Here is a 144179-nt window from a genome sequence, read left to right on the forward strand (position 1 = left end):
GGAACTACAGGACTGATGAGGTGCAGGCAGTACTACTATTAAATATTTAAAACATGCCTTAACTTTGAAAGATATTTTGTATGTTTTAGGTCCATCCATTCTGAACACATTGGTGAGGGTCTATGTCCTTAAACCCCCATAGATTGCTCAAAAGACATTTTAGAAATACACATCTTAGCAGACAGGACTACGACTTTCTACTTCATCCAGTCTGCTGTGCACACCTCTATAAGGACTATAAGATGTGGTTGGGGGTGTAAGAACCATAGTCCCCCCAATCTGCTCAGAATTACAGTGCATAAAACATAAAAATCTCCCAAAAGTTTAGTTACTCTTTGAGGTGCATTTACACCTGACAATAATGCTAATAATAATAATAATAATAATAATCGGAAACCAATTATTGGTCTGTCTCTCTCTACAGGATGTCATAACACTCGATGCACAAGCAAAATGTTCGTTTGTCAGTTGAAATGATTTTTCAGTTTACCTAAAGCAGGGGTGGGGAACCTCCGGCCCGCGGGCCGCATGCGGCCCGCCATGACCTTTTATGTGGCCCCCGGGCAGATTCCCGGGGGAGGCAGTGCTGGTGCTGTCACCGTGGTTTGCTGCCGCCGGCCCTTTAAATCCACACATTGCTGTTTGTGCTGCAATGTGTTCTCCCGTCGGCCAGTGCCAATTGTGGGCGGGTCCACAGCAGCCTCACAACTTCTTGCCTAATGCCTTGTGTGTCCGCCCCCTGCTCTCCGGAGATCAGTGCCTGCCTTCTCCTTCTGATGCTGTGTGTCCGGCTCCTGCACTCCGGTGATGTGAGTGCAATGCTGCTGTGAGTCCAGCGCCGACCCTCTGCTGCTATGTGCCCTGCCCAATGCTTTGTGCCTCCCCACACCAGTTCTGTAAACCCTCTCCCCCAGAGTTGCATGAAACTCTCAGCGCAGTGTGGCCCCCAATGTCCTGTGTGCAGCCCATCACCCAGTAGTCCTGTTTGCACCCCCCCAATCCTGTGTGCACCCCTCCCCCAGTCCTGTGTGCAGCCCCCCAATGTCCTGTGTGCACCCCCACACAATCCTATGTGCAGCCCATCACCCAGTCCTGTGTGCACCCCCCCAGTCCTGTGTGCACCCCCCCAGTCCTGTGTGCAGCCTCACCCCAGTCCTGTGTGCAGCCCCCCCCAGTCCTGTGTGCAGCCCCCCCCATTCCTGTGTGCAGCCCCCCCCAGTCCTGTGTGCACCCGTCCCCCAGTCCTGTGTGCACCCCCACACAATCCTGTGTGCACCCCCTCAGTCCTGTGTGCACCCCCCAGTCCTGTGTGCACCCCCCCAGTCCTGTGTGCACCCCCCCAGTCCTGTGTGCACCCCCCCAGTCCTGTGTGCACCCCACCAGTCCTGTGTGCACCCCCCCAGTCCTGTGTGCACCCCCCCAGTCCTGTGTGCACCCCCCCAGTCCTGTGTGCACCCCCCCCAGTCCTGTGTGCACCCCCCCAGTCCTGTGTGCAGCCCCCCCCAGTCCTGTGTGCAGCCCCCCCAGTCCTGTGTGCAGCCCCCCCAGTCCTGTGTGCAGCCCCCCCAGTCCTGTGTGCAGCCCCCCCCAGTCCTGTGTGCAGCCCCCCCCAGTCCTGTGTGCAGCCCCCCCCAGTCCTGTGTGCAGCCCCCCCCAGTCCTGTGTGCAGCCCCCCCCCCAGTCCTGTGTGCAGCCCCCCCAGTCCTGTGTGCAGCCCCCCCAGTCCTGTGTGCACCCCCCCAGTCCTGTGTGCACCCCCCCCAGTCGTGTGTGCAGCCCCCCCCAGTGATGTCTGTGCCTCCCCCCCAGTGATGTCTGTGCCTCCCCCCCAGTGATGTCTGTGCCTCCCCCCCAGTGATGTCTGTGCCTCCCCCCCAGTGATGTCTGTGCCTCCCCCCCAGTGATGTCTGTGCCTCCCCCCTAGTGATGTCTGTGCCTCCCCCCCAGTGATGTCTGTGCCTCCCCCACATTGATGTCTGTGCCTCCCCCACAGTGATGTCTGTGCCTCCCCCACAGTGATGTCTGTGCCTCCCCCCCAGTGATGTCTGTGCCTCCCCCCCAGTGATGTCTGTGCCTCCCCCACAGTGATGTCTGTGCCTCCCCCACAGTGATGTCTGTGCCTCCCCCACAGTGATGTCTGTGCCTCCCCCACAGTGATGTCTGTGCCTCCCCCACAGTGATGTCTGTGCCTCCCCACAGTGATGTCTGTGCCTCCCCACAGTGATGTCTGTGCCTTCCCCACAGTGATGTCTGTGCCTTCCCCACAGTGATGTCTGTGCCTTCCCCACAGTGATGTCTGTGCCTTCCCCACAGTGATGTCTGTGCCTTCCCCACAGTGATGTCTGTGCCTTCCCCACAGTGATGTCTGTGCCTTCCCCACAGTGATGTCTGTGCCTTCCCCACAGTGATGTCTGTGCCTTCCCCACAGTGATGTCTGTGCCTTCCCCACAGTGATGTCTGTGCCTTCCCCACAGTGATGTCTGTGCCTTCCCCACAGTGATGTCTGTGCCTTCCCCACAGTGATGTCTGTGCCTCCCCACAGTGATGTCTGTGCCTCCCCACAGTGATGTCTGTGCCTCCCCACAGTGATGTCTGTGCCTCCCCACAGTGATGTCTGTGCCTCCCCACAGTGGTGTCTGTGCCTCCCCACAGTGGTGTCTGTGCCTCCAGCCCCTCCAGTGGTGTCTGTGCCCCCAGCCCCGCGTGTGGTGTCTGTGCCCCCAGCCCCGCGTGTGGTGTCTGTGCCCCCAGTTAATTAATTGCTTCACCCAATATAGCAGGGTCATTTAAACATTGATAATTTTGTGCGGCCCCTGAAGGTTGGTAGAAATTTCCAAATGGCCCCCGACAGAAAAAAGGTTCCCCACCCCTGACCTAAAGTGAGTCTGTCTCCCAAATGCTAATTAAATTTAAACCCCTTTAATATTTCCTGGAAAATCTACTTTTTAATATGAAAATGAGGGGCTTTGATGCACCCTAGATGTAGCTCATGCCTTTGTCCATTATATTTGAATATGAAAGCCAGTCTTTTGTCTTGATTGACAGCGCTCACTTAGTAATAGTGGTAGCGGTCTAAAACCATTTTGTGTTCTGAGCTTGCAATAAGGATTCACACAGCAGCCCACTTCAAGTGTGAGTGCGGGAGACATGAGCGCACAAAGTGGCTGCGTGCGCGAAGTGCCTGTGTCCACCACTTGATGCTCCACAAGAGTAGCATGCAAATTGCTTCAGAGTAGAAGGCCTAGTGGAGGCATGCTGTCTGCTCAATCAACACCCCTCCTTTTTACTGAAGCCATTCAAATGGCAGCCAAAAACGGACAAGTACCAGGCATCAGAAGAAGCCTACAGCCACATTGCGTGCACCAACACTGACACTTGGTGCATGCTTCTGCGAACATCCAGTGTTAGTGCGCAAGCGCAGACATGCAACTTGATTTTAGACAGTACTCACTTTGACCAATGGAGCGCTGTCAATAAAGACAAATGGCTTTAAAATACAAAATACGATGGGGTAACAGTGCACCAAAGCATCTTCTTTTGCATATTAAATAAAGTATATATATTTTTTGCAAATGTTAAAGAAGCCCTCCTGTAATTCTTTTCCACCTAAACCAATATAAATGTGTAATGTCTGTGTGATAATTCACTCACTGATAATTCTCATGTGCCTGATCCCATAATGACTTCACATCCACAGCCCGTCTCTGCACACTTCTTTCTGTTCCGGTCTTCTGCAGCACATCTCAACCGGAAAAATAACCAAGTCATTATAAAGTTCCTGAATAAAAATAACCCCAATTCTGTGCCTTAAATAAGCCCTATGCTGTGCACCTGAAAAAAATGTTTCCTCATTGTTCTCCCTGCAAAAAAAATTACTCTATACTGTCCCTCTTACGGTACATGGCCACCATGCTATCCCCTCCTTCAAAATATTCCTATCACACGGTTTCCCTTATATACAATGACCGCCACACTGTCCGTACTATGACTGTCACTCTGCTTTCTAATAAACTAAAATGCCACACTGTCCTTCCTTATAAATTATACCCTCCACACCTTCTTCAGTTATGAACTATGATTTCCACACTATCTCCACATCATGCTGCCCCCACTTCACAATGTCCCACTCATGCTGTCCTGAGACCTCCAAGCTGCTCCTCTCTATACTGTGCCCTCACTCTGCCCCTCTCCACACTGAACCACCCATGCTGCCCCTTCTCCATAAAGAGCTACCCATGCTGCCTTTTTTCCATAATGAGCTCCCTATGCTGCCCGTTTTCGGTAATGAGACTCCTTACGTTGCCCCCTCTCCACAATGAGACCCCCACACTGCCTCCTTTCCATTCTGAGGCCTACATACTGCCCCACTCACCAAACTGAGACCATCACGCTACCTCATGCCTAATGCTGAGACCCCCCTCACAGTCCCACTCTTCATAATGAGTCCCCTACATTGCTTCACTCCATACTGAGCCAACCCATACTGCCCCCTCTCCATACTGAGCCCCCCACATTGTCCCTCCACCATACTGAGTCCTTACACTGTCCCTCATGCATTTTGTCCCTTGCACTATTGCTCACTCTGTAAGCCACCCTAATCTCCAGTCTACAGTAATAGCCCCTCTAAATCCCAGTCTATTGTAATAGCCCCCTAAAACCTAGTCTTTAGTAATAGACCCCCTAAACACTAGTCTATCGTAATAGCCCCCCTAAACCCCAGTCTACAGTAGTAGCCCTATCACCTGTCTACAGTAATAGGCTCCCTAACCCCAAGTAAACACTAATAGCTCCTTAAACCCCAATCTATTATAATAGCACCCCTTAAACCACAGTCTATTTTAATAGTCTGTCTAAAAAACATTCTATTGTAATAGCCTCCCCTAACCACCATGCACAGTAATCAGCCCCCTAACTCCCCCATTTAGACCACCCCAACCCCTAGTCTTTAGTAATAGACCCCTTAATCGCCAGGCTATAGCCTTAGCCTCCCCTGTGAATCTTCAGTTTAGGAGCGCTTACCTGCTTCAGTATGTGTCCTCCTGGCTCCTGTGTCCGTCTTCCTATGTAGTGCCCTGATGTGATGTTTGCAGCATAGTGAGATGACCTTATGGCACTGCAGGTACATCAGTAGCGTTTGCACGCCGCAGCATGTTGGAGCAGAGAGCTGATTGGCGCTCCTCAGACCGTGGAATCACAGGTGCTGGTATTTCCAGGGTCAGTCTGCTGCATGTGTCCGTGGTTTATTTGTATTCCCATCCTAAACACACAAATACAAATGAATGGAGTTACGCACTCCCCCCTCCTCGAAAAAGACTGCGGATTAATTAGATTGTCTAATGGAGGTTAGGTAAAAAAAATATATATTTTTTCTCCCTTTTTTTGCGTCGTCTCCGCAGCCCGCCATGCTTGGCACTGGACCTCTGTTTCACGGGTGACAGACAGTCCTGTGGTGTCCGGCTATAGAAGGTCGCAGCATTTAGCTGCACACACTGCTCCCTGATATTGCATTATTCGTGCTTGGTGTATATGGTACCTAATGTATCTCCTCTGCTTGGTTTTCATCCCTTTCCCTTTAGGACCCGGCGGAGTTCCTCACCCCATCAGCTGTTTTCATCAGCACTTCCCTTTGAGTCAATAAATACTCTCATTCCTTTTTTGTCTGTGCTGATGACAGGACAAATAACCTTAACATCTGGAGAAACTTTGTTGTTGTTACAGTTTCTCTCCCTGAGTCATCTGGACAGAGTCGGACTGGGGTGCCAGGGGCCTACCAGGGAAATTGACTCTAGGGGCCCACACTATAGCTACCAGAAATGTTTTTATTACTTGTTCATTTTCGCCTTCTCTCACTAAAACGTGTGTGTGCCTTTTAACAAACTATACAGTGTGAAAACTGTATCAATCAGTCGCAGATTTTCTTAAACAGGGACATTCCTTGTTCTAGGTAAACCACCAAGTCCATCAGTCAAAAAATATTCAAAGTGAAGCAAAATGCTATCCAGCATGTTCAAATGGAAAATTTTATAAAATTATTACACAAGAGACAATTACAGAATATGGCCATTATGAGGTAAACACAGGTGGATCCATTAAGTAAAGGAACCAACTGTGTGGCAACTACTCCAAAACTAGTAAAATAACAGGACAATAGGAGTATAAAGTGCAAAAGGTGAATGTTATTTTATTAAATAGAAGGTGGTAATAAAAACAAACACTCCTGTAAAAAATTGAAACAGCTATGACAGCAAAATAATTATGACTAAATACCACTACTGCAACACATATATGCTCCAATGTTAAGATCAATTGGCTGAAATGATTCTTAGACCGTGTGGATACAATGACAAGCAGAGATCATGGAACATCAAAAATAGGACCGTAAGTAGTAACGGGCCATAAGAGGTACATACCCATGTTCAGTAAGGGTAAAGTGTGTATTGAGCGTAGACACCTCTGTCACAGGCCCCAACGTACATTTCGCTTTGAAAATTCAGTTCACCACCGTGGCCATCGTTTCATCAGGTACCTCCCCTTGATGCTCTATACACACTTTACCCCTACTGAACATGGGTATGTACCTCTGAGTGCCCATTACTGCTTACGGGCCTATCTTTGATGTTCTCTGATCTTTGCTTGTCATTGTAGTCACACGGTCTAAGAATCATTTCAGCCAATTGATCTTAACATTTGAGTATATATATATATATATATATATATATATATATATATATATATATATATACAGTGCCTACAAGTAGTATTCAACCCCCTGCAGATTTAGCAGGTTTACACATTCGGAATTAACTTGGCATTGTGATATTTGGACTGTAGATCAGCCTGGATGTGTGAAATGCACTGCAGCAAAAAAGAATGTTATTTCTTTTTTATTTTTTTTTTTAAATTGTGAAAAGTTTATTCAGAGGGTCATTTATTATTCAACCCCTCAAACCACCAGAATTCTGTTTGGTTCCCCTAAAGTATTAAGAAGTATTTCAGGCACAAAGAACAATGAGCTTCACATGTTTGGATTAATTATCTCTTTTTCCAGCCTTTTCTGACTAATTAAGACCCTCCCCAAACTTGTGAACAGCACTCATACATGGTCAACATGGGAAAGACAAAGGAGCATTCCAAGGCCATCAGAGACAAGATCGTGGAGGGTCACAAGGCTGGCAAGGGGTACAAAACCCTTTCCAAGGAGTTGGGCCTACCTGTCTCCACTGTTGGGAGCATCATCCGGAAGTGGAAGGCTTATGGAACTACTGTTAGCCTTCCACGGCCTGGACAGCCTTTGAAAGTTTCCTCCCGTGCCGAGGCCAGGCTTGTCCGAAGAGTCAAGGCTAACCCAAGGACAACAAGGAAGGAGCTCTGGGAAGATCTCATGGCAGTGGGGACATTAGTTTCAGTCAATACCATAAGTAACGTACTCCACCGCAATGGTCTCCGTTCCAGACGAGCCCGTAAGGTACCTTTACTTTCAAAGCGTCATGTCAAGGCTCGTCTACAGTTTGCTCATGATCACTTGGAGGACTCTGAGACAGACTGGTTCAAGGTTCTCTGGTCTGATGAGAACAAGATCGAGATCTTTGGTGCCAACCACACACGTGACGTTTGGAGACTGGATGGCACTGCATACGACCCCAAGAATACCATCCCTACAGTCAAGCATGGTGGTGGCAGCATCATGCTGTGGGGCTGTTTCTCAGCCAAGGGGCCTGGCCATCTGGTCCGCATCCATGGGAAGATGGATAGCACGGCCTACCTGGAGATTTTGGCCAAGAACCTCCGCTCCTCCATCAAGGATCTTAAGATGGGTCGTCATTTCATCTTCCAACAAGACAACGACCCAAAGCACACAGCCAAGAAAACCAAGGCCTGGTTCAAGAGGGAAAAAATCAAGGTGTAGCAGTGGCCTAGTCAGTCTCCTGACCTTAACCCAATTGAAAACTTGTGGAAGGAGCTCAAGATTAAAGTCCACATGAGACACCCAAAGAACCTAGATAACTTGGAGAAGATCTGCATGGAGGAGTGGGCCAAGATAACTCCAGAGACCTGTGCCGGCCTGATCAGGTCTTATAAAAGACGATTATTAGCTGTAATTGCAAACAAGGGTTATTCCACAAAATATTAAACCTAGGGGTTGAATAATAATTGACCCACACTTTTATGTTGAACATTTATTAAAATTTAACTGAGCAACATAACTTGTTGGTTTGTAAGATTTATGCATCTGTTAATAAATCCTGCTCTTGTTTGAAGTTTGCAGGCTCTAACTTATTTGCATCTTTTCAAACCTGCTAAATCTGCAGGGGGTTGAATACTACTTGTAGGCACTGTATATATATATATATATATATATATATATATATATATGTTGCAGTAGTGGTATTTATTCATAATTGTTTTACTGTCATAGCTGTTGCAATTTCTTACTGGAGTGTCTGTTTTTATTACCACCTTCTATTTAATAAAATAATATTCACCTTTTGCACTTTATACTCCTATTCTCCTGTTGTTATTTAAAATTATTACACCTATGCCACCATCTATCCACCCATATAGGGGCTTTCCCAATTGTCTTGGGAAATACCCTATAAGAGTCAATATGTGGTGGTGTGAAGTATTACCACTCCAATACACTTTTCCATTTGGTGAATATATGTCTCCTCTTTCCACCTTCACACATTTACATAATTAATGGGTAATGATCGGCCATGAGTGTCTATACTTGATTTGAACAGTCATTCAGTGGGGACAGAGTCACTTTAAAAGCATCACCATGCTTTCCAAATTAGTTTTACATGTTGGAAAAACCCTTTACTAGTCCAGTTTATTATGACAATACTTCTTTATGATTTTTTTTTTTACATATATTTATATTGAGGCGCCTCCTGTACTATCATCACATATAGAGGCCCTCCTGAAGCGTAATTACATATAGCCTAAGATAATAACACTGACACTGAGGGTACAGGATAATGACACTAGCACTGGGGGTACAGGATACTGACACTGACACTGGGGGTACAGGATAATGACACTCTCACTGGGGGTACAGGATACTGACACTGACACTGGGGGTACAGGATAATGACACTGGCACTGGGGGCACAAGATATGGCACTGGGGGTACAGGATAATGACACTTTCACTGGGGGTACAGGATAATGACACTGGGGGTACAGTATAATTACATTGGGGGTACAGGATACTGACACTGACACTGGGGGTACAGGATACTGACATTGACACTGGGGGTACAGGATTCTGACACTGACATTGGGGGTACAGGATAATGACACTGACACTGGGGCCGCAGGATAATGACACTGACACTGGGGCCGCAGGATAATGACACTCCTGTACTATCATCATCACATATAAAGTCCCTCCTGAAGAGTAATTACATATAGCCGAAGATAATAACACTGACACTGGGAGTACAGGATACTGACACAGACACTGGGGGTATAGGATACTGACACTGAGGGTACAGGATAATGACACTGGATATAGGATACTGACACTGAGACTGGAGGTATAGGATATTGACACTGAGGATACAGGATAATGACACTGGCACTGGGGTACAGGATACTGACACTCCTGTACTATCATCACATATAGAGGCCCTCCTGAAGAGTAATTACATACTAACACTGGGGGTACAGGATAATGACACTGACATTGGGTGTACAGGATAATGACACTGGGGGTATAGGATACTGACATTGGGGGTACAGGATACTGACACTTGATACTTGGTACAGGATAAGACACTTGGGGTACAGTATAATTACTCTGGACACTCTTTTTTTTTTTGTCAGCACCCAGCTTTCCCATAATATCAGAAAATGTGAAATCTGGGAGATGAGGACAAGATGGATATCAGAATATAAAAAAGCTGAGTGATGAGGAAAAGAGCCTCTTTTTCTCCGCTCAGCACCCAGCTTTCCCAATCCCATCCCATGCTCTGACTGCTACTATCCCTCTTTCCCTAATCCCTACTGATATATGTGGACTTCACTCACGTCACGCAGCAGGGACTGGTGCACATGTGGCGCCCTGGACAAGCCAGGTCGTCACAGGTACTACACCAACACACCCCACACCCCGGCTAGGCACACCAAAGCCAAACACAAAATCCTTGTTGCCTTCCTCCAGGGGCTGATGTCCACACCAGAGGGTGGGCCAGGCGGTTGGTCCCGCCCACCGAGGAGTTCACAGTCCTGGAGGCGGGAAAAGGAGTCAGTTGAGTTTAGATGAGTTTGGGAGAGGAGTTGAGAAGTAGTGAAGTGAAGTGGTAGAGGAGCAGTCTGACGGCGTCCGGGTGTGTGGCCCGGACGGTACAGCAAGGTTGGCAGACGGTGGTGACCATCTGCAGGAGAGGCTAATTGGAGCAAACCGTATGGACCGTGGACGGGCGGTGGCCCGGCGGTACCGGATCGGAGAGTAAAGAGAAGCCAGCACCATCCAGCAGGGCTTACGGACCCCGACCAGGCTAGGAGTCGCCGTTAAACTGGTCAAATCCGTTAGCAAAGGGAACCTCCGGGGTTTCCCAGCAGTCAAGACCCGATTGAAGGCAACAGCTCACACCGTAGAGGGAAACACAGTCACCGCCAAGGTTACAGTTCCCAGGGCCAGAGCCTGCGGGCAAAAGGGGCTCCTTCAGCACCCATCCAAGCTGGGGAGCGGGTTACCGGTGGGAAGCCATTGGAACCGTAACACAACACAGGTGCAGGGAAAGGCAGTCACCATCAACCTGCCAGGAGGAGAAACACCGCAGCCGTCTGTGGGACCCGTCCATCCAGCCGTTTGTTTTACCGGAGACTTTGCATTCGTCATTGGCTCAGTGAGTACCACCGTGCCGTGCGGCACAGCGCTGCCCCGCGACCCTGCACTTCACCAGGCCCCGTAACCCGCCTGCCCTACATCCCTACCCCTCACCGGGCCCTGGGACAACCAACCCCCCTACCCACGGAGAGAAGAACCAACATCCAAGCTGCTCCCTGTCATCGCTCCCGGGATCCGCGGCCTGAGCAGCGGTGGTGTCACTAATCTCACCACAACTGTGGGTGGTGTCACGGACAATATCCCTAAACCCAAACCACCCCCTTTCACTCACGGGCGAGGAACGCCGCTCGAGTCCCCGGGATCCGGCCCACCGCTCGAGCCACCACCGAGCAGCAGCAGCAGCCGGACCCAAGCAGTGGGTGAGCGCAGCGTCCCCTCCTCCGCCCGCGACACACACACCTTGCAACCCCATATCCCAGATATCTCACACAGCCTGACTGTACCTCAAATGATCCCTCTCTCAAACACACTGAAACCCAATATCCCACACCCTGTATCCCTTAACACCCCTCTGTCACAGTCATAGTCATATTCCACTCACCCTGCACCCCTCCCCGCCAATCCCTCATTATCGGTCACATTTTCTTCAGTATATCCTGCCCTGCTCCTCACACGGGCATGACATCATCACAGGTCCTAGCTGCTGCACCAACTAGGTTGCATTTTCTTCATCTTGCAAGGAGGTAGATGCTAGAGTGGTATTTATTCATAATTGTTTTACTGTCATAGCTGTTGCAATTTCTTACTGGAGTGTCTGTTTTTATTACCACCTTCTATTTAATAAAATAATATTCACCTTTTGCACTTTATACTCCTTTTCTCCTGTTGTTATTTAAATTTATTACACCTATGCCACTATCTATCCACCCATATAGGGGCTTTCCCAATTGTCTTGGGAAGGTCCGGGTGCACCCCTCCAGGTCAGGACCACCACCTCTGCCACCCTCACTATAGTATACTACTGGCACTACGATATTCTGACTGCTACCTACAGTATCATCACCTGCAATGGCATCCCTATGGCCTAACGAGCAGCGGCCGCAAGTCATTTTAATACACCTGGCTTGGGGCCTCTGCAAGCTGCTGGAGACAGCTTAGTTTAAAGACAAGGTCAGGGCCTACCAGAGGTTTCCCCCGTACCCGAGCAAGCCAGACCGACGCTGCATCTGTAGCTATGTTATTTGTTTACTTTCTCCCTGTTTCTGATGCCTGTGTCTTCTTTAGAGCTTTGTGGGGTTGACTAGTGTTTATCCCATCCATTCACTACATAGGGCCTATTTCAGGGTCAGCCAGGGTCAGGTATCTGGCTTGGCGCATAGGTGCGGGGCTTATCTAAGGTGGCGAGGGAAGCCAGGAGCCAGCAGTAGGTTTGGTCAGGGGTCACCATTTTCCCCATCCCTAGACACATACCTAGCGTGACATTCCAGTGCCTAGTGGCAAATACAGGCCTGGTGCTCTTTATAGATCGGACTGCAAGTCAACATGACACAGTCCCTTTAAAATTAAACTAATTCATGAAGTGCAAATCTAGTATCAGCAGGGTCGGACTGTTCCACCAGGGCACCGGGGAATCTCCCGGTGGGCCCTGGGTTCCCAGTGGGCCCCCAGGCTTTATATTGTGTGGGGTACCGCAGGCTTGTTACTGTGGGCTGGTAAGGGGTGTTTCTGAGGGCCAGCGTTAGTGTGGGCAGACTGAGTCTCCACGCACTGATGGGCCCCCAGCCTTTCCATCATAAACTGCAGTGATCTTACAAAATCTGTACGATCTCTGCAGTCTCCGCAGTATCAGAATGACCTATGGTGATATCACAGTCATGTGACTCACCAAAGGTCCTTGCACTGCAGGAGTCCAGGCCTGCACAATATGAGGTGCACAGGACCTACAGACTTTGCCTCTCATATTCAAATGTACGCGCGTCTTGCAGGTGCGCATACAGAACAGTGCGGCGCCAGGACTGAGGCAGAAGAGCTCCTCAGCCCCACACCGACATCCGCACGGAGGAAGAGGACACGCAAGTGTGACGCCCTGGACTAGCCAGGGGTCACAGGTAACAACACACACACACCCCCACCCCAAGCAGTTCACAGCAGTCATCCCCAGTGAGACCAGATTTCTTCCCTCGGGTTCAGACAGACACACCAGGTGGGCGGAGTCAGGCAGATGGGCACACCCACCGAGGAGTCTAGCTGGCCTGAGGCAGAAAACAAATTCAGACAAGTCCAGGCAGAGGAAGAGAGAAGGAGGTGTGCAGAGAGGCAGATGCAGACTGGGGCCTAGGTTGGAGCCTAGGGCCCTCGTCTATCCAGTCAGGCAGATGGTAGTGGCCGTCTTCAGGAGCCGGGATGACAGTCTTGGTGGAACCGTAGGTAGCCGGGACAGGGTGGTGGCCCGTCCGGTACCGAACCGGGGAGCCAGCTGGAAACCGGAGCACAGGAGGAACATACAAGAAGGTGCAGGAAAAGACTCACAATACCAACCCAGGGTCAGAGGAAAAACACTGCAGCCGGCTGCGGGACCCGTCCATCCAGGCGTTTGGTTCACCAGAGACTTTGTGACTTTCTGTCTGAGTGAGTACAACAGTGCCATCCGGCACCGCACCGCGCTGCCCCTGCAACCCTGCATCCCAGCTTTCCAGCCTCCCCGCACCATCACCGGGCCCTAGGATCACCAACCCCTACCCACGGAGGGGACAACACCCTAGCTGCTCCCTACCATCGCTCCCGGGATCCCCGTCAACAGCAGCGGTGGTGCCGTCATCGCCACGTCCCGTGGGTGGCGTCGCAAACTATCTCCCCAAACAAACCACCCCCTTTTCACTCACGGGTGAGGAGCGCCGCTCGAGTCCCCGGGTCCGGCCCACCGCTCGAGCCAACGAGCAGCAGCAACAGAAGCCCCGGACCCGAGCATGGCGAGCGCGCCCCTCCGCCCACGACAACTTGGCGTCTCGAACAGGTTAGAACCAATCTACCTACCGGTAGAAATGCGCCTTGCAGTCCCCGCCGGCGGCGTCGGGCCGGAAAATTTGAAGTGCCGCCATCTTTGGCGCGAAGATTTCCCGCTCGAGCGTCTTGCCCGAGCAGGAAACGCGTGAAAGTGGAGCCCCGCCCCCTGAAGAAGGAAGTGCTAGAATGAACCAAGGGGGGGCGGGTGCAGGTGTACCTGATGTAACTGAAGGTATAAAGAGCAGGGACGCCAGGACTCTACTACACATCCGGTTCCTGGAAGCAGTAGCCGCAACCCCGATGACATCTCACCTGGCTCCGGCAGTCCGCCCGGCTGCAACGGTGATGACGTCGGCTCCGGCAGTCCGCCCGGCCGCAACGGTGATGACGTCGGCTCCGGCAGTTCGCCTGGCCGCAACGGTGATGACGCCGGCTCCGGCAGTCCGCCCGGCCGCAACGGTGATGACGTCAGACCTGGCAGTCCGCCCGGCCACAGCAGAGGCGACACCCGACCGGAAGTCTGCCCCAGATGCGGCGCCAGCCGCTCCCAGGTACCCCGTCCCGGCTGTGGAGCAGCTGGAGTGCACCTGCAGGGAGGAGGAGCAGGCCACTGAGCAATGGGGCCCTCGGCAGTTAGCGAGGCCGGTTGTAGCCGGCGCCGAGGGCATCCGAGTGGGCCTGGCTCCTGAGCAGGAGGCAAAGCACAGGACCCGTGCCCCGTACTGGGAGTGGCAGCAGCAGCGACGGTAGCGGAACATGGACGGCTACCCGCAAGTTAAAAAGTTGACTGTTTTATGGACTGTCACCCCTGCTGAATGTCCTCAAGTTCCGGAGGGGGCCGTCTGCAGGTGGGGGTGGCAGAACAGTTTAAAGTTGAAGTAATGTGCCTCCCGTTAAGGGAAGATTTCTAAATATGCTTGTTTTATCTTTTTGCAGTTTGAAAAATAAAACCAGTGATGGACGGGCAGCCCACGGACGGTCTGTATTTCACCAAGGGGGAATGTGACGCCCTGGACTAGCCAGGGGTCACAGGTAACAATACACACACACCCCCACCCCCAGCAGTTCACAGCAGTCATCCCCAGTGAGACCTGATTTCTTCCCTCGGGTTCAGATAGACACACCAGGTGGGCGGAGTCAGGCAGATGGGCATGCCCACCGAGGAGTCTAGCTGGCCTGAGGCAGAAAACAAATTCAGACAAGTCCAGGCAGAGGAAGAGAGAAGGAGGTGTGCAGACGCAGACTGGGGCCTAGGTTGGAGCCTAGGGCCCTTGTGTAGCCAGTCAGGCAGACGGTAGTGGCCGTCTGCAGGAGCCGGGAAGACAGTCTTGGTGGAACCGTAGGTAGCCGGGACAGGGTGGTGGCCCATCCGGTACCGAACCGGGGAGCCAGCTGGAAACCGGAGCACAGGAGGTGTCCGCCCGTGACACAAGCACCAGGTAAGTGCTCCTGAGTAGCCGAACATGACATGGAGAATCATTTTAGATGCAAGCGCAGTTGTGGGGGAGGAGCGGTATTACTTTACAAAGGACATTATCGGGCAGTGGGGGACATTAGGGAGAAAATTGATTGGGACATGATAAGGCAGCGGGGGACATTATTGGGCAATTTAGGACATTATTGGACAATAAGGGACATTAATTGTCAATGTGGGACATGATAGGGCAATGTGGGACATTATGGGGCAATTGGTGACATTATTGAGCAATGTGGGACATTATGGGACAATTGGTGACATTAAAGAGCAATGTGGGACATGATAGGGCAATGGGGGACATTATGGGGCAATGTGGGACATAATAGGGCAATGTGGGACATGATAGGGTAATGGGGACATTATTGGATAATGTGGGACATTATTGGGCAATGGGGGACATTATTAGGCAATATGGGACATTATTGGGCAATGGGGGACATGATAGGGCAATGTGGGACATTATTGGGCAATGTGAGATATTATTGGACAATAGGGGACATGATAGGGTAATGGGGGACATGATAGGGCAATGGGAGATATGATAAGGCAATAGTGGACATGATAGGGCAATGGGGGACATGACAGGGCAATGGGAGACATGATAGGGCAATGGGGGACATTATGGGGCAATGGGGGACATAATGGGGGACATGATAGGGCAAGGTGGGACATTATGAAGCAAATTGGGACATTGTAGGGCATTGGTGCACATTATGGGGCAACAATGGAGATAATGAGGGAATTAGGAAGGAGATTATGAAAGGCGGCATAGTATAATGAGGAGCGGGGGGACTTTATGCCGTGTTGTAGTATGGGGAGATATTATAGAAACGGCAAGTTTTGGGGGGACATTATGGAAAGGGGCTCTTTGTTGGGCTATTTTGGAGAAGAGCAGTGTGTGAGGGTATATTTTGTGCAGGAAGCAATGAACAACCCTTTCTGATTCCCCTTGTTTCCCCCAGCTTAAATAAAAGACTCTGTATTCACCTCTGGTGCTGGCACCATTCCAGCGCTGTCAGTAATCACGATTCGTGCTTACGTTACATTGTGACAGCCCTACGTCCAATCACTGCCAGCTTCTGTCTCCCACCTTAGGAATGAACAATCATTTGGGGGAACATAGGGGTCCAGGTGGAGATATTATTAAATAAAGGGGACCAGGTTGGGAGATATTATTACTATATGGGGCCAGAGTGAGGAACATACATTATTAGTTTATGGAGGCAAATGGTGGACATAATTACTGTAGGGGCAAATTAATGGCAAATTTAATTTTGCGGATATTGTCTTCCATGGAGGCATCAAAAGTCTGACATAGTGTAGAAATTGGGGGAAAAGTGTGGAATGTAATCTGGAAGTGATCGGCTATAGGTGACTGTGTGTTATTTTCTGTAGAGTCGAGTCATGGCAGGAAGAAGTGATGGCAGTCAGCGCTGGATGAAGAAGAAAATGAAGATGAATAACTTCAGCTAGAGAGGACACTGGAAAATCAGTGTGTGACGACATGGACACCCAATGCCTAAAGGTGGCTTTACACACTGCAACATCTCAAACGACATCGCTGTAACGTCACTGGTTTTGTGACGTTACAGCGACCTCCCCAGCGACATTGCAGTGTGTGAAACACATCAACGACCTGGCCCCTGCTGTGAAGTTGTGATCGCTACAAATCGTTCAGGACGATTCTTAGGTCCTTTGTTTCCCGCTGTGCAGCATGCATCGCTAGAAAGTTTCAGTGTGTAAAGGGGACTTTACAGCGACTTCCCTTTCAAAAAAGCTGCTTTACAACGTCCCCAACAACCAGCTAGGTCGCTCTGCAGGTCCGGATCGCTGTTGCGTCGTTGGCCAGGTCTGCCTGTTTGACAGCTCTCCAGAGACTTTGTAGCGATCCCGGCCAGGTTGGGATCGCTGGTGGGATCGCTAGAAAGTTTCAGTGTGTAAACCAAGCTTAACATGGGTTAAAGTTTCTTAAAATTCAGCCAGACTATTGTTCTTCTGTGTGTATAGATGGGGGATAAGCCCTCATTGTTTCTACAAGACTCTTGGGAGTTTAAGCTGGTGTCACACACAGCGACAACGACAACAACGTCGCTGCTACGTCACCATTTTCTGTGACGTTGCAGCGACGTCCCGTCGCTGTCGCTGTGTGTGACATACAGCAACGACCTGGCCCCTGCTGTGAGGTCGCCGGTCGTTGCTGAATGTCCAGCTTCATTTTTTGGTCGTCACTCTCCCGCTGTGACACACACATCGCTGTGTGTGACAGCGAGAGAGCGACGAAATGAAGCGAGCAGGAGCCGGCACTGGCAGCTGCGGTAAGCTGTAACCAGCGTAAACATCGGGTAACCAAGGGAAGACCTTTCCCTGGTTACCCGATATTTACCTTCGTTACCAGCCTCCGCTCTTGCTGCCAGTGCCGGCTCCTGCTCTGTGCACATGTGGCTGCAGTACACATCGGGTAATTAACCCGATGTATACTGTAGCAAGGAGAGGAAGGAGCCAGCGCTAAGCAGTGTGCGCGGCTCCCTGCTCTCTGCACTGTGACATGTAGCTGCAGCACACATCGGGTTAATTAACCCGATGTATACTGTAGCAAGGAGAGCAAGGAGCCAGCCCTAAGCAGTGCGCGCGGCTCCCTGCTCTCTGCACTGTGACATGTAGCTGCAGCACACATCGGGTTAATTAACCCGATGTATACTGTAGCAAGGAGAGCAAGGAGCCAGCGCTAAGCAGTGCGCGCGGCTCCCTGCTCTCTGCACTGTGACATGTAGCTGCAGCACACATCGGGTTAATTAACCCGATGTGTACTGTACCTAGGAGAGCAAGGAGCCAGCGCTAAGCGCGGCTCCCTGCTCTCTGCACATGTAGCACAGCGACGTTATGATCGCTGCTTCTGCTGTGTTTGACAGCTAAGCAGCGATCATAACAGCGACTTACAAGGTCGCTGTTACGTCACCGAAAATGGTGACGTAACAGCGACGTCGTTGTCGCTGTCGCTTAGTGTGAACCCAGCTTTAGTATTGAAGTTTTTGTTAACTCATGTTTGCTAAACCATTGTGTCTGCCAGGCCCCTCTGAGCATTCATTGTAATGTAGTTGTGTATTGCTAATCTAATGTAAATTACCTTAGTAGCCATTATCTAGTCTGTGACTTCCAGACTACATGTATACCCTCAGTCTTTCTGTAGACATCCTTTGGATGAACATTGTCTATGCAGCTTGAGATTCATCCAATGGGAGAGGCGCTCTTGTCCAACCAATCGATGAGGATGCAGTGTATCTAAGTGGAAGACTGTGGCTATAAAAGGGACTTCTTTAAGCCACCAGGTTGTTGATGGATGCTGATGGATCCAGTCTAAGCTCTCAGGAGCTGACTAGAGGATCAGGATATCTTATGGCTTCAATCTAAGGGCTCCGGTTCCGGTTGGAGACCATATCCACAGCCTAGGGATTTCAACTCCGGCTGCCAGGATTGTAACATCATATCAGGACTACCTAAGGAGGACACTCAGGTTGGGACAGTTCAGTCACCTGCTACAGACTTTGCAGACCTCAGCCAGCTTCCTAAATGTGGCATTATTCCTTTCTCGGTGGGTGCCCGCCAAAAGCGGGGTGCTGCTGGATTTGAGTAAATAGCCCTGGAACCTCTGAGGCAAGGACATTCTAAATCCCTGGTGAGCCACCGGAAGGGTGAGACTCTGTTGCCTGTTACATTTGTGTGTTTTGCTGGTTATGTGTTATGTGCCGTAAATTGTTTGGGGATCCAATAAAGTCTAATTATTGTGGTTCCCTCACCCTGTGTTGTCTGAGTAGTGTTACGCCCACGGTTAAGGAGGCCGGCGTTCAGTTGGGATGAGCCCTGAGCCACGCTGTCTTTCTAAAGGCAGCAGGTTTTAGTGGACGAGAGCACCCACTGAGGCCCGTGTCTCCACACAGTGTATTACATGTACACACACTATACACTATATACAGAGCTTCTGTGCATAATGTCACTAATTAATGTAACCAATGATCACTATATTACCTCTGCGCTATATACAGATCTTCTGTCTATAAAGTCACCGGTGATCACTGTATTACCTGTACATTGACACTTTATACAGAGCTCCTGTGTATAATGGCACTGATGGTAATATTAGTGTTATTAGTATTGTGGTTTTTATTCATAATCATTATTGTAGTTTATTTGGGCACTGTGTGGTGGTAATATGTGATCTGGTCACAGTGTGGGGGTATTTCTCTGTTGTATGTGGTATTATTTGGTCGTTTATGTGGTCTGGTCATAGTGTTGCGGTATTTCTCCCTTGTATGTAGTAATTTTCAGTCACTATGTGTTCTGATTATGGTGTGGCAGTATTTCTCTCTTGTATGTGGTTGTATTCGGGTACTATGTGGTGGCAATATGTTATTTGTCACGGTGTGGCGGTATTTCTCCCTTGTATGTGGTATTATTGGTCTTGGTATAGTGGATTATGTTGTGTCTGGAGGTCACGTTTACTAAATAAAGGAAAGATTATTTTCAGTAGAGATTAAATACGTGAACGTTTAACCCCTCCCTGTCCTGTGACTATTAAGTGTAAGTAATCGCCTATTCTAAGGCCGTGTGCCCATGTTGAGTATTTGGTCAGTATTTTGCATCAGTATTTGTAGCCAAAACCAGGAGGAAAAGTATAATAGAAGTACCTGTGCATTTTTAACCCACTCCTAGTTTTGGCTAAATGCCGCTTTACACACTGCGATATCGTTACCGATATCACTAGCATGTGTGCCCGCCCCCATCGGTTGTGCATCACGAGCAAATCGCTGCCCATGGCGCACAACATCGCTAGGAACAGTCACACTACTTACCTGCCTAGCGACGTCGCTGTGATCAGCGAACTGCCTCCTTTCTAAGGGGGGGTTCGTTCGGCGTCATAGCGACGTCACTAAGCGGCCGCCCAATAGAAACGGAGGGGCGGAGATGAGGGGGACGAACATCCCGCCCACCTCCTTTCTTCCTCATTGCGTGCGGCCGCAGGTACGGTGATGTTCCTCGTTCCTGCGGTGTCACATATAGCGATGTGTGCTGCCGCAGGAATGACGAACAACATTGTAGCTCCAGCAGCAACGATATTTGGGAATAGAGCAGCATCTCAACGAGCAACGATATGGTGAGTATTATCACTCGTTAACGGTCGCTCCTGCGTGTCACATGGAACGACCGCTAACGAGGCCGGATGAGTGTCACAAATTCCGTGACCCCAACGACATCTCTTTAGCGATGTCGTTGCGTGTAAAGCGGCCTTTAGAAATACTGATATAAAAATCTGACCAAATACTGAACGTGTGAGCGTGGCCTAAGGATAAGTGATAACTTATTAATCTGTGGGGACCGATTGCTGGTACCTCCACCAATTGTGCAACATTTATCCCCATTAAAGTGGAGCTCATGTCCGACCTGTCCACTGATCATTCAGTAAGTTATCACCTACCTAACCTGTGAATCGGTGATCACTTGTTTTCACCAAAGATCCCCCTTATTGCAAACTACTGTAATTGTAATTAGTTATTGTGTGTGTGTACCGCCCCGCGGGCTCGGCCGGCTGCCGAGCCACTCAGATCCGTGCTCGTACGGTGGGTGGCTCGAGCTCCTCACGGACCCGGGGGTCACATCGCTCTGCAAGGGGGTTGGCGCTACACGCAGGGAGTTCGATGGGGAGTTCCATGGCCGGGGCCGCGGTGGTTTGTAAGGGATTTAAGTTCGTGACGCCACCCACGGGTTGTGGTGAATGGATGGACACCACCACTGCCGTTAACGAGGCCTCCCGGGGACGGTGTTGCGCAGCTTGGTGTTGACCCCTCCGTGGGTAGGGGAGTGATGATCCCGGGGGCCCGAGGGAGGTGCTGAGGCGAGGGGATGGGTGCGTGCTGGGTGCTGGTCGGCGCAGTGCGCGGCCTGAAGGCACAGGTGTACTCACTATGACACAACACACTGGAGTCTCTGGTAAACCAAACGGGATGATGAACGGTGCTCGCAGCCGGCTGCAGCTTTTCCCTTAACAGGTTGGTGGTTTCTGCCTTTCTCCTGCACCTCTTTAATGTGGATGTTATGACTCCTATGCCTAAGCAACGGTAGTCCGCTCCCCGGCTTACTGTGTGTCGGGAGAGCCCTGTTTGCCTGCAGACGCTGGCCCCTTGGGTCTGTATGCCGTGGCGGTGGCTTTACCCTAATGTTTGGGCTGTTGTCTTCAGTCGGGTCTTGTGTGGGAAAGGTCCTAAAGTCCAGTCCTCAATCAGTTGATTCGACTTAGCCTAGTGGCTTCTGGGCTTCGTACTGGGTCTGAGTACCCCTCCTCGTGCTCCAGGTTCCAATTGGCTCCCCGGTTCGGTACCGGCGGGCCACCGCCCGACCCCGGTCCCTATGGTTCCACCGGCTGTAATCCCAGCTCTTGCAGGCGGCCACCACCGTCTGCCCCCTTGCCAGAGGTGACTGGGCTCCAACCCAGACACCTGGTAGACTATGGCAGGCCTGGTCACAGGTCTGCCCTTGAACTTGACTTCTTCCCTCCACTGTCAAAGCTAATCATCTACTACCTGTTTTCCTGCCTCCAGGCCTGTGAACTCCTCGGTGGGTGGAGACAACCGCCTGGCTCCGCCCCCCTGGTGTGGACATCAAACCTGGAGGGTGGTGACAAGGTTTTGAAGTTTGGCTGCTGTCACCTTTTTAAGGAGGGTGTGTGTGTGCATGGGACTACCTGGGACGACCTGACTAGTCCAGGGCGTCACATGTGCACAGGAGATGTGCAGGAGCCGCCTGTGTTTCACAGTCAATGCTCTACTATAACGGGGATAACGGCTAACAGGTATTTACATATTGCTGTACGGTGGGCCCCTAGAGTCAATTCCCCTTGTGGGCCCCAGACACCGCAGTTCGACCCTGAGTATCAGGACTAGTGGCCAGTGTTAACATTGAAAGATTTCTGATATTTTTGCTACAAAACTAGTTCAACAGTTTTATAAAAACAAATTTAACATAAAAAACATGAGCCAGTTGACAAGTTAGTATATGTGCAAAATGTAAGTGCATGTTCACACTGTGGCCATTTCACAGACAAAACCCAAGAGAAAACCCACACAATGAGCATATACCCCGCTATAACTAAGTAGATAGTAATTGTACATGTAAATAACATAGTGATGTCTTTAATGCTTTTTGATCAAATAGTGTTAACCAAGTCTTCCATGTTAATTACATGTACTATTAACTTATTCACTGACAGCAGAGTACGTTTATATTCATTTTGTATTGTTCTTTTGGTTTTATATTTAACATAAATACCTGATTTAACCAATAGATCATTTTCTGATGACATGTACCCTTCAATGGTTTGCAGAGGATTTAGCTACTGCTCACCAGATACCTATTTTAGCTAAGTTTCTCTTCATTGCATCAAATTCTTTGCTAAGAAATTAATTAATAGCCCTTAATTATTCAGGGCTAATTTTGAAAATATAACAAAACTATAAATATTCAGTTTTATTACAGTTCAATTTTTTTTTACTACAAAATTATAATTTTAGTGAGTAGTAAATAAAAATTGAGTTAACTAAAAACGTTAAGTCATTGTGTATAGATTACAAGGAGTTAACTTCTGAAATTAGTGATTATGGTGTTCAAGCTCTTTTGGGATCATTTCTGCCTTTCTCCGCGGTATATGAAACAGGCAGGTATTGCTTTGCACCTCTCATTCATGCTCCTGAATCCTGTGCGCAGCTTTGGTGTCTTGGTCCTTAGATTGGCACAGACTGTTCTAGTTGGGAAGAAAATTTTCAACATTTTTTTTGTGAATCTGTAAATTATATACAGTTAATAGAGATCTTCTGAAAATAGCTCACAGCTTTATCCTCAGTGACATAATAGAGAGAACATTTCATGCTTACAAGAAACGATCCAAGGATAAGAAAGATTTCAGGGCTGACTCTACTTTAGCCAGAAACTAAGCATTTCTATTTATTGTGGTAGCACTACTATAGCTGCCACATATTTATATTTTATGTCTACAATAGACAAGAAGTCAAGAAGTCCGATTTTCATGAGCTTGTTTTGTGTGTATAGAAATGGTCGAGAGAGCGCAACTTGTACTAAGTGGCTACAATCACAGGTTTCAAGTTTTCTGCAATTTTGGTTGCTCAACTTTTTTTTTCTCCCCATAGAAGAAAAGACAAATGTACGTTTATTGTTTACTAATGTTATCGATGTCCATTAACTTCTGTGGCATTTCACTTAAAGGGAACCAACCACGAGGATTTTGCCATATATAGTAAAGGCAGTGCCACACTGGTGCTAGGATAGTGATTCAAATCATACCTTCAGATTTCAGATTGGATTTTGATTACAGAAAAAAACGTTCATAAAGTTTCCATAAATTGGTGTATTCTTTGATTGACATGTTTAGCAGAGCGGGCCTGTATGGGTCAGGTCCTCTGTGTAAATTTCTATTCCAGTGTCCTCCTAGCTTGCCCCTTTTTTTTACTTAAATTTTGCGCTGCGCTGTCATCACTGCTGTTGGCGGTGCATGCGCATTGCTAGTGTAGTTGTATCTTCATTAAAATGGTGTTGGAGTAAACGCATGCACAAATCGCGATCTACGGCGCCAGCAGAGGCAGAGACAGCAGCAGCGGAGACAGGTAAGTAATTATTTACATGTGACCTGTGTTTTCTTCAGTACATGTCACACTGATGTCACACATATCACATCAGTGCATGCGGTGTCATAGCCGTGCTGCTGGCAGAAAACGGACATGTTACCATGGTTTGCACACAAACACGCGTCCGTGTGAAAACAAGTTTGTAGGACCAAGCAAATTGATTTTAATGTGTATACGTGAGTCCATGTCTCCGGTATGTGTTAAAACGGACGTCACAAGTACCGGAGACACGGATGTATGAAGAGGGCTTACAATGTATGAATAGTGAAGGGATTAGTGGTAGTCTCAGTGAGGTCGAGTTTTCACATTGCAGGATTTTGCAGGATTCTACTGTTCCAGCAAAGCTCCAAGAGTTGCTTTTTTGTGTGTGAGTCCCGAATTCATGCTAAAATTGTTTTTTACGTTTCTAACACAAGAAGTCCCATAAATTTTGAGCTCCCCCCTGAAGTCCCGAAAGAGGTTCAAATGACACTTAGTCCAAACTGACCTAACTAACTAGAAACTAAATGGCTGGACTCAATGGAAAACAACAACCTCCTGTGGTGCGACAGTAATGGCCTTAATTACAGAACAAAAGATGGTGATTATAGGATGTTAGCTAAAATCCTTCAGGTCATTCGACCTGTCTCTGGGTTCCAAAGGTAGAAATGTTAAATGACCCCTCTCTGGGACTTCTAGTGTTAAACTACAAGATGTCAACTAATGTTACAGAAATGCATAGTTTTATTACTAGCTGTACAGAATCATTTCAATTAGAACCTTAAATCTGTAGGTTAAACCACTGGCCTGGTATTGTTTGGTTAAAGATTTTGGTGTGTTACCGCAACTACAATTGCAGAAAATATGTGCGGATTTTAGATGCAGATATGTTTTGTATTTCAGTCTGGATATAACAAAGCACCATATATGTAATGTGTGAACCAGGTTGAAACTTATGTTTCACCTAGAATATATTGGGCAATGGGCTCAGTTTCTTGCCTATAACAGGACCAACTTGTACTCCACATAAAATTGTAATATTCTTGTATTGTCTAAACCAGCAGCCATTTTCAAACAAGTAATGACCAAGCAGTATGATCCATATGACAAAGTGAAAATGGAAAAACAAATGCAAGACTGGAGATGTGAACAGAACTGGATCAGATGATGGATAACAGAGTCTGTGCACTCAGCATTTTCTATCTAGGATTTAGCAACTCTGAGTTGTGAGAAATCAGTAAGTTCAGACTTTCAGCCAATTTTTTTAAGAACTAACAATGACATTTTTCAGAAATGTTGGCTTATTTCCTTAACAGCCTTTGATTTAGGCCTCATTAAGACATCAATAATTTTTCTTGTATGCAAAACAATTGTCCGATTTACATTAGTGTTTTGTATCAGATTTTCATCAGTGTTTGATCAGTGTCAATTTTTACCATTAGTTTTGCATAAGTTATTTTCTTGTATAAAAAAATATAAATAAATTGCAAAACTTTTAGGATTGCACACAAATAATAATAATAATAATATTTATTAACTTATAGCGCCATTAATTCCACAGCACTTTACATACATTAGCAACACTGTCCCCATTGGGGCTCACAATCTATATTCCCTATCAGTATGTCTTTGGAGTGAGGGAGGAAACCAGAGAACCCAGAGGAAACCCACGCAAACACGGGGAGAACATACAAACTCCTTGCAGATGTTGTCCTTAGTGGGATTTGAACCCAGGACCCCAGCAATGGCAATGTGTGCTCTCAGTGATTTTTCTCAGACCCATAGACTTGTATTCATAATTTTTATCCATGACTCGGATCAAATACATGCACGGTCCACAAAAAACACTATCATGTGAACAGCTCCATAGTTATAATTAATAGTAATGTTTTAATAATTGCAATGTATCTATAAAAAATTGGGTGCAGTCAGGATGATGTGCTGGGTATCAAATTTTCTTTGCGCACACATAGACCTAAATAGGCAAGTTTCATCTGAAATACAGAAGATACTAGTACATGCGATTTTTTTTTCACATGGACAGGCGATCAATGTGAAAAACTATCCTCTGGTCAGCACTAATGGTGGACAATGGTGGCCATATTCCTGCCTCTAAAGACACCAATCGAATCGTTGTATTGTGCTATTGTGTAATGTGAATTATGTCTTGTGTTTTTTTGTAAATATTGTGATGTGCTGTGTGATGCAGAGCATTATAGGGTACAGTACAGTAATGTTTGTGTATAAAAATGTAGGTGAAAGGTTAAGTCTGACCAGCAACAGACAGCAGGGACAGAAACAGTTAAGTATTGGCTCTAACTCACCCTGGAAGGGGTCAGCTGATAGGGAAAGGACAGTTCATTCTAGAAAGAGTCAGTGAAAACCTAGTGAGCAAACGTGACAGACGTATAGTCAGTTGGCTGTGATGGCTGCATACAGTGGGTAGTTTGTGGCAATGGAGCAAAGGAGACAGAAGGCAAGATAGCATGAATAGAGAAAGGCCAGAAATCCAGGGTGGGAATAGCATTGCAACTAGAGACCGATTGTAGCCATAGTTCGGATTCCTTACATTTGGAAACCTCAGCCATCAAGGTATCAGGTGATTTCTACTGGTATAGGACTCTGGTGGCCAGGACCCTTAATTATCAAGCTACCGTATTAACTTCTACTGGTGTGTGAAGTACTCAACCAACCTAGTGGTGTTCAGTGAGATGTCTAGGTGTGCAAAGCTTTAAACCGGTCATTATTGGACCCCTGAAGAAACGTCCAAGTTAAATTGAATTCAACCCAGTGGGAAGTTGAACTGTGTCTGTTAATGCAAAGGGAAAATGTAACGTTCTGGTAGATATGTGTCTAGCAGCAGTATCCGACCTACATGGGTTCCGAACTTCCAATCCAAACTGGCCGAAGTTTACACATCCAGCCAGAACCAGGTATTTCATGCAGTATGCCTGGGTGTCCAGAGTCAATCCCTCACCCTTGACTATTGCCCCGCGCCACTCTACATACAGTAAATATTCCGAACTATAAATAGAGTCTGTTCACAATATTGCAAAATTGTGTGGATTCTTCAACTGGCATCTGCTGCTTCTGTGACTTACTGGTTAACCCATCATTTTTTAAGCCTTATGGGTAGTGATGAGCAATCCCGAACTGTGAAGATCAAGGATTGTACAGTTCACATAGTGATCGTGTACACGATCCTGATCACGAGCTTTCCTGGGAAGCTTGTGTTACAGATCGGGTCCAGTTCAGGTCCAGGGGCTGTAAAAAAAAGGACATTATTAAAAAACATTATGATCATACTTACAAATCTTGCGACGCATCCTGCAGACTGTCTCCAGGACGCTTCTGCTTCTGCGTCCGATCATTGCTGTGCCCCCTGGTAAGCACCACTGCCTAAAGGACCTTGCATGATGTCATAGCCATGTGACCAGTCTCGTGTGAATGTTGTACAGACATTGGCTTACAGACTGGTCACATGACTATGATGTCATCAAAGGTCCTGTCAACTGAACTTTGATTGTCACTGTGCGAGTGTCGCATCGCATCACGGCACACAATCTCCTGATAGGAGCAGTCAGCTGTATGCATTTTCATGCAGCTGAGGCGCTCCTGTCCTGAGAGCATCAGGCTTTGCGGGGTGATGCAATGCAAGACGCAAGTGCAATCATACCCTCACTGTCAGCCTGCTTCTCGCTCTGTACAGAGCGATGTAGCAGAGCTGATATGGCTCTCTCTGCTTCTCACTTTGTATATACACTGTCTGTACAGAGTGATGAAGCTGACATTGCTGTCCCTGTGGATTACGTTGGACTCAGGATTTTTTTTAATAATAAAGATGGAGTCTCTAAATTTTTTTTTGTTTTATTTCTAATAACAATTTTTTTCCTCTGTGTTGTGTTTTTTTTTTTTTTACTGTTTACTATAAATTCATGGTGGCCATGTCTAATTTGGCGTGACACCATGAATTTCGGGCTTAGCACCATCTGAGAATACAAAGCTGGTATTAACCCCTTTATTACCCAGCGTGCCATCGCTCCAGGGGCGGCTGCAGGCTGCTGAGAATCCCAGCCCCCAGCTGCCTGGTGTTACCTGACTGGCGATGAAAATAGTGATCCAAATGTTTGGACACACCTTCTCATTCAAAGAGTTTTCTTTATTTTCATAACTCTGAAAATTGTAGATTCACATTGAAGGCATCAAAACTATGAATTAACACATGTGGAATGAAAGACTTAACAAAAAAAGTGTGAAACAACTGAAAATATGTCTTATATTCTAGGTTCTTCAAAGTAGACACTTTTTGCTTTGATTACTCCTTTGCACACTCTTGGTATTCTCTTGATGAGCTTCAAGAGGTAGTCACCGGAAATGGTATTCACTTCACAGGTGTGCCCTGTCAGGTTTAATAAGTGGGATTTCTTGCCTTATAAGTGGGGTTGGGACTCTCAGTTGTGTTGTGCAAAAGTCTGGTGAATACACAGCTGATAGTCCTATTGAATAGACTGTTAGAATTTGTATTAAGGCAAGAAAAAAGAAGCTAAGTAAAGAAAAATGAGTGGCCATCATTACTTTAAGAAATGAAGGTCAGTCAGTCCGAAAAATTGGGAAAACTTTGAAAGTGTCCCCAAGTGCAGTGGCAAAAACCATCCGACGCTACAAAGAAACTGGCTCACATGAGGACCGCCCCAGGAAAGGAAGACCAAGAGTCACCTCTGCTGCGGAGGATAAGTTTATCCAAGTCACCAGCCTCAGAAATCGCAGGTTAACAGCAGCTAAGATTAGAGACCAGGTCAATGCTACACAGAGTTCTAGCAGCAGACACATCTCTAGAACAACTGTTAAGAGGAAACTTTGTGCAGCAGGCCTTCATGGTAAAATAGGACAGGCAACAAGCAGAAGAGACTTGTTTGGGCTAAAGAACACAAGGAATGGACATTAGACCAGTGGAAATCTGTGGTTTGATCTGATGAGTCCAAATTTGAGATCTTTGGATCCAACCACCGTGTATTTGTGCGATGCAGAAAAAGTGAACAGATGGACTCTACATGCCTGGTTCCCACCGTGAAGCATGGAGGAGGAGGTGTGATGGTGTGGGGGTGCTTTGCTGGTGACACTGTTGGGAGTTTATTCAAAATTGAAGGCATACTGAACCAACATGGCTACCACAGCATCTTACAGTGGCATGCTATTGCTTCCAGTTTGCGTTTAGTTGGACCATCATTTATTTTTCAACAGGACAATGACCCCAAACACACCTCCAGGCTGTGTAAGGGCTATTTGACTAAGAAGGAGAGTGATGGGGTGCTACTCCAGATGACCTGGCCTCCACAGTCACCAGACCTGAACCCAATCGAGATGGTTTGGGGTGAGCTGGACCACAGAGTGAAGGCAAAAGGGCCAACAAGTGCTAAGCATCTCTGGGAACTCCTTCAAGACTGTTGGAAGACCATTTACGGTGACTACCTCTTGAAGCTCATCAAGAGAATGCCAAGAGTGTGCAAAGCAGTAATCAAAGCAAAAGGTGGCTACTTTGAAGAACCTAGAATGTAAGACATGTTATTTCACACTTTTTTGTTAAGTATTTCATTCCACATGTGTTAATTCATAGTTTTGATGCCTTCTATGTGAATCTATAATTTTCAGAGTCATGAAAATAAAGAAAACTCTTTGAATGAGAAGGTGTGTCCAAACTTTTGGTCTGTACTGTACGTTGGGAACCCACGCAGTTCGGTCACTTCAGGTTCAGTGACTGAACCTAAAGTGGCTCAGAGGGAAACAGACCAGAGCACAGAGGATTGCTGAATCAAATCCAAGGCATGACAGTGTATTTCTAACATACAATCAACGTCATTCCTAGCTGCAAGTATTTGATGTGTTTTATATAAAGTACACCCCTTACTCCTTTACTATGAGAATTAGCAGGTTTTGTTTAGACAAATATGTGCTCTCATGAGGGAATCTATTCAGGGAGTTGAATAGACAGCAATAGTCATGAAAAGTGTCCTCTTGAGTTGGATTTGGAAAAACCACTTCTTACATTAGTTGTTTTGAGTTATTTTAATAATTGTAGCGCCTGGTCCCACCAGACCCCGTGGGGGGGGGCGCACTCCCTCACATTTGCCCAGTCCCAGCATGGCTCCCACATGCACTCCCGGTCCAAGCCCCAGGCAGCGACGGCCTTCCTCTTACCGGTCCCATGGCTCTGCAGGCGCTGCCCCTGGTCCGGGTCCTGCTGTACGTCCTGCTCCCAGGCCTGCTGCAGCCTCTTCCTGTCTCCCGTCCTCACACAGAATTGCAGTAAGTAACTCTAGGCTGTGCGCAAGGCCACGCCCCCTTTCTTAAAGCGGTATGCCCCGTTTTCTGGAAGTGACCTCAGGGGTCACCTGTTACCTAATGGGTATTTAGGTTCACCTCCCCCGGCAGCAGGCGCCCAAGCAACGCTGCCATTAGAGCTTTGCCAGTGTCCAGAACCTTTTGTGCTGTTACCTGTTATCTGTGCATTTGATGCCTGGTTCTAATCCTTTGTCTCACCGTAGTGCCATCCGTGCCATTCCGGCTGTGGACGTCACCGCTCATACCTACAGTGGACGTCACCGTGCCCTACCTGCCGTGGACATTATCTGTGCCGTACCTACTGTGGACGCCACCTGCTGTGAACATCTCCGGTGCCATTCCCGTCTTCTGCCAACTGCGGACGTCACAACCTTGCTACACTTGGCCTTACAGAGACTCCTACTACTGGTTCCTGGCTGCCGTGCATTTAGGCCTTCTGGTGAGGCGCCGCACAGTCCCTGTATAGGGGTTCGCTGCTGGTCGCCTTCTCAGGGAAGTCCGGTGCATGGTCCAGTGGGTCCACCTCCGGACGCTCGCTGCTCCTCGGTGAGCGTAACAATAATTCTTGTTTGATTGCTTTATTGCAAAAAGTAGAACATTTCTAAACGTGAAAAATAAACCTAATGTGAAATGGAGGTTGAATAATTTTGATTGCAACTGTATATTATTTTGCTTTTGTAAATGTAAAATGATCAGTCTTCCTATGAAAATTCAGATTACTACCCACTATGGTTTCAGGTTGATAGAAAAATGTTTTCTATTTTATGGAGCATTCACATTTTATTGTCTTTTACTCCTCATCATGATGCCTTCTATCTGTGGTTAAAGGCACTATTTTTTTAATTCCCAGATACTGTTCATTTGGGCACTATTTGGCTGCCCAGCCACTGTTTATGCCCATTGTTAATTGTCTAGAGCTAAGGTCCCTATGGTAATAGTTGGCATAAATTGTCTTGTTTTGATTCTGACCCTTAAAAAATGACTCTGAGAGTGGATAAAAATTAAGGCTAATAAGAGAAGTAAGAGTCCTAAAATTCAATATCGACCCATGAAAGGGCCTTTCTGCATAACTGAGAATAGGAAGCCAATCCAGAAACTCCATTTGCAAGCCAATTATTTTGGGAAGCTTGAACACATCAGTGTAAAGCAAGAAAATTGTTTAGCTGTGTTACCTGGGTACCAACTTAGCACTCTCCACAAGGAGAAATTTTACCCCGTACATCTCCTGTAAGAGGAATGTCATCCAGCCAACTTGTTCACCTGCTTTGCACTGATGAGGGGCAAAACCCCCAAAACCAGTGTCTACAAATGGAGTTTCTGGTTTGATTTCCTATCCAAGTCGTATGGCAAAGCCCTTCAAAGGGTTGATATTGACTAGTAGGAATGTTACCTCAATTAGGTACCATGATGTGAGTGTTCAATAGCAAGGCACAGGGGCTCCTATGCTGTCCCTCACACTAGGGTTCCCTAGGTTATCCCTAAAGTCAGAGTTATCCCTAATGGTGGAGATGCCTCAGTCTTGTACCTGGCTATGCTCCTGACCAAAACTAATCTGATTCCCATCTCCCACCGAGGAAGAAAGGGGCAAGAGTGAGATGGAAATGCAGATAAAATTAGACAGGGGAAAACCAAAACTCTGACACAGTGCAAACTCACAGGTGTAATAGTCCCAGCCACGTTGCCCTCACAACAAAGGCAGCAGATAAGAAAGAATAACATGATAAAAATGTGGAATTTGGTAATGTTGGCAATTTTGGTGTTTCATTTTTTTTTTTTTACACAAAAGCAAATCATCCACCAGTTTGGCAATTACTAGCCCAGTTCTGTGTCATGGAAGTGTACAGATTGCGATTGCCATGCTTTATCATAGATGTAAAACAATTTTAATTTCAAAAGGAAAGCAAGGATTCTACATGCAGTATATACATTATATGTCATAGCAGGTATGGCGTGTATTATGAAATGTGTAGGTTTGTAGGATTTTATGGTGCACTGGACAAACATAACCAATGTTCCTGATGTTTAAAGAGACCTAATTCTGGAAGTGAATACCCAGGGTGCAGAGCAGATGGCAACAAAGGAAATCCTCGGGAGCCAGGATTAAAAAGCAATTTTGAGCTTCTTTAAAAATGCTCTTTACATTTAGGTCAGGGAGATTAACTCTTTTACTGCCATCAGGCCAGAAACGGTATTACTATGGACTCCTGTGCATGTCTGTATGTTGTGTGTTACCTCCCTTTCTGCCAAAAAAAACGGCATCAATATTAAAGTAGATGCTAAATATAGCGTGAAAGATTATAAATGTACTGTACCGTGATGAGACAAGCAACTCCAACCAATTTCCCTGTGACAGAGACATTAATATATTCAAGACAATAAAAAATAAATGCACAGTTTTAAGTAATCTGAAAATAGGAAGTGACTCGTCCCATTATGACTTATATGCTTACAAAACTATGGAGACACCTCTGCTAGAAATGAAACGTCTGTAAACTATTAAAGTCCAAGTGACCAATGACATTAATAGTACCGAGTAATACTTCTGGGTGGGAAACTTTATATATCAGTTTCATGCTGAGGCTACACAAAGACTTTTCGTAGGAAAGGTCAATAGTGACTCTCAAAACTTGAGTGAAACTTTTTTTTCTACCTGAGTCTTTCTCATTGTATTCCAGTTATATCACATCTGACAGGTCAATTGGAGCCATCATGCTACATGAAGTGTATGTGGCTCCAGTCCATGTAGATGACTTTATAAAACAAATCCAACTTTTTCAATGTTTATTTTAAAATGCTCTTAAGTTATGAGTTGAAGTTGAAGGATCTCACTGGGACTAATAAAACATTCAGTAAAGTAGTTTTTTGTATAGCTATTTCAAATCTAACTTTACAGTCTGATGTATAGTGTAATGGTCGGTGCCGGTGTAGGGGCAGCGAGAGTGATTAGTGGACCCTCTGGAACACAGGGGGAACATGGGCTGACCCTCTAGTGGGATGGGCTTATGTCATGGCAGTGACCGGGACTGTGGCAGCTGACTCCCAGGACAGGTGACAGAGTCAGGTATAGACGAGTATAGGCATGGTGACTGAGGAAGGCTGTCCATGAGGGTACAGACCGGAATGGTGGGTACGGCAGAGATAGACACGTAGGGGAAGGCAGGTACTAGAAACGGACACATGAAATACAGGGCAGGAGCTCAGGACCTGACAAATAGCTAGATAGCAGACTGACTGACTAACTAAAGGTGTTCCACAGTCTCCTCCCCTAATGGAAGGATGCCTTAAATACAAAGTGCCTCTCAGTCATAGGCTGAGAGGCACTTCCTGGAAATAGCGTGGCGGCCCTTTAAGAAGAGGGCTGGTATGCGTGTTTGCGTGTCTTAGGTGCACTCCCGGAAACCCTATGTGGCATGTACAGGGCCCGGTATCAGAAGGAGGCAGCAGCACACGTGGATTGCCGGAGGAGTGTGAGGGAGGACGCGTGGATGGCCGGAGGAGTGTGGGGGAGGATGCGACCTGGCTGGGGCAGTGAGTAAGTCAGCATCTCTGCAGAGATGCCGGTGCTACATAGGCTAGGTAGAGTTGCATATAAATGAATATAGAGATATGACTGAGAACAGAAGCTTGGATAAATAGGAAGGTAAGCGGCTTCTGATGTGTCATAGTAATTAATGAGTGCTATGTAGTAGGGTATCTTGCAGATGACATGAATTTCAGTAATGGTATCGTTGGAAGAGTCTGATAGTTTTATGTCTATGAGAATCTCTAGACTCTGCCCAAACAGATGACCTCAGAGCCTGAGGAGAGAAGGATCCGTCTGGTCTCTTGAATTTTAAAGTCTGATTCTTTAGTATTCCAGGAGGTGGAGCAGACTGAGAGCGGCTCTCTCATGGAGAACACAAGAGCGCTTAGCCAAGTCCAGTCTTGTAATCTATAGGGGAGTCAGGAGAGGAAGCTCTCAGACTAATGATCATTTGCCAACAGTTATCTAATGTTTTTGGTGGCCTTTATTGACGAAAACATATAATTGCATAAATACTGTGTTTCCTCAAAAATAAGATAGTGTCTCATTTTATTTTTTTCCCCGAAAAAAAGCGCTAGGGCTTATTTTCAACTCAGGTCTTATTTTTTCAGGAAACAAGGCTGTTTATCCCCAAAAGACAGCAGACACCCACCAGGATAATTACACTTACCAGACCATGGACATCTGCATCGCTGTCAGGTCCCCCTGAGTTCCACAGCTGTCGCGCCCCCTGCTGGCTGGAAGCAGTAATACTCAGAGTTAGTGAGAGCGGAGTGATACTGTGACCCGATGTCAGTGTGAGAGATGAGTGATACTGCGATCAGATGTATGTGTGTGTGAGTGCGGTATGTTACTATAATCAAATGTGTGTGTGAGCGGTGTTATACTGCAATCGGATATGTGTGTGTGTGTGCGTGTGTGAGAGAGTGGAGGGATACTGGACCCGATCTGTGTGTGTGTGTGTGTGTGTGTGTGTGTGAGAGAGAGAGCAAAGAGATACTGGAACCAATGTGTGTGTGTGTGTGTGTGAGCGGAGGGATACTGAACCCGATATGTGTGTGTGTATGTGTGTGTTAGCGTAACTGCGAGGGTTCTGAGAGCAACGCAGATCACTGTGGGAGAGCCCAATCACCATTGGCACTTGCAAGTTGCTCAGGGTCTGGTGAGTGCAACTTTTTTGGAGGAGCTGACTTTTCTTTTTTAGGTCTGTTTTCTCTCTTTTGAGGCTGTCTTCTCTCTTTTGCGGCTGTCTTCTTACCTTTGGGGTTATCTGCTTTCTTGAATGAAGTGTTCTGCTGCTTTTCTTTAACTTCTGTCCAACAGAGAGAGTGACTGCTGTGGAATGCAGGGAAATCTGACAGTGACACAGATGGCCAGGGTCTGGTAAATGAGATTCATCTGGGGGCTGTCTGTGTGGCACTCCTGAGTACATCAGGGTGCCACAGGGTACTGCATCCTGTCACCCAGGGTGCAGGGCCTAACCCCCCCATAGTTCCAGGTTCCTAAGAAATCGGTGTCACTACTATCAGCACCACAAATCCCAATCAACACCTCACATCATGACCTGTCAGACACACCAGTGGGTTAGTCCAGCTGGAAAAGGGCCACCCACCTAGGGTCAGGCAGACTGGTGGGAGGGAGGAAGTAGGAGAGTAGTGAGAGCCCTCAAAGAGAGAGGAGATGCGTAGAGTGAGCTCCCGGGGAGCTAGACCGAGGTTGGGTCACAGACCGTGGTCTGGGACCGGAGGAGTCGGGAACCGGTAGCAGTGACATTGGAAAAGGGTGCGCCGGACATAGTCTAGGAGGACTGTTGGCACCAGCAAGCCCAAAAGAACTGACTGGTACCAAGCACGACGGGGTACAGGAGTCCCTGCAGTGACTGTGGTGCACAGAGAATTTGATTTACTTGCAGCATGTGTGTCTCCTTTATAATCCTCATCCAGCACCACGACTACCCACAGTGAGTACCCTGATGCCCTGCACCCTGCTCTCCAAACAACCACCAAAACCCCTGAGCCTGGGGTCATCCCTACCTGTGGAGGGACTAACATCAGGCTGCTTAACTCCATCTGCCCCAGTACTCCTTACAGCAGCGGCGGTACTCCCATTACCGCAACCCACAGGTGGCGTCACGAACTTCTCCCCTGTAAATACCCCCTTTTCATGGATCAAAGTCTCCGCCAACCCGGGTCCAGGCCCCTCGAGCCACCATGATCCCCGATCCGAGCAGTCCGACCAACACCGAGGCGGTACATCTGCATTATTTTGGGGGTAAACTTAGCCATGTTTCCCCAAAAATAAGAACTACCCTGAAAATAAGCCCTAGAGCTATTTTAGAAGAAAAATATAATATGACACTATCTTATTTTCAATTAATTACGCCGTGTTTCCCTGAAAATAGGACCTACCCCGAAAATAAGCCCTAGCAGGAATTTTTGGCTTTTTTGGAGTATTACTTGCACACAATTAGTGAGAGCAGAGTGATACTGCAACCTGGTGTGTGTGTGTGTGTGTGTGTGTGTGTGTGTGTGTGCGTGTGTGAGTGGACTGTAACTGCAACTGAATGTGTGTGAGAGCGGTCCCCCTGTGTTCCACAGTAGAGCTGAGCGGATCCGGACTGTAAAAGTTCGGATCTGCGTGGTTTCAAAGATGTCCAGCACCCGGGATTCCGGGTGCACGATCCGGATCTGGCACTGGGGAAAATAATTGAAAAATAAAGAAACACAGAAATAAAACAACTTTTCTATTTTCTAACTTACCGAGACTCTTTATCATGGTGGCACCCTGCTTCTGAGTCGCGCATTCACTTCCTGTACTGTGCATCGTATACCCACAGCTTTCCGTGTTTTCCCCACCCATCGGCCGTCTTCTCGTCTGTGATTGGTTGCAGGCAGACGCGCCCCCAGCCTGTGACAGTTTTGCCTGCCGTGCAATCATCGTGGGTCAGTCATTGTCTGCACAGCCAGCGGTCGTGCTCTATTGCTGCTGGCAGTGTTATGTAGCAGAGCTGAAGCGGCGTGGACCCTCGTGTGGATTACGCCGGACCTGCAGGGTGTTGGGGGTTAATAAAGAGGTGAAGGAAGGTGCGTTTTGTACTTTATTGCAAATAAAGGATTTTTCTCTGTGTCTGTGTTTATTTACTTTCATTTACAGGTTAGTGTGATGCAGGTATCTCATAGACGCCTATGCTATTACTAACCTAGAGTTTAGTAGCAGCTGTGGGCTGCTATTAACCCCTTATTACCTTGATTGACATCGCTCCAGGCCATTTGGAAGAGCCGGTAGAGCACCGGGATTGTCACATCTAATAGATGCGGTAATACCGGGCGGCTGCTCGCTGAGAATACCAGCCCCCAGCCGGCTTTATCTTGGCTGGGTATCAAAATTAGGGGGACCACACGTAGTTTTTTTAAAATTATTTATTTAAATAATAATAAAAAAAGCCGCATCACCGGCACAGCTGCACACACTTCTGACAGGAACATGCATCTGTTCCTGAAACACATGCACGTTCACCATACTGACCCGCAGACACTTGTACTGCTTTCCCCGCCCACCGGCTGTCATGCCGCCTGTGATTGGTTGCAGTCAGGGGGAATGCTGCTGTGGCACCCCTGGGCTTCAGGCGCCACATGGTATTACACCACTTTTCAGGGGTAATATCTATCCTGGGTGAGGAGGGGGTTAACCTGCCGGTGCCTTCACAATACACACACAAACAACGGTAAGGTGCTTACTCACAGGGGGTTGGACTAGGGCAGACAGGGGAGTTAGCCATCACAAAGCAAGGGACTTTCCCAGTCGCTAGGACAACCACCGGGGGCGGGCACCACATGAGGTAGAAGAAGGCACCAACCAACACAATTACAGCAGAACCTTCCCGGGCACAGCTTGGGATAACATCTAGCACTGACAACTGGAGTTAGTGTTTCTCTCTCTTCGTGGGCCGGTGGCTTGGAGCAGGAGGTTCGGCCCGGGTTCCGGATAGCAACCGAGGGATACTTCACTAAAAGACTTTCAAGGGCACCGGCGGTGACCGCAGACTATCCGGGAACGGCTGGAATACATCGTGGCAGAGATCGGCACTCTGGGGCAGCGCCTGAACTACCTGTGAGTAAAAGACTTGGAACCACAGCATCCGTCTCTGCCTCTCCTTTATCAGCGCAGTCGCCCAGCGCTGCAGCGCCAACGGGGACTACTATTACCCCCGCCATCCTCCCGGGGCCTACTCGATACCATCCCGGCTGCACCCATCATCTGCCCAGGTGAAAGACCCTGCTGTGACAGCCCATCCCTGGCCGTGTACCGCAGGTGGCGTCACGATCTTTAAAAAGACTTTCCTAATCTCGAACTACCACATCCATCCTCCCTACCACCCACCAACCCTCCTTCCTGTACGCCTCGGGGTAACAGAACCGGGCCAGGCCCCTCCATGACAAAGCAGAGGATCTGCACCCCTGGCCCGGCGATGAGTAGGTTAAAACACCTGCCCCGTGGGACACTACACTGCCACTCAGAGTGGGAGTGCATCTAACTGCAACCAATTACATGTGCCGGTGGGCGAGCAAAACAATGAATATTGAATTGTATGCTCTGGAAGGGAAAAGTGTGATCCGGAAGGAGTTTGCTGCCATGACACAGCCTCGGGTGAGTACACCGCATGCACTCCTATCCCCCTATCCCCTCCACAAATGTTTTTAATCTCTGGATTCTGGTCCCCATAGGCTTATATGGGCACCAGAATCCGGAGCGGATGCAGACTTTTTTTTCAATCCGGCAGTGATCCGCCGGTCCCGGATTCGATCAACTCTATTCCAGAGCAGTCGCTGCCCCTGCTGGCCAGAAACAGTATTACTTGTGCAGAATTGGTGAGAGCAGAGAGATAATGCGACCCTGTGTGTGTGTGTGTGTGTGTTTATGAGAGCTGAGTGATACAATCGGATGTGTGTGTGAGGGTGTAGAGATACTGGACCCGATCTGTGTGTGTGTGTGTGAGAGAGAGGAGGGATCCAGGACTTTATGTGTGTGAGCAGAGAGCTACTGAACCCGATGTGTGTATGTGTGTGTGGGTGTGTGAGAGCGAAGGAATATTGGACCCGATGTGGGTGTGAGGGACCTGACAGACGCAGATCACTGTGGTAGAACCCATCCACCATCAGCACTTGCCAGCTATAGTTGCTCAGGGTCTGGTGAGTGCGATTTGTTTTGGAGGTGGCTGTCTTTTCTCTTTTGTGGCTGTCTTTTATCTTTTAGGGCTGTCTACTTTCTTTATTGAAGTATCCTGCTGTATTCTTCAACTTTTTTAGCTGCTTGGACACTTCATTATTGAGTTACAACTAAGGCTTATTTTTGGAGTAGGGCTTATATTTTTAAGCAGACTCTAAAAAGGCTGAAAATTCCTGCTAGGGCTTATTTTCAGGGTAGGTCTTATTTTTGGGGAAACATGATAGTAAACATTAGCTAGGTTAGACTTAGACGAGCGTATGGCATCCGATGCGACAGCGTCGGATGTGATATGCTAATGACTCCAGGCTCAGGCTCTGTTGCGAGCGTGAGCCGAGTGTCATGCGACTGTGACCCGATCCTGCAGTCAGAGCACAGCTGTGAAGCTGAGGACGGGCGCTGTAGAGGAGAGAGAGGGGTTAATACCCCCATCTCCTCCATTGTCAGCCTGTGCGTATATCGCACTGCACTGGGATAACATCCGAGTGCAGTCCGATGTATCTCTCTCACCCATTCACTTGAATGGGTGCGAGGGATACGGCTCTAGCAGAAAATCACAGCATGCTGCCGCTTTTCTCGCATACAGAATCTGGATGCGAGAAAAGCTGACTAACTGCTCTCCCTCATTGACTAACATAGGTCCGAGTGCAATGCGAGATTTTCTCGCTTTGCACTCGTCCGATTTTCACACTCGTGTGAGCGTACCCTAATATAAATGCTTTATCAATACAACTTTATTCCTGCACCATGTAGTTTTTCCATTATAGCCAAAAAATGGCAGTGAATACACAACAATTCTTGGAGTAGCACTGAAAAAGAGAATACCACAGACTGTCAATATTTAATGAGCTATCAATGTTTGATTGGTGAAAGTGGACTGATATCCAGGACCTCGGCCAGGTCCACGACGCTCCTTCATTGTGTACAGAGTCTTGTCCATATGAAGCTTGACCATTTCGGTTCCATCTAAGTGAATATAATGAGCAAAATTTCTATGTAGTAGCCAGAATATGAGATCCAAAACGTATAAAATATTTTCTATAGTCTAAATTGACATGTCTTCAGCACATCCACACGTATGCACTTATAGACAACCAATGTAAAATTATTATAGTACACTTTTCTGGAATATTGAGTTCCACAATTTTAGCTTCTGTCTCTTAACTACAAAGAGAGTATGTTATTTTGAGACCACGAAGATTTACTGTATCTGCTGTCAGATGTTCTTAAGGGGGGATTAGCTTGGCTAAGGTGTTATGTTTTAGCAGTAAATTATCAGTTTTTCAAGCTTCATGACAATCACATATCTAGCAATAATATATTTGAAATAGTATCTTATAGTTTTGGTTCTGTTAATATTTTTGCTTGGATAAGACAACATTTGTGTCTACAGACCTATCATTTGTATCAATGGATTATGACACTAGAGACAACAGGTTTCCAGTTTTTGTGTTTTATCTCTACTTTCATGTTTATAAACCTGTGAGAACGAACATTACCTACACTTTTTTGATCGCTTAGCCCACGATTTGACATCTTGATTTGATAGCTCTCCACTTCTGAACAGAAGCAGATACAGGTCCTTTTTCTGCCTGTGCTAAAGTGGGGAAAGCCAGGGAAAAGCTGAGGAAGTGGTAACGTCGTTTTATAATGTCGCAGGCGGGGGACAGATCCCAACCGGGGGGCCGCTCGGGGCACTCGGATCCGGGCAGTGGCTGTGGCTCGAGTGGCAGCCGGATCCAGGACTCGCGCAGCCGTCCGTCGCCCACGCGTGAAAAGGGGTTATTTACAGGGGACAGAGTCTTTGTCGGTGACGCCACCCATGGGTTGCGGTGAGGGATGGTGACATCGCCGCTGCCTTGTATGTAGGTGCCCGGGGCTGATGGAGCGGGGCAGCAAGGTGGGATCCCCTCCACGGGTAGGGGAGGTGTAGTCCCGGGGCCCAGAGAATGGTCAGGTATTTCAGGGAGCAGGAAACTCACAGTTCGGTTGTCGTGGTGCTGGATGAGCTGCTGATGATTTGGATGGTCAGTAACCACACACACAGTCTGTATTGTAAACCAAATTGCTAATGGCCGGTCACCTTTGGCGGGTGTCTTCGGGTCCCACACCCAGATATACAGCCCTGTCCCGGTCGGCCTCAGGTTCCCCGCGACCGGATCTCCGTGCCTGTGGCTCTCACTGCCATCTAGTCCGGTAGTCCAGGGCTCCAACCCCGACTTCCAACCTCTCCATACCCACCCATGAGCCCTGGCCCTGACCCTGAATGACAGCATTTCAAAATTCCTGGCCTTTGAAATACTGATATTCGGTCTGGTGGAGAAAGACACTTTTAAAAAAATTGATGTCGGTGTACCTTGTTTGCCACTACTTTTCCAGGCAGGTAATTCCTGCCTTACATACATATGTTGTGGACAATATCAAGTGTGCACTGCGCAACGCTATTAGTGGCAAGATCCACATAACCACCAATAGATGCACCAGTAAACAAGGACATTGTATCTTTCTAACTGCCCACTGGGTAAACGTAGTGTGGCGGCTGGGGGACAGGCGAAAGGTGTTCTAGCTCATGTCCTACCACTATTGAGGATTTCTGGATATTCCTTTATCCTTGTTGCCTCCTACTCCATTTTCTCCACTGCCTCCTCATGCTGTCAGAGTAAGACCCACCAACTTCAGCCCCACCAGAGGGAAATGACAACAGGCTGTACTGAAACTCATCTGTCTGGGGGACAAATCACATACTGCACAGGAGCTGTGGATGGGGATCAAACAACAGACAGATGAGTAGTTGTTGCCAGTGAACCTCAAACCCGGCCTGGTGGACTGTGATAATAGGCGAAATCTTGTAGCAGCTCTGGCCTTAGGCAGTTTGATGCACATCCCTTGCCTGGCACATGTGTTGAATTTGGTGGTGCAGAGATTCTTTAAAAATTACCCACATATGTCAGAGCTGCTGGTGAAAGTGCTGGCACTCTTTGCATATTTTTGGCATTCTCACCCTGCTGCTGCTTGCCTGTCTACGCTGTTGTTATGAACCGGCGCCGCCATAGCTGCAAGCAGCCTGCTGCGGTTCCTGTTGCGCCCAGGCGCCGCCTGCCGTTCTTGGGCGTGCCTCGGGTCGTCCAGTTGGCTGTTCCTTCCACCACGTCTAAGTGTGGAGAGGCGGCTAGTGCGCATGCGTGCGCCAATTTACCCCAGCCAGAGTTTAAGCCCGGTGTTTTGCCTAGTGAGCATGCTCAGCCTGTTTGTGTTATGTCTGAGACTAAGTCCTCAGTTCAGGCTACTGAGCATGCTCCCACAATTAACCCTAACAGCCTCTTTGCACAGGTACTTGGACTTCGTGCTGTGTCTAAGTTCTGGGATGTGCCTACTGAGCATGCTCAAACTGATAGTCTGCTTTCTAAGCCTGTGGCTCAGGCTACTGAGCATGCTCAGGCACTTAGTGCATCAGAGGCTAGGTCCGGTAAGGACCTTACTGAGCATGTCCGTGAGGTGGCAGGCCCTGATAGGGCAGAGGGTGTCAGGTGTCCTGATGACGTGGCAACTCCGGACTGGCTCGCAGAGGCCCACCCCTATGATCTGGCACCTCAGTATTGGTCGTCAGACGATGACTGGTGAAGTGTTTGGGGCGTGGCTGCCATGAGGTCATCAATGACGTGGCGGTTCCGGATAGGTCGCATGTGACGTCACTGATGACATGGCACTCTGCTATTGGACCTTGGTGGTTCCACCCTGGGTTTGAGGCGGACCCAGGTTATAAAAGGGGCTGGAGACAACATGGAGGTGCGCAGTCTTCACTTTTGCTCAGTCAGAGCACACCTCCATGTTAGAGCCTCATAGCGGCATAAGCCTATGTTGGGAAGCGATAGGTAGGGTTAGGCGAACGGTGCCTGTCACGCCAAGATTCGTGGCTCGGCACATCAGGGTCAGGCGCCGTGCTTCTCTCCTGCCATTCCAGTCTTGCTATAGCAGCCCAGTGGCGTTAACTGGGCTGCGGCTGCTGTGCTTCCTGTCCGATTGTGCCCCCTACGCACACGGACAACGCACCTGCTGCGCCACCTGTCCGATTGTGCCTCCTACGCACACGGACAACGCACTTGCTGTGCCACCTGTCCGATTGTGCCCCCTACGCACACGGACAACACACCTGCTGCGCCACCTGTCCGGTTGTGCCCCCTACGTGCACGGACAGCGTACCCCAGGACCCCTGTGGAGTTAACAGGGTGTTCCTTATCCTCCTCGGCTTCCCGGTCAACGCTACTGGTGTACCCATCTGGCCTGACGTGTCCTACACACACGTGGCCAGTCGAGAGGTGGCCAGAAACGCTAATCGGAGGACCGCTCGGCCTGACGTGTCCTACACATGTGGCCGACAGGGCGCTTTCGTGGCGGCCTTCCGGTCAACGCTACCTGGTTACCACCCGGCCTGACGTGTTTCCTGCACACGTGGTTGGTGTAGCGCTAGGTGCACCAAAACGCTAATGGGGTTGTCGTCCGGTCTGACGTGTCCCAACACACGTGACCGGTTCCCAGAGTTCCTGGGTTATCTCAGAGCCTTCCAGCTCTATAGTCTCTGCCTAACCCTTAGGTGCCAGCAGCTCCTTTGTCATCTGGAGCACGGTGGGCCCCGACTGGCGATTAGGATATATACCCCCTGGTCCTAATCTGCCGGTTCCCCCGTAACAGCTGTAGCATGACTTCGGCCTTCCCACTCACCTTCTCAATGCGCTATACCAGCAAGTTGGAACTCCACCTTGTATTTCCTGGATAGGCTGTGCAAGCAGCAGCAGGCGATAGTGGGGTTTCAACTGCAGCCCACATGGGTGAGACGCTCTGCAGAACAACACCACTGCACTACTAAAAAGTGGGCTGTATGCAGAACCTCTGTGCCATGTTGCGGTAATTTAAATACTCCATCAACATGTCCAGTGCTGTTGACGCCATCATCAGAGTTACTATCCTGCCTGTATGCTTGCTTGAAAAAAGACTTGAAGCTATGATGGAAGAGGTGCTTCAAGTACGGGGGTTAGGGGTAGGCCGACCCCTGCATGTGTAGCCAGCACACTGATGTCCTGTGTAATATTATGTAAATGCCTTGTTTGTGTGATTTCGCCACCATGTGGCAGTGTTGCAGCACAGTTGTCCTGTCAACTGGGTGGGCAGGAACAGTAGTAGGAGGAGGATAGGGGTATATAAGAGAGAGACAATGGGGAGGGTAGAGTGAGAGTCCTTGGGAAGATGTAAAAATAATAAAAGTAAGAAATAATACCCACCATGAAGATTCTGATCCTGTGACATGCGGAATGCGGTCCGGATTGTTCAACCGTGTCTCCCAATGAAAGGGGTTTAGTCCTACAGTCAGGGGTCTGGTGTCCGTTTCATCTGGCTGATAAAACTCAAAGACGTCCTCACTCACAGGACCCTCAGATAGAAGGGTGTTATGATCCGGTAACCGTGGAAGATTACAAAATACTCCCATTGGTGAAAAAACATCAAGAAACAGGAGTAGTTGGAACCTGGGATGACCGCAATCCCCTGACTATCAGACCACATTAGAAGTAGCCGTGGAGCGTTCCTAAAAACCTAAACACCACGTCACAGCCTCAGAAACTAGCTACGCCTCACAGAATGAAATGAGGAAATCTACTTTGCCTCAGAGTAGTCCCCAAAGGAGTAGGTAGCCCCCCACATACAATGATTACGGTGATATAAGAAAACACAATACTCAGATAGGAAAAATAGAATTAGCAAAGGCGAGGCCCACCTAACTCGATACAAAGAACAGGAAAGGAACTGTTTGTCTTCAGTACAAAATCCCTGTAGAAAAATACCAAACTCCTGATAGTAAAAATGGCCCTTGAGGTCATACGACCTCACCCCCACTATATCAGGTACTCTTGTAAATAATGGGAGAACAAAATACCAAAAAAGAACACAAAAATACAAAAGAGCAAATTATCAAATCAGACAGCGATAAAATCTCTTTAACTGCAGGAGAGCCAGCACAGGGGAAACCCCCATGCTCACAACACAATTGAAACAAAACTTCAAATGCAAGAAAACAGATACAAAGCAAAACAAGGAAAAACAACATCCGAAGGTGTAAACTAGGAAGCAAGACAAAAATGAAAACTTATCTGCAGAAGTTTTGCTCAGGAATACAGGGAAGGACAAAGCTCCAGGCCAGGAACAGAGACTGAGAAATATACAATTATAACCGGCGCCAGCCAGGCAAAAAGTGCTCTCCTATATAGACCAGACTTGTCTGCAATAAGACTTCCCCAATTCCCAATTAACACCAACACCTGTCTGAGTCACAGGCTCAGCATGAGAGGGGGGATGGGTGCAGACACAGTATGAGCAGTGAGGGGGCATGGGTGTGGACAGTATGAGGAGAGGGGGGATTGGTGTGGGTGGAATGAAGTGGCCCAATGGATTTCATGACACGGTTCGTGCCAGTGTGATGTGTAGTGATAGAAGGAGAGGTGTTATGATTCGGGGATCGGGGAGGATCAAATAAAGTGGAATTCCAAAGGGTAACAGAGTGGCTGGAAACTTAACAGACTGCAGACCTAATCCTGACACACAACCTGACACACAACTAACAGTAGCCGTGGGGCGTGCCTACGATGACCTGGACGCCTCAACAAAGCCGAAGAACTAAATAATCTCACAGATAGAAATATATGAAAGCTAATCTGCCTCGGAGTAGTCTCCAAAGATAGATAGATAGCCCCCCACATATAAAGGCTACGGTGATATAGAAAAACACAGTACAAAGCCAGAAAGGACAGATTTCAGCAAAGGTGAGGCCCAAACTATCTTTATAGAAAAAGATAGGAAAGAGCAACTGTCTGAAGCCGTAAAAACCCTATAAAATACCAGCACTACTGATATGGAAAAAAACTGAGGTTACTAAACCTCTCCCCCACTGTACGAGCACTCAGATGTTACTGGGATCCAAAAAACACTAATACAGATGAGGAACTGAAAAATACCAAGCATGACAAAACACAAATCCTGCAGAATCATGGAGCTAAGTATACATACACTCCCAGCAGGGAATGATCCATTCCACCACAACTCCACACAGACAAATTAGAAATGATGCATAGAATCAAAGCAGAACAACAACATAAGGTGGTAAACAAATAACAGAGGTACAAGACCACTTATCTGAGGGAAGTTCTAGAAGTGAGCAGAGCTGGTTGCAGAATGTCCTGGACACACAGGAGCAATTGACCACCGGCAAGTAACAAGAGAAAGCTACAAAGTTAAATAGCCCAGTCAGACCCTGATTGCCAGTCCTCTGCAGATATGTCGCTTCCATTCCACACATCAACTGCACTGCCAGCACTGACCACAAGAGGGAGCTCCGAACTGGAAAATGTATTCACAACACAGAGGCCTAGAACTGACAGAAAGTACCCAGGTGCCAGAGATACGGACTGCTGCTAAATTATTTATGAGAGAAAATATGTAAGGAACCACTATGGGAAGAATACCGGTGCCGGCGAAGCGCGGACCGAGATGTTGTTGAAGACAAAGGAAAATAAAGTCGTTTTGTTTTTGAGAAAGGAGACTGTTACTGGACTTTATTTCCTGAGAGTCCTCCTGTGTGTGGTAAGGCGACGGGGAGGCGAGGGGTTAATGACTGGCTGTGCTGTGACCTGTTGTTCCCCCTGCACTCACAACTACAATCATTGCCGGCCTCATGCCCTCCACCACAGCACAGCAGTAAGAGAAGTAAAAGGAAAAAGGAAAATTGAGATGATTATCAGGGCTGTCGTCCACACAGGGCTCCAAGGGTGCGTTCCTATACCGACAGCGGGCATGTACACAAGTTTCACGCCAGGAGACAGTTTTGGAGGATGAAGAGTAGGAGGAACCATCTTCACAGCAGGGTGGCACTAAAATATAAAGTGGACACAGCCAACACACCTTCAACTGAGGACAGCTTGCTGTTAGTTCTGGGCAGCCTGGCACACATGAGCCAATACATGCTGCTGTGCCTGTGCAATGACTGCCGAGTTGCCAGAATTGTGACCCGTGCTGATTACTGGGTGGCCACCGTCCTGATTTCACGATACAAGAACAACGTACCATCATTACTTCCATCACTGGAGCGGGATCAGAAAATATGTGAATACAAGCACATGCTGGTAGTGGCAAAACTGACATTGTTCCCACTTGACAGCGGGTGCTCTGTGGAGGAACAAAGCAGAGGAGGACAAAGTGGCTAATGCAGCTGGTGTACTGGTACTGTAGCACCCCTGAAGCCATCAGGGTGCTACAAGGTTTTGCATCCCCACCAGGATGCAGAGCCTACCCCCTTAGAGACCCAGAACCCCAGTGCCATTGTGGCGCCCTGGACTAGCCAGGTCGTCACAGGTACTACAACATGCACCCCCACCCCAAGATAGGCACATCAGCCAGACACAAAATCCTTGTTGCCTCCCTCCAGGGGCTGATGTCCACACCACCTGGGGTGGAGCCAGGCGGTTGGCCCCACCCAGTGAGGAGTTCACAGTCCTGGAGGCGGGAAAAGGAAAGCAGATCAGTTAGGGAAGTGGAAGAGTGAGGAGTAAAGTGATAGTAGAGGAGCAAACTGACTGTGTTCGGGTACGTGGCCCGGGCACCCAGAGCAAGGTTGGCAGATGGTGGTGGCCATCTGCAGGAGAGGCAGATCAACGCAGAACCGTAGGACCGGGGACGGGCGGTGGCCCGCCGGTACCGAACCGGGGAGCGAAGTGAAGCCAGCACAAACCGGCAGGGCCTGCAGACCCCGACCAGGCTTGGAGTCGCCGGTAAATAGGTCAAATCCGTCAGTGACCGGAACCCCAGGGGTTTCCTAACAGCCAAGACCCGATTAAAGGCAACCGTCCAACCAGCAAAAGGAAATACAGCTACCGCCACAGCTAGAGTTCCAAGGGCCAGAGCCTGCGGGCAAAAGGGCTCCTCCGGAACATATACACGCTGGGGAGCGGGTTACCGGTGGGAAGCCATCGGGACCGAACATACACAAAGGTGCAGGGAAAGGCAGCCACCACCAACCGTCCGGGAGAAACCACAGCAGCCGGCTGCAGGACCCGTCCATCCAGCCGTTTGGTTTACCAGAGACTTTGCATCCATTTGTGGCTGAGTGAGTACTACCGTGCCATCTGGCACCGTGCTGCGCAGTCCAAGCGACCCTGCACCTTGCCAACCCTCAACCCTGCCTCCCCGACACCTCACCGGGCCCCGGGACCACCAACCCCCTACCCACGGAGGGGAGAGAAACATCCCAGCTGCTCTCTACCATCGCTCCCGGGATCCCCATCAATAGCAGCGGTGGTGCCCAACCTCACCACAACCCGTGGGTGGCGTCACGGACCAAATCCCCAAACCGAACTACCCCCCTTTCACTCACGGGCGAGGAGCGCCGCTCGAGTCCCCGGATCCGGCCCACCGCTCGAGCCACCGAGCAGCTGCAGCAGCAGCAGCGCCATCCCCGAGCGTGGTGAGCGCAGCGCCCTGCCGCCCGCGACACCGTTAACACCAACAACTTAGGTAATCATTTTTCCCCAACAATCCCCCATACAATAGTACTTAGCTAGGGTGGGACTAATGGATGGCCGCCTAGAGGTGGAGCCACTCCAGTTCACTAGTTGACCAGGTGGGAGGGGTAGACTGTGGAGTGTAGAGAGCTCAGAGTTGACAGTGGAGGTGTAAAGGTGTGACTGAGCAACGTCCTGACTCAGGTTGACTGTTACCTAGGAGAAGTGGTTGCCGGTGGAGTACGGTGGAGTCCTCCCGGAACTAAGCACCGACGGGGTACAGTACCTTAGGACAGGAAAGAGCTTCAGGCCGACCTGTTAACACCTGCACAGCAAAGGGGACCATCAAGGACCTTGCTGACCCTAAAGAATCTGACGACTCAGTAGCAAAGGGAGAACTGGGGAGAAGACCAGAGACTCCATCCCCACAGGGTTGACACTACCGTCAGGCGGACAGAAGTGGACAAACCACAGACCGGGGACCCCAAGTGTTCTATACCACGGGGACCCACTTATCAGAGACAGGTGCAGGGGAAGAAGGTACCAGAGAACTGGACTGGCACTGGGACGAAGGGGACCTGGAGGCGAAACCAGCCGATCTCGGGCAACCAGTTAACATCCAAAGTGAGTAAACCAGTTGCATTGAATATCTGTCTGGACTCCTTCTTCCGACGCCCACCGCACCATACACCCGCTGGGGCAATACCCTACTTGCGGAGGGACTACCATACTAGCTGCTAATACCACCAGCCCCAGTTGAGACATTTTGCAGCAGCGGCTCCCTATACTTAGCCGCAATACTGCAAGTTGGCGTCACGAATAAACTTTATTCACCAATCCCCTGTAAATATCCCCATTACAAAAAGGGCCCAGGGCACGGAACCAGGTAACGGCCACCATCGTGACATTCTTAATACGTACACTGCCCGGAACAGAGTACTCCAAATCCCTGGGTGCTACAGTACCACCTCGGAAGGGAGGGTTGTCATGACCGAAATGTCGAAAACGTTACTCAGCAGCAGGCCACTTATCACCACCATTGATACTGTCTGGATTACAGGAGGTAGCGTTTCAACAACATGAGCGAAGAGTATGTGTCCACACGTCTATCTCTACTAAGTGAGGGGTCTGCCCCATTTAGCTTCTGAGTCTCCAAATTGGACATATGTCCTGGGCCATTTCCTGCTTGGAAGTGATGTCCTGCCCTCTGGCAAGTGTACTATGTTTAGCACAGCAGGGGGTGTGATAACAGACAGGCACATCCATCTGTCCACAGCCAATGTTGGCATGCTCACATTTATTAAAATGAACTAGGCATGGATCACACAGGACTTGTCCATAGTTTTGGCTGACTAGATAACTATACCAGCTGGTCACAGCCATTGGCATGCTCTATTTGCCATTCACAAAGTTTTGGGGCCTACCAAAAGAAAAACAAAAAAACATACCCCCTTCCCAAAAAAACCCCACAAACTAAAATAAAAGAGAGGTTTGGCTACCTCCTCCACCTCTTCCACCTACACGGCCATGTCCACCTCAACCCTCTCTTCCTTCACTTGGACAACCTCCTCCTGGTTCAAGAGTTGTTTTTTTTTATTCTATCTTAACGTGCTATTTTCCTAAACAAAACAAAACAAAAACAGAGAAAAAATAAAAAAACAACAACAGTGTTGGCTACCTCCTCCTCTTCCTATCCCACCTCCACACTGCCACCAACATCTACTGGTTCAACTTTTTTTTCTATGTTATTTTAAAGGGTTTCTGGGTGCTCTGTGCGTCAACTGTGAAAATAGGCTCTGTAAGGGTTTTTTTTGAAAATTATTGCTCTGTAGGTAAACATTGCCAATGTTGGCTGTCTCGGCCAACTCTGAAAACAGGCTCTGTAATGGTCTTTTTGAAAATTGTTGCTGTGTTGGTTACACTGCCAATGTTGGCTGTCTGGGTCAATTCTGAAAACAGGCTCTGTAGGGGCCTTTTTGAAAAATTGTCGATCTGTGGGGGAACTCTGCTATCAGTCATTGTGGGGGCACTCTTAAAATTTTTAGTTTATTAATTTACTTCTTATGTAACCATGATTGCTCTGGTGACAGAACCCCTTTTAGTTATTCTCTATTCACATTTGTTTGCAAGGGAATTGCTCCCATTTTGCTTTCTTATGCAGCCCCCTAGCCCTTACTACGACCATTTTATAGCCATTTTACAGCACAGAAGTTCGGATCTCAATTGACTTGTATGGGATTGGACATCCGGCGTCAAATTCGGGTCAAGCTGGAGGACAGAACCAAAATTTTAACTAAAGTCTGGCTGTACTAGGTAAACCTGAACATCCATGGATTCTCTCATCACTAACCAACACATATCATAACTGTGCCCTAATGGCGCTGAGATCATGATTAGACAGTCTACTTGAAGAAGTTTTTAAGTTAGCTTAAAAGTTTTAAAAATTGTTCAGATAAAGAATTTTGGGTTAAAGGCGTCTTGTAAATGTATAGATTGTGCCTGCATAATTTTTTAGACATGTGATGCATATTGTACTATTTCTGCAGGTTTGTAATTTGCAATATTTTATTTCAGTTTTAAATGGAAATTTTTACATTTCGTCCCTAATGTGAATGTAAAAAAACATTAACCACTTATAACAATTCAACAGTTGGTAACCAGACTAATTAATAAATTAATAAGGCCTGGGTATATAACGTAGAATTTATGATAATGCATAGATAAATTACATGTCAAAGATTTATGGATTTATTTATTGTAATAAATGTGATGTTTGTAATACATGTTGGCTTGCATTTCTAAATGGTGTTTTTTTTTTATGTAAATGTAAGTTGACTTATACTATATTCCACAAGTCATTCATCATAATAGATTTGTTCAGTGCAGTTTTCCTCAAAAATTAACATCAGTGAAATATGATTGTAGAAGTTTTCACTGGGTTAATTACGTATTACGTTTGAGATTTAATAATGTAGCTGATCTTATTTCATTTTCGGTTCTATGGTCCTGTTTGTTCCAGGAATCTTAGTTTCTGGCAAATCACAGAACTAATAACCCTGACATACTGTATGTCTGGCAACCTGACTTTATTGTCCACCAACTTCTTGTGGTTTCTAATACCATGTTTTTGTTTAAATATACTTCTTCCTGATTGTGTGGACATTTTTTCAGGATTTTATATTTTCTCTCTAGAAAATAATGTATCTTCCCTTAAATGGAATCTGTCACCAGGTTCTTGCTACTTCTTCTGAGAGTAGCATGTTGTAGGCAAAGAGATTCTGAAATCAACCATGTTTAGCTTAGATCACTGTGTGCAGCCGTTCTGACTTTATCTCAGAATTGAGTGTAACAGAGCTAGGAGCTGTCCCCATTGTGCATTCGGGGGCGTGTCTGACTGGTCTGCAGTCACAGGAATGTTACTCACAGTGCAAAAAACCCTTTAGTATGAGTAAACAATAGCTGCACACAGATAAGAGAAACAGATGTTTTTTCTTTTGTATCCCTTGCAGCATGCTGTCCTCAGCTTTCATTGCAAAATCCTGGTGACAGATTCCCTTTAATTTGATGATTTAATATGTTACTTCTACGGATCAGGAATGGTTTTAGACAAAGTGGGGCTCTGGGCAGAAGTCTAAAGTGGAGCCCTAAATGTTAACATATATCACCATAACATTCAAACATTTAGTCTGCATTCACATGGGGTGAGTTCAGACAGTTAAACAAGTGCGATCCACAATACTTAAGTCGTTCAGTGCTTGTTTCCTGGAATCTTTTCACAGGTTGATGAAGAATGATGGGCACAGAGCAATCACTAATAGAGCAATCTGTCCTCTTATAGTATCATGTTATCTTCTCTTCTTTTCTTCTTACACAGGTGATCAATTAATGTCTCTGTGAGGGTATTTATGGTTAATATCCGGCGGCATAATGCTGTTTACCACGTGCACCATCCTGGAGCGATATGTGCTGCTATCTGTGCAGCTGAGCAACATAATGGCAATTGAGCTTTAACTTCGTCTCCTGATGAACCCCAATATATAAATGGGGGGAAACGCGTTGAGTCTTAGATTTTTTTGCAATATTTTGATAAAGACTGTGGAAAGTCTGGGTATTATTATATACCAATGAAAAAAAGTCATGAGGGTGCTGTCTTGAATACGTCTATGAGATAAGTGACTTTTGCTCTGACTTTTGCTTCTGTGCAATATATCTAATAGTCTAGTCTACCCTGTCAAACCAGTAAGGGAGATTAGGGGCAGTCTCTAAGGGATAGCCATCGTGGAATGGGGGCATCAATTTAACTAGTTATATCTCCATTGACAGGTAGTTGACAGAAATGTTTAAGGGTTAATTTAGAATTGTTGCCCTGTTCATACCATTACTAGATATCATTGGATATTAAACTCCTTATTCAAAAATCTTGAGTGAGGACTGGAGCTCATTAACGACGACTTTCTATCATCTATAACTGTCTATGTTATATGTTCACGGTGTGGGATAGTATTTGATACTTTTTAAAGAAGTTTATTAATAAAGTTTTTTTAGGTATATTAATTAAGGTAGCTCCTGTGCGAAAATTTGAAATAACTGCCTTACAATTGATCTATTTACGTTTTGTGTTAATTATCATGTTATCAGCAGCACTTTTGCAGTTTGCATCGGGCGATGTGCGGCTGACAACAATGATTTTTGCTGTGTCATAAACAACCAATTAAGCATTTTGCTGATTACTTGGGCAATTGTTTACATGTTTATGTTGCGGGCAGGGGAACAGACCACAGCACAGGGGGCTGCTCGAGACGCTCGGGTCCGGGTGGTTGCTGTGGGTCGAGTGGCAGCCGGACCCGGGCTCGCGCAGCAATCCGTCGCCCACAACTGAATAAAAAAGGGCGAGTTATTTACAGGGGAGTGTTTGTCAGTGATGCCACCCATGGGTTGCGGTGATTGTTGGTGACACTGCCGCTGCCTTGGTATGGGGTGGCCGGGGCTGATGGAGCGGGTGCAGCAGGATGGTATCCCCTCCACGGGTAGGGGAGTTGTAGTCCCGGGGCCCAGGTCTATCTCCTCTTCAGCTCTTTAACAGAGTCCAGGATCTGTGGTGGCATCATGGGCATATGACCCGTCACATATTTGTGATGTTACCAAAGGTCCTACAGTTCAGTAAAGTACAAGACCTGTGGTGACATCATGGTCAGATGACCAATCACAAAAGGTCACCAAAGGTCCTCATGCAGTCTCCACATCAAAGCTACACTGATAATGCTGTTATCAGTAAAGCTCCTGCTGTAGACCCTAGGGTCTCCAATGGAATGGAAGTCCTTTGTAATTGCTCAGTTTGCCCCACTGTAACACTGATCTTGCTACTGATCATGAATTCAAATACATTCAAGCCAAAAAGAAAGTTTTGAAGAAAATGCATTGTGTGACATCCTCTTTATTGTTTGGTAAGTTTACTCTGTAGGTTAATGGATGTTTCTTTAGGCCATAAATTTCACCATCATAGCAGCTGATTTGGGGGAACTGAAAGATGAATTCTCCAGAAGTGATAAGTTTGAAAGAGTTCTTTCATCTGAAAAAAGGTTCAAACAAGTCACCTCATTACAGGAACAGTCTAAAGATTGTTTAAACAGATCAGCTTATTTTAGTTGGAATCACCATCTAAATGGGGTGTTTAAAATTATTAGTTTATCTAAGGAGGACCAGCAATCTTAAAGAGTTATTTACACGCTGCGACATCGCTAACGATATATCGTCGGGGTCACGGTGTTTGTGACGCACATTCGGCGCCGTTAGCGACATCACAGCATGTGACAGGCAGGAGCGACCTTAAACGATTGCAAAAGAAACAAAAATCGTTGGTATATGAGAGGTCGTTCATTTACCAAAAATCGTTGTCTCCTATGTAGCGAGGTTGTTCCTCGTTCCTGCGGCATCACACATCGCTATGTGTGACGCCGCAGGAGCGACTATCATCTCCTTACCTCCGTCCACCGGCAATGAGGAAGGAAGATGGTGGGCGGGATGTTACGTCCCGCTCATCTCCGCCCCTCCTCTGCTATTGGACAACTGCCATGTGACATCGCTGTGACGCCGCGCAAACTACCCCCTTAGAAAGTAGGCGGATCGCCGGCCAGAGCGACGTCGCAGGGAAGGTAAGTCTGTGTGACGGGTGTTAGCGATGTTGTGCGCCACGGGCAGCGATTTGCCCGTGTCGCACAACCGATGGGGGCGGGTACGCTCGCTAGCGATATCGGTACTGATATCGCAGCGTGTAAAGTACCCTTTAGGGATCAGCTAGACAAGCAGATCATGGATCGACTCCATACAAGCTTGTCGGCCCTTAATTATCGTGCATTTCATGATCTGTCTTTCTAAGTCACATTGAAATGCTAGTTTTTTTTTTCTCTCTGCCTGAGTTAGATGTGCAATCTGATGAGAAAATGTCTAAATGTAAAATCACATTGATGGTAGTTGACATCTCCTTTAATGACATCCTACCACGGTTTTACCAGCCAATCCGACCAATATCAGAATAATTACCAAGCAGTCTCCATATCCCATCAGACAACATCATGTTATTCAATATATGAATATGTACCGCCCCCCGTGTCAGCGGCCGAGCCGCTCGGATCCGGAACCGCGGTGGCTCGAGGGGTCTCCGGGTCGTGCGGACACTCAAGTTTGAAAAGGGGAGTATCTACAGGGGAGTTAGAAGTTCGTGACGCCACTCACGGTACGTGGTAATGTGGAGTACCACCGCTGCTGTTGGGGAGCCTGGTGGCGGTGGTATGGCAGCAAGATGTTTAACCCCTCTGTGGGTAGGGGGTTGCGCCCTGGGGCCCGGTAATGGTAGTGAAGGGGTGCCATTGGGAAGAGGAAAGGAGTTTCTGCGTACCTGTTAGCGACTGTGTAAATCATAGAAACAGGTATAGGGGCAGTGCAGTTCGTTTTATGAGATAGTGTTCCTGCTGCAGAATCCAAAATAGTCCTTATAAGGGCTGAAGATATTTAGCATTAGCTGTTAGGGACTGTGTACCAGTACCTTCCTACCAGCCACCTAGCCTATTTTGGGGGCTTCATATCTTACAGCACCTACATAGTGGCTTTCTGCAAGTAACACACAGTCTCAATGTTACCCATTTTTTATTAATACTTGCTGTCAGGTCAGTAATTGTGCCTCAAGGCCAGTACCTTCCTACCAGCCACCTAGCATATTTTGGGGGCTTCATATCTTACAGCACCTACATAGTGGCTTTCTGCAACTAACACACAGTCTGTGTTACCCAATTTTTATTAATACTTGCTGTCAGGGTCAGTAATTGTCTCAAGGCCAGTACCTTCCTAGCAACAACCTTGTTTAGTTTTGAGGGCTTCATATCTTACAGCACCTACATAGTACCTTGCTCTTACTAAAACACAGTCTGAGTGCCAAAAACCAATACTAAAAGAAAAGTGTTGTCAAACCCTGTTTTCTTTTGGGGCTGAAAGACATTCACTACATCTTTGTCAACTCTTCCAAGTGGTAGTTTGTCCAATAAAGGTACCTTTTGGTTTTTAGACTTACAGAAACAGCTATCATAAGAAACTATTAACGCAAGTTTAACAATCCGGCATAAGTGTTGTTCCACTGCCTGTAGAAAAGGTCACGTTACAGTATTCACCTTGAATAATCAAACCAAAAAAAGGGAAAAAGAGGGGGTAAGGGCCGTGGACGAAGTGGTAGTGACACTGGTGGTCGCCCAAGCAGTGTGATCGAGCCAAAAAAAAAAGGTTCCTGCTTTATCGACCTCTGCCTTCCTATCCCAATTTTCTTCTCCACGTGGGAAAGCACTGAACAGTGTGAACAGGTAACGAGTTGGATTACAGAAAATGCCTCCAGTTACTTGCCGAGTAGCAAATCCCAAGGGTCCACACAGACAGACTTGAGTAACCCAGAGGCTGGCCCATCGAATCCTCAGCCTGGTCATCCTTCCTCACAACATCAGTATTCTAAGGAAACATATGACACCAAAGCAGGTTACTCTGAGGAGCTGTTTACGGGACCCTTTGACCTTTCATGCCTCTCACCATGCAACACCACCAACGCAGGTGAGGCTGTGGTGTGCAGTGATGCACAGATCTTTGAGCACCCAAGGCCAGAAGAAAGCCATGTTGTTGTTCGTGACATCCTGGGCAATCAGGTGGAAGTGTTGGAAGATAATGAGACACAGTTGCCCTCAGGTCAGCCTCAAACCTCCATTACCGAAGATGTTGACCTTCAGGAATTTGAAGATGACCTGGTCGATTATGAGGTGACTGATCCAACATGGACGGGTGGCATGGATTGTGAGAGCAGCAGTGCAGAGGAGCATGTGCCCATAGTCCGCAATAAGGCTGTAAGACATAGAGTTTCGACCACTGCCAGAGGTCAATCAACTGTGCACATGACACCACCACCTGTGGCATCTCAGAGTCCAATGGTCCGTGCACCACCTGTGCCATCTCAGAGTCCAAGGGTCCGTGAACCACCTCAGCCATCTTAGAGTCCAAGGGTCCGTGGTGCGGTTGTGTGGGAGTTTTTTTCCAAGAGGCCTTCGGACCAAACGGTTGCCATTTGTCAAATCTGTCAGACCAAGCTTAAAATAGGCAAAAATACTTCCAGCTTGCGCACCTCCAGCATGAGAAATCATATGTTAGCCAAGCACACCACTAGGTGGTTGAGAGCTCTAGGTAAAAAAACGATTTCCAGACTCTAAACTCTGCCACTTCCCCTGGGCTGCCTGCTTCCCAAACTGGTGTGCAAGATGGTGGCGCTGATGCCTCCTTCTCCCAAACTGATGTTGGCCAAACTCAATCATCAACGACATCAGCTTCGATGTCCCAGAGTTCCGTTCAGTTGTCCTTACCACAGACATTCGAGAAGAAGTGACAATACCCCGTTACACACCCAAGGGCAGAAACTATAACTGCACACATTGCACGATTGATAGCCCTTGAGATTTTGCCGTATTGGCTTGTGGGAACAGAGGCTTTCTGCGACCTTTTTGCGGTGTGAGAAACTGAATGTATTAAACTCCTTGGCATGTTATGCCCTGTTGCTTAGCCTACCAACTTTTTAAAATAAGCTGTTGGGAGTACCTTGTGATGCTTAGCTACATGGTGTCTGAACCATTCCCCCTGGGCAAACGGAATTTTTTGAAATCCTCGGTGTTAGCTAGTGGAATAAAGCCTGAGTTCCAGAGTGAAACAACTGCCACTTCCACGGTGCTGCATGTTTCACAAACTGCGGTCTAGGAAGCAGGCGATGATAACTCCTGCTCCCAATCATCATCAACGACATCATCTTCGATGTCCCAGCGTGGCGTTCATTTGTCCATAAAACATATATTTCTAAATCATTTGAATAGAATTTGAATAGAGTGCCACTGGAGCCGCTGGTGTTGGTGGAGGAGGAGGCGGAAGAGGGCAAGGCCAACACCCAAATGGCCACATTGGCAATAGCACTGTAAAGTGTTATGAAGTATGTATTCCAACTTTCAAACTAATGATATAGGGAACGCAGAAAACTACAATTGACTGCCATCCCTCCCCAATGTATGTTGCAGGGCCCACCTGAGAGCCCTAAGAAGTCTTTGGGGACAGCCAGTGGCCCTTAGAGGGCCACTGGAGCCGGTGGTGCTGGTGGAGGAGTAGGAGGAGGGCAAGGTCAACATCCCAACGGGCACATTGTAGCTGACCTTTTAAAGTGCTGTTAAATTTGTCCCGAAAAAGGAGGTGTGAGACAGACACCAATAGAAGGAAAAATGTAAAAAACGAAATGTGGTTTTTTTGGAGGTCGGGGCTTGATTTGACGTTTTATTACAGTTATTAGGCACTAGAAACTGTTTCTTAGCAATTTCCCCTCTTTTACTTTGGCTTGAGAGCTGTTCTGGCGACTATGTAAATGTCGTGTGCTGCTCTGAGCACGTTATTCAAAGACACCAGAAATGCAGTCAGGCACCTTCTACAGGCTGTGCCCATACTGTTTCAGCCTTTTCCCTTCCATTTCAGCCTTTTCTTCAGTCACCACAGGTCACCAACAGGTTCAACGTAAAATTATTCGAGTTTACCATAGACTTACATTGAGTCGAATAGCGGCGAGGTATTCGCCGGATATCCGTCGAAGCGAATAATAGGGTATTCGATCATCCCTAATAATGTTCTATATAGGAATCTGTAAATCAACTTATTTAAAATGTATATTATCTGTTCCCACAAAAATCACCAGACAGCAATAGAGGTGTGACGCCCTGGCCTATCAGGTCGTCACAGGGTATTGTGCAATCTGCCCTTCTGTACAATATCCATCTCTTCCTTGGTTACGGGTCCCTAACCTTTGGTGTTGCCAAGAACAAGCTAATCAAAATCCTAGGAACACTCTGCACTACACCCACCAGACACACCAGTGGCTGACCTGAAGGGAATAGGGTCGCCCACTTGAGGTGGGGGTTGGTTAAGGGGAGGTTAGGAATGTTAGGAGCAGAACAGTGTAGTGTTGGAGGTGAAAGTGAGAGGAGGTCAGGAGCTGGGCTCCTTGAGACTACAAGGTGGCAGATGTTGGTCTGGGCCTTGTAGGAGCTGGACCCCGGTCACAGGGGATCGTGACAAGGGGCACGGACTGTCGAGGAGGACAGCCGGCGGCCTTGTGTAATCACTGGGCAGGGGCCAGGGCATGACGGGGTACGTGGAACCTAGGTCAGGAAGGAGCTTCAGGCGTCCTGGCAATTTACCGAGCCTTCAAGATCCGTTCTCCACCCGCTCCAAAATTGGGGTACTAGCGCAACGAGGAGGATAGGACTTTCCTAATACATAGTCCAGAAAATCCCAAGTGTGAACCCTGAGAGCAAGCTCACACTTGTGAGCGGGACCCGATAGTTCTATGCTAAAGGGACCAGTTAGAAGTAAGGTGCAACAACAAAGGCCACAGGCTAACAAGCAACACCAACGGGCACGGGATCCAGGCGTGCTCCCTCCCTGCTAAAGCGATATCAAGAACTTTGGTTTACCACAGTTGTCGGTGTCAGCGTTATTGCACTGAGTGAGTACTTAAGTGATCCCTGATCGTCCCAACAGCACCTCCCTATCACCTACACCGAGTCCCAGGGTATCTCCCCTACCCGTGGAGGGGTTAAACATCTGTCTGCCCACACCATCGCCACCGAGTACTCTCCATTGCAGCGGTGGAACTCCATCTTACCACGCACCATGGGTGGCGTCACAAACTGTCCATACAATCCCCTGTAAATATCCCCCCTTTATTCCGAGTGGCCGCGCGAACCCGACCCACGAGACCCCTCGAGCCACCCCGGACCCGGATCCCAGCAGCGGCGGCAGGCTGCTGACACGGGGGCGGCACAGAGGCTCAGGCTAGCGTTCAGTTTAGAGCAGGCCAGCCATAGTACTTTGTCAAACACAGTGCACGCTGAGAAATAAGGAAGGGGAAATTCTAACACCTGTAATACTGGTAGATTGCTAATGAAGAGAAACTGAGAACCACCCCATGCAAAAATAGATTATGACAAGTAATAGAATATAAATTTGGGGACAGTTACTTGACATATTTGACTTGTATGTGCACCAAAATCAGATTTAATTTCTTGATTGCTTTGACGCATGAACTATTTTTTTAAATTTTCCTGTTATAAATGCAAATGTATAGATACAGTTTATAATAGCATGGCCCCATATACTCCCCTTCATGGGTTGTACCTAAACTGCCTCGTAGCTTACATCCAAATAGGGGAATGCTTATGCAAGGAACTGTTGGAGAACAGAGAAATTACATTATTAATTGTAATCTACATGTAAATGATGTTTGCTAACAAATATATAGTGTAATGCATGTGTAAAACAAATTTTGTTTTTCCTGATGCCACAATTACCAAGATATAGTATATAATTATATGCATATTTCTTCATCATGATTGGAGATGATTGGTTTTAGTTGTTTTTTTATTTTCTGGTTCTGCAAATGTTCCAACTAACATACAAGTATAAGTTACTAATAAACCTACTGAACCTGAATAGTTCAGAACCTGAGGAACTGTGTACAGTGGGGAAAATAAGTATTTTCAATTTTGCACGTTTCCCCACCTACTAAGAATGGAAAGGTCTTTAATTTTTGTCATAGGTAGACTTCAACTGTGACAGATAGACAATAAAAAAATCCAGAAAATCACATTGTATGATTTTCAAATAATTAATTTGCATTTAATTACATGAAATAAGTATTTAATCACCTACCAATCCTCAAGAATTCTGTCTGACAGACCTGTTATTTTTTCTGTAAGAAGCCCTCCTCCTCTGCACTCATTAAATGTATCAATTGTGCCTGTTTGAACTCATTACCTGTATAAAAAACACCTGTCTACACACAACCAATCACATTCCAAACTCTCCACCATGGAAAAGACCAAAGAGCTGTTTAAGGATACCTTGTACAAAATTGTAGACCTGCAATAGGCTGCGATGGGATACAGGACAATAGGCAAGCAGCTTGGTGAGAAGGCAACAACTGTTGGCATAATTATTAGAAAATAGAAGAAACACAAGATGACTGTGAATCTTACTTGGTTTTTGGGCTCCACGCAAGATCTCACCTCATGGGGTAATGATGATTCTGATAAAGGTCAAGAATCAGCCCCAAACTAGATGGGAGGACCTGGTCAATGACCTGAAAAAGCAGGGACCACAGTCTCAAATATTACTGATATGAACACACTACGCTGTCATGGATTTACATCCTGCAGGGCATGCAAGGTCTTCCTGCTCAAGCCAGCACATGTCCAGGCCTGTTTGAAGTTCGACAATGACCAGCTAGATGATCCAGAGGAGACATGGAAGAAGGTCATGTGGTCAGAAGAGACCAAAATAGAACTTTTCGGTATCAACTCCATTCACCATGTTTGGAGGAATAAGAAGGATGAGTACAACCCCATAAACACTGTAAATACAGCTCTGCTACATGCAAACTATATGCACACCGACATTCACAGCTTTTTTACATTTAAACTACTTACATACATAGGCACACAGCTCTGCTACATGTACATATAGACACACAGCTCTGCTAAATGCACATATAGACATACATACAACTCTGTTACATGCATATATGGACATACATAATGCTCTACTACATGTACATATAGACACTGTGAGGTAGCAGCGTTGCTTGGGCAAAAACGTGAGGCAGTGAGGCAGCAGCGTGTTTAAACCAACAGTCTATTTATTGTTGCAGCATAAATAGATCCAATTTCCCACAGTCAAAGTCTCTTCCGGAGCACAGCCGGTGCATATAGACAAATCCTTTGTATAAAACGTCTTGTTACCTTAGGGTTCTCCTAGGCTCACACTCTTGGCCTATGTTCACTCCACACAGAGCTAGCTCAGCTCACACAGCATGTGTTAGCTTCCACAAGCCTGGCTCTCAACTGAGACACATCCTGATGTGCTCTGCCAGATTTAAACGAAAATGCTGGACATGAGGATTGCTACAAAACCTGGACTGGGAGGAGGGATCTGTCACCCTGTTACCCTTTGTGCTATACTCCCCGTAATAGCGATAACAAACTCAGAGGGTTTCCAGACACATTCTGGGGGACACATAGTGGTCTTCAAATATTAACCCTGTTACTGCCTCACATATCCCCCCCCTCAGTTCAAACGGGCGGGGTTGAACTTTTGCCAACATACAGGGACCTCTGGACAGGGCATCCGCATTGCCCTGCAACCTACCAGCCCGGTGTTCCACAGAAAAGTGAAAGTTCTGCAAGGCGAGAAACCACCTGGTGACTCTAGCATTTCTCTCCTTAGCATTCCTCATCCAGACCAAAGGGGAGTGGTCTGTCACCAGGCTAAAGTGTCCCCCAGCAGGTAGTAGCGTAGGGATTCCAGAGCCCATTTTATGGCCAGGCACTCCTTCTCCACTATGTTATAGTTCTTCTCTGCCGGGGTGAGTTTTCTACTCAAATAGGTGACCGGATGCTCTTCTCCATCTACCTCCTGGGACAGAACTGCACCCAGACCCACCTCAGAGGCATCTGCCTGTACTATAAACTCCTTTGGAAAGCCAGGGTTGACAAGGACAGGCTGACCACATACAGTTAGGTCCAGAAATATTTGGACAGTGACACAATTTTCGCGAGTTGGGCTCTGCATGCCACCACATTGGATTTGAAATGAAATCTCTACAACAGAATTCAAGTGCAGATTGTAACGTTTAATTTGAAGGTTTGAACAAAAATATCTGATAGAAATTGTAGGCATTGTACACATTTCTTTACAAACACTCCACATTTTAGGAGGTCAAAAGTAATTGGACAAATAAACCAAACCCAAACAAAATATTTTTATTTTCAATATTTTGTTGCGAATCCTTTGGAGGCAATCACTGCCTTAAGTCTGGAACCCATGGACATCACCAAACGCTGGGTTTCCTCCTCCTTAATGCTTTGCCAGGCCTTTACAGCCGCAGCCTTCAGGTCTTGCTTGTTTGTGGGTCTTTCCGTCTTAAGTCTGGATTTGAGCAAGTGAAATGCATGGAGATTGACTTGGCCATCGCAGAAGTTCCACTTTTTTGCACTCATGAACTCCTGGGTAGCTTTAGCTGTATGCTTGGGGTCATTGTCCATCTGTACTATGAAGCGCCGTCCGATCAACTTTGCAGCATTTGGCTGAATCTGGGCTGAAAGTATATCCCGGTACACTTCAGAATTCATTCGGCTACTCTTGTCTGCTGTTATGTCATCAATAAACACAAGTGACCCAGTGCCATTGAAAGCCATGCATGCCCATGCCATCACGTTGCCTCCACCATGTTTTACAGAGGATGTGGTGTGCCTTGGATCATGTGCCGTTCCCTTTCTTCTCCAAACTTTTTTCTTCCCATCATTCTGGTACAGGTTGATCTTTGTCTCATCTGTCCATAGAATACTTTTCCAGAACTGAGCTGGCTTCATGAGGTGTTTTTCAGCAAATTTAACTCTGGCCTGTCTATTTTTGGAATTGATGAATGGTTTGCATCTAGATGTGAACCCTTTGTATTTACTTTCATGGAGTCTTCTCTTTACTGTTGACTTAGAGACAGATACACCTACTTCACTGAGAGTGTTCTGGACTTCAGTTGATGTTGTGAACGGGTTCTTCTTCACCAAAGAAAGTATGCGGCGATCATCCACCACTGTTGTCATCCGTGGACGCCCAGGGCTTTTTGAGTTCCCAAGCTCACCAGTCAATTCCTTTTTTCTCAGAATGTACCCGACTGTTGATTTTGCTACTCCAAGCATGTCTGCTATCTCTCTGATGGATTTTTTCTTTTTTTTCAGCCTCAGGATGTTCTGCTTCACCTCAATTGAGAGTTCCTTAGACCGCATGTTGTCTGGTCACAGCAACAGCTTCCAAATGCAAAACCACACACCTGGAATCAACCCCAGACCTTTTAACTACTTCATTGATTACAGGTTAACGAGGGAGACGCCTTCAGAGTTAATTGTAGCCCTTAGAGTCCCTTGTCCAATTACTTTTGGTCCCTTGAAAAAGAGGAGGCTATGCATTACAGAGCTATGATTCCTAAACCCTTTCTTTGATTTGGATGTGAAAACTCTCATATTGCAGCTGGGAGTGTGCACTTTCAGCCCATATTATATATATAATTGTATTTCTGAACATGTTTTTGTAAACAGCTAAAATAACAAAACTTGTGTCACTGTCCAAATATTTCTGGACCTAACTGTAGGACTACCTTTAGCACCTGAAAGGCTTCCTCTGCTTGTGTATTCCAGTGGACCATGACTGACTTCTTCCCTTTTAAGAGATCGGTCAAAGGCGCCGACCTTCCAGCAAAATTGGGTATGAATCGTCGGTAATACCCCATTATACCCAGAAAGGCTCTTACCTGTTTTGTGGTAAGGGGACGAGGCCAGTTTTGAATGGCTTCGATTTTGTTTACTTGTGGCTTGATAACCCCTTGGCCTATCACACACCGCAAGTAATGGGCTTCTTTGAGACCCATAGCACATTTGTTTGGATTCGCTGTCAGACCAGCAGCTCTGAGCGAATCCACTACCGCTTGTACCTGAGATAAGTGGGTGCTCCAGTCACTGCTATAGATGATGTTGTCATCCAAATATGCGGAGGCATACAGTTGATGGGGTTGTAACACTATATCCATTAACCTCTGAAACATGGCCGGAGCCCCATGTAAACCAAATGGCAAGACGACATAGTGATGGAGCCCCTCTGGCGTGACAAAAGCGGTCTTTTCTTTTGCCGCCTCTGTCAGCGGCACCTGCCAGTAACCTTTAGTAAGATCGAGAGTCGTGAAGTACTGGGCCCGTCCCAGTCTCTCTATCAGCTCATCGACCCTGGGCATGGGATACATATCAAATTTCGAAACCTCATTTAACTTTTGGAAGTCATTACAGAATCTTAAAGAACCGTCTGGTTTCGGGATCAGCACAATGGGACTGGCCCATTCGCTCGTGGATTTTTCAATAACCCCCAGTTGGAGCATTTTTTTTACCTCCTCCGCAATGGCTTGCCTACGAGCCTCTGGTACCCGGTATGGCCTCAGGCGTACCCTTACTTGAGGTTCGGTGACAATATCATGGTGGATTACGGTTGTTCGGCCGGGTAGGCTTGAGAACACATCCGTATTCCGCTGCACTAACCTCCGAGACTCCCATCTCTGCTGTTTTGAGAGAGAATTCCCTATCCTCACTCCCGATTCATCGTCAGGGGACTCCTCCTTGGTTGTTGTCAAGGCACCTGAAGAGGTTAGGTCCAACGTTACGTCAGTCACCATACATTCTCTGTCTTTCCACGCCTTTAGCAGGTTTACATGGTATATTTGCTCTGGTTTTCTTCTCCCTGGTTGATACACCTTATAGTTTACTTCCCCTACTTTCTCCCGGATCTCATATTGACCTTGCCATTTGGCTAAGAACTTACTTTCTGCGGTAGGTATTAGAACTAACACACGATCCCCTGGTTTAAAAGACCCGACGGAGGCCTTTCTATTATACTGAGTACTTTGGGCTGCCTGAGCATCCAGCAAATGCTCTTTAACAATGGGCATTACTGCCGTGATACGATCCTGCATACCCATAACGTATTCAACCGTGTTTTTGTGAGGGGTGGGCTCCTGTTCCCAAGTTTCTTTAAAAATATCCATCAGTCCCCGCGGATGCCTGCCATACAGTAACTCAAATGGCGAAAACCCGGTGGAAGATTGTGGGACCTCACGGATAGCGAACATTAAATAGGGCAATAACATGTCCCAATCTTTCCCCTCTTTGGAGACCACCTTTTTCAACATAGCCTTCAGAGTTTTATTGAAACGTTCCACTAGACCATCGGTCTGGGGATGGTAAACTGACGTGCGTAGCTGCTTGATCTGAAGGAGTTTGCACAGTTCCTTTGTAATTTTAGACATAAAGGGAGTGCCCTGATCGGTCAGGATTTCTTTGGGTAACCCCACGCGACAGAACATAGCAAACAACTCCCGAGCAATAAGCTTCTCCGCGGTGTGACACAGTGGAACGGCCTCCGGACAACGTGTCACGTAATCCATCACTACCAGGATGTGCTGGTGACCACGGGCTGATTTTACAATGGATCCGATCAGATCCATAGCAATCCGCTCAAAAGGCACCTCTATAATGGGTAAAGATATCAGAGGACTACGGAAACGGTGCGTGGGTGCGGTCAACTGACAAACGGGGCAAGACTCACAGAACCTCTTAATTTCTGCGCCGACCCCTGGCCAGTAAAACCGCTGAAACATGCGTTCCCGCGTTTTCTCTTCACCTAGGTGCCCACTCATCAGGTGGTTATGAGCCAATTTCAAGGCCTGACGGCGGTACGGCTGAGGGACCACCACTGTTGTACTATTTCCCCCCGGATTTAATCAACCCGATAGAGCAACTCTCGCTTTAGAGCCATGTAGGGAGTTTCCAGCTTGGCACCAGGCCGCTGGGGAACCCCATCAATTACCTGTACATTTCCACGTCCTGGAGCCTATGTGGGGTCCCGGAGCTGTGCTGTTCCAAAATTATCTGGAGACACGTTCAACTCTGGGATTGCCTCGGGTGGCTCAACCTCTCCTGCCATTACCTCTAGGGGGAACCTAGCAGGGTTACACTCTTGTCCTATACTGGAGACCCCTACGGCAGGTATCCCTGAGTCGGGATCGTCCAGCTCAGGGCCTGGTTCTATCATACACCTCGGAGGGCTGGGTCGCCTCCCACATAATGTCCAGAACAGGGGCAAGTCTCTTCCCAAAATAACATCATATGGAAGACTTTTCATCACCCCCACTTCATGTTGAACCTCTCCACATGAGGTAGCAATAGTCACCCTTTCCATAGGGTATTCACGTAGGTCTCCATGTATACAAAGTACCCCTACGTTATGTCCCGTGGGGTTTTCCCCGGAGACCAAGGAGGCATGTACAAGAGTCACTACACTTCCTGAGTCCAACAAAGCCTCTGCTGTATAGCCATTAACACGTACTGTGCACAGATGGGGCTCCTCCCCCATAGTAACAGTGCTTACGGCACAAACAGTATGGGCATACATTGATTCCCGGCGAGCGTACCGGCAGTCCATGGGTTCTGATGTGAGTGGGCACTGTGCCATCATATGCCCCAGCTGATGGCACCGCCAGCACATAAAAGCAGAGGTGTCCCTGTTTCGGGTGTCCAACTTTGGGGAACCGGGACTCCGGCTGACCTTAGTCTGGGGTTTACTCTCTGCCAGGGCTGAAGACGGGGCAGCACCCGAGGAGGGATGGGAATCTTTCACCAACTGTGAAGGGGGCGTATCCTTACGGAGTGCCCGCCGTGAAGCAGAGTCCCGGACCAACTCCTGGGTAGCTGTGTAACGTTCCACCAAATTCACTAGTTGGTCTAGGGTACCGGGATCTCCCTGGCCCACCCACCATTGAATGGGGGCTGGCAAAGTCCGCACAGATCGTTCAATCACCACCCGCTCAATCATCTGTCCGGGGTTCAAGGTCTCCGGCTGGAGCCATTTTTTCACAAGGTCCAGTAAGACATGGGCCTGTGAGCGTGCAGGTTTTCCCTCCACAAAGGACCACTGATTCACTTGCTGGGCCTGGAGATAAGTGTTAACCCCCATTCGTGCAAGGATCTCACCTTTCAGTGTGCCGTAGTCCTTGGCATCTTCCGTACTGAGATCCAGGTAGGCTTTTTGGGGTTCACCTACCAAGAATGGGGCCACGACATCAGTCAAACGGTCGATAGGCAATTTCTCTCGCTTAGCGGTCCTCTCAAACATGGAGAGAAAAGCTTCTGGGTCGTCCTCTGCACTCATCTTCGTAAGTGCCGCCCTTACTCTGTCCTGAGCCGCAGGAGGGACTGGATGACCTGGAGTTACCGCTGGGAGTGCATCTCGCAGAGACGCAAGCTGCTGAGTCAGCAAGCTGTTTGTCTCCTGTTGCTGAATTAACGCCCGCTGCAGCTGGGCATTGGTTTGTTGCTGCTGAACATTAGCCTGTTGCTGGTGAGCATTAGCCTGTTGCTGTTGTGCACTGGTTTGTGCAAAATCCTGCTGTAGTTGAGCACTAGACTGGGCCAGCTGCTTTACAAGATCCTCCATGGTGGCTGCTGAGTTAAACTGTAACTTTGCAGGCTTGATCATAAACATGTGAAAACTGGGTTGTTGCCCCTAGCAACCAGGCTACAATGCCCGCAAGCTTCGTGGACCCGCCGATCCACCGCAAACAGTCAGTAAAAAAAAATTCTTTTTTTTTTTTTTCTTCTTCTCCGGGGAAGTACCTCCTAGGCCATTGCCCTTAGCAATCAGGCTGCCATGCCCGCATTCTCCACCATAATGTGAGGTAGCAGCGTTGCTTGGGCAAAAACGTGAGGCAGTGAGGCAGCAGCGTGTTCACACCAACAGTCTATTTATTGTTGCAGCATAAATAGATCCAATTTCCCACAGTCAAAGTTTCTTCCGGAGCACAGTCGGTGCATATAGACAAATCCTTTGTATAAAAAGTCTTGTTACCTTAGGGTTTTCCTAGGCTCACACTCTTGGCCTATGTTCACTCCCCACAGAGCCAGCTCAGCTCACACAGCATGTGTTAGCTTCCACAAGCCTGGCTCTCAACTGAGACACACCCTGATGTGCTCTGCCAGATTTAAACGAAAATGCTGGACATGAGGATTGCTACAAAACCTGGACTGGGAGGAGGGATCTGTCACCCTGTTACCCTTTGTGCTATACTCCCCGTAATAGCTATAGCAAACTCAGGAGGTTTCCAGACACATTCTGGGGGACACATAGCGGTCTTCAAATATTACCCCTGTCACTGCCTCACAACACATAAAGCTCTGCTACATGAACATATAGACATACAGCTCTGCTACATGGACATATGCACACACACTATATATTACCACATCTTGCAGTTTCTGACCGGGATTTCAATGGAGGTAGTAGGTCCTTAGCAGCTGAAGGAACTTCCATATCGTTAACTCTAGGGTTTTTCAGGTATAGACGGTATATTTATTGCAAGATGGCTGCCGGACACATAGTCCATGGGAGGTGTGTTTTGCAGAGGTGGTTATCCACTGTGATGTAACCCTGGATTCAAGCTCTAGTACATCTATTACTGAAGGCCCCGTCACACGCAACGACGTATCTAATGATATATCCCCGGGGTCACAGATTCCGTGACGCACATCCGGCATCGTTAGCGACGTTGTTGCGTGTAACACTAACGAGCGACCGTTAATGATGGAAAATACTCACCAAATTGTCCATCGTGGACACATCGTACGTTTTCAAAAAATCGTTGATTGTTGAGGTCTCAGATTGTTCGTCGCTCCCGAGGCAGCACACATCGCTATGTGTGGCACCTCGGAAATGACGAACTACAGCATACCTGCGGCCGCAGGCAATGAGGAAGGAAGGAGGTGGGTGGGATGTTATAGCCGCTCATCTCCACCCCTCCGCTTCTATTGGGCGGCCGTTTAGTGACACCGCTGTGATGCCGCACGAACCGCCCCCTTAGAAAGGAGGCGGTTCACCGGCAACAGCTACGTCGCTAGGCAGGTAAGTCCGTGTGACGGCTCCAAACGATATTGTGCGCCACGGGCAGCAATTTGCCCGTGACGCACAAACGACGGGGGTGATATCGCTGCTTGTGACGAGGCCTTTAGAGAGTTATTATGGCACTTTAGAGTCGGGTTTTATGAGTAGCTAGGGATATGGGCAGGTATGGCTCCTCACATACCCTCACCCTTGGGAGTGGTGCATAATATAAAATGGAGACAAATAGCCTGACAGGTGGTTTGTGTGTGTGTAGGTATGCAGACTTCCAGCAGTAAAAAGTGGAGTAACCTGAGTGGGTGAATATTGCATGAACTTATTTTGTTTTCCCTTTTGTTACTTTGTGCCAAAAAAAGGCTTTCTGTGGATTGGTTTATGAAGGCTGAATAAACCAGCCAAGTAATTAAATAAAAACGGTTCCCGTCTATTCCTCTGCATGCAGCCAAGTGGGTACCATTATCACTATATACTGCACAGTTGAGCTCAAAAGTTTACATACCCCGGCAGATGTTTTGCTTTTTTGGCCTTTTTTTCAGAGAAAATGAATGATAACACAAAATCTTTTTTTCCACACATGGATAGTGGTTGGGTGAAGCCATTTATTGTCCAAGTGTTTTCTCTTTTTAAATCATAATGACGACTAAAAACATTCAAATGATCCTGATCAAAAGTTCACATACCCTGGTGATTCTGGCCTGATAACATGCACAGAAGTTGACACAAATGGGTTTGAATGGCTAATAAGGGTAATATCCTCACCTATGACCTGTTTGCTTGTAATCAATACATGTGCATAAAAGCTGAGTGAGTTTCTGGGATCCAGACAGACTCTTGCATCTTTCATCCAGCCACTAATGTTTCTGGATTGTGAGTCATCGGGAAAGCAAAAGAATTGTCAACGGATCTACGGGAAAAGATAGTTGAACTGTATAAAACAGGCAAGGGATACAAAAAGATATCCAAGGAATTGATAATGCCAGTCAGCAGTCTTCAAACTGTAATTAACAAATGGAAAATCAGAGGCTCTGTAAAAAACAAACCATGATCAGGTAGACCAACAAAAATTTTGGCCACAACTGCCAGGAAAATTGTTTGTGATGCAAAGAAAAATCATCTAAATAACATCAGCTGAAATATAGAACTCACTGAAAATGGGCTGCATGGTCGAGCCGCCAGAAGAAAGCCATTACTGCGCAAATGCCACAAAGTATCTTGCCTACAATATGCCAAACAGCACAGAGACAAGCCTCCAAACTTCTGGAATAAGGTAATTTGGAGTGATGAGACCAAAATCAATCAACCATAAACATTACATTTGGAGAGGTGTGAGCAAGGCCTATGATGAAAGGAACAGCATTCCTACTGTAAAGCACAGAGTTGGATCGCTGATGATGTGGGGATGTGTGAGGTACAAAGGCATAGGAAAATTGGCCAAAGTTGCAGGAAAGATGAATGCAGCATGTTATCAGCAAATACTGGAGGCAAATTTACACTCATCAGCCAAGAAGCTGCGCATGGCACGTAGTTGGACGTTCCAACATGATAACAATCCAAGAGAATGCCAAGTTGACCTGTGATTGGCTACAGCAGAACAAAGTAAAGGTTCTGGAGTGGCCATCTCAGTCTCCGGACCTCAATATCATTGAGCCACTTTGGGGAGAACTCAAGCATACAGTTCATGCAAGAAAGCCCAGGAATTTACAGGAACTGGAGGCTTTTTGCCAAGAAGAATGGGCAGCTTTACCATCTGAGAAAATAAAGCGCCTCATCCACAAATACCACAAAATACTTCAAGCTGTTATTAATGTTAGAGGGGGCAATAAATGGTATTTAGAACTGGGCTATGTGAACTTTTGATCAGGGTCATTTGGATGGTTTTGGTTGTTATTATGATTTAAAAAGAGAAGACACAGTGGTTTGACAATAAATGGCTTCACCCAACCACTAACCATGAGTGAAAAAAATGATTTTGTGTTATCATTCATATTCTCTGAAAAAGGCCAAGAAAGCAAAAAAAAAATCTGCCGGGGTATGTAAACTTTGAGCACAACTCTCTCTCTCTGTATATAAATCCGTCATCAATTAAGCGGTTTAAAGGTCTGGATCTGATTCCAGGTGTGGCTTTTGCATTTGGAAACTGTTGCCGTGAATCCACAGCATGTAGTCAATGGAGCTCTCAATGGAAGAGAAACAGATCATCTTAAGGCTAAAAAAATGAAGAAATACAGCAGAAAAGTCACAAGTTCATGAGTGGTTAAATCAACAGTTTTATACATTCTGCAAAAAAAGAGCACACCGGTGAGCTTGTGAACTCAAAAAGGCCTGCACATCTAGGAAGGCGAAAGAGCTGAATTCTTTCCATGGTAAAAAAAAACTACTTAAACCAGACCATTTCTAGCAAAGCATTCTTTGGACAGATAAAACTAAGATCAACCCGGACCAGAATGATGGGACGAAGAAAGTATGGAGAAGGCTTGGAACGGCTAATGATCCAAAGCACAGCACACCCTCTGTTATACATGGTGGAGGCTTCCAATGGCACTAGGTCATTAGTGTTTATAATGTGACTGAAGATAGATGCAGCCAGTTGAACTCTGAAGTGTACAGGGCGATACATTCTGCTCAGATTCAATGAAACACAGCAAGGTTGATTGAACTGTCTTTCACAGTACAGATGAACAATGACCCAAGACATACTGCAACAGCAATCCTAGAGTTTTTCAAGGCAAGGAAGTGGAATATTCTGCAGTTGGCCAAGTCAAGCACCAGATCTCTACATTATGCTGCTCTCAGATGGGAGAGCAAAAACCTGGTGACAGATTCCCTTTAATACCCAGGCAGGCCTACCAAATATAAGTCATATTACCCACATCTGAATCACATCTCCAACACTTATCAGATGTACCAGGGAACATTTGACAAACACGCTTCTATACCACCTGGACAAGATCTTATTTTGTCTCTTGGATATGACAAGATTTTGAAATCTTATGAGTAAAGGTAAAGATCATATTCCACTATCTATTGAGCTCCTGTATTGCCTTCTTCAGCAACCCACACAGCAGAGAAACACAATGAGAACATCCTCTTTGATAAAAAGTTTTTCAAACTCTGTTAATGGTATCAGCCAAATCTCTTAACGTGGGATTGAATGGAAGAGACTAGATATGCTGCGGAATCCATACAGGCATGACTGAAAGACCGGAGTCATACTTGCAAGTGACTCACGTATACCTCATCGTATCACCCGACACGGCCTGCTGCACTCCACCCAGGAGCAGGTCGGCTGCATGTACAGTCAGGGCCAGAAATATTTGGACAGTGACACAAGTTTTGTTATTTTAGCTGTTTACAAAAACATGTTCAGAAATACAATTATATATATAATATGGGCTGAAAGTGCACACTCCCAGCTGCAATATGAGAGTTTTCACATCCAAATCGGAGAAAGGGTTTAGGAATCATAGCTCTGTAATGCATAGCGTCCTCTTTTTCAAGGGACCAAAAGTAATTGGACAAGGGACTCTAAGGGCTGCAATTAACTCTGAAGGCGTCTCCCTCGTTAACCTGTAATCAATGAAGTAGTTAAAAGGTCTGGGGTTGATTACAGGTGTGTGGTTTTGCATTTGGAAGTTGTTGCTGTGACCAGACAACATGCGGTCTAAGGAACTTTCAATTGAGGTGAAGCAGAACATCCTGAGGCTGAATAAAAAGAAAAAATCCATCAGAGAGATAGCAGACATGCTTGGAGTAGCAAAATCAACAGTCGGGTACATTCTGAGAAAAAAGGAATTGACTGGTGAGCTTGGGAACTCAAAAAGGCCTGGGCGTCCACGGATGACAACAGTGGTGGATGATCGCCGCATACTTTCTTTGGTGAAGAAGAACCCGTTCACAACATCAACTGAAGTCCAGAACACTCTCAGTGAAGTAGGTGTATCTGTCTCTAAGTCAACAGTAAAGAGAAGACTCCATGAAAGTAAATACAAAGGGTTCACATCTAGATGCAAACCATTCATCAATTCCAAAAATAGACAGGCCAGAGTTAAATTTGCTGAAAAACACCTCATGAAGCCAGCTCAGTTCTGGAAAAGTATTCTATGGACAGATGAGACAAAGATCAACCTGTACCAGAATGATGGGAAGAAAAAAGTTTGGAGAAGAAAGGGAACGGCACATGATCCAAGGCACACCACATCCTCTGTAAAACATGGTGGAGGCAACGTGATGGCATGGGTATGCATGGCTTTCAATGGCACTGGGTCACTTGTGTTTATTGATGACATAACAGCAGACAAGAGTAGCCGGATGAATTCTGAAGTGTACCGGGATATACTTTCAGCCCAGATTCAGCCAAATGCCGCAAAGTTGATCGGACGGCGCTTCATAGTACAGATGGACAATGACCCCAAGCATACAGCCAAAGCTACCCAGGAGTTCATGAGTGCAAAAAAGTGGAACATTCTGCAATGGCCAAGTCAATCACCAGATCTTAACCCAATTGAGCATGCATTTCACTTGCTCAAATCCAGACTTAAGACGGAAAGACCCACAAACAAGCAAGACCTGAAGGCTGCGGCTGTAAAGGCCTGGCAAAGCATTAAGAAGGAGGAAACCTAGCGTTTGGTGATGTCCATTTGTTCCAGACTTAAGGCAGTGATTGCCTCCAAAGGATTTGCAACAAAATATTGAAAATAAAAATATTTTGTTTGGGTTTGGTTTATTTGTCCAATTACTTTTGACCTCCTAAAATGTGGAGTGTTTGTAAAGAAATGTGTACAATTCCTACCAGATATTTTTGTTCAAACCTTCAAATTAAACGTTACAATCTGCACTTGAATTCTGTTGTAGAAATTTCATTTCAAATCCAATGTGGTGGCATGCAGAGCCCAACTCGCGAAAATTGTGTCACTGTCCAAATATTTCTGGACCTAACTGTATTTCTATGTAGCTGAGATGCACCTGTCAGCAGAGTAACAGACCGTGCCGGGTGATGTTGTTAAGGTGAACTCTTAACCAGAGATCACTAGTTGCCTACTGCCTGGTCTAATTGGTGTGGGTCGAGTGCATGCTTGAAAAATGAGATCAGACACAGTCGGATATACATCTTTCCTCGACAGAAGTCAGCCCATGCTCTGCTTTATTACAACTGAGCTTGCTCTGATATAACCTTGCAAAGGGGCATGTCCGGATGTGTTCATTGGTCAGTGGGTCGAACAATGTATTAGTCCATGAGCTGATTAGTAGGCGTCATTGTAGGCGGGTCTATGACATCATTGGATGGATCCATGGTGATGGGAGGGACATCATCTGGTGGATCCATGCTGGACGGTTTGGTCTGTATTGTCATCTGATCTTTGGGTTGGTCTTCTCTTATATGGTATCTTCTTACACCTGGACATTCCTTGCATTCCAGGCAAGGTGTGGAGAAACAGGCAATGACAGCCACCTTTATATCTGTGTCATGTATATGATCTGAAACCTGAATTATGTAAGGCAAATCGACATATTTCCCACAATGCCTTGTCAAGAGGTTAATTAAGTATTTCATCTTATGGCTCTCCTCAACAGTCCCCCCTAAATACTTTATTAACCTTCTGACCCTACCGTGGTCCTCTAACACATCAGTTCTAATGCTTTAACTGCAACCTTTTTTCGTTTTGCTATCCACTATACAAGCAATGCTAAGCCTTTGCCCCCGCTGGTACAGACTGCTAATCAGAGAGTTGATCACATCCCGCACACACAGTTCACAGAGGCACAGGTAACGAACCAGTCCTTAGAACAGACTATTTAATACCGAAGATTTTGAGATTAATCGATAAGAAAGAGTAAGGCAATTGTAAGAATAAGCTTCTTACTGTTATGCTGCAGCTTTTAGCGTTACTGTTTCTGAAAGACTGAATCTCAGTCAATATCCGAGTGCTGTCCGCGTCTTCGAGACTTTTCTACCCGAATACACCTGATTGTATCACAACACTAATGGATCTCTTCTTGTCTCGGGTCTATAATCTACCACCAGGAGGCCTTTAACAAGATTTCCCTTACACATGGATCCGATTACCTTCAGTAACACAGAGTAGCACTTTTACGGCTTCAAATACCAACAAATAAAACAATACCAGTTACCTATAAATGTATGTTATCCTTAAGTCACTTAAACCCTTAAAATAATTGATTGGTTCAGGTCAGATAATGTTTTTCCCACCATGAGCGTTTATTTGTGTAATGTTCCTGTACCCATTGTTCCCTTATGGTTATTTCCCATGTATCATCCCCAATCTAGAAATTCTCCATAAAGTTCTATGTGAGATAATCCAGCACTATGTGTGTTGGGACCCTCATTCTGCTGGTACGATGGACTCTTTACAGTGGTTGTTGTCTCCAGATGGGTTTTCCCTCAGGCTTCATGGAAGATGCTGTGGTTGGGATAAGCTGGATCGGCCCATCTGATTCTGACTCATGGCTCATTCTGACTTGTCTTTTTAGGATCACCCAGTCTCCTGGCTGGAGACCACGTGCTCCTGACACTGATTTAGGATCTGGAATTGGAGGATACACATGTTTAACACACTATACAGGCAGTTGTATACGGCTCATACATCACTGGTCAGGATATCACACTGTATCTGCAGTATGTGTGAGAAATATAATCACGCTCTACGTACTAAACCAAAAATACCTTATATAAAGATCTAATTATTAAAGGAAAACGAACATTTGTTACATGATTTGCAGCGTTCACCATTATCTTGTGGATCGTTACATGTTTATGTTATAATCATTAAAATTCCAAACAACATACACCCATGTGAGTATAGACACAATTAAATATTCTAATAAAGGAGGGGCAGGGATTGGGGCAATAGCCCTAAACTCTCCCTACCTCGCAGCGGAGGTCGGCACCCTATAAGGCGAATTGGCGCCCCCGCTCACCGATGGCTCACCCTCTCTATCCCTACACTGCTAAGCTAATACGTGCTGCTAATGTCAGTGAGGGAATATAGAAACCGTGAGATACAGGGATAAAGAGGCGTCAATATGCAATTATATATATCCAATTCATTCCCAAAGATTAAATATTCACACTCTGTATTTACAAAGCTGTTTGGTAGCTTAAATCAATATGATACAGCAAAATTGAAGGACCAAACCCTAAAATAAATTAAATATCTCACATGTATAACATGTACCCACTGCATAAATATAATAATAATAAGGCCAGGTAAAGTCATGAGGAGATCTTATCCAATCACAGACCCTCCACCGTCCAATTCACACTCAGGCTAATAAAATAAACGCATATTTGTCAGACACTTAGCATGAAAGAAGCCCAACGCATTTCTCCCCTCTTCGCAGTGGCAGACAGGGTTCATCAGGGGCATCCCCAGGTACTGACCTCTATAATGACCTCTGCTATAGGATATGTACTTTTACCACTTTTTAGGAACTCCATCTTTACATACCACCAGCACCATGAGTTTTTCAGCAGTAACGTTTTCCACACTGGATATGTTTCAGAGCAGGCCTGAAAAGAAATTCACACAACACGCACAAAACTCATATAAACCTACTCATGGTAGATGTATATGACTAATCTGCAATCACCGGAGCAGTAGAGCGGATGAGGGGGTGTTTCTACGAGGTCTTTACAGTTTTTTTCTACCTTAATAGGCACACGTCTTACAAGACTGGAGGTGTCTCGCCACCTGGGTACTGAAGCAGTGGTGCCGCCAATATCTTGTCCATCCCAACACCTTTGTCACATGGGTTACCTGGGCCATTATTGAGTAGAGCGCTCATGGCAGAGAAAGCTTACCGCCCTTTATCCACAGACCTTCCTCAGTCACTGGCTCCCTGCGTCTCACACGCCGTTCCTTGCTGAATCGCTTGTTCCTGTAAGGATTTAAGAACACAAGGAGTGACCAATGTCACGGACGACGTGACAGGAGCCACCGAGGTACTGGTCTGCATTGGACTCTCAACTCTAGGCCCATTCACTGCTTCTTTGTTGTGCACCTGTGCGAGCATCTCCTCCGGCTGCTGCCTATATCCACATTTTGACTATCTTACCCCTTTCCGCTCTACGAACCACAGTGATCGCAAATCTTCATCTCATTCTCCTATTCCGATGAGAGAGGAGTGGTTTGATTTTTATTACCTCATGTTGCGTAACCTCAGCATATCCAGTGCAGAATCAACCAGCATCTTGGTATCTGGATCCATCTACGGAAAAACTCAAAATCTGCATTAGCAATGGCCTCATCTGAGACATGTTCAAAACCTGACAATTCTTGTTACATCAGAGCAATCATGAGATATGTCTGTCTGCTGTATCCTCCATTGCAGATAAAAATATAAAAACAACTTAATAGAAAAACTCAATCGATGAACAAATTAAAACCTTAAATAATACGTGTGATTTTCCACATCATCTTTCCACCCCTTTTTGAATCTATTATCCAAAGCATAATTAGATTCAAAAAGTGTGTGGCCCCGGAGCTCTACATTTAGGCATGAAAGTCACATTGTATAGATTGTACCTAATCGGGAACACCAGAAATATTGTTTTTATCTGTAACTTAATAATGGAAAACCCTTTCAATGGCTTTTATAACCTTTGCTTGGACCACAGAAATCTGCATTGCAATCATTCTTTCTATAAAAAGAAAGCAGATTATTCAATACATTAAATATAAAACACAGAATTCCATAAATCATCCACATTCCTTAAATCAAATTATTGTAATTATTAATAAATGATTATTATGATTATTATTATTAATAACTATAATAATAACATGACACAACCTCTGGATATTGGACGTAGGGGCGTTCATATTTGAAACATTGAGGATATTATCAGCATCTCTGTGATACTGTCCTATAACTTGAAGGGATAAAAGAATCTAGAACAAATAAACTGGCCATGTGGGAAAACAAAATGTTGATTTGCCATAGAAAAATTATCTAACAGACTTCTATGCTTGAAAAGCTATCAATGAATGTAAACATGTCCACAGTTGACTTTTATTTCTTTGTGATAAAATTAGTAAAATAAAACTATTGTCAATGACCTTTTTCCAATATAATTTGCAATGAATTCCCCTTTTTTTTTTTTTTTTTTTTTCCTTTTGGGCTGCTCTCACAATAGATTCCAATTGGAGACAAAAAAACCCTGTTCCACAAGTTTTTAAGATTGCTCCTCCCCCCCAAAACCAGATGGAAAGAGGCTTTGTTGGGATTGTAGCATCATGTGGGGGAGGGGAAGGTAAACTTTTTTTTTTTTTCAACTATTTCCCCCTGTATTCTATAGTCTGGATTTTATACATACACACCATTGCACATCCCCCACTCACTCTGTGTCTTTGTCTCAGTCATGCCTCAGCCATGTGCTTCATCCACCATTTTAAAATCTGTAGGAACATGTGGCAGAGAAAAGGGAAAATTGACCTCACATCTGCTCAAACTCTGTCTCCCCATTTTCTATAGTCTGTACTTATACATATATATATTTATACACACACACACATATGTCCTAGATCTAAGTCTAATTATAGATAAAAACACTTATTTTTCTGTCTAAGTATATAGTACTCCATCCAATCCATTGCTCAAACATTTACAGAGCACATGGTCTTCTTCACACAAACCCCTGACTCACTTTGCTTTCTTTGTCTCAATCATGCTGTAGCCATGTGCTTCATCCACCATTTTAAAATCTTACCTAAAATGTCTGCCTCCATGACTAGCACATGGTTTATCACAGGATTGCGGCCTAGAGTCCCCACATCCCAACAAAGTCCACTTTCATCCGGATCTTTCCGGCACAACTAGACACCGCTTCATCAATTTTTCCATCTTTCTCTCAAGATAATCAACACCAAACAAGCAATCTTTCTCTATGCATACCAGATAAAAACAGACAAACAAAAAGACGGGGGAGATGACAAATAACTGAAACACTAAAGAAAACCTGCAGTTTGCAGCACACACTTCCAAATCCTTCCTTATACTGCCACGTGGTCCCTGTCTGATTTCTGCGTTCCGTAATATACAAAAAATACCTAGTATCACCACTGACTACAAGGTGTCTATACCGGCCGATTCGCCTCTCTTGGAGGACTTATAACTAGCCTCTATAAAAAACCACCTAGTATCACCCCTGACTACAAGGTGTCTATACCAGCCGATTCACTCCAGGAAAACACTTTAAAAAGGTTAGATTTATGTATAACGTAAGGCTCTTCACTCAGTCTAGCTAAAGCTGGGCCCTTTCATATGGCTCTGCACTTAAGTCTAGCTGATCTTGGCACTTACATCTGGCTCTGCACTCATCTGAGCTGGGCCCTTACATTTTGCTCTGCACTCATCTGAGCTGGGCCCTTACATCTGGCTCTGCACTCAGTTTGAGCTTGGCACTACAAAAACCACAAACCGTATCACAGGCAACCACAAACCATATACTTTACACGTTTTACAGACACCACTCACAAACCCACATGCTCTCTTCACAAATACACAACAGGCAGCAGGCAACTGAATACGTGACGGTTCTTCCGAGATTAATATGGCCAATAGCCGTGAGACCCGTCTGCCCGTCAACAGATACCCCAACAAACCGGACACAGTCAGGCAATCAGTGCCATACACCCCACCGAGACCACGGGAAGACTACAGATTATGAAAAATCAGCAGACTTACCGTACTCTCGTTCGGAAGTGATCAGTTTCCTGGGGTGTCCAGCACGTCATGCCATTCCAGTTGCCGATTCATCAGGATTTCAGGTGTCTACGTCTATTGGCCCCACGTTGGGCGCCAATAATGTTAAGGTAAACTCTTAACCAGAGATCACTAGTTGCCTACTGCCTGGTCTAATTGGTGTGGGTCGAGTGCATGCTTGAAAAATGAGATCAGACACAGTCGGATATACATCTTTCCTCGACAGAAGTCAGCCCATGCTCTGCTTTATTACAACTGAGCTTGCTCTGATATAACCTTGCAAAGGGGCATGTCCGGATGTGTTCATTGGTCAGTGGGTCGAACAATGTATTAGTCCATGAGCTGATTGGTAGGCGTCATTGTAGGCGGGTCTATGACATCATTGGATGGATCCATGGTGATGGTGATGGGAGGGACGTCATCTGGTGGATCCATGCTGGACGGTTTGGTCTGTAATGTCATCTGATCTTTGGGTTGGTCTTCTCTTATATGGTATCTTCTTACACCTGGACATTCCTTGCATTCCAGGCAAGGTGTGGAGAAACAGGCAATGACAGCCACCTTTATATCTGTGTCATGTATATGATCTGAAACCTGAATTATGTAAGGCAAATCGACATATTTCCCACAATGCCTTGTCAAGAGGTTAATTAAGTATTTCATCTTATGGCTCTCCTCAACAATGTGATGCAAGACTCGCGTGAGTTACTTGCAAGTGTGACTATGGGGAGATAAGGTATGCACACCAGTGACTATGGAAGGGGAATACATGGAATAGCAGAAACTGCTGTGTGAATACTGACATGAAAAATTCAATAGCTGTATGTAAGAATGAAATGTGAAAAATGGAACCTGCATTACTGCCATGAATATATGAATAAAGAGAAATTTAGCTACTGAATTGATCAATGCAATAGAGCCCCAACACTACGCCAAAGTATTTCTCTACGTTGGGGTCCCTAGCTTGTGTGTGTCCTCTCATGCAGTTAAAAAACTTACCGTGTATGGGAAGCTGAGACCTAGGCTATATATACGATGTGGATTGGCAATAGGTGTGTGTGGGGAGGGTTCACAAACGAAAAACTACTAACATTAAAGAATAACGTTTGGAACTCCATTCTATGTCTGAACTGGGTGCAAAAACCTAAAAAACATCACTATGGGGAGATAAGGTATGCACACCAGTGACTATGGAAGGGGAATACATGGAATAGCAGAAACTGCTGTGTGAATACTGACATGAAAAATTCAATAGCTGTATGTACGAATGAAATGTGAAAAATGGAACCTATGATAGTGTATACAGGGACGGTTAGGCAGGGATTAGCAATATGCACCCAGAACTGCTCGTGGTTCTGGGTGCATACTGCACCTGACAGGTTCCCTTTAAGAAGAATGCATGCCCCCAAAACGCATGCGTTTTTTTGCTGCGTTTTTCTGCCACAAGGTGTAGATTTGCTGCAGAAAATTTCTGCACCAAATACTCAGTGTGTGCACATAGCCTAAAGGCCACTTTACACGCAATGACATCGCTAACGAGATGTTGTTGGAGTCACGGAATTTGTGACACACATCCGGCCTCGTTAGCGAAGTCGTTGCGTGTGACACATACGAGCGACCGCTAACGATCAAAATTACTCACCATATCGTTGATCGTTGTCCGGTCGTTCTAATCCTGATTATCGTTGCTGTTGCAGGACGCAGGTTGTTCGTCATTCCTGCAGCATCACACATCGCTATGTGTGACACCGCAGGAACGAGGAACATCACTGTACCTGCGGCCGCCCGCATTGAGGAAGGAAGGAGGTGGGAGGGATGTTCGGCCCGCTCATCTCAGCCCCCATGCTTCTACTGGGCGGCCGCTTAGTGATGCCGCTGTGACGCCGCACGAACCGCCCCCTTAGAAAGAAGGTGGTTCGCTAGGCAGGTAAGTGTGTGTGACGGGTGTAAGCGATGTTGTGCGCCACGGGCAGCGATTTGCCCATGACGCACAACCGATGGGGGCGGGTACGTTCACCAGCGACATCACTAGCGATGTCGCTGTGTGTAAAGTTGCCTTAAGAGTGACAAGCAATATTGGGTTCTCAATAGGCTGCACGTGTAGCGCCCCTGAGGCTTCCGTCGCCACAGAGACATTGCACTCCAGTCAGAGGTGTGATGTCCCATCCTGGGTAAGAAAAGGGGTACATGCCAGTTCACATGTAAAACTGCACTACACCCATTGCTAGGCACACACTGGGACCAGGGACAGTGGCAGCAACCCTCCCATGCTGCATGCTGGGAGGGGTCGTAAGACCCATCCCTGCTCCCATAGGGTGGTAGCTTAGCAACCGGGGGGTGGAAAGAGCCAGCCGAGTGTAGAGCAGAGAGGAAGGTCAGAGTTTCAGTTTACCTCAGAGAGTGAGAGAGTGAGGAGACAGCATGTAGCTATGAAAGAGAAAGGAGCTCTGTGAGTTCAGAGTGTCCGCAACAGAGAAAGAAAGCAACAGAGAAGGAGAGAAACAGAGAGTAGAAGAAGAGCTCTAGTCAGGCAGGAGCTCAAGAAAGAAGAAAGTGACGCTTCCTGGTGAAGACCCTGGGACTCGGAGGGTCCAGGTGACACCAAGCAGGGAACGATGGGATTCCAGGGCCACAGATAGCTTCAGAGCTGGTGTCCAGTGAAGTCAGCTGAGAAAGGACACAATTAGAGGGGTGCACTGGCATTTACCCCCAGATCTACTCGGGATCGGAGGAGGTCCCAGCAGTCCAAAGGCTCCTGCAGGCCTTGACATGAACTGTGAGTAAAGACCTTGAAACTGCACCCCTGGTGTTGCCTCAGTTGTTTCTCTGCATAGACACTTCCAAGCACCAACAGTGTCCCCGGGGCACCGCTCCACCTGTGGCGAGCAGAACCACCATTGCTGCCATTCCATCACCCCGGAGGCCTCACACAGCAGCGGCGGCTTAATAACCGCAAACCACCGGTGGCGTCACGACAACCATAAACTTTATTCAGCAGCCATATTTAACTGACACCCACCAGGGCCACGGAGCTGGGCCCCGCCACCACTGACGACCCCCGGACTAGTCCGGCCCGGCACCGGGTGTCCCATAGCCCTGGGGTGGGCAAGTCAACTTTGGCGTCAGGAACAGGATTTCGTGCCCTGTCCCACCGGGTACTGTGCGCCTGAAAAGACTGTGAAAGAACTGTTTTACTGAAAAAAACTGCCGCCATTAGCCTGGCTGAGCGCGGGAAGAAGAGGGGCGTGCCTGTAGAAAGAGCGCAAAAGTAAGCCCCGCCTCCTTGGTCTTGCAAGGAAGAGTGCGAAGCTAAGCCTGCGATGCAGAGCAGAGATTGAAAAATGGCGCCCTGAAAAGAGAATTGACTGTCTGGCTGTTCGGCTTGCTGCCTAAAGAAAGGAGAAGTCGACTTGCCGGCCAGAGAAAGAGAATCCTGGAAACACCAAGGGGGAGCGGACGGAAGATGTCTGCGTTCAGCCCTGTCGGCAGCATGGCGGGAATCCGAAGTGGAAGAGGCGGAGTGGCCTTTGATGTGGAGGATCGCGGCCCGAGTGAGCTCTCCGCGGGAACCGCTGCCTGGTTGGAGCGGGAGCTGGGTCGATTCTACGTCCGGGTGAGAGCACAGACACTGCAACAGGTGCTCGACTGGAAGGCAGAAGTCCGGAGGATGGTCGCCGCGGTGTGGGCCCAGGAACAGAGGGCCGCCGCGGCAGCGGTGTCGCGTGAAGATAAAGCCACGCAGACCCCCACGGCATCCCTCCTCAGCTGGGAGCCAAGACCCGACAGCACCGTGACGAGTGAGCCCTGTGAAGCACCACTCCGGGATCAAGAGGTACCGTGTACGCTGCCCCCGCCACCGTTCCCGCTGGAGGTTCAGAGCCCGCGGATGTATTGTGCCTGGAGAAGAAGTCCTGTGTCCCGTACGACATTGGCACAGTATGGTCCCCTGCAATGGTAACCACATCCGTAAGTTAACCCCTGAAGTTAAAAGTTCAAGTTGAAAGTTTTAAAGGGCCTGCTCCAGAAATTATGCCTCCTGCCTTTGTTGAACGTCCCTAAGTTCTCCAGGAGACGCCACCCAGCACGAGAGGTGGAAGGAGGAGGACCTTGTCTGACTTGTTGACCGCCGCTGGGTCGGAGTCCCAGTGGGCGCCATCAAGGGTTGGAGCCCCTGGTGGAGGACGACAAGGAGTTAATGGAGTCAGGACAGTACATAGCCCCTGAATGTCTGCCCATTGTTCTTTTCGAAGATGACACCCTATTCCTGAATCCTTGTCCCCTGTTCTTTTTGTAGATGACCCCCCCTGTTTATGTGTTACCGAGCCACTGGACTGGAATGTGGTCCCCGGTGAATGTGTTATTTATGTGCCTCCCATAAAGGGATGTAATGTCCTAAAGTTTTAATGTTTTATGCATAACAAAATTTTGCAGTTTCTTCCATTGTTTTTGTTGTTTCAGCCCGAGGACGTGCTGGGATTCGCTGTGGGGGAGTGTGGCGCCCCTGAGGCTTCCGTCGCCACAGAGACATTGCACCCCAGTCAGAGGTGTGATGTCCCATCCTGGGTAAGAAAAGGGGTACATGCCAGTTCACAGGTAAAACTGCACTACACCCATTGCTAGGCACACACTGGGACCAGGGACAGTGGCAGCAACCCTCCCATGCTGCATGCTGGGAGGGGTCATAAGACCCATCCCTGCTCCCATAGGGTGGTAGCTTAGCAACCGGGGGGGTGGGAAGAGCCAGCCGAGTGTAGAGCAGAGAGGAAGGTCAGAGTTTCAGTTTACCTCAGAGAGTGAGAGAGTGAGGAGACAGCATGTAGCTGTGAAAGAGAAAGGAGCTCTGTGAGTTCAGAGTGTCCGCAACAGAGAAAGAAAGCAACAGAGAAGGAGAGAAACAGAGAGTAGAAGAAGAGCTCTAGTCAGGCAGGAGCTCAAGAAAGAAGAAAGTGACGCTTCCTGGTGAAGACCCTGGGACTCGGAGGGTCCAGGTGACACCAAGCAGGGAACGATGGGATTCCAGGGCCACAGATAGCTTCAGAGCTGGTGTCCAGTGAAGTCAGCTGAGAAAGGACACAATTAGAGGGGTGCACTGGCATTTACCCCCAGATCTACCCGGGATCGGTGGAGGTCCCTGACGGTGGTCCCAGCAGTCCAAAGGCTCCTGCAGGCCTTGACAAGAACTGTGAGTAAAGACCTTGAAACTGCACCCCTGGTGTTTCTCTGCATAGACACTTCCAAGCACCAACAGTGTCCCCGGGGCACCGCTCCACCTGTGGGGAGCAGTACCACCATTGCTGCCATTCCATCACCCCAGAGGCCTCACACAGCAGCGGCGGCTTAATAACAGCAAACCACAGGTGGCGTCACGACAACCATAAACTTTATTCACCAGCCATATTTAACTGACACCCACCAGGGCCACGGAGCTGGGCCCCGCCACCACTGACGACCCCCGGACTAGTCCGGCCCGGCACCGGGTGTCCCATAGCCCTGGGGTGGGCGAGTCACACGCCTAATACCAATGTAACATGTCTTATCTGGGAGATTGAATTTTGAAGTGGTCATTGCTTCAGCATGGGTATTGTATCGAGATTATTCTTTTTATATTGGATTCCTTTCACATATTGGACTCAGCTATTCTGCATAGTTGGAGAGTTGATGCTTTTTGTAGACTTGCCCAGTGGAGTTGCTGCCGGCATTTTAGAAATCCTCTCTATGCTGAACTTGGATGCCTGAGTGAAAACACAATTCACTGTTTTCAGGTTCACTTAGCCAATCCAAGTTCAATATGCAAGCAAAGGAAATCTCATGTCAGATTGCTGAGACGGAGGATATTTGATCTAAGCCTGGGTCTATGTGGCCTGTAACACTATACTTATCTGTGATGCATCTACACAACAGAGTGCAGAGTGAAAATGAGAAACAATAAAAATAGCAAGCTACCGTAGCATTAGTGATATGGATTTTCCCATGCGCCATTAATAAATTGTGTATTGGTGGAGAAAGAATTTCAGGTGTACAAGGCTTGTTGTGATACTGATGGTTGACTTGGTAGCCGATGTCTAAATATGTGCCAATCAGTCTCCTCACACCTCACTCAAAATATTCAGTGAACACAAGTGCCTTGAAGTGACAGATGAGTAACAATGATGGATTATACAGAATCGCGAGTCAGACTATCAAAATCAGAATAAGGATTTGTTCACACTTCCATTTGGACATTACATTTTGAGTAACAGACGGTTAAAAACTGATCTGTTGCATAACTGATGCAAGTAGGCAGGAGGTGGCCGCGCCACATCCACTCCTATGGAGCAGAGCGACTCCCATAGAAGTGTACAGAGTATTATATTAAATGTAGATTGTTGGGCAAGTACATTGCTGTGCCAGCGATGTAGTAGATGTGGACGGGAGTGTCAGCCGGCATCCTCTAGCGTCCATGTATTTATGTGTTTTATTACAGGGTATTATTATAGAGAAAAGACACCTCTAATATGTATGTGTATTCTCCATGTGTATGTATCTTGTGTGTATATTATAATTAAAAAAAGTGTAATGTAAATAGGGACTGGCCCCTTGTGCCGTCTCAGCCAGGAGCAATATAGATAAGGACTAATAGGTAAGATAGATAGAGATGTAATATGATAGAACTGCAGTTACTAATCATTAGGTAAGAATTTTAGATAGGATGTTTATTGTAGGCAACTAGGGAAACAAATGTGCAGAGGTGGGATGATAGGAGTAGTTAGCAAGTTGCTTAGATTAGTGTAGGACAGGTACAGACAGTTCAGTGGTTGCCAGGGAGATGGAGCTAAGGTAGGTGGAGTAAGGAGTTTAGCAAAAGGAGACAGGGAAAAGTTTAGGGAGTGAAACTGCAGATGTCCTACTGAGAGGACGGGAGGTACCCTCCTTAGTGCCAAGACCTCTCCCTGCAGTCTGCTAGAGGATCTCCAGAGGCCGGTGGGATGTTGGGGTATGGAGACTGCTGACGGTACCTTGAACCGACCAGAGGCTAGTACTTTGTCCGAGGGTCCGAGTGTGGCATGATAGCCGCCAGGAAAGAATACGGGGAGGAAGTCAGTATGAGAAACAAGCACCAGAAGCCAGATACCCAGAGCAAGGGTAGAAAGTTCTCCATGATGCTTTTGTTCCTCATTTTTCAAAAATGAACACATAAGGCCTGTTTCACACATCAGGGATTCTGGTACGTAAGTGACAGTTTTTATATGTACCAGAATCACGGACATATGTAGACACATTAAAATCAATGGGTCTGCACACACGTCAGTAATTTTTCACTAATCGTGTCTCTGTGCGGTGTACACTCGTGTCCATGATTTCTGAACGGAGACATGTCCGTTTTTTTCTGGCATCACTAATGTCCCATGGACCACACTGTGGTGTGATCCGTGAAACACGTAGCAGAAAACACGTACATTGAAAATAAAAAGCTTTTTAAACTCACCTGTCTCCAGCGACGCTGTCTCCGGCCGCTGCTGGATGCTGCTTCCAAGCTGGGCCATATTCTCATGCATATGTGTGGCGCCCTGGACTAGCCCGGGACCAACAACCCCCTACCCACGGAGGGGAGAGAAACATCCCAGCTGCTCCCTACCATCGCTCCCGGGATCCCCGTAAATAGCAGCGGTGGTGCCCAACCTCACCACAACCCGTGGGTGGCGTCTCGGACCAAATCGCCAAACCAAAGAACCCCTTTCACTCACGGGCGAGGAGCGCCGCTCGAGTCCCCGGATCCGGCCCACCGCTCGAGCCACCGAGCAGCAGCGCTGGACCTGAGTGTGGTGAGCGCAGCGACCCGCCGCCCGCGACAACTTGGCATCACGAACAGGATCTTACCGTTCTACCGGCTGGTAGAAGTGCGCCTTGTGTCCCGCCGGCGGTGTCCGGCCGAAAAATTTCAGAATACGCCATCTTGGGCGCGAAGATTTTCCCGCTCAAGCGTCTTCTCAAGCAGTGGAGGCGCGAAAGCCGAAACCCCGCCCCTGAAGAGGAGGTACTGAGAAAAGACCAAGGAGGGGACGGATGGCGCATGTAGACCGAGGCCATAAAAGCAGGGATGCCAGGACTCTGCCGCCATTTGGTTCCTGGAAGATACCGCTGTCAGTATGCACCGTTCATCCGGTAACAACGCAGTTCCCGCACCCGCGCCTGGTGCAGCAGCGTGGGTGGAGGTCCGGACCGTTCAGCTGAGCAGACACCTGCAGGTCCGAATGCAGCTCCTCCTGGAGGAGTGGGAGGCTGACATGGCGGACGTGGTGGCGGCCATATGGAGACGCGAGGTGGAGGAAGACTTGGAAGAGCGGGTAAGCGACCCACGCCCCTGTGTTCCTACAGGATTGGTCGTCACGGCTGAGGGGCCCGGTCTACGCCCGCTCGCCCTGCTGCCTCCCCCGCTACCCGCATTGGCTGCTGCCGCCCCGCCACTAGGCCCGCTAACCCTACTACCGGTAGCGGAACCCTGCCCATCCACCCCAGCGGACCAGCCTGCAGCGGAAGCCCGCAGCCACCCCGAGCTGCTTCCCTGGAAACTCCCGAAGGCATCGCCCGTCGGCGAAGACGTACCAGTAGCACCAGAAGCGACCGTGCCTAGTCCCGTTCCGGCTCTGGTGATCCGTTCCGTGCGAGAGGAGGCGGAGGTCAAGCGGGAGAGGACCCCTGTACCCATTCCCCACGCCTCGGCTGAGGCTGCGCGGGGTCGTTGCTGCAAGGAAGCGCCCCAGGCCATGTCACCGCAGGACCTTCCACAGAGGGCGCCAGTTGTGGGCAGTGTAGTGGAAGGCCCGCGGGGCCCGACCCGCGCGGAGGGACAAGCAGCAGCCCCTTACTGGGACAGGGAACCGACCCCGCTGGGCCGAGAGATTGCGGAGAGGGAAAAGCGGAAGGCTGAGCTGATAGCCCGCACCATACAGGAAAAAGAGAGCCTCTGCAGAGCCACCTTCCGGGTACGGGGCCCGATCCACGAGGGGCAAGTAAGAAGATTTGACATCCGCCGGGGGTATGGATTTATCTTTGAGCCGGGCCTGGAGGCCGAAGTGTTTGTGGCCCGCCGGGATGTTAATGCCCACCTGCCAGAGGGCCACCCGGGCCGTAACCTGCTCCCAGGAGATCTGGTACAATACACGTGGCACTGCGGACAGAGGGGTAGGTTTGCCCTGGATGCCAAGCTCAGAGGAGGCCAGGAGGCCCAAGAGCTGGCCCAGTCCCATTCTCCAGCCTGCGGTGTAGATCTGAAGTAGGTCAGCGGTTCCTCCGTTGCACCGTTGTCCCCATTGGGACCACCAGTACCGTTAACCTGTTGAATGAAAAGAAATCAAACCGAAGTTTTTACCTGATTGTCGACTGTGATTGATCCGGCCGTTGCCGGCAAGTAGTCCCCGGAGGGACCCTTTGTACCGTTGTATAAGAAACTGCTTATGGACATGCCTGAGAACTAGCAGGGCCCCCACAAACTAGTGGAAATGTAAATATGTTGGGCATAATTCCGTTGCCGCCTCCGGAGAGGCTGATTTGGAGGATGGGCCTGGAGGAAAGTGTTGGCCCAGGCCCGCCACTACCGCAACCGGTGGCAATCCTCCGGGGGTCAGGGGTCCCCCATGGACGTGGGGTCCCCTGAAGTGACAGTAGGGTACGAGACACCGTACCCGTTCCCGCTCGGGCAGCCTGGATCTGGACTGGGGTCAAGGGGTGCTACCCACCTCTTAGAGGCAGCATCAGGGCCAGGTTGTTTGGGTGGGAGAGCGGAAGCCGACCGTTATTAATAAAAATGTGTTTGTAACGTTAAAGTACCGTGCCTCCCGCTCAGGGAAGATTCATAAATATGCTTTTGTTGAATGTTTTCATATGTTTTCTACCTTTTACAGTTGAAAAATAAAACCGGTGATGGACGGGCAGCCCGTGGACGGTCTGCATTTAACCAAGGGGGAATGTGGCACCCTGGACTAGCCAGGTTGTCACAGGGACTACAACACGACACCCCCACCCTGAGATAGGCACACCAGTCAGACACAAATCCTTGTTGCCTCCCTCCAGGGGCTGATGTCCACACCAGGTGGGGTGGAGCCAGGCGGTTGGCCCCACCCACTGAGGAGTTCACAGTCCTGGAGGCGGGAAAAGGAAGGCAGTCAGTAGGAGTCAGGAGAAGAGTGAAGGAGTAGTTAAGGAGCAGGCTGACTGTGTCCGGGTGTGTGGCCCGGGCACCGAGAGCAAGGTTGGCAGACGGTGGTGGCCGTCTGCAGGAGAGACAGATCAACGCGGAACCGTAGGACCGGGGATGGGCGGTGGCCCGCCGGTACCGAACCGGGGAGCAAAGTGAAGCCAGCACACACCGGCAGGGCCTGCGGACCCCAAGCAGGCTTGGAGTCGCCATTAAAGAGGTCAAATCCATCAGTGACCGGAACCCCAGGGGTTCCCTAGCAGGCAAGACCCGATAGAAGGCAACCGTCCGACCAGTAAAGAAGGAAAATACAGCTACCGCCACAGCTAGAATTCCAAGGGCCAGAGCCTGCAGGCAAAAGGGCTCCTCCGGCACATATACGCTGGGGAGCGGGTTACCGGTGGGAAGCCATCGGAGCCGAACAGTACACCAGGTGCAGGGAAAAACAGCCGCCATCACCTGTCCGGGGAGAGGAACACAGCAGCCGGCTGCGAGACCCGTCCATTCAGCCGTTTGGTTTACCGGAGACTTTGCATGTTATTACCTGAGTGAGTACACCTGCACCATCCGGCACCGCGCCGCGCTGTCCCCTGCAACCCTGAGCCTCACCAGCCCTGCCTCCCCGTCACCTCACCGGGCCCCAAGACCACCAACCCCCTACCCACGGAGGGGAGAGAAACATCCCAGCTTCTTCCTACCATCGCTCCCGGGATCCCCGTCAATAGCAGCGGTGGTGCCCAACCTCACCACAACCCGTGGGTGGTGTCACGGATCAAATCCCCAAACCAAACCACCCCTTTCACTCACGGGCGAGGAGCGCCGCTCGAGTCCCCGGATCCGGCCCACCACTCGAGCCACCGAGCAGCAGCGCCGGACCCGAGTGTGGTGATCGCAGTGCCCCGCCGCCCGCGACATATGCACACACAGCCGACCCGGAAGCAGCTGCAGCGGTGAGAGACACAGCGGACGGACACAGCATCTGCGAGACTTCAGCACCATGGACAGCAGGAGCGTTGACAGGTGAGTTTATCTCTATTTGCTAGCACGGATCACGGATAGCACATGTAGAACTCACGTGTCCCATGAATCACGGCACATGGAGAGACATATGCGTTTTTAATACATCAGTGAAAAAAAGTCTGCGTTTTTCACTGACATGTGAAACAGGCCTAACAGTGTGAGCCTGCTACCTCCAAGGGATACACTGCACTAATATGGAAAGATCAAGATGGAAAAAGCCGTGTAATACCATTTCTACTTTATACTGTGCACCTAAAACTGCACGATCTGCACAGTCTGGAATAAACCCATTTACTTAATGATTAATATTCTATTTATATAAGACATATTGGTATCTTTCTATCAACTTAGTATTGATTGAAGTGCAGACAAATAAAATGTTGTTTGTTAGTTTCCAAGCAACTAATTTAATTGTCAATCAATATTTGTGTTCTTGTGATTACAAAAGGCTGCGAAAAAATCTATTGAATATCAATATTTCTGTTAGTAAAACAAATATGATAAAAAAGACAAGTATGTGTTAAAAAAATAATGTATTTTTAATAAAATGGCGCCACACTTCTCCGATGGCTATAGTCAAAAGTAGTGCTGTTTCTGTAAAACAAGACAAATCTTTTTTCAAATGATCTAATTTTCAGAAAAGCATTTCAATAAATATTCTTTGTCCCTCAAAAGGCGCCCATATACTTACATAGCTGACAGGTATTTCTCCTTGCCCTCCTCCCACTTTTTGTCAGTTTCATGAGCTTGCATGTGTTCTCAATGGGGAAAGAAGACTAAAAAGCCATCAGTCTCCTCTAGAACACAGAGTAGGTGTTGAAATTCTAAATTATTATTATTTAAAATTGTTTTAAAAAATTATTCTCTCTCTAGTGTAGCCAGTGACTAAAAATGTAGCCTTGGATACAAACATATTCAGAAAAGCTGTATTCAAATTATCTCTTCAGGGAGGAAGGAGACAAACTCTAGCGCCACCTATTGGAAGTAGCAATTCTAAAAGTCAAAAGTGGCCCTTTAACAAGCCTTTTCATATGACCTAGGATTTATGCCAGATCAGAACCTGAATTTGGAGACATGGTGTTTCGGGATGATTGTCCCTCGTCAGTGCAAAGTATGAGATCTGATCTGGCTGAATGAGAAGCTATACCAGGGTCAAAGGCGAAAACGTTTCTCCTGCTGTAAGCATTTTCCACATGTTTTAGGGTCACTTATTACACAAGCCAAGGAAGCCATAAGCTGGTGTTTTCTATGAGGTTTGTGGTTTACTTCCTTAAAATTGGCTGTTTGCCTTAAGACGATCTTTGTCATTTGGATTGACCATACTCTTTCTTCCAAACAGTGGAAACTTTCTCTGAAAATAATAAAATCCACAGATCCGCCTATTCCCTGTCAAATTTTTTGGGCATCTACTTTTGTGGAGAGACTGTTGACCCCATATCCCTTATTTTTCCCTTTCTCTTGTAACTTACTGGTTTCCATTTGGTCACACTGTTAACCTCAAGAACTTACGTTTTTTTACTTTTTGTCAAATGCATTTTACAACAACTATTGACAGACAATTGATTTTACTTTGTTGTGACTGTTCCATATCTTTTTGTCAACATTATTAAAAAATCTAGAATGAAAATAAAAATTTTTTTTAACCAATTTTATATTTTATTGTTTTTTGATTAGGAACGAGCAAATCATAGTAAATTACATTTATGTTTACAAATATATTCATATAAAACTAACAGTTTCTCTATAAAATACAGAAGAGAGAATGCGGATTGAACCCAAAAAATAGGTGGGTAAGTAGTAAACGGGGGAATGAGTCCAGTGTCAACTTGGCAGTCCATGCTATGTATGCACCTGAAAAAGAAGAAGTCAACAAACATCCTATAATACATGAATATTATCTACTCCACAGAGCCTACAGTTGGAAGGCTACTACAAAAGCCTTCCAGTCGCTCCAAACCTGTAAAAAAGCATCTATGGGGAGGGAGGCCATCATTTGTTCCATTGTACGCACATCTTTGATACGCGCATATAGGTCCTCTATAGATGGGGGTGCCACCTTTTTCCACAAGAGAGATATGAGACATTTAGCGGCTGTAAGCATATGTAATAGGCATTTTGTTTTGTATTTAGTCAGCCCCTGAGGAAATATGACTGAGGGATAGACTGCTAGATCTAATGGAATTGAACACGAAAGGACCCCCTCCACCAGTGACTCCACTTCCTTTCAATACTTTTTTATGATTGGGCAGGTCCAGAAAATATTAAATAGGGAGGCCCCTGAGTTCCCACATACAGTTAGGTCCAGAAATATTTGGACAGTGACACAAGTTTTGTTATTTTAGCTGTTTACAAAAACATGTTCAGAAATACAATTATATATATAATATGGGCTGAAAGTGCACACTCCCAGCTGCAATATGAGAGTTTTCACATCCAAATCGGAGAAAGGGTTTAGGAATCATAGCTCTGTAATGCATAGCCTCCTCTTTTTCAAGGGACCAAAAGTAATTGGACAAGGGACTCTAAGGGCTGCAATTAACTCTGAAGGCGTCTCCCTCATTAACCTGTAATCAATGAAGTAGTTAAAAGGTCTGGGGTTGATTACAGGTGTGTGGTTTTGCATTTGGAAGCTGTTGCTGTGACCAGACAACATGCGGTCTAAGAAACTCTCAATTGAGGTGAAGCAGAACATCCTGAGGCTGAAAAAAAAGAAAAAATCCATCAGAGAGATAGCAGACATGCTTGGAGTAGCAAAATCAACAGTCGGGTACATTCTGAGAAAAAAGGAATTGACTGGTGAGCTTGGGAACTCAAAAAGGCCTGGGCGTCCACGGATGACAACAGTGGTGGATGATCGCTGCATACTTTCTTTGGTGAAGAAGAACCCGTTCACAACATCAACTGAAGTCCAGAACACTCTCAGTGAAGTAGGTGTATCTGTCTCTAAGTCAACAGTAAAGAGAAGACTCCATGAAAGTAAATACAAAGGGTTCACATCTAGATGCAAACCATTCATCAATTCTAAAAATAGACAGGCCAGAGTTAAATTTGCTGAAAAACACCTCATGAAGCCAGCTCAGTTCTGGAAAAGTATTCTATGGACAGATGAGACAAAGATCAACCTGTACCAGAATGATGGGAAGAAAAAAGTTTGGAGAAGAAAGGGAACGGCACATGATCCAAGGCACACCACATCCTCTGTAAAACATGGTGGAGGCAACGTGATGGCATGGGCATGCATGGCTTTCAATGGCACTGGGTCACTTGTGTTTATTGATGACATAACAGCAGACAAGAGTAGCCGGATGAATTCTGAAGTGTACCGGGATATACTTTCAGCCCAGATTCAGCCAAATGCCGCAAAGTTGATCGGACGGCGCTTCATAGTACAGATGGACAATGACCCCAAGCATACAGCCAAAGCTACCCAGGAGTTCATGAGTGCAAAAAAGTGGAACCTTCTGCAATGGCCAAGTCAATCACCAGATCTTAACCCAATTTCACTTGCTCAAATCCAGACTTAAGATGGAAAGACCCACAAACAAGCAAGACCTGAAGGCTGCGGCTGTAAAGGCCTGGCAAAGCATTAAGAAGGAGGAAACCCAGCGTTTGGTGATGTCCATGGGTTCCAGACTTAAGGCAGTGATTGCCTCCAAAGGATTCGCAACAAAATATTGAAAATAAAAATATTTTGTTTGGGTTTGGTTTATTTGTCCAATTACTTTTGACCTCCTAAAATGTGGAGTGTTTGTAAAGAAATGTGTACAATTCCCACAATTTCTATCAGATATTTTTGTTCAAACCTTTAAATTAAACGTTACAATCTGCACTTGAATTCTGTTGTCGAGATTTCATTTCAAATCCAATGTGGTGGCATGCAGAGCCCAACTCGCGAAAATTGTGTCACTGTCCAAATATTTCTGGACCTAACTGTAGCAAGCACACATCTGGGATAGTTGGATTAAATTTATGTAGCAATTCCGAGGTGTGGTACCATGACATGACTATTTTAATTTGGTTTTCCTTATAAAGGGCATTCACTGACAACCGATGCATCCTCTCCCAGACAACCCAACAAAATTGTTTTACCATTATTTCTTAACCCAAGAACGCATACCTGGCGCCTCGCAGGCCTGCTAGGTTACTTGTTTTTTATTTTCTGCAAGATTACTTTAGTTAGAATATTGAAACTCTAGGTATTCCTCAGGTATATAGTTGTTAGTAATTTCCAGTTGTTCATATGTTTTTATCTTATAGGCATTTCGGTAAAACAACTCTTTTTTGGAACTACCCCATATTCACATACCTGGGGCCTTTTAGACCTGTACTTGGTTTACATGTGATCCTCAGTCTTTTTGTCTGTACTGTTGCTGGGGAAGACTTTGTCTTTATCTTGTCTTACTTTGTCTTTGAACTTTTGATGCCTACCATGATGGAGCGAAGCAACACGAAATACTTCCCAAGGCAAATTACGGAAGCTATGATCCGATGTGGTATACATTTTCAGGAACATCCAGAGCCAAGAGAATAAAAAAGAAAGCCCTGTTATATTTGTCCAGCAAAGAAGGAAAGGAAATCTTAGCGTTTTTGTACTACTTGTGGACAAAATGTCTGCAAGGAACATTCTTCCGAACCAATAATATGTGGAAATTGTTAGGGTAATCAGCAATGCTGAAAAGAAATACTCCTGCACCATGTTTACTACTACTTTTATATAAAAAAAATTTAGACAAAGAAATCGTTTTATATATATATATATATATATATATATATATATATATATATATATATATATGTATATATATATATATATATATATATATATACATATAGGTGTATGTATATGTATATATATATATATATGTATATATAAAAAGAATTATATATAAGGCATATATTGGGTGTTTTAAGCTGGTGTAATTACTTTTTTTTTGTTTTATGCAGATAGTTATAATGTTTTGAAATATTCACATCTCAAATAAACTTTGAAAAGTATTACTATTTGAGTTACTCCATGTTATTTGCACACAGGTCTAAAAGGCCCCAGGTATGTGAAAGTGCAGATTTCTATGGTTGCGCGTTCTAGGGTTAAGCATGGGGTTTTTCAGCGCTGGGGTGGTGCTTTAAATCCAAATCCCCAAGTTGTTTATTTTAATGTGTATTGATTTATGAAATAAAATTTTAAACAACAGTTAAACTTTAGGTATTCTTGTTTATTGCATATTGCAAGATCAGTGGGGTGACTGATGTTCCCCTGGACCAGGGGTGGGTTATTACTAAGTGAGTGTATTTGGAGTAATCTTCAGTGTTTGCATATACTTTATCAGTCGGGTGTAAGGGGTGCTTCACACACAGTGAGATCGCTACTGAGATCGCTGCTGAGTCACGCTTTTTGTGACCTCATTAGCGATCTCGCTGTGTGTGACACTGAGCAGCGATCTGGCCCCTGCTGTGAGATCGCTGCTCGTTACACACAGCCCTGATTCGTTTTTTTATTGTTGCTCTTCCGCTGATAAGCACACATCGCTGTGTGTGACAGCGAGAGAGCAACAATCCTGAATGTGCAGGGAGCAGGAGCCGGCGTCTGGCAGCCTGCGGTAAGCTGTAACTAAGGTAAACATCGGGTAACCAAGGTGGTTACCCGATATTTACCTTCGTTACCAGCCTCCGCAGCTCTCACGCTGCCAGTGCCGGCTCCTGCTCCCTGCACATGCTAAGCGGTGTGCGCTGGTAACTAATGTAAACATCGGGTAACCATACCCGATGGTTACCTTAGTTACCAGTGTCCGCAGCTTCCAGACGCCGGCTCCGTGCAAGCGCAGCTTCGCTTGCACGTCGCTGCTGGCTGGGGGCTGGTCACTGGTCGCTGGTGAGATCTGCCTGTTTGACAGCTCACCAGCGACCATGTAGCGATGCAGCAGCGATCCTGACCAGGTCAGATCGCTGGTCGGATCGCTGCTGCATCGCTAAAGTGTGAAGGTACCCTAACTGTGAAATGTGCCAGCTGTCATTTACTTTCTTTTGTTTTGTACTGTATTTCTTCTTTGACTGTTGTTTACCGAACCCTCCTTCATCTCCCTGTTCCTGCCTAATAAAAAACGTTGGAAGTCACCACTGAGTTATCTTTAGGCCTCTTTCACTCTGTCTGTGTTTCAAGTATGTGTGACATCTGTTTTTTTCATGGATGCCACCCCTACCCATGTTATTCTATGGTCCAACTCACACATCCATGTTTTCACTCGCATGGACACAAGGAGACATGTCCATTTTTTCCCTGGCAGCACAGGTATGTATTATGTCAGAATAGGACAAACAGACGCGGTAGGGGAATCCCCCACCGTGACCGATAAGATTAAAAGTGACAAACAGATTATCAAACTTGTCACACAGATATGCACACCAATATGTACTACGTTCTAATCTACAGTGCTCAACACAATCACTAGGACCATAGAACAGGCCCCACTGTAGTAATAATAGAATAAGAAGGTTGACCAATAGAGGGGGGGGTCCAGCCCCAACCTCACAATACCCCTCAAATGGCAACAATCTGACCTTAATATGTTCTTAGACCTCCCAACGCGTTTCTTAATTCACTTAGTCATCAGGGGACTGTGGTCAAGAAACTAAAGGCTGTAAAAAAATAAGCAGTGTTGTCAGAATAAACAAAGAAAAACAGGACTGCAAAGAAAATCCCAGCTTAAACACAGAAAACATGTCCCCACCTTCAGTATTATCCACACTTCCTGCATGGTGTGTCAGGTCATGGCATATATCATAGGGCTTTGAAATTGCCGCCCTTAAATATCCTGTAGGTGTGTTCCAGGGCTCACGTAATAGGCCCCCCCCCCTATTGGTCAACCTTCTTATTCTATTATTACTACAGTGGGGCCTGTTCTATGGTCCTAGTGATTTGTGTTGAGCACTGTAGATTAGAACGTAGTACATATTGGTGTGCATATCTGTGTGACAAGTTTGATAATCTGTTTGTCACTTTTAATCTTATCGGTCACGGTGGAGGATTCCCCTACCGCGTCTGTTTGTCCTATTCTGACATAGTAGGAGCCCGACATTGGCCCTAATTATTTCAGGTTGGTTTTACAACCATATTTGTTGTGTGGTCTAAATTTTATTATAAGCTATTAAAAGCTAAGTTTTAATTGTCACCACTTTTTGTGTTACTACCTTTTGCTTGGCTATTTATACTAATTATTGGTAAAGCATTGACACGATCAATCTAATCAGCACGGGTATCACCTGGCCCGCACACTGATGTGATCCGTGTGACATTAGTGTGACACATACCGGAGGGATATCTGGCTATTTTCTGTGTTGAGACTCCTAACAGGCTCCACGGACCTCTTTGATTTGCATACTTCCCAAGGGGCAATGCACCTAGGATTTCACTGTGTTGAACGCCTTTGCTAGCTGCTGGCAGTGTTTTCTTTGGCTGGTCTCCCCGAGATCAGTGATTGTTTCATCTTGTTGGTCAACTAGGCATTGCTCCCACTTAGCCAGAATCCTACTCATCACTGATGAGGGGCAATAGCCCTAAACAGCTGTCTGTGGATGGATACCTGGCCTTGCTATTTCCCTTGTCATATCTTTAAACTCGTCAAAGAGTTGGATATTAACTAAAAGGGCCACTTAATATGGTGGTTCTGGTGGTCTCCTTAAAAAGAGCCACTCCTTGGCTAGGTTCTCCCTGGAGGGATATCTGGCTATTTTCTGTGTTGAGGTTCCGAACAGAGGCTCCACGGACCTTTTTTGATTTGCATACTTCCCAGGGGGCAATGCACCTAGGATTTCACTGTGTTGAGCGCCTTTGCTGGCTGCCGGCAGTGTTTTCTCTTGCTGGTCTCCCCGAGATCAGTGATTGTTTTGTCTTGTCACATATTATATAGCAAAGACATACTGACAGTTTCCTTTTAAGCCAAACCACAACAAATATCATATATCTATAAGTTAGGACTGTACATCAATCTGAAATGAGTAACAAATATCTGGATTTTATTTTGTTTGTCATCACACTGTATGACTTTTAATGGAAAAAAATGAATAAAGCCTGATTCTACATTCAAGAAGTTTAATTACTGGATTCATAGTCTTTGCCTGCTATATCTTGTTTACGTTTACCATTTTTCTCAATATATATCGATTTTGCCAGATACTGCATTGCTACTTTATTGCAGTGCATCATATAAGAGAGCAAACGTTTGCAGGTTCAATTTCCCTAAAGAGACAAAAAAAATATTTAAAATAAAGTGTATAGTAAAAAATTACATATATATATATATATATATATATATATATATATATATATATATATATTTTTGTATGCAGTATGTGTATATATATATTTATTTCCTCATAGACTGTAAGCTTACGACCAGGGCCCTCACTGCTCTTGGTATCTTAATTTCTTTATTTTGTATTGTCTCATTGTCTGTACATGTCCCCTCTGAATTGTAATGCACTGCGGAATATGTTGGCACTATAGAAATAAAACTTATTTTATATATATATATATATATATATATGCCACCTAATCTGAGAGCAGCATAACGTAGGGGCAAAGATCCTGATTCCAGCGATGTGTCACTTACAGGGCTGCTGTGATTTCTAGAATTTCTCGTGTGAGACTCTCCAGTGCAAGTCTATGGGTGCGAGAAAAAATTGGATGTCACACGGACGGCACACGGACCATCCGTTTTTCTCAATACAATTCTATCATGTAGCACAGAACACTGTAAATGCTCCTGTACATGTCTGTAAATGAGTAACAGCTGCTGAGGAAAAAAACGGATTGCATACTGACAGCACACTAACAGCACACTGACAGCACACATGAAAAGTGAGAAAAAAATCGTCCTACTCTCCAGCATGAGAATCGGACCGATTTTTCAATCACAAGTGTGACGCCGGCCTAATATAAATGCGGGCACCACTTTTTTACTCACTCCTGGTTTTGGCTTACAAACACTGAGGTACAAAAAACCCTCACCAAATATTCTAGTCCGATAGGTGTCTCTGATCTCGCTCCAGTGCCTCCTCTCTACTTGTTATCGTTGTCCTCTTTCACAGCTCTGTGTGAATGACGCGTCCTATGTCATCCACACAGAGGCCTCCATTGCACTTCTGCGCATGCACACTTCTCTCTGCCCTGCTGAGGGAAGATCAAAGTATTGTAGTGCGCATTCGCTGGCATCCTTTGACTTTTCCCTGTGCCTGCGCATTACAGTACTTTGTTCTGCCTGCAGCAGGGCAGAGAGACGTGCACGTGCGCAGGAGAGCAATGAAGGACTCTGTGTGGATGATGTAGGATGCATCATCCACACGGAACAGAGAAGGAGGACGACGATCGCAATCAGAGAGGAGGTGCTGGAGCAAGAGCAGTGACACCTATCGGACCACACCGCCCCGCAGGTGAGTATAATAAATGTTGTTTTTTACGTTATACAGAGCTGCCTGGGCACTTATATACAGTATTCTAGAATACTGTATATAAGAGCTCACTGGTGGTGGCCGAAGCTTATAGGGGACATATCTGGTGACAGTTTCCCTTTATTGCATTTATAATCTGAGCTATTCTACATGCATCTGTTAGAATAACTCTCCTTTACTAACTGGTAAACTTCTATAGACTTCACATATGCTGTGTGCTGTGGCTGCCTTTAATCTTTTCTGGTGTTTTTTCCCTCTCTGAAAGCCTGCAATAGTCTGAATTTCAGAAACAAAATGGAGGCCTATTTATTGGATTTGTGAAGATCAACAACATAGAAATGAATGCAGTAATTTGACCAGCTTTATGTTTTATTCTAATTTTATTCATTTTTTTTTATATAATTGCGTATTCAAATGCCTCCTGTTGTAATTCTTCCTTTCTTCTGCTTTGCAACCAAGATCCAATTACCCTACAGCAGGATGAAAAAAACCCGACAATGGCTCTGTTATTAAATACTGAAAATGCTGGGCATTTAATCATTTGTTTAACTCTAGCATTTAAAGAAGCACTTAAGCATGGTGATAGCAATTCAGAATGCACAGCGCCATTATCTGCCATCTGCTGCGTGATACAGAGGGCACTCACATCACTTCCACATTCATGTAAGTGTAAGCCTTTTCACTGACTCTTAAAAAGAGGTTTATGATTGGAAAAGCTATTAAACCCCCCAACATCCCTTCCTCCTCCTTCTTCCTCTATAATTTTTTTTTTAAAAAGTTTGTTTAAGAAGAAAAAAAAACAATCAAAAGAAACGGAGTTTGTAAGTTGGTTAGTTTCCGGGGGCATCAATATAAAAAGGAAATTATACAGTCCCTATTACTCACGTCTCCTGTATCTAGTGCTTGGCTCTCCTTCTTCTTCCTGCTCTGGTGACCGGGTCCCAAACTTGGGTGTAACTGCTACCACTGCACCTATACAAATTATTTTGCTCCAAATTCTTCAAAATAATGGTTATTTCCCTTCAACATTTCAAGGAAAGTCTGGATGCCTTTTTTGAAAATATAACATAAGTGATTATGAGTAATAGACTCTGCAATATGACGTTGATCCACGTAACTAGTCTGACTGCCAAAAATGGAGAAAGCAGGACCATTTTCTCCTAATATAAACATTTAGCTTTTGCTTCAAGTGTTTTTTTGCCTTCCTCTGGATCAACATGTTAGGTTATAGTTTGAGATTAATGATATCACGTCAAATATAAGGGAATTCCTAGTGAGAACCGCAACACAGAGGGTACACAGGGAAAACAATACAACAGTGAGCCCTGGTGCTGGGAAGAGGTGAGCGAAGTCACCTTCTGTCACTTGCCTAAGACTGATTCCTGCACTCCCTAATATCCCTATATGGGTCTTTCCCCTGTCGCCGATCACGTGCCTAGGCCCTGACTTGCCCTGAACTCACCCTAGCCAGTGAGAAGGCCGGCGAGAGCACTAGTCTCACCACTGCAATAATACAACACAAGGGAAGGGAGACAGACAGGGCGAATAGACACAAAAGGAAAGCACTTCAAGCTGCTCCAATGCAGCTAAACAGAGCTGCAACTGTCACGATTCCTCAGCGTCTCCCAGAGACTAGGTCCTTCCAAAGGGGTCAGTATAAGAGGGAAGATTCTATGGTGAGACATGTGAGTTTCTATAGTGAAGGGGAGTGGTCAAATAAAAGCTGTACCTGGGATTACGGCTGCAAAGAACAGCCGTTTGGAAAGATTCCTTAACCCCTACAGCGTTAAAAGCAAATAGATTTCACTCAAATATGAACAATAAGGCATTGTGACCTTCTAATCCCAGACTCTCCAGAGTTCTCCCCAGAGCGGGACACCCTTATGACAGATGGTCTCATGTCTACTTTCAGCCTTAAGAGCTATGAAAATGGCTACCGCAAGTCAGACATTTTGGGCAAAGTCAAAAATGTTTTTTGTTTTTGTCTCAAACCTTTTTTTTGCACATCTTAAAAGCAAAACGTTGTGTGGTCCACAAGACATTTCTCCAAAAATTCCTGGAATACAAGGAATAACTCTGCAGGGGAAACTGGAATACATTTGTGCAAAAAAACTGTTTTTTAAAAGTCGCATTTGATGAATCAGTCTAAAATATAAGCCACACTGAGGTTAAAATCTGAAAACTAAACAACAAAAGACAACTTAAAAAAAGTGCAAACACTGATGAATATATTGCAAAATTAAAACATCCATTAATTGGGCAGTTCTTGAAGCCAAAAAACTGTGGAAATTGCAATGATGAATTGGACCCATAGAATTTGTAGACAATTGGTCACTTATCATTCAGTATTAGGGCTCATGCGCACGGTGCCTACTTACGTGCATTTAAGCTGCGTATTGCACTGCAGTGTAAATGCATGCATCCTGCGTCCCCTGCACAATCTATGTAGATTGTGCATGAGACGTGTGCATGTTGCTTTTATGAACACAGCGATTTGGGTGCTAAAATTTTGACCCAAATCCGTGCGTTCATAAAAGCAGTATGTCAATTATTTGTGCATTCTGGATGCATCCCCCGCTCTGTCTATGGTGGGGGCAGCATCCCGAGCGCATGAAATCGGCTTTTCTGAAAAAAAAAACTGCATCCATTATGTAGTCTTTCTGCAGAAATATGACACGCACATGTGCTGTCAAATCGCTGCAAAATATTCTGCAGTTACGTGCGCATGAGCCCTAAGGCTGTGTCTGCACTTTGCGCCGTCCTACTTGCAGTTCAAAACGCACACTCTGGCAGTAATTGATTTTGCCAAAGTTGCTTTTGGCCACAAAATAGCGCTAAAAACGCATGCGTATTTACCGCATTTTAGCCGCGTTTTTTGTGCTTTTTACATGCTTTTCCATTGCGTTTTGAAAGATGCGTTTTGAACATAAAGACACTGTTAAATAAAGTTTAAACAGTCAAACACAATGAAAAAAGGGGAAAAAAAATATTTAAATGATAAAGAAAATAGTTATATTTCATAGAATTATAGCGGTTTTATATTTAGCGGTAAAATAGCATTAAATTTATATTTTTCATTAATTTAATTGTCTGACTATGTGTGTGTGTAAAGGGACATATTATTCCATTATTTTGAAGTCAGAAAAGCATGCGTTTTGGTAGTCCAAAACGCATTGTTTCTACAGCTAAAAAGCAGGTTAGAATTTTGATATTTCTTGCTTTTTGCTACTTCTCATTGACTTCAAGGTTAGCAAAACGCAGCCCAAATGGCAAAAACAATTGACATGGTGCTTCTTTGAATGCATGTTTTTTGCCACAAATTATGCAAATTAAACGCAGCGTTTTGAAACGCAAAGTGGGGACAGGAAATCATCTTTTTCCATAGACTATTATGGAAAATCAAAACGCATGCCTTTTGGCATTAAAACGCTGCAGCTCAAAACGCTGCGGAAACGCAGGTGGAAATGCAAAGAGCAGACACAGCCTCAGAGGGGGTTGTTTAGTACTTTTCTTTTGATGACCTAGCCTATCCAAAAAACAACACCTACTAATTATCTTTTATTACCTCTATCAATGGCCCCATGCCAACAATGTATAGAACTGAATATTGCAGCTCTGTACACTCTTTACTGACCACTTTTAGGTTCTGCAGATCAACTCCTTCTCAGTAAGAGTACTGTGGTGACTAATCACCACTGATATTTAATTGATGACATATACTAAAGTTAAGTTACTAAGAAAAAAAAAGGATTGGAAAGCTCCTTTAAGGCCTCTTTCATTCTACCCTTACCTACTGTATCCTCACCCTGTGTAGACTGTGAGTCCTCACGGGCAGGGACCTCTCTCCTCCTGTACCTGTCGGTGCCTTGTATTGTTTATGATTATTGTACTTGTCCCTATTTTGTATACCCCTTTCACATGTCAAGTGCCATGGAATAAATGGTGCTATAATAATAACAAATAATAATAATATGTCCGTGCATTTAATTCCCATGTGTGATGGTCTGTGGTGTAGGTACATATGTATGTCCATGTGTATGTTCTCTGTGTGCTATCCGTGACAATCGGATAGCACACAGACAGCATGGACTTGTATACTTGCCTGTGTCTGGCGCTGCTGTCTCTGGCACTGTTGTTACTTCCAGGTCTGTGGTCATTGCAGTGAATATGCATGAGCATAATGAGCGGGACCCAGAAGTAACAGCAGCGCCGGAGACAGGTAGGTATAAAAATATAATTTTTAAGTGACTTGTGTTTTCTCCAGTACGTGTCACACGGATCACATCAGTGTGCGGTCTGTGTGACACCTGTGCTGCCGGCAGAAAACAGACATGTTGCCATGTAGAGCACATGGACACAAGGTGCGCAAACCCATTGAATTTAATGTGTCTACGTGTGTCCATGTCTCCTTTATGTGTGGAAACGGACACCACACGTACCGGAAACAAAGACTTGTGGAAAAGCTTAAGTGTGTTCCACATTGTTTTTACAGGAGGCCGCTTTTTAGTGCTTTACAAAAGTGCAGTAACACACAAAAAATAGGTGAATCAGAATACTGCAGAGTCCGCCATTTTTTATATAGAGCATTGATCCGGATTAAATTCTAGCAATTATATATTAATACAGAACCAAGATAATTTAAGATTTTATGTTTAGATTTGATTTTTTATTTTTTCTCTTTTCAATTCGTCTTTTTTTTTTTTGTAAGTCTTTATTTATCCCCGTGAACTAATTTAGTGGCCAAACATGCAGTGAGGTTTGCGGATCCTGTCCGCTGATGTGAGGCCATGGTGAGAAAGGTGGTTGAGTCACAGTTGAGGCTGATTTTATTTTCCTGCTTGCTGAAATTATTTTCATCGTGTTGTCTCTTAATTACTCCTTCTATATTTATGTCTGCAGCCGAACATACATGAACTCATCAATATCTCACAAGTAAGTAGAGATTCAGCAGAAACACACCAGAGCATACCTTTGGGAGAATCAATTACTGAGCAGGTGGCATAGAGATGGCTTTTTCAGTAAAATATACAACCTTTCAGGCTTATTACATCTGAGATCCTCAATATGTGTTGTAAAAAAATGTGGGTGGTAAATTAAGGAGCACACTGCATCAGGCATGATGCTTAGCAGATTGATATATTATATTTAAATACTTTTGATTTTGTTTCACTTTTGTTTTTTGTTTTTAATGGAAACTAATAATGATTTAAAAAAAAATAAAAATTCACAACCACACTGGGGTATCACCAAGGCACCTAGAAACCTCAGCAGAAAGGAAAACAATCTATATATATAATTGCCTTATTCTGTCTGTCTGTCTGTCTATCTGTCTATCTGTCTGTCTGTCTGTCTGTCATGCTCCGAAATTGTGTCCTTACGGTGACACAAAGCTGATTGGCCGCTGGGCTCGCCATGGCCCCGCCCCCCCACACGGATTGGCCTCTCGCCCCGGCTCTCTGCAGGCCCCGCCCCCCTCACGCAATGCACGCTCGCTGTGGCCCAACTGACACGGGGCTCCGATTCCCAGGTGAGTACACACACATCAGATCACACTCACTCTCACACACACCTCACACACACCTCACACATCACAACATGCTGGGATATCGCTTGCTTCTACACCGGCTCCGTCACGATCCCGGCAGCGCCAGACATAACCTTGCGATGCTGGGATCTTAACGGAGGCCGTGAAAGCTGGTAACCATTATACACATCGGGTAACTAAGGTCCCTTAGTTACCAGATGTGTATCATAGTTACCAGTGTACACCGGCTCACACTCACTCTCATACACACCTCACACATACATCACATCGCATCCACACATCAAGGTCCTGCAGCTGCGGAAAATACATAACATAACAGCACACACATAACAGCACACACATAACAGCACACACACACACACAAATCAGATCACACTCACACATACCTCACACATCACATCGCATCCACATACTCACAACATCCTGGGATATCGCTTGCTTCTCGGCGGCGATACTGTGCTGTTGTGAGCTTCCAGGACCTGACGGAGGATCACATGGCCAGAAGCATGTGATATCCCCGGATGTTGTGAGTATCAGCGCGTATGTGCAATATCGTCAGTGTCTGTGTGTGTGAGTGTATGCGATCGGGTGTGTGTGAGTGGATGCGATCGGCTGTGTGTGAGTGTATGCGATCGGGTGTGTGTGAGTGGATGCGATCGGGTGTGTGTGAGTGGATGCGATCGGGTGTGTGTGAGTGGATGCGATCGGGTGTGTGTGAGTGGATGCGATCGGTTGTGTGGGTGAGTGGATGCGATCGGTTGTGTGGGTGAGTGGATGCGATCGGGTGTGGGTGAGTGTCGGCAGAGGAGCACGGCGTGCTGGAGGAGGCTGGGAGCAGAGAGGCTGATCTTGGGGAAGGCTGGGAGGGGGAGGCTGATGCTGAGGGAGGCTGGAAGGAGAGAGGCTGAGCAAACGTGCTCCATCCGCCATACTGCGCACTCCCCATCGTGCTGCATCCCCCATGCTGCGCACTCCCAAACGTGGTCCATCCGCCATGCTGCGCACTCCCAAACGTGGTCCATCCGCCATGCTGCGCACTCCCAAACGTGCTCCATCCGCCATACTGCGCACTCCCAAACGTGCTCCATCCGCCATACTGCGCACTCCCCATCGTGCACCATCCGCCATGCTGCGCACTCCCAAGCGGATGGAGCATGATGGGGAGTGCGCAGCATGGCGGATGGAGCACGTTTGGGAGTGCGCAGCATGGCGGATGGAGCACGTTTGGGAGTGCGCAGCATGACGGATGGAGCACGTTTGGGAGTGCGCAGCATGACGGATGGAGCACGTTTGGGAGTGCGCAGTATGGCAGATGGAGCACGTTTGGGAGTGCGCAGTATGGCGGATGGAGCACGTTTCGGAGTGCGCAGCATGGCGGATGGAGCACGTTTGGGAGTGCGCAGCATGGCGGATGGACCATGTTTGGGAGCGCGCAGCATGGCGGATGGAGCACGTTTGGGAGTGCGCAGCATGGCGGATGGAGCACGTTTGGGAGTGCGCAGCATGGCGGATGGAGCACGATTGGGAGTGCGCAGCATGGCGGATGGAGCACGTTTGGGAGTGCGCAGCATGCCGGATGGTGCACGATGGGGAGTGCGCAGTATGGCGGATGGAGCACGTTTGGGAGTGCGCAGCATGGCGGATGGAGCACGTTTGGGAGTGCGCAGCATGGCGGATGGACCACGTTTGGGAGTGCGCAGCATGGCGGATGGAGCACGTTTCGGAGTGCGCAGCATGGCGGATGGAGCACGTTTGGGAGTGCGCAGCATGGCGGGTGGAGCACGTTTGGGAGTGCGGAGCATGGCGGATGGAGCATGATAGGGGGTGCGCAGCATGGCGGATGGAGCACGTTTGGGAGTGCGCAGCATGGCGGATGGAGCACGTTTGGGAGTGTGCAGCATGGCGGATAGAGCACGATGGGGAGTGCGCAGCATGGCGGATGGAGCACGTTTGGGAGTGCGCAGCATGGGGGATGCAGCACGATGGGGAGTGCGCAGTATGGCGGATGGAGCACGTTTGGGAGTGCGCAGCCTGGCGGATGGACCACGTTTGGGAGTGCGCAGCATGGCGGATGGAGCACGTTTGGGAGTGCGCAGCATGAGGGATGCAGCGCGATGGGGGGTGCACAGCATGGGGGATGGAGCACGATGGGAGGTGCACACCTCCCCCCAACACACACACACACGCGCACTGCACAACACACACACACTAGGAATCACAAACAACGCCCTACACAGACACCCACACACACAGACAACGCTGCACACACAAATATACGCACATACTGCACAACACACACATTGCTCAAAACATACCTCCCCCCAAAACACACCACACACACACAAACCGCACAACACACACACACAACGCTACAGACACACAGCGCTCCACAAACAACGCAACACACACAACACACATACAACACCGCTCTCACCCCCCGCGACACTCAGAACATGTACAGCGCCCTACACAAACACTTGGTAACTACACACAACAACATCTATATATATATATATATATTACAAAAATCATACATGAACTACACAATACGTAAATTCTAGAATACCCGATGCGTAGAATCGGGCCACCTTCTAGTATCTACATATTGATGTAAATATAGACATATCTGCATCACTTTTGATACTTTTTGTAATAAATTGTTGGGATCTCTCTTTGCTTTTAATTTGTGTTATGTTCATTTGTTATGTGTTATTTATGAGATATATATCTCTTGTGCTCTGCATATAGCTTTCTCTATGGACTTTCCATGTTTATATGGACTTCACAACACAATACATCTATGGAACAACTATGCTACAGCCAATATGTGGTTTTATTCTTCATGAATAGACTATTTATTGTTATGTCAACAATGATTAAATGCTACTGTATATATACTGTAATATAATATATATACTGTAATCTAACTTTTACCTGTAAAAATCCTAATATCCCTAGATCTATGTGTGCACCTTCTTTGCTTAGCCCTGTGACTGTTGTGCGCATGCTCCCCATGTCTGACCTTTGCTGTGCCCCCAGTGGTGTCTCTCAGCCTCTGCATTTACTGGTGACCTCGTTGGGCTGCTTTGCGCATGTGCAGGCGCTGACGCCACCTCAGGACATGGGTGGGTAGCACCCCACGGGACCTGCATGGCTGCTCGTCACCGGGCAGGTGGTATTTGGGGTTGCTGTGAATGGCCTGACCCGGGTCCGTGGCCACATTGGCTACATAAAAGAAGGTACAAGGTGATGGGTACTAAGGGATGGGAGTTTGCTTTGCAGCGCCACCCATGGTATGTGGCCAGGGATTAGCCACCGCTGCAAGATGTTGCTCTCCTCCAGGGCTGATGGCAACGCAGCTCAGATAGTCCAGCTCCCCACAGGTGGAGCGAGCCCCAGGTAGGACGGGGAGGGAGAGGGCTTGCTCTTCTCTGTCTCAAGCTGTTCTATCTCCTGTGTCCCAAACTCTTCTCCAGTGAAACTGTGTGTGTGCTGACTTCCCCAGGCACCCCCCCACCTTCCTGATGACTCACCAGTGCTTGAGAAAAACCCATTGCTATGGTGTCCACCTGCAGCCCAGTCTGGTGGGAACCCACCTAAGGCTATGTCCGCACGTTGCTTTTTACCTGCTTTTTTGCTGCTTTTTCAACTGCAGCGTTTAATGCCAAAATGGTTGTGTTCTGCTTTTCAAGCAAAGTCTATGGGAATTTGGGTTTCTTGTCCGCACTATGCAGTTCAAACTGCAGCCTTTTGTTGCAGAACTTTGGTCAAAAACTCAGCTTTGCAGTGCAAAACCCAAATGGCAAAAACAATTGACATGTCACTACTTGGGGATCCCAGTGTCCTTGGTTTTAGTTCACGTCCCGTATGCAGGCAGGGCGAAATTTGTTATGGACCCGACTGTGGCCATGGCGCCTGTCTCTATATGCTACTGGTGCCCCGTGACTTTTGGTGGTAGGCAAAGGGACGTGCAATCCACCTTCCCTGCAGATTGTGATAGTCCAATGTGAAGTATGTTCTACCCTAGGGCTCTGCACGCTGACGGCACCAGTCCCGAAGAGGCTGTTGGGGGCTCATCCTCCAGCTACCATGTTGCTCCTATGTCTCACAGGTCCACCCGGTCATTTCCTGCTTCTCTCTTGGTCTGCTTGGTACCTGGTCGGCCCCTCTGAGCGAAGCCTTTTAGCATCCCCTCAGAGGCCTTGCTCTTCTCCGTCTCAAGCTGTTCTCTCTCCTGTGTCCCAAACTGTTCTCCAGTGAAACTGTGTGTGTTTGCTCACTTCCTCAGGCAGCCCCCCACCTTCCTGATGACTCACCAGTGCTTGAGAAAAACCCGTTGCTAGGTTGTCCACCTGCAGCCCAGTCTGGCGGGAAACCACCTAAGTGTATTGTGTAACTGCTGACTCATTGTGTTGTGTAAGCTAGAAAACACCAGTGGTTAACCTCTTCTTACCCGGAATAAGTACTGCACCTTAATGGAGATGCAGTACCCTGTGGCGACTGAAGTCTCATGGGCGCCACAGGTGCACATGCGCCTTATCCACTCAATCACATGGGCAGGACGACCGGTCACATGACTCCTCGGCCAGATGATTTAAGGTCCTGGATTATCTCCATGATTAAAGGGAACATGTCAGGTCCAATATGCACCCAGAACCACGAGCAGTTCTGGGTGCATATTGCTAATCCCTGCCTAATAGTCCCTGTATCTAGTAGCATAGATAAAGGGATCTTTAGAAAAAGTATTTCTAAAGATTTTTTTATTGTATGCTAATGAGAGTGGAGACTAGTCACAAGGGCGATGCTTCCTTTGCTGGTCGGCCCCATTAGCAAGTTAGCACGCCCCTGTGCAGACGCACTTTGATCTGTCCTGAGCAGGGCAAATTAAAGTATTGTAGTGCACCTGCGCGAGACCTCAATGCCGGCTAGTGTGGATGACGTAAGATATTATACACCCAGGCTTCAGAAGAAGGAGGACAAAGATGGCTGAAAGAGGAGGCTCTGGTACCAGAGAACGGAGACACCCATCCGACCAGTCTGCACCGCACCGCCCCTTAGGTGAGTATTATAATGGGATTTTTACTTTCTACACAGCTGCCTGAATGCTTTAGAATGCTGTATATAAGAGCTCAGTGGTGGTGGCTGCAGGTTATAGGGGCCAAATCTGGTGTCAGGTTCCATTTAACATACCGTTTCCCTAAAAATAAGACCTACCTTGCAAAAAAACCCTAGCATGATTTTTCAAGATTTTGGGAATTTGCTTGATATTTAAACCCTACTTCAAAAATAAGCCCTAGGTACACTTCAGTAAAAAAGTGTCCAGGCAGTTACCGCTATACAGTGCTGGCCAAAAGTATTGGCACCCCTGCAATTCTGTCAGATAATACTCAGTTTCTTCTTGAAAATGATTGCAATCACAAATTCTTTGGTATTATTATCTTCATTTAATTTGTCTTCAATGAAAAAAAAAAAAAATTGTCATAAAGCCAAATTGGATATAATTCCACACCAAACATAAAAAAGGGGGTGGACATGGATTAAAATTGACTCAACCTCTGTCCTGTGTCCTTGTGTGTACCACATTGAGCATGGAGAAAAGAAAAAAGACCAAAGAACTGTCTGAGGACTTGAGAATCCAAATTGTGAGGAAGCATGAGCAATCTCAAGGCTACAAGTCCATCTCCAAAGACCTGAAAGTTCCTGTGTCTACGGTGCGCAGTGTCATCAAGGATTTTAAAGCCCATGGCACTGTGGCTAACCTCCCTAGATGTGGAAGGAAAAGAAAAATTGACGAGAGATTTCAACGCAAGATTGTGCAGATGGTGGATAAAGAACCTTGACTAACATCCAAACAAGTTCAAGCTGCCCTGCAGTCCGAGGGTACAACAGTGTTAACCCGTACTATCCGTCGGCGTCTGAATGAAAAGAGACTGTATGGTAGGATACCCAGGAAGACCCCACTTCTTACCCCGAGACATAAAAAAGCCAGGCTGGAGTTTGCCAAAACTTACCTGAGAAAGCCTAAAACGTTTTGGAAGAATGTTCTCTGGTCAGATGAGACAAAAGTAAAGCTTTTTGGGAAAAGCCATCAACAGAGAGTTTACAGGAAAAAAAAGAGGCATTCAAAGAAAAGAACACGGTTCCTACAGTCAAACATGGCGGAGGTTCCCTGATGTTTTGGGGTTGCTTTGCTGCCTCTGGCACTGGACTGCTTGACTGTGTGCATGGCATTATGAAGTCTGAAGACTACCAACAAATTTTGCAGCATAATGTAGGGCCCAGTGTGAGAAAGCTGGGTGTTCCTCAGAGGTCATGGGTCTTCCAGCAGGACAATGACCCAAAACACACTTCAAAAAGCACTAGAAAATGGTTTGATAGAAAGCACTGGAGACTACTAAAGTGGCCAGCAATGAGTCCAGACCTGAATCCCATAGAACACCCGTGGAGAGATCTCAAAATGGCAGTTTGGAGAAGGCGCCCTTCAAATCTCAGGGACCTGGAGCAGTTTGTCAAAGAAGAATGGTCTAAAATTCAAGCAGAGCATTGTAAGAAACTCATTGATGGTTACTGGAAGCGGTTGTTTGCAGTTATTTTGGCTAAAGGTTGTGCAACCAAGTATTAAGCTAAAGCCCGCTTTACACGCTTCAATATATCTCACAATCCGTCTTTGGGGTCAAGTTGTAAGTGACGCACATCCGGCATCGTTTGTGAGGTATCTGCGTGTGACAGCTACGTGCGATCAGGATTGAACGCAAAACCGTTGATCGCAAACACATCGTATCATTCTCTAGAATTGAGCGTTTTGTTGCACGAACCTAGTCAATTGTAACGTGTGACATCCCTCATACGATTTTGGTGTCTGATGCTATGTGCGCAGGTGTGCGCTCTGCACCGCAGCTTAAAAAAGGTCCGCTTCAGAGCGCAGCTGAAAAGCTGCGTTCTGAAGCGCCTCACAATGTCTGTCATTCACTAATCTCTGTCAGTCGGTCACTATCTCTGTCCCTCACTCTCTGTCCATGTCAGTCTATCCCCCTCTCTCATATACTCACCGATCCCCGGCGCTGCACGGCGTTCACACTGCTCCGGCGGCTTTTACTGTTTTGAAAAAGCCGGCCGCCCATTAAACAATCTCGTATTCCCTGCTTTCCCCGCCCACCGGCGCCTATGATTGGTTACAGTGAGACACGCCCCCACGCTGAGTGACAGGTGTCACACTGCACCCAATCACAGCAGCCGGTGGGCGTGTCTATGCTGTGTAGTGAAATAAATAATTAAATAATTAAAAAAAAACGGCGTGCGGTTCCCCCCAATTTTAAAACCAGCCAGATAAAGCCATACGGCTGAAGGCTGGTATTCTCAGGATGGGGAGCTCCACGTTATGGGGAGCCCCCCAGCCTAACAATATCAGCCAACAGCCGCCCAGAATTGCCGCATACATTATATGCGACAGTTCTGGGACTGTACCCGGCTCTTCCCGATTTGCCCTGGTGCGTTGGCAAATCGGGGTAATAAGGAGTTATTGGCAGCCCATAGCTGCCAATAAGTCCTAGATTAATCATGTCAGGCGTCTATGAGACACCCTCCATGATTAATCTGTAAATTACAGTAAATAAACACACACACCCGAAAAAATCCTTTATTAGAAATAAAAAACACAAACATATACCCTGGTTCACCACTTTAATCAGCCCCAAAAAGCCCTCCATGTCCGGCGTAATCCAGGATGCTCCAGCGTCGCTTCCAGCGCTGCTGCATGGAGGTGACCGGAGCTGCAGAAGACACCGCCGCTCCGGTCACGTCCACGCAGGTAATGAAGACAGACGCGCGATCAGCTGCTGTCACTGAGGTTACCCGCTGTCACTGGATCCAGCGGTAGCCGCGGGTAACCTCAGTGACAGCTCAGCTGATCGCGCTACTCACCGCCGCTCCTATCACCTCCACGCAGCAACTGAGGTGAGTAGCGCGATCAGCTGAGCTGTCACTGAGGTTACCCGCGGCCACCGCTGGATCCAGTGACAGCGGGTAACCTCAGTGACAGCAGCTGATCGCGCGGCTGTCTTCATTACCTGCGTGGAGGTGACCGGAGCGGCGGTGTCTTCTGCAGCTCCGGTCACCTCCATGCAGCAGCGGTGGAAGCGACGCTGGAGCATCCTGGATTACGCCGGAAATGGAGGGCTTTTTGGGGCTGATTAAAGTGGTGAACCAGGGTATATGTTTGTGTTTTTTATTTCTAATAAAGGATTTTTTCGGGTGTGTGTGTTTATTTACTGTAATTTACAGATTAATCATGGAGGGTGTCTCATAGACGCCTGACATGATTAATCTAGGACTTATTGGCAGCTATGGGCTGCCAATAACTCCTTATTACCCCGATTTGCCAACGCACCAGGGCAAATCGGGAAGAGCCGGGTACAGTCCCAGAACTGTCGCATATAATGTATGCGGCAATTCTGGGCGGCTGTTGGCTGATATTGTTAGGCTGGGGGGCTCCCCATAACGTGGAGCTCCCCATCCTGAGAATACCAGCCTTCAGCCGTATGGCTTTATCTGGCTGGTTTTAAAATTGGGGGGAACCGCACGCCGTTTTTTTTAATTATTTAATTATTTATTTCACTACACAGTATAGACACGCCCACCGGCTGCTGTGATTGGGTGCAGTGTGACACCTGTCACTCAGAGTGGGGGCGTGTCTCACTGTAACCAATCATAGGCGCCGGTGGGCGGGGAAAGCAGGGAATACGAAATTGTTTAATGGGCGGCCGGCTTTTTCAAAACAGTAAAAGCCGCCGGAGCAGTGTGAACGCCGTGCAGTGCCGGGGATCGGGGATTGGTGAGTATGAGAGAGGGCTGCTAACTTCAGTAACTTAGGAGATTAGCGGTCACCGGTGAGTCCTTCACTGGTGACCGCTTATCAGGGCGCGACACAGACAGAGCCGCAGCATGACCGTGAAGTCGGGTGAAGTTCACCCGAGTTCATTCTGACAGTGCGGCTCTGTCTGTGTCTGCTGTCATCTGCCATTCAGCTCTGCTGCATGGCTGTCTGTGTCTGCTGTCAGCGGCCATGTAGCAGAGCTGAATGGCAGATGACATAGTAAAAACGCATCCCTACACATTACACACGCTTGGCAAGTCAATAAATAAAAAAAAAAAAAAGGTGCCCAATGCATACGTCACAGAACACATGATCTAAAGGATCGCACACAAAATTGATCAATTTAACATAGACTACTAACGCACGTGTGACAGCAAATGAACGACCAACGTGCAATCGCATAAGATCCCGTATGCAACCTGGGCGTGTCACATCGCAAATGCGATTGTACAACTAATTGCAACGTGTAAAGTGGGCTTAAGGGTGCCAATACTTTTGTCTGGCCCGTTTTTGGAGTTTTGTGTGAAATGATCAATGATTTCATTATTGTTTCATTCTCTTTTGTGTTTTTTCATTGCAAGCAAAATAAATGAAGATTATAATACCAAAGAATTTGTGATTGCAATCATTTTCAAGAAGAAACTGAGTATTAAATGACAGAATTGCAGGGGTGCCAATACTTTTGGCCAGCACTGTATATGTAAAAAAGTAAATAGAATACAGCAAGACAGATACAGTAGACCCTTCATCAAGGAAAGCAGATACCCCTAAAAGAAAGCAAACACCCCCAAAAGAATCACACTCAATAGACCCCATAATAATTAGGGTTGGTTAGTGCTGGGCTCTCGCACGGAGATCAGGCAGTACCGCTTTCTCAAGCAATGTGGCTGCTTTCCGTCACCAGGAGAAGCCAACCATTATAATTGATTGCAATGGAACACAGCAGGAATGGCAAGGCACCTGATAATGATGCGCCTTTGACAGGAGTGACGCAGATCGGTGTGTGAGAGCCCATCCATCATTGGCACTTGCTAATTCTAAATTTTTTGTCTGGTGAGCGTGATTCTTTTGGGGTGTCTGATTTATTTTTTGAGGGTGTTTGCTGTCCTTGATGAAGGGTCAACTCTATCTGATCTGCTGTGTTCTATTTATTTTTTTACATTGATTATAGCAAAAATTTAGCCAGCAGAGAGGTGCTTTAGAAAGACAAGAACTATAGATTTGGGTATAAATCAAATTGCATTGAAAAAGACCTATTCACAAATGAAGTATAGCCATGATTACACTTTAATAGTATACTGTACTATTATTACTTGTATCAAATATCACAAAAGTTTAAAAAAAGAGGAGTAGCTGCTTGAACACTTTTTGATTTTTTTCTTTTTGTTGTGATTTTTTGTCCATGAATTTTGGTTAATGTAGATTGTTGTACATGGAAAAATTAAATAGGATTTCAAGAAATTCATGATGGAATTCAGGATTTGGAGAGTTATCATGATGTTTAAGAATATGATGACATGATTATATTTGAATAAATGTTGATTTTTTTAATGGTAAAAATAAGACATCCCCTGAAAATAAGCCCTGACCAATTTTTTTTTTACCAAAAATTAATATAAGCCTTGTCTTCTTGTTTGGGGAAACACAATATTTAGGATATGTCTGTGACGCCCCTGGACTATTCAGGTCGTCACAGGGTACTGCACAAACTGCCCACCCCATGCAGAATTCAAACCCCATGGTTCTGGGTCTCTATCCTGCAGTACTGCCTCCACCAGCATTCACAAATCCTAGATACACTTTGCACCACACCTGTCAGGCACACCAGTTGCCGGCTGAAGCAGGAATAGGGCCTAGGTGGGGTCAGACAGGGAGGTGGAAGGTGTCAGTTCAGTCGAGTGTTAGCCCTCGAGCTGAGAGGAGCTCTGAGGAAGCTGGGAGTTTGAGCTCCCATGGGAGAAGTAAACTAGGTTGCAGACGGTGGTCTGTACCTAGAGGAGGTTGGACCCCCGGTCGCAGGGGATTGAGACTAGGTGCCTGGAACCCATCAAGGAGGACAGTCAGCAGCCTGGTCCTATCACCAGTCCGGGACTGAAGGCATGTCGGGGTACATGGACTCTAGGTCGGGGAGAAGCTTCAGGCGACCAGGCAATTAACCTGCGGATGACAGGGCCTTTATGGACTGTTCCCACCAAGCTCAGAGATCAGGGGCACTAGCGCTTCGCAAGCGGCCCACTGAAACCTCAAGCGTTAGCTCCTGAGAGCAGGCTCCTTCACTTAGCCATAGTGGGGAGCGGGGCCCGGACAGCTTCAAGCTACCGGGCCACAACGGACAATCTAAACTTTTGTGCCAGAAGGCAGGTTACGGACCACCAGGCAGTGCTGCAGGGGACAGGACCCATATGAGCTCCCCTCGAGAAGCAACGGCAGTCAGAGACTTGGTTTACCCTGTTGTCAGCGTCTGCTTCATTGCTGAGTGAGTACCTGACTGGCCCCTGCACTGCAACCCCACATCACCATCCAGAGTTCCGGGGCCTACCCCTACCCGTGGAGGGTAACGTCATCTAGCTGCCCCACTCCATCCCCCCGGTTACTCCCAACGGCAGCGGCGGTACTCCCAATTACTGTACACCACGGGTGGCGTCACGAACTATATCAATTCCCCTGTAAATACCCGCTTTCCATTTGAGTGTGGCCCCTAGCCCTCGGGTCCGGAGACCCTCGAGCCACGAGCAATCACCACCCCAGATCCGAGCGGTTCGATCCACTGCAGGGGCGGCACATGTCTACTATTGAGAGAATGAATGATTGAGAAGGTTGGATTTCATCATGTCTGATTATTTGTGTCTTGGAGATAAGTGCTACATGACGTGCTGGGCAACAGCGAATCCCTCCACACGCGGTATGAAATGGATCCATTACAATGTCAAAGAAGCCTAGTCAGTATTCTCTGCTTCAACAGTCTGCAATTGATTATGAAGCAAATCACCAGCAGTAATCAGTTCGGTAAGTTTTATTGTGTGCATTAGTGAGGCTGCATTGATTGGTAATCAGAAATGGAAACCTTGACAACTGTGTGAACTGAGCATTATTGGTAGCAATGAATAACTATTAGGCTATGTGCGCACGTTGCGTCGGAGTACCTGCAGTTTATTCTGCACGTTTTCCTTCCCTTGGTTTTTGACCAAATGGCTTTTGACAATTTTTTAGCGCTAAAAACGCATGCGTTTTTACCGCGTTTTTAGTGCGTTTTTAGCGCTTTTTACCTGCGTTTTCACCTGCGTTTCTGCAGATGCGTTTTTGAGATCAAGACACTGAGAAATAAAGTTGAATTAGTCAAAAAGAATGAAAAAAGAGAAAAAAAGTATAAAATTAACTTTTAATAAAATTATATGTGAAATTATCATTTTTAATGTAATAATAGTGGTTATGCACATTTTAACAGAAAAATAGCTAAAGTTTATGAACATTAGAACCCATTAATTTTTGCCCAGAAAAGCATGCGTTTTTGGAGCCAAAAACGCAGTTGAAAAGCAGGTAAAAAGCATGAAAAACGCAGGAATTGTGATTTTGGTTGCTTTTTGCCATTTCTCATTGACTCCAATGTTAAGGAAACGCTGCAGAAATGGCAAAAACAACTGACATGCTGCTTCTTTTTCAGCATGGTTTTTGACCACAAATATGCAAATTAAACGCTGCAGAAAAAAAAGCAAAGTGCAGACAGGATTTCTGCTTTTCCCATAGACTTTGCTGGAAATCAAAAACGCATGCGTTTTTGCCCAAAAACGCTGCTGCCAAAAACGCTGCAGAAACGCGGTAAAAAACGCAACGTGCGAACATAGCCTTACATCTAGTCCTTGCTCTATCCACGATCCAATTCTTACGTTTAATTTACTCACACGTCATGATCCTTTACCTCTGGCCCACGGTCACGGGTGCAGGGGGTAGGCTTCAGGAGCTGACCTATCAAGGAATACCCTGAGTTTCATCGGAATTGTGTCAGGATTATTAAAAGTGAAGTGCCTTTCCAGTGTAAGTATATTTGAACATAATTCATTTTTCAGCTTAGATTCCACTAAAGTCCCCCCTGAATAATCTATGTATAACCATTAAAGCACCACTCCAGTGTCAAATTTTGTTTAACCTCTGAAGTGGTGGAGCGATTTTCTGTTTTTTTTTTTGCTTTTTTCTTCCTCTCCTTTTTCCAAGGGCCATAACTTTTTATTTTTCCATCAATATTGCCATATGTGGGCTTGTTTTTTGTGGGATGAGTTATACTTTTGAAAGAAACCATTCATTTTACCATATACAGTATACTGTACTGGAAAATGGGAAACAAAATTCCAAGTGCAGTAAAATTGCAAATACAGTGCAATTCCACAGTTTGTTTTGTTTTTTTTTAATTTATTTACCATGTTCACTATATAGTAAAACTGACCGGGCATTATGATTCCTTGGGACAGTATGAGTTTGTAGATACCAAACATGTATATTTTTATTTTTCATTTAATTGGTGAAAATGTTTTCAGGAATTTGAAAGAAAAAAAAAAGCGCTTTTGTCACCTAATGTTCTCATTTTTGGCGATCTGGGGCTGTGTGACGCCCTTTTTTTCGCTGACGCTTTTGCAACTATAACTTCTGGGTAGCTGCGATGTTTTGATCGCCTCTTATTGCATTTTATTGCAAAGTTGCGGTGGCCAAAAAAGGAATTCTAGAGTTTTTAATTTTTTTCCCTTACACCCTTTACCAATCAGATTAATTTATTTTAGATTTTGATAGAACAGACATTTCTGAACACGACGATACCAAATATGTCTATTTTTTTTATTGTTCTATTTTCAATGGGGCACAAGAGGAGTGATTTGAGCTTCCCTTTTTTTTCATATTTTTAAAAACCTTTTCCCCACTTTTTATTGTTTCTACTAGTCCTTTTAGGGGACTGATCACTTGTGATGTGCAGAGCAGGGCATCAGCAGCACTCTGTACAGCACAAATGCTGTCTTCACCGGAAGTACGTAGTGACAGACAAAGGGGTCATCAGCTGACCCCCGGCTGCCATGACAACCCATCAGCGCCGCACGATCATGTCATGGGGCTGCAGTTGGAAGCGGGGAATGATGCCCTCACTAACAGTGCAATTTAAATCCCACTGTCAGATATTGACAGCGGGATTTAACTAGTTAACAGATGCGGGCAGATCTCCGATCTGCCCACCACTGTTAAAGATACATGTCGAATCAAAGGGAAGTACATGACCTATGATGTACCAGTACATCATGGACCATGAAAGGGTTAAATCTAAGTCCTCTGCCTCTTGTCTTATACTCATCTGCCGCCGACTTCTTCTGTTATCAATCAATCTATTTTTCTGTCATAACACAAGGGTGACCATAGCCTCAGGGTACATTTCACTGATCAACTATCAGGAACGTTCATGTGCCAAAAATCCATCAGTGAAAACAAGCTGCCGATGAATGAGCAACATGCTCGATTGTTGGTTAAAAGTATTTTTAAGCTTGATAAAAAAAAATGATCCTTCTCAGCAGCATATCGACTTTTGTGAACAGGATATTTGGTGCCAAAAACAATGTTATTCATTATATTGACAATTGTTCTGGGCACATGAAAGTGCAGTCAACCTGTCTAAAATGGCTAATGAAAGACCTCCGACTGGCTTGTATGTAGCCGTTCGGTGGTCATTAAACATATCTGATCACTTAAAGGGAACTTGTCAGGTGCAATATGCACCCAGAACCACGAGCAGTTAAGGGTGTATATTGCTGATCCCTGCCTAATCATCCCTGTATACACTAGCATAGATAAAGAGATCTTTAGAAAAAGTATTGTTAAGCTGGGTTTACACGCTGCAACATCGCAAAGGACATCGCTGTAACGTCACCGGTTTGGTGACGCAATAGCGATCTCCATAAGTCTCTGCTAAGTCTCTGGTGAGCGTTCAACCCGGCAAACCTGGCCAACAACTTACCAGCGATCCGGACCTGCAGAGCGACCTAGCTGGTTGTTGGGGACGTTGATAAGCAGCCTTTTGAAAGGGAAAGTTGCTAACAAAGTCGCTGAAAAGGATTCACACACTGAAACTTCATGCTGCACAGCGGGAAACAAAGGACCTAGGAATGGTCCTGAACGACTTGTAGTGATCAGCAACTTCCAGCAACTTCACAGCAGGGGCCAGGTCGCTGATAGGTTTCACACACTGCAACATCGCAAACAACATCGCTATTGCGTCACAAAACCGGTGACGTTACAGCGATGTCGTTTGAGATGTTGCAGTGTGTAAACCCAGCTTAAGTGTAAAGTGCTGAAGAGGGGCAGTCGTGGGTGAGGGTCATGGCAGACCTCAACTCACCCTGACACAGTACAAACATGGGGGGCAGAGTGGAGTGGGTGTTATGTGGTGTGGAGGTGGTACCTGCTGACTGCTGTTCGCTATCTGGGCCCTGTTCACTTCTATGGGCCTTGTGTCCCGTTCGGTCAGTAAGGAGACAGACACCTGGTAACATTTGCTTCACTAAGTAACTTGCTGGCAGACAATTTTAATTGATTCACAACAGACTTGTCATCATTGTTATCTTTCAGATACTTCAACTGTTTGCAAATTTTTCTAATGTTTAATTAACTCCAGTGATGTACCTTATCACTTACAGGAAAGTGTGTTGTATTTTTGATAAAAATCATTGTTTTATTTCCAGCAGATTTATCAGTTTTCTAATTGCTGAGGTCTATATATCCCCGCCCACACCACTGATTGTTAGCCTTCTGTGTACACTATGCATAAGAAGAAAGCTGCCAATCAGTGGTGGGGTGCGGGGTTACACAGAACTCATGAATATAAAAGACTGCACGGCAGCAGGTTTACTAGACCTCTAATGATAATCTTCTACTGATAAAACAGTGATTTTATCAAAACTACAACTTCGCTGCAATCAGGGTTTTTCTCTCTGCCCTCAGATTAGGAGGACTGTGTTTTAAATACTTTCATAGTAGGATGACAGAGAACTCTTAACCAGTGGTCTTTGTTATAATAAAGTTCTGATTTAACAAAATTAACATAAAATGTCAGGTGAGAGACATGCAAAACTTATATTATCCAGAAAGGCTATAAAGTCAGCTAAGAAATTAAGCTTTGAAAAGCTTTTTAACAAATTCATGTATCTTGGCCAATTATAGGCGACAAGTCAAATTAGCAATTTTAACATAACATAAAAATGAGGATTAGCATAATGCATGATGAACGTGGCACTGTGCAGGCAGTTTGGCAGTCTGATGAAAACCGAGTATGTGGAAATTGATTCAAGAGTCAGAAGGCATGTGCTAATCAACATTCCTTATCCAAGCTGTTGTGTACAGAGGTGAACTTTTATAGAGAATTCCCAATATGAAGAAATGGTCTGCAAGTGCTGAGAAAAGAACTGGCAGAATGGATGGAGCAGTAAAATTAGCTGTGATGTGATTTAGAAAGTACGGTAGTAAGGACAAAAGTATGACTTGTAACCATATATATCTTTTTTTTCTTATTTTATAGCTCATCCACATGCTGCTCTGTTTTGTTAATAGGTTATGTAACGCAAAGAGCGTGGCGGGCGCATTCAGACCAACTGAGGTCTGACGCAAAAATGAAAAACACACCTCAAAACCACCACAGACAAGTGGGACACTGGGGAAACAATAACAACGGTGGGCCCTGGAACTAGTGAGAGGGTAGCTGGACACCTCTTATCCTCACCTGTAGCTGTCCCTACTCTTCTAACCAGTCCCTATACAGTCTCCGCAACTATTTTGCGAACAGCACTCTGAGACCTTAGGAAACCCTATAAATGCCCTGACTAGTGAGAGGCAGGTGAGGTTCATTAAACCTACCTCTGCAGTAATTGACAAGAGGGTAGGGGAGACAAACAGGGGATAAACAACCAAAATGCAGAGGATACACCTTCAGGAGAATCCACTGCAGCTCCTTCCACCAAGGCGGCTTCCATACAAATGGTTTTGTGTGGTCAGCAAAGTTTGCTGGAAGACCTGGCTATTTAAACACAAGGGGGTGTGTCTATAAAGTACATACAACTCCATATCACTTATCAACTCTGATGTAAAACTATATGCAAAGATAATCGCCAATAGACTAAAAGCAATACTCCCAACTATAATTCAGAAAGATCAACTAGGTTTTGTTGAAGGACGTCAAACATCAGATGGCACAAGAAGAACAATTGATTTAATCCATCATATAGAGGGCAAGGGTTTACCAGCAATTCTCCTCTCTCTAAATGCAGAAAAGGTGTTTGATCGTGTAAATTGGTCTTATCTGAAAGCCGTTCTAAGAAAATTTGGTTTTGATGATGAGTTCATCAATAGAGTTATGGCCTTACATGTGGATCCAACTGCCAGGATATTTGCAAACAATCAGATGTCTAATATATTCTCCACCTCTAATGGTACACGGCAAGGGTGTCCCCTCTCTCCTCTGCTGTTCGCCTTATCCATTGAACCTCTTGCTGAGCACATAAGAAGTAACCCAGACATTAAGGGTATTCACACTAGAAACACCCATCATAAGATAGGGCTCTTCGCAGATGATGTGATATTATCCCTGTCAGAACCCATTACCTCAGCTGCTGAAGTTATTAGGATACTAGGAAAGTTCTCTCAAATATCATATTACAAGTTAAACAAAAAAAAACCTAAAATGATGCACTTCAACCTCAACAATGATATTATTGAACAGATAGGTACTGCCACTTCTTTCTCATGGGAGAATGAATCTATGAATCTTGGAGTGCTCCTCAATAAAAGTTTAACAAAAATGGTTGCCAATAACATTAGTCTTCTGATTGAAAATATTCAAAAAGACTTGACACGCACCGCAAATAACGATTTGTCATGGTTGGGTAGAGTGGTATTCTTAAAGATGATGACATTACCAAAAATTTTATATATCCTTAGATCCATACCTTTAATGATCCCGGCAAATCAATTAAATAAACTCCAAAAAGTACTTAGTGACTTTATTTGGAACTATAAAAGGCCAAAAGTGAACAAAAACATTTTACTCAAACAGAAAAAAATGGGAGGTATAGGGCTCCCAAATATAAAAAATTATCATCTTTCTAACTTAATTAAACAGAGTCAGAGGCTAATAGAGGGAAGCAATTTATTTCCTTGGATGGATTTAGAGATGTCCTCTGTTAATTACCAACCCATAAAATCTTTAATTTTAACTCACCTAATCAACCCTTCTATCCCACCTCCAAACTCCCCTACTTTATATGCTACAATAAGAGCATGGAAAACTTTGGCCAAAACTCCGACTAATCTTAATAAAAATCATCTTCTTAGAAATACTCCCCTAAAAATTTTGGCGATTCTGGATAACTCAGAAATTCCCTCAACATGGCAGGAGTCAAATCTAAAAACGGTTGGAGACATCTTTAACGGAAAAGACTTTATAAACTTCCTGGATATAAAGATCAAACACAAGCTCCCAGACTCTGACTTTAAGGCCCTCATCAAATTTAGGGAAATTTTAAAGACAAAATTATTATTTACAAACCCCCTTTCTGAAATAACCTGCATGTTATTCTGTAACCCAACCAAAATGCCCCTATGGTGTTGTAAAAATATCTATAACTACTTCAATAACGATCTAACATTCCACAAAAGCAAATATATGCTAGATTGGGAAAAAGATTTGGGTAAGAGCTTTACGGATGAGGAATGGCAGAAAGCCATTTCACTAACCTATTCTTCAAAGGCATGTGCCTCTCTCCATTAATCTCACTTCAAAATTCTCTCGTGTTGGTATCTCACTCCATGTAGACTTGCTAAATTTAATAGAGAGACGTCCCCTTTATGTTGGAGAGACTGTGACGAGAGAGGTACTCTACTTCACGTTTTCTGGAGTTGTCCCAGATTGAAGAGTCTCTGGGAAAATATTTCTAATCTAATTAATCAGATTACTAACTCCACAATTCAGGCAACTCCCCAAATGGCCCTGCTTTCACTTAATTTTCACTTAATTTGGAAAAATTTGATCCTATATATAAACCTATCCTAACTCATTTATTTCTAGTTACTAGAAATCTTATAGTTTCTAATTGGAAGAAACCTACGGTGCCCACTATCTCTGAGGTCGTAGAGACTACTTCTCTTCACAACAACTTCGAGAAGTACTTTGCTACCATTAACAATGCCTTTGCCTCCTATTACAGAAGATGGGATCACTGGAATAGTTTTATACAAGGTATTACATAAATAAATATTTATAACTATTTAAAAACCTTTTTTATAACATGAATCATTTTATTCAAACCTTCAGTCATGCTTTCTTGACAATATGCCTATATTCCTGGAATGGAAGCCTGTTAACATGGTTGAGATTTGTTTACGTTCATTGTTCTTCCTTTTACCCTCTCCCTCTTCACCTTGTTTTTCCTTGCCTCCACCCTCCTCCCCTTTTTCATCCCCAATAAAGTAATTGTTTTACCTCCCCCTCCCCTCTCCTTTCTCTTTTCCTATACCTTTCCCCCCAGATGAAAAGTTTTATTCATACAATAGATTCCCACATGTATTCAAATAATGGTATGCTACACATGATAATATCTTGATTGTGTGGATTTGATATGTTATTTTGTTAACCTTATTTTAATAAAAATATATGAAAACAAAGTACATACAACTGACCTTAACTGCAGGATGGAGAGCTGCTTGCAGAAAAACTGACATTAACTACTTCAGACCTAAAGGAAACAAAACAACATTTAAATGAAGAGTCTAAAGGCCCCGTCACACACAGAGATAAATCTTTGGCAGATCTGTGGTTGCAGTGAAATCATTGACAAATTGTTCCATTTCTACATAGCCACAAACCTGGCACTGATTGTCCACAATTTCACTGCAACCACAGATCTACCACAGATCTGCCACAGATTTATCTCTGTGTGTGACAGGGCCTTTAGAGATAAGGGGCTCCAGTCCTCAAGCTGCCACCAATCTCCAAAAACCGGAAGACAATCGTGACAGTTGGGACAGGTTATTTCCAAAATATCAACTTATCCCCTATTCACCAGTGATTCAGAGAAAGTGGCTCTGGTTTCCATGGACTGGTCTACTCTCTGCAGAGGCATGTCTTGATTGGAGTAGAGGTGTTCATGCTCGACTTCTGATCTATTCATTGTCAATGGGACTGCGGCAAATAACAGAGTGCTGTGCTAAAGTTTCTATGACAGAGCCACAGACAATGAGTAGAGTGATGACAGGACTTTACAATGCCCAACTCTCAGGATTAATGTTAATAACAGTGGTCAGAACATGAACAATTACTTTGTTATCTCCTATCCTATCAATTGAGGATACTCTTTATATTTTTCAAAATAATCCTTTACTGAACCATGATAAGGCTTCCATAGAGGTACATAGGAGCTCAACTGTATCCCTATCTGCCTTTGATTTCATAATGACATGCTGTGTAAATAAGTATTCTCCCTTTAGAGGTATCATTCAAGTTGGAGAATATTTCCATTAATGTGCTTGGATACAAAACCCTGTGAACAGCCAGCTTTTTTAGTAACGACCATTAGTGGCTTACCCTCCTTGTGGAGTGTGTCAATGACTGCCTTCTGGGGAGCTATCAAGTCAGCAGTCTTCCCCATGATTGTGTAGCCTACTGAACCAGACTAAAGGACCATTTTAAACGCTTAGGAAGCCTTTGCAGGCGTTTTGTGGTAATTATTCGAATTTTCTGAGATAATGACTTTTGGGTTTTCATTGCCTGTAAGCCATAAGGTACTGTCACACTAAGCAACATCGCTAGCAACATCGCTGCTGAGGCACGACTTTTGTGACGTAATAGAGATGTTGCTAGCGATGTTGTTGTGTGTGACATCCAGCAACAACCTGGCCCCTGCTGTGAGGTCGCTGGTTGTTGCTGAATGTCCTGGACCATTTTTTAGTTGTTGCTCTTGTATTGCAAATATAAAAATGGCTATTTTTTGAGTCTATACATTATGTTAAACTAGAACATATTGATTAGTCAGACAGACGAAGTGTACATGGTTACAAAATCTTGTATATACTTAAGGATTTCTGTGTGTTTGTCTTGAATATACAGACAAACAATATATCCATTTACCTAGCTCAAATACCTGATGTGTATTCTTGGGAGACTTGAATGCTGTGGGTTTATTACCCCATTGTCTGATGTGTGGTGTATCTCTGGTTCATCTATGCCCAATGACTGGCCATCAAAGGGCATGGATCAATAAGACTACAACACATTAACTTTAAGGCTTGTAATATTGTTCAAGCCTTTTTAAGATCAGCTGAAGTATAGCACAGACAGAAGCTCGTGTTACCTGTACCGAGATGTCCGGTCAGTGTTGGGATTTCCAGGAGTCCTCTGTCTATGTCATGCTTCTCTGATTCTTAATATTCCAGACAGATGATGTCCAAAGCTCCTTGGTGATGTACTGTAAGTATATAACTGTACTTAACCTTTGTATGTTGATTATACAAAAGTGTACGCAATATCATATTTTTCCTTTAAGTTTGTATTTCATATTAACCTTTATAATAAAATTACTTATTTGCCTTCTTTAAAGCCGTATCTGAACCTTAGTGTTAAAAATATAAGCGAAACATTTGGCGTAGTCGGCAGGATACGCAGAAGGCTTTGAGTATTTTTGTTAGTGTGATATTGCGAAAAAATATGCCTCTTTTTAAGAAAAAAGTGGTTGTGAGTGAATGCATTGAGATTCCAGGTTGGGAACAGAGTCCCTATGATATTTTGGCAACCAAGTGGTCGCACAGTGTTGGTTTGAGTGAACCATGGGACAAATGTTTGAAAAATGCTGAACCTGTAGATGTGGTTGAATGCTTGCAGAAAGTGAAAGTGGAGAGAGGTAAAGAATTGGGTGCTGTTGGTAGGCGTGGATGGATCCTGTTGTCTGCATATAGAAAACAGCATCAGGAAAAGATACGTATGGTAACAAAAGTTCAGGAATTAGAGAGACAGTTGTGTGAGGTCCAGACTGCATTGGTTACCGCACAGTGTCAGAATAAGTTGTCAGTGGACAAATGTGATGGATATCAGCATGATGCAGACAAGTCTGCTGTATGTATAGAGCAGTATAAATACAGAAAGAAGAGAGGGAAGGAGAATAGAAAGGAAGTAGCTTTGACCATAGCCAAAGCGGGGTCAGAGGGGAACTCAGATGAGGGGAATGGTGATGTACAGAACTCATCTGATTCTGAAAATGTCACCGACCCAGAACAAGAGGATGAACATGTCAGTGGGGAGAAGGAAATTGATCCTCATCTTAACCCAATAAGAGTTCATCCAATATACCATAGACAAGTTGTAGAAACAGCTAGAGGTAAACAGAACAAGAATATGGTAGAGGATTGCAGTCAGCTTCTTGATCGTTTTTCACAAAGGTCAAATGAACCTTTGATAGCTTGGATAGTCAGATTATGGGAGACAGGGGCTCATGGAGTGCATCTGGATGCTGTGGATGGCCCAAAGTTTGTTCAACTCAGCCATGAGCCTGTAGTGAAGGAAGCATTTTGTTCCTTGATAGTTCAGCGACCACATGTGGTGTGTAGTATGATGGATGTTGTGGCTATGGCATTGCAGCATAAATACCCATCCGAGGCGGACTGGCCGCCTAATGAAAAACCATGGTTTACATTGAAAGATTGTGCTCGGAGATTGAAGGAGGAGGCTATGAAAAATGCTATTTCAGCAAGTGCATATGACAATTACATGCAAGTTGTTGTAAGTGTTTCTATCAGAAATTGTATCATTGGAAATGCCCCTCCAGCTTATAAACATGTCATGATGGCATTAATGGTAAATCAGACTGGGAAACCCATCTCCAATACATTGGAGGCGATCCGACAGTTAGGGGGTCTGGGAGAATGGGGTCCCAAACAGAGAGATCAGCTTAATTTTGAAGAACAGTGTAACAACGTCAAAAGTAGTACAAATCGTAGATCCCGTGTTACCAGGAGAGATATGTTCATGGCCCTGATAAAGGATGGTGTTCCCTGGGATAAAATAGACGGGATTAGTACTGACGAGATGTGGAAATTGTATCAAAAGAGAAAATTGTATCAAAGGAGAAGACTCAATAAAAAGTCAGGGGTTTCACATAATAAAAAGGTTGCAGCAAAAGATTCTGAATCTCCACAGCGCAGGCGAAGCAGGACACGGGGAGAAAGAGGGCCCACTTTCTCATCGTCACCAGCAAAGCCTACACCACCGGGGGTGTTGGATCTTTACGCTGAAGTCAAATGTTTGGTGCAGGAAATCAAAGCCCAGCAGAACAGGTTATCATCATCTTCCATCAAGATGTCTCCATCTGAAATGGAAGATAGATGGGGGGAAAAAGATAAGGGTAATATTGAGACCACAGAGGAGATTGAAATTAATAAGGGTAATATTGAGACCACAGAGGAGATTGAAAAAGATAAGGGTAATATTGAGACCACAGAGGAGATTGAAAAAGATAAGGGTAATATTGAGACCACAGAGGAGATTGAAATTTATAAGGGTAATATTGAGACCACAGAGGAGATTGAAAAAGATAAGGGTAATATTGAGACCATAGAGGAGATTGCCACCAATACAGAATGTACAGAGATATGTAAAGAGAAAAGTAATATAAAAGCCATTCCTGCTCATAAACAATACAGAGCCATCCAAATGTTCACAAAGGAGAGACTGGAAACCAGGAGGATCCCTGTGTTCAGTCTATTGGAAGGGCAATTATTTTTGCTATTGTTTGGTTGGTCTCATATTTACATACCCATGCTGATAATTAATACAGCACAATATACCAATATGGTTGGGTAAATAGTGAACTTTTTAGGCTGTCAAGTTAGATGTGAATCTTTTAGCATATGGATAATGGACTGGATAAAATTGTGTTTTGTGCATTATTTGAGCTTATATGCTAATCATGTTTGTGCTTTCTTTTTAGACTGGAGACCAGAGTTTTACATGTTATTAGAGCAATCAGGCTAAAACAATGAAACAAGTAATCATCCCATTGTGATGAATGGGTATTGTATTTACCTAATGGTTGTTGTTTGTTTTATGTGTATGTTCAATCAGGACCACAGTAGGCTTGTAAATGCCATCTCAGTATGATGGTCTCATGGTCCAAAGGTCAGATTTGGCATTCAACTGAACTCAGTTAATAAGAGAAGGGATAGATCAGGATTATTAATTAAGGTAATTCTAATGAATAGTGGAGACAGTGACATGTTAATCAATTGATGGTACTGTCTATTTCTAAAATGTAGATAGAGGGAGGGCTCCTTCAGTTCTGCAGAGAAGATAAATGATTTGGATCTTCACATCCTATCAATGATTGTGCAAACATTTGGGTGAAACAATTGAGTGACAAAGGTCCTCCAGACCCTGCTGAAGTCATTGCTCGAGGAGCAGACAATGTGCTGACAGTTATGAAAACAAGAAAAGTGGGAATACATCCCAACTGACAGATGAGTAATATGTGTATTTTTCTCCCTTTAGATCAAACTCTGGAAATGTTGCATCATTGGCGCCACCATGGGCATGGATCTACTTCCGTCAGAAGCCAAGCAACCTTCAGACCGAAAACAGAGAGACCAACCATGGAAAATGTGGCCTTATTGAAAACCAAACAGAATCTATGGGTTTACCTGGCTCAGCTGATGAATATGAGCCATTTTTGTATAACAAAGACTACCAGTGATGACAATATATGAGAAACTTGTATCGAGGCGCTACTGACCCCTTTACATAAATGAAGACCTAGAAGAAGATGTGACCCAAAACTTCATCTCCAATCTGTATTGTGCCTATATGAACTGCACTGGGGAACATTCTCTAACAGAAGAGATGATTGCCCTAAGGACTCAAAGGGTTACATGAGCTGATCTATCAGAGGACTTGTTAAAGCAAAATAGGCAGATGTCAACAATTAAAAATACAGAATAAGACAGGGCATAAACAGATTGCTATTATTTGTGTCTCTCATACAAATAAAAAATGCAAACGTATGAGGGCAGGAAATAATATGAGATTAACAATATAATGACTGTTTCATTATATACAAAAAATGTAAAATTGTTAACGAAATCATAGATACAAGGATTATCTATAATAATTGTAGGAACACTCACTGTAGCGGCATATGCAGCTAAAGCAATAGGACGATTCTCTTGTTTGGTGGCTGAATTTATCACAAGTAGAGATGGATTTATACTAGATTAATTACATTACACAAGATAATGGTAGATGGTGGGAATGTGTATTTTCTTAGTTACCTCATTATATATATTAGGAGTAATTTTTGCTATTGTGCATGCATTGCTTTGTGTTGTTGTATCATCCGCTAAAACTATGCCGTTAGGGTATGGGACATTGTATAAATAATCTATGGCTCAAAATAGCCAAGGGTGGAATGTATTGCAAATATAAAAATGGCTATTTTTTGAGTCTATACATTATGTTAAACTAGAACATATTGATTAGTCAGACAGACGAAGTGTACATGGTTACAAAATCTTGTATATACTTAAGGATTTCTGTGTGTTTGTCTTGAATATACAGACAAACAATATATCCATTTACCTAGCTCAAATACCTGATGTGTATTCTTGGGAGACTTGAATGCTGTGGGTTTATTACCCCATTGTCTGATGTGTGGTGTATCTCTGGTTCATCTATGCCCAATGACTGGCCATCAAAGGGCATGGATCAATAAGACTACAACACATTAACTTTAAGGCTTGTAATATTGTTCAAGCCTTTTTAAGATCAGCTGAAGTATAGCACAGACAGAAGCTCGTGTTACCTGTACCGAGATGTCCGGTCAGTGTTGGGATTTCCAGGAGTCCTCTGTCTATGTCATGCTTCTCTGATTCTTAATATTCCAGACAGATGATGTCCAAAGCTCCTTGGTGATGTACTGTAAGTATTTAACTGTACTTAACCTTTGTATGTTGATTATACAAAAGTGTACGCAATATCATATTTTTCCTTTAAGTTTGTATTTCATATTAACCTTTATAATAAAATTACTTATTTGCCTTCTTTAAAGCCGTATCTGAACCTTAGTGTTAAAAATATAAGCGAAACAGCTCTCCCGCTGTGAAGCACAGATCGATGTGTGTGACAGCGAGAGAGCAACAACTGAATGTGCATTGAGCAGGGAGCCGGCTTCTGCGGACGCTGATAACCAATGTAAATATCAGGTAACCAAGGAGCCCTTTCCTTGGTTACCCGATATTTACCTTCGTTACCAGCGTCCACCATTCTCACGCGGCGAGTGCCGGCTCCCTGCTCCCTGCACACATAGCCAGACTACACATTGGGTAATTAACCTGATGTGTACTCTGGCTAGGAGTGCAGGGAGCCAGCGCTAAGCGGTGTGCGCTGGTAACCAAGGTAAATATCGGGTTGGTTACCCGATATTTACCTTAGTTACCAAGCGCAGCATCTCTTCCACGCGTCGCTGCTGGCTGGGGGCTGGTCACTGGTCACTGGTGAGATCTGCCTGTGTGACAGCTCACCAGCACCCCGTGTAGCGACGCTCCAGCGATCCCTGCCAGGTCAGGTCGCTGGTGGGATCGCTGGAGCGTCGCTTATGTGACGGTACCTATAGTCAGCAACATTAACAGAAATAAATCCTCTGTTTGTAATGACTTTATATAATATCTGCATTTCCCTTTTTGTATTGAATTACTGAAATAAATTAACTTTTTGACGATTTTCTCATTTATTGAGATGCACTTGTAATTGCCACCTGAAGGAGCCCATGTAGAGGCACACAGAGGCTGGAGGCTGTGTACTTTGTGCACAGGATTTATGCACACATGAACCATTAGTTTTGGCTGCAGCATAAGTGCACTGCTGCAATAAGAGAGATGGCAAATTAATTATTACTTAACCCTATCACATGTTATTTGAGCAATGATCACAAACATTATTGGGTGAAAATATTGCTGCCAAAAGAATATTTAAAGTGGTATTCCAAGATACTATCCCAATATATAGTAGGTCTAATAATAAGATTATTAGCTTATATCCAATATGGAAAGGAAAAAACGGCACTCACCAAATCGTTGCTGTGCAGGTTGCAGCTTTATTTCAAGCGCAGAGGTAACATGTGCGGTAGGGGCTGGTGGGGAGGGAGAGGACGCCGGACACGTCAGACGACGGCCGTTTCGCACTTACACAGTGCTTCAGCTGGTCTGAGTAGGTATGACATCAGATCCGTTTTATCCACATACCACATGTGGCCGATGTCAAGACAATTAAAAAATGTTAAAAACAATAAATGTATGCCCAAATCTTACTGAACATGCAACAAAGTAGCAAAGGTTTACACATATATAAAGCAATAAAATGTGCACTGAATCATCCTAAGAATACACTAAGGTCATTCCTTTCATTTAACCCTAATGGGCCTGTGGCATTGAACTTCATAATATATTCGGATTCTCTCCTAAGCAGTAATTTATGGGAGTCGCCTCCTCTGGGTGGGGGTTCTATCAAGTCAATCCCTGCAAAAGACAATACATTCTGATCGGAGTTGTGACATTCATTTATATGGTTAATCAACCTCGTGGCTCCTAATCCACTCACAATAGAGTTCCTATGCTCTCTGAACCTTACAAAAAGCTGCCGTATAGTTTTACCTATGTAAAAATATTTACACGGACAAAAAACTATATAAACTACCATTTTGGTCTTGCAAGTGATCAGATGCTTCACTACATGTAAATGGCCACCAATCTCAAGTGTCCTACCAATTATGTGGAATCTGCAAAAAGAGCAGTTACCAGATCGGTAGTTGCCAACAGGGCCACTATACTGCAACCAGGTTCTAGGAGGTATGTACCGCTTTTTAACTATAATGTCACCGATGTTCTTGCATCGCCTATGTGTCACTAGTGGTTTATTCATGGCCATTTCTCTGAGTTCAGTTACCCCTTCGATTATATGCCAATTTTTATTTATGACCGATTTTATTTCTTGGTCCATAGGGCCATATTTAAAGTTGAATACAAAGCGATTGAATGTTTTTTGCATATCATGGCTGAATCGGATACTATGGAGGTTGTTGAATTGGATAACAATGGGCTTGGAATACTTGCGGGGAGGGAAGACGCAAACACGTTTTTTCTGGACTGCAACAGCAAAGTAGATACTGACATCCTAAGCATAAAGTCATTAGAACAAAGAATCTCCAACTTGGCAGAAAAAGAGATTTCTCTCTTCTGGTCGGCACAATCTTTGCGTTCCTATAGAGACTGTAAACGTGTCCCTAGAGGCCTCAGGGTCATGAAGGCACTTTCATTCTACCAAGATGATGTTGAATTCAAACAATTGTGGCATGAAGTTCAAACTGAATGCTCCCTTAAATTTTTAGATTTAGTGCTACAGAAAAATGAACAAGAGCACATAAAAATAACAACTGAATTGATCAGATTGAGAAAAGAACTTGAATCACGCCTTTCAAAAGAGCAGTGGAACCGATTTTTGCAAAATCTGGACAAAAAACTTATTCCTTATCAAACCATAGTGAAAGAGCGCAAAAAAGAAAAATTTCTACGGGATAAAGCGAACTATGACTCAAATAATGTCTTCAAATGGAATAAAAATAGTGATAGCTCCCCTTTTTTCAAAAAAGGTAAATTGAGGAAAAAATTCAATAGAACCGCTAATAATAAAAAAACCGCATGGACCACGGACTCTGATTCAAGCGGTCAGGAGGAACCTCCCCCTCCAAAAAAGAAGTTTAGCGATGATAGAATTTCTTCCAATTCATCTAATAACCCTTTAGGAGAAAGACAAGAAGGGGCCGTGGAAGGAACAAGCGAACAACTTATGGGGAAAAGGAAGAATGTGTCCTGGAGAGATTAACCCCTATTCTTCCAAATAAAAAGAAAGTCTACAACCTTACGGATCATGTACTTGATGCAGATATGCATGCGATTTTGGAAAAGGGATTACATTTCTGTATCCCAGAACCATTCGACCTGGTTGAATTTGAAATTGACTTATATAAAGCTTGTCGTAAATTGCATTTAAAAAAGCATTTTTCTAATATTCAGAAAGATTCTAGGTCTGTTTGTGCACCTGAAAGGCAGTGTCATATCAGCCCTTTAGGTTTTTCTTATGAAGGCTCAGAGGTGAATAAGATTGCACAAGACGCGGTACAGCTGCTAAGTCTGACTGATGTTAGTGCAGATAATGCAGATTTTCCAGCAGGGAGAAATAAGCCCAAAACCAGCATAGGCTTCACTGGAGGGATAAAATCCTCCTTTTTTCCACCGACATCCCCAGGAAATAGTATAGATCTATTCCAAGAAATTGTTATGAGAGAGATGAGAGCATTAAAATACCCTGCTTTGAAAAATAATCTGTCAAAAAAAGAACAATCAGCTTTAAATAAAATCAAATCCCTCAAAAATGTCACAATAAGGAAGGCAGATAAGGGCGGTGCCACAGTCCTGATGACCACGGATTACTATTTAGAAGAAGCCAAACATCATTTAGATAATTGCTTAGTTTATCAAAAACTAGATAGTGATCCAACAAACAAACTAAAAGAGAAATTACGCAGCTTTCTAAATAAACATGTAACGGCAGGCTTTATCACGAAGAATAGAGCTGAAAAATTGTTTCCCCTTTTCCCAACCAGACCACATTGGTACTGGTTACCTAAAGTGCACAAGTCAGTTTCCAGGCCACCGGGGAGACCCATTGCTGCAGGATCTGGTTCTCTCACCGAGCCTCTCTCGGCGTATCTTGACTGGCTGCTCCATCCCCTGTTAGAGACTATTCCCTCCTTTGTGAGGGATACGGGAGATTTAGTACAGCAACTTGAGCACTTTGAATGGCAGGAGACTTTCTGCTGGGCGTCACTGGACGTCGAGAGTTTATTTACCAGGATTCCACAACATCTTGGGATTGATTTGATAGTTCAGATGCTGAGAGGACTTGGTGAGAATGAACTTTTAATCAATTTTGCTGAAGAGGCACTACTATTGGTACTGGGACACAATACCTTTAAGTTTGGCCATTTCTGGTACCTGCAAAAAAGTGGAGTTGCAATGGGGACCCCGGTGGCCTGTACCCTGGCCAACCTTTTCCTTGCACATCTTGAGGACAAGTTGATTTATAGCCTGGATAATCCCTATATAAGACATATAAAGCAATATCAGCGCTTTGTGGATGATGTATTGATAATCTGGGATGGTAGCAAGGAACAATTTGAATCTTTTGTGGCATATTTAAATTCAGAAAATAATTACAATATGCTTTTCACGCTTTTCTTTGGTGATAAGACTATAGAGTTCCTGGATGTGAAATTGACGGCCCATGATGAGGGGATCACTCGGGAACTCTATAGAAAACCTACCACTGTCAATACATTGTTGCACTATGGCAGTGCCCACCCAGGACACGTATTGAGATCTGTCCCGTTCAGTCAATTCCTAAGATTGAACAGGATTACCAACAATCCAGATACACTGCATATTCAAACAATAGACCTCAGGCAACATTTTTTAGAAAGAGGTTACCCCCTTGATTTGATTAATTCAATGCAAAAACAAGCTGAAGAGAAAATCTCATTTGAAAAAGACCCACGCAATAAAAATCTTATGAAAAAGGGCGAAAAAAAGCAATTAAATCGCTTTGTATTCAACTTTAAATATGGCCCTATGGACCAAGAAATAAAATCGGTCATAAATAAAAATTGGCATATAATCGAAGGGGTAACTGAACTCAGAGAAATGGCCATGAATAAACCACTAGTGACACATAGGCGATGCAAGAACATCGGTGACATTATAGTTAAAAAGCGGTACATACCTCCTAGAACCTGGTTGCAGTATAGTGGCCCTGTTGGCAACTACCGATGTGGTAACTGCTCTTTTTGCAGATTCCACATAATTGGTAGGACACTTGAGATTGGTGGCCATTTACATGTAGTGAAGCATCTGATCACTTGCAAGACCAAAATGGTCGTTTATATAGTTTTTTGTCTGTGTAAATATTTTTACATAGGTAAAACTATACGGCAGCTTTTTGTAAGGTTCAGAGAGCATAGGAACTCTATTGTGAGTGGATTAGGAGCCACGAGGTTGATTAACCATATAAATGAATGTCACAACTTCGATCAGAATGTATTGTCTTTTGCAGGGATTGACTTGATAGAACCCCCACCCAGAGGAGGCGACTCCCATAAATTACTGCTTAGGAGAGAATCCGAATATATTATGAAGTTCAATGCCACAGGCCCATTAGGGTTAAATGAAAGGAATGACCTTAGTGTATTCTTAGGATGATTCAGTGCACATTTTATTGCTTTATATACAGTTAGGTCCAGAAATATTTGGACAGTGACACAAGTTTTGTTATTTTAGCTGTTTACAAAAACATGTTCAGAAATACAATTATATATATAATATGGGCTGAAAGTGCACACTCCCAGCTGCAATATGAGAGTTTTCACATCCAAATCGGAGAAAGGGTTTAGGAATCATAGCTCTGTAATGCATAGCCTCCTCTTTTTCAAGGGATCAAAAGTAATTGGACAAGGGACTCTAAGGGCTACAATTAACTCTGAAGGCGTCTCCCTCGTTAACCTGTAATCAATGAAGTAGTTAAAAGGTCTGGGGTTGATTACAGGTGTGTGGTTTTGCATTTGGAAGCTGTTGCTGTGACCAGACAACATGCGGTCTAAGGAACTCTCAATTGAGGTGAAGCAGAACATCCTGAGGCTGAAAAAAAAGAAAAAAATCCATCAGAGAGATAGCAGACATGCTTGGAGTAGCAAAATCAACAGTCGGGTACATTCTGAGAAAAAAGGAATTGACTGGTGAGCTTGGTAACTCAAAAAGGCCTGGGCGTCCACGGATGACAACAGTGGTGGATGATCGCCGCATACTTTCTTTGGTGAAGAAGAACCCGTTCACAACATCAACTGAAGTCCAGAACACTCTCAGTGAAGTAGGTGTATCTGTCTCTAAGTCAACAGTAAAGAGAAGACTCCATGAAAGTAAATACAAAGGGTTCACATCTAGATGCAAACCATTCATCAATTCCAAAAATAGACAGGCCAGAGTTAAATTTGCTGAAAAACACCTCATGAAGCCAGCTCAGTTCTGGAAAAGTATTCTATGGACAGATGAGACAAAGATCAACCTGTACCAGAATGATGGGAAGAAAAAAGTTTGGAGAAGAAAGGGAACGGCACATGATCCAAGGCACACCACATCCTCTGTAAAACATGGTGGAGGCAACGTGATGGCATGGGCATGCATGGCTTTCAATGGCACTGGGTCACTTGTGTTTATTGATGACATAACAGCAGACAAGAGTAGCCGGATGAATTCTGAAGTGTACCGGGATATACTTTCAGCCCAGATTCAGCCAAATGCCGCAAAGTTGATCGGACGGCGCTTCATAGTACAGATGGACAATGACCCCAAGCATACAGCCAAAGCTACCCAGGAGTTCATGAGTGCAAAAAAGTGGAACATTCTGCAATGGCCAAGTCAATCACCAGGTCTTAACCCAATTGAGCATGCATTTCACTTGCTCAAATCCAGACTTAAGACGGAAAGACCCACAAACAAGCAAGACCTGAAGGCTGCGGCTGTAAAGGCCTGGCAAAGCATTAAGAAGGAGGAAACCCAGCGTTTGGTGATGTCCATGGGTTCCAGACTTAAGGCAGTGATTGCCTCCAAAGGATTCGCAACAAAATATTGAAAATAAAAATATTTTGTTTGGGTTTGGTTTATTTGTCCAATTACTTTTGACCTCCTAAAATGTGGAGTGTTTGTAAAGAAATGTGTACAATTCCTACAATTTCTATCAGATATTTTTGTTCAAACCTTCAAATTAAACGTTACAATCTGCACTTGAATTCTGTTGTAGAGGTTTCATTTCAAATCCAATGTGGTGGCATGCAGAGCCCAACTCGCGAAAATTGTGTCACTGTCCAAATATTTCTGGACCTAACTGTATGTGTAAACCTTTGCTACTTTGTTGCATGTTCAGTAAGATTTGGGCATACATTTATTGTTTTTAACATTTTTTAATTGTCTTGACATCGGCCACATGTGGTATGTGGATAAAACGGATCTGATGTCATACCTACTCAGACCAGCTGAAGCACTGTGTAAGTGCGAAACGGCCGTCGTCTAACGTGTCCGGCGTCCTCTCCCTCCCCACCAGCCCCTACCGCACATGTTACCTCTGCGCTTGAAATAAAGATGCAACCTGCACAGCAACGATTTGGTGAGTGCCGTTTTTTCCTTTCCATATTGGATATAATCTGATCTTTATGCACACGTGCACCCCGGATCAGCTTGGATTCAGCCTGCATGCTTGGACTTTACTAAATGTTCATGGTTGTTGCTGAGTAGTGCCCTGCTTTCCTCTTATCTACTTTGAATTAAGATTATTAGCAAATACCTCCAATTAGAAATATACTATAGTTCTCCTGATTAGCTATGTCACTTACCTCATGTGCAGGGCATTGCAGTAGCTTAGGTATCCATGGTAACTTAATTTGAGAACAACCTTATAGAATGGATTTAAGCAATGTTTATGTAGCTGATCAATTTAGGAGGCAGGGGGAGTAAAAAAAGAGTATCTCATAAATATAGAAACAGGCATTATTCTCTAATGAAGTATATTACAAAGTTTTGCTTGTAGAATTGATCTAAACATTTGCTTACACAACAGTGGCCATTCAAAGTTAATTTATCTGCGAATCTTGTTTCTGCTCTTAACTTATTTGCTTTTCTATACTATAAAGATGACATAATTGCTGTAGACAAATTCAGGAACAAAGCTATTATATTGTAAGCTCTTCTTGCCACCTGCAATTGTGTTTGCATATAGGCTGCACTTGGCACAAGCAATGTCTAGACTTTTGTTTTGTCACAGTGTCATTTGCATAGTAAGGACATTGTTGTTTTTCAATATATTAATCTTCAGAACATTTGTTTGTCTAAAACAGCATTAATTCTGACAATGCATGCAATAGGTCAGGTTCGGAAATATTTAATAACTAAACAATCAGAGCTCTTATCGTTCAGCTCTAAACATTCAGTTGTAATCAAGAATTATTTGCAGCCTTGATAATTTAAAAAAGAGTGTATGTATCAACTGTGTATCAGCATATTTTAATATGTATAAATATATTGAACAAAAAGGTGGATGTCATGATTCTGATTAGCGGTGCTCTGCTCTCCTGCAGAGCCTATACTGGGGCTCATATTTTCCTCCGGTGAACTCGTTGGTCCCGGTCTAGTCCTGTGTTGTAGGGGGGACCTGTTCTTTGGAGCCTCATTCCAGGTGATTGCTTTGCTTTATCTGGGAGCTATTTCACCCAGACCGCCGCCAATGATAGTTCATGTTTAGCAGTGCACATCTCTGGTTACTGTGACTGACCTGATCTTGTCCCACTACCTGTTTTTTTGTACCCCATCCCATCTCCTCCCCTACTCTGACTTGACTCCCTGCCTCCCTGACCTTCAGCTTGTTTCCTGACCCCGGCTCTGCTTTGTCCCATGTACAAGACATGTCCTCTTGGCTACCGACCTCGGCTCGTACCCCGACCCCGGCTCCCCTCTCTTCCTGGTACTTGAAGCAACTTCCTGGTTAACAGACCCTCGGCTCGCACATTGACTTTGGCTTCTCTCTCCCCCTGTTACTGACCTGATCTCCCGGCTCCTGACACCTGGCTTGTTCGCAGCAGATCTCCTCCACTAGTGTATCTAGCGACTCCTAGTGGTTTAGCGTCTCATTAAACCTGGGTGTTTGGCATCACAGTGGAGTTGTCATCGTTCAAGCAGTCGTATGAAAAAAGAAAGAAGAAACTAAATGTTTGACATTGACATGTTTGAGGCACCCTTCCTTGTTATTTGGATGCAGAACTTCTTGCTAAAAGGACAGTCTCCAGGTGTTTTTGGAGCTATTGGTGAGCCTACTGCATCTACCTGCCAATCATTTCTCCCACCATAGTTCTCTGAAGCTCTTAAATTAATTTTCTTACAGTTTGGATCACATTTTGCTCTAAAATGCTCTAAAATGGCTTATCATTAGGATAGGTTATTGATATCAGATTGGTGGGGTGCGAGACCATGAGCATCCTCTCTAATTGGCAGTTCAAAGAGGCTGTTACGCTTATGTGATGACTCTTCATTGTTTACAGCTGTTTAAAGGCTATTTCATCCACGCCTTTTGACTCCTTTTTTATTTCAGCAGTAGTACAAGATATTACAAAGTCCATTGAAACAAATTGTACAACGCTGTATCACTTTGTATCATCTTTGTGAAATGTACACCACTGACGGGTACAAGCCAGCCTGCGAGCTGCTGTATGCATTAAAGGGAATCTGTCACCCCCTTTGACTGTTTTAAGCTCTTACTATAGGCATACAGGTAATAGGATGTTGAAAGTAGTCTTACCTGTATGCCTCATAGTAGATGTATTGTTCCAGAAATATAACTTTAGATCCCCATATGCAAATTAGCCTACCGGGCTACTGGGCGGTGTGCTTCAGCTACTGGGCATGTGTTTCCTGGGAAGAAATCCCTCCCTCCCTGCGTCATTATCTTTCCTGTCACCTCCACTCAGCCTTATAGTCACAGCGTCACAGCTGGCAAATCCCGACCATGCGCAGTAGAGTGTTCTTCAGCCAAAGTTAATTCACTCCCTATGGAATCGGGCGGGGGGGATCAGGCAGGTGGACACACACATACCTGGGCAATCTTGCAGGGAGAAAGTCGGAAGGACAACTTTTAACAGCGCACTGATAACGGAAGTGGAGCTGATTCACCGGCGCATGCATAGTAGATTCAATGGGAGGTGAATTAACTCAGGCTGAAGAAGACTCTACTGCACACGCGCAGGATTTACCAGCTGTGACGCTGAGAGGAGGTGACAAGAAGGATAATGAAGCAGGGAGGTGGCTATGAGGATGGAAAAATAAAAAAGTTATGGTTTTGGGAAGAAGGGGAGGAAAAAGCAAAAATGAAAAATCAGAAAATAGGTGTTGGTATATGCAACAGACAAGGACTTCTATGTTTGTGTGAAGGAGGACTTTATGCTGATCTAACAGTAGATGGTGATTTTATGTCAAGTTTCCTTACTCACTGTATTGTAAAAAAGTCTCTGTTGTTTTCTTCCTGGTTTCGTTTTCTCTTCCTGATGCAATGCTGTATGACTGTGCATATGATTACCTCATGTTCTAAGGAGTAAAGAACTTGTTATCCCATGTAATCTGCTCTGTGAACTTTCTTCTATACTTTGGAAGCTAGAAGCTGTGCAACAGGTTATGGGCCCAGACTCACCAAGAATCCTAGGCACCCCAAGATCCCAAGATTCCCAGGCACCCCAAGACCCCAAGATTTCAGGCACCGAAGATCCCAGACACCCAGGAGACCAGAAAGCTCAGCAAGACCCTGGTGAATGCAGAAGAATTCTTTAGAACAATTCTCTCCAAACAAGTAAAACAAGTTAAAGATGATGTGTAGCACAGAGCTAAAATTTACAGTAGCTAAGCTGAATAATGAGAACTATCAGTTATGGAAGTTCAAAGTGTAGATGTTATTGTCTAAAGAGGATTTATTGGAAGTAATCACTACAGATAGACCCAATGATAATAATCAGACATGGGATAAGAAAAGCAGACAAGCAAGAGCTACTATCAGCCTATTAGTGGAAGATTCTCAATTAATCCACATAAGGAATGAGGATACAGCACAGGGAATGTGGGAAGCATTAAGAAAGCTACATGAAAGACCCAGCTTTAATCACAAGTTATTTCTGCTAAGAAAGCTTTACAGCATGAGAGTGCAGACAATGACATGCAGAAGCATATATTCTCTATGATGGAAGTGATATCACAGCTGAGATCAATTTGTGAAGATATTGAAGAAAGCAATATAGCAGCAATATTATTGTGCAGTTTACCGGATTCATACACTGCTTTAATAAATGCACTAGAGACAAGACCTGAAACAGACATCACATTAGAGTTTGTGAAGACCAGACTCATAGATGAATATCAAAGAAGGAAAGAGCAAACAAATGATTCTACTGAAAAAGATGGTGGAAATGCTTTTACAGATATAGAATCAAAGAGACCCTATAATAAAGAGACAAGAGAATGTTTCAGATGTAAGAAAAAAAGGACATGTAAAGAAAGACTGTACTATATGGAAAGCAGAACAAAAGAAATTACACCATAAAGAGAATACACAGAAGGTGAAAAACACAATTTCTGATTCATGTGTAAATAATTGGAATGGCACATTTAAGGTAACTGATAACAAATCATCATCAGGTTGGTTTATTAACTCAGGAGCAACTAGTCATATGACAAGTAATAAACGTTTGTTTACTGAACTTGATTTAAATAAGAAGGAAGCCATTTATCTTGCAGATGGGAGCAAAATAACTGCAGAAGGTATTGGACTAGGAGTGCTAAACTGTTCTAATAAGTATGGGCATGATTCAAAAATAGTTGTACAGGACGTGTTATATGTTCCAGGATTAGAAGTAGGATTGTTATCTGTAAAACGTCTAACAGCTACAGGACTTACTGTAAAATTCAAAGATGACGAATGTACAATCCTAGTGGGAAATAATATAATAACCAATGTCAAGGCAGATGAACAATTATATCATCTAGACACATTTACGGAA

Source organism: Anomaloglossus baeobatrachus, chromosome 2, assembly GCF_048569485.1.
Source record: "Anomaloglossus baeobatrachus isolate aAnoBae1 chromosome 2, aAnoBae1.hap1, whole genome shotgun sequence".
NCBI lineage: Eukaryota > Metazoa > Chordata > Amphibia > Anura > Aromobatidae > Anomaloglossus > Anomaloglossus baeobatrachus.